This window comes from Hippopotamus amphibius, chromosome 4 (assembly GCF_030028045.1).
Source record: "Hippopotamus amphibius kiboko isolate mHipAmp2 chromosome 4, mHipAmp2.hap2, whole genome shotgun sequence".
Classification (NCBI taxonomy): domain Eukaryota; kingdom Metazoa; phylum Chordata; class Mammalia; order Artiodactyla; family Hippopotamidae; genus Hippopotamus; species Hippopotamus amphibius.
The window spans coordinates 145,403,394-145,518,429 of NC_080189.1; the positions used below are offsets into that span (position 1 = coordinate 145,403,394).

A 115,036-nucleotide genomic window follows, 5' to 3' on the forward strand; every position below is an offset into this window, starting at 1 on the left:
GCGGTGTGGACCTTCTCTTTTTGGTTACTTCAGAGTTCTCAGAGAAGAGGGGAAAACGGCGGAAGTCCTGCCTCCCACAATATCTAATTGCCCGCTCGAAATTTCACATCTCAGCTGTTTTCTGCTTCTGTTTCAAAGGGCCTCCTCTTTACCGGAATATTAACTTCCTAATATCTATCCAGATGGATGGATAGATTCCAAATACAGTCCCACGAACAATGGAAGAAAACCGGACTGTACCTTAGTTGTACAGATCTCACAACAGAATGAAACACTTACTGTATATTTTTCCAGAAGACATTCCTACTACTCCTGCCCCAGGACAAGCCCTATATCGAGAAGAAAAAAGTAAACAGGAAAGGACTTTTACGGAGAATCGCTTAAGTTTTAGAAAAGCTGCCAATATTGAGGCTCATAATTTTGTTCTGATAAAATAAAAAACTGCCCTCTATCAGCAATAATGCAGGTATGCACAGTAACAAAGAAAATCAATTTCAACTTAAAACCGTGGCCTTTTCAGTTTCTTCTGTGCTTTAAGGAGGAGGTAGGGAGGGGAGGGATCCGGGAAAAGAAGAGGAACTTGTGCTTTCAAGTGCGCAAGCGCAGTTTGAGAACTGTTTCGTTTGCAAACTGGTCTTTTTTCCAGAGATCTGGTTAATATTGGTAGTGTCTAAATTAATCCTGTTAAGAAAGAAAAATCTCTGCTTAATTATAATGCTATGGCGAGAGTTTAGAATGTTTAAGGGAAATAAAATGCTGAACAAAACCTTCATTGCGCCCAACGTGGGGCTCGAACCCACGACCCTGGGATTAAGAGTCCCATGCTCTACCGACTGAGCTAGCCGGGCACTTGACTACCACGTTTCTTTTTTCTTGTCTTGAAGTGTTCAGCTACAGTTGATTTTCTTTCCCTATATTTACATTAAAAAATTTGTCATACTATGTTAACCTCTTTTTTAACTGCAGTATATATTTATGTTAACTTCTAAATCAGTTTTTTAATTCTTTGAAACAGTTCTTTGTACTTAGACAATAATTTTACTGAAAAATTACGCGTCTTTCATTACAGAATCACTGAATCTCTTTTTTCTGAAATGTTTAAAAATATTTACTGCCCAACACATTATCTTCTTTACATAAACACGTAACAAGACTGTTCGCTTCCTATCAAATGGCACAATGGATTCCCACAATTTGGGGCGCAGCTTTAAAATACAAAGTTTTTAATGAAGTTAGTTACACAAACGGAAGAAAAGTGGAGCTTAGCTATTTTCCTTTAATATAATCTAGTCAAGGAAAGTTAAATTGAGGAAGGAGATACTGGTTCATCTAAAATAAGCCCTCCTTCCGGTAACCGCCTGACAATTGAGAGCTAGGACCCTGAGAGGTTGTTATTACCATGCATCTCAAAAGACAAGCTGAGAGGAAAGGATTGCAGAGTCTGTGAGTCTTATGGTAAAGAATGTTAATTCTAGGAGAAAAGGGGAAGAACTGATTCTGACCAAATTGTGACAAGCTGAGACAATGGAATAATCTCCTATGAAAATATATATATTCTGAGATATTAGTGAAATTTCCTAGATAAGGAACACTGAAGATTTCTGTGATGGGGTGGTGTCTACCCTACTGCTCAGAACAGCAAGCTAAAGCCTAATTGTAAACCTGGGAGTAACAAAGAATTCTTGAGATACTATCCCTGAAACACTAAAACACAGTATTTAGAAGTTAAACACATTGGGCATCACATTTCCCAGCTACTTAATTAAGACCTAATAATAAGGTATGGCATAAAATATGTTTAGATTCCTCAAAGCGCACCTAGGATTTAAGTATAATATTTAAAATTTTCAAGCTTGAAATATTAATGCAATTATTCACCAACAATTTTTCCTTGCAGTTGCGAATTCTGGTTTATTTTGACTATTTTATAACTTGGCAGAACGTAACTGGGAAGTAAATTTTGTATTTATTTGCATCTTCAACACATTTATTAAGCACCTACCATGTGCGAAGCACTGTGTTATGTATTCTAATAGATGGAAGTATAAACCAGACTCTGATAACTTCAAAAAACCTTATCACCCTATAAGAAAGATATGTACGGATTACACACTGATTTCATGTGCACTACTTCCAAAGTAATTTAAAGTAACTAAAACAAACACATCCATATGCACATCTTTTGTCTTGAAATGAATCACGCAAATAATCAAGAACCCTGGAGCACAATTCAATGCATTCTTCCAAGATACAAGATAAATCAACAATCTAGCCCCAAAATAGGCAGTTCATTTGACAGTGAGTTCAGAAAGAGGTCCAAATTAATAATTATTAATGAGTACACAGTAAGCACTAGGCACTCAAATCGTGTTTATCACACACGAGCAGGAAAGTTAATTGCGTTTAATTGGACCCCTAAATAAGTTTGGAGTAACTGAGGTTTACCTTCAAGGTGAACCCTCCTAGGACTATACTCTTCAGCTTTCTTCAGCACTTTCTCGGCCTACCCTGGTCCAACTCAGGACCCTTCATGAAAAAATTGCAACTAGAATATTTTAGTGAGGGTTAGGCAAATGAAATGGCTAGCCTTCCAAGTAAATCCAAATCCTTTCTTTATCCATTTCTTTGAGACTAAACACTAGCCTTTAATTATAATGCTTCGTTAGCAGGAAGAAGCAATTGAATTTCCTCTTTCTCCTTTACTTTCTACATCTAATTTTTCATCAAGCCCTACATATCTAAAATCCATCCACATATTTCCACCTCCACCGCCACCACTCTACTCATTCTCTGTTACTGCTTGCCCACAGGACTGCGATAGCTTTCCAACTAGTGTCTGTGCTTCTGTTCTTCCCTGTATTTATCATTCTTCACACAGAAGCAAGATTTAATAACTAAATTAGACCATATCCTTCTTTTTACAAAACTGCTGATGACCTTATGGTGGAAAGCCAAAAACAACTGTGGAAGGAATGACGCAATTAGAAAATCACCATTTGGCAATCATAATCATAGTAACTGATTCAAATATGAATCATGGGATACTATAATTAGTGGATGAAAGGTGAAGGAGTTGCAGGATATTTACATAGTCTGAAGGTGTTTCTTCACAAGATATTTATTAATTACAAAGGGCAAAATTAAAACTATAGTGGAGAAATCTTAAGCAAGTGCTCAAAGTCAGCATCATCAGCAGTGGAACAAACTGACACCATATACCCCCTAATAAGAGATTATAATATGAATACTAAGGTTACCTTTGTGGCATTCCTGACAAAAATGCCTCACCCAAATCTAATCATGAAAAAAGGCTCACAACCTAAACTGCAGAATATCCTACTAAGTAAATGTTTTGTATTCTTCAAAAGTGTTAATGCCACGAAACCGAAAGAAATACTAAGAAACTACTTTCCAGATTAAAGGAGACTAGAGACATGACAACTAAATGCAATGTGTGATCTTAGATTTTCTTTTGCTGTGAAAGGAATCATCAAGAGATTTGCCAAAATCTAAACGAAGCCTGTAGATTAGAAAAAAAGTATTGTTAATTTTCTTATTTTCATAGTTGTACTGTGGATATGTAAAATGATGTTGATTTGATTTGGGGGAAATACACACTGAAATATTTAGCAGTTTAAAAAAAAATGCTGATGGCTTTCCATTTAAAATCAGATTAAAATCCAAACCACTACAGGATCTGATCCCATGTCCACCTCTGATTTCACTTCCTGTCACTCTCCCCTACTTAATCTCTATGGCAGGCCACACTGATCTGAGGGTTCCTGTAACAAGCCAAACATATTCCGACATAACAATTCCAAATTTCATTTAAATATCCCCTGTTCAGAAAGTCATTCCTTAAGTATCAATACTACGTCTAAAGTTCAAACTTCCGTTGCCTCTTCTTTTTTACCACAAGATGCAACTATTTGCTTATTTACTCTTTGTTGCCTATTTCTTCCCAGTGAATGTAAACTCATTAAGGGATTAGGTCATGTCTCCTCCACCGTTTTATCAGGCAGCAGTGTTTAACTGAGTACCTGGGACATATAGAGCTCAACAAATAATATTTAATCAACCTTATCCTTAATTCTACTAAAGTTACACTCACAAAAAGAGTATTAATGCTTCTGTAAAATTCCGACCTGAGCTTAAAGGTGATACCCTTAGAGTGCCACTTTCCTCCTTCTTGTTAGAACAGGTGGATGAAGGGGATGCCGCCAATATATTGGGTTAGAACCAGGCCGCCAAGGGTGGAGGGAGACCTCTCCCCTACCGTTTTCTTTGGTCTTTGTAAGAGTATAAGAACATCTCTCCGTTTTGCTTTTAGAAAGAATTAGGCAGCGAAACAGAGGGATAAAAGATAAATAATAATTCCTAGGAAAAAAGGAATGGAACAGCTTCTCAAGCAACCCGAAGACTCGAAGTCTCTCAACGACGCCCTTGACCGAAACTGAAGAGGTAGGAACAAAAGTTCTGCCTAACCCCGCCTCTATTGCTTCTGCACATGCGCGTTTCCCGCCCCGCACATTCCCCCTTCCTTTCCCCACAATCCTTTGTTCCGTGGGCTAAGGCCCCAGGAACGAGCCACAGAGAAAGCTATTGGTTGAAAGAGCAGCCAATGAGAGAGCCTGTTATTAGTCTGCGTGCTGCGGGGTAGGGGCATCCTTTTAGACCCTGAAGCCCTAGGTGTCCCAGTGGTTTTAGCGCGATGAGCTCGATCGGCACTGGGGTGAGTTCGCTGTCTCTCTGCGTTATCATCTAGCATAAGGATTAGCGTGGGGCGGTGAACGCGGACAGGCCGCGAGGGGGGGCGCCGACTCGGGGTGCGCTGTACTTCCTGGGGGCAGGTGGGCCGCTTCCAGTTGTGCGGTGGCCGGCAGGCTTCCCGACGCGGATTGGTAGGCCTGCGTCTGCGGTGATCATGGCTTGACGCTTCTCAGCGCAGGTGTAGAGGGTTTGGCCGGGGAGCAGTTAGATGCGGAGCCGCTTTGGGTTGCTGAGTCACTTTCTTTAGCCGCTTAGGGAAACTGAAAGTGGAAACTCGTGGGGCCTGAAATTGTGTGTGTGAGTGTGTGTGTGTGTGCGTGCATGTGCATGTGCGCGCGCGTGTGCGTGAACGTGAAAGGTTTGGGCGACAGTTAGCTTGTTGAGAACCACCGAGGCAAGGCGGCTTGAGAATACAAGGTGTGAGACGCCGCTTTCCGAGGACCCCTTTGCAGTTCGTGGGATGCTGCTGACTCACGGGATTCCGTCTCCCCTTCGAGTGTACTGATGGGCCGCTCTGTATGAATCCCTGGAACCTTCTCAGAACTGATAAGAAAAATAGTCTAAAAAGCGGAGTCTGACGAATCCTTTCCATTTTTCCTTTGTTCCAGCTTTTCCTGTAAAAATTACTTAACAGCGTTGTGAGGTATCGCTTCTGACTTTGAATAGACAGTTCAGGATTTTAGAGTTGGGTTTGTTGACTTGTTCGGCCTACTACTTTCGTTTGTTAAACGTACTGCATATATGCAATCTTCTGCTTACTCCTTTTATATATTTCTCCATATAGCAAATACAATTTTTGTTTAGAAATATTTATTGGCGGTTTCCACTAGAGGCACTGAATAGTGGGTTTTTCAGTTCGTTTACTCCCACTGTGCACAAGATTTTGATACCATTAGGCTCCAATGGTGGTTTTCCTAGTTTGATAATAGGCAACTTATACTTGGAATGGTTTAATGCATTCGGTTATGAGATGCTAAGGTTGTCATACCGTTTTTGGATTAGTTGATGCTCAGTAATGCATGTTGTAGCAAATTGACTTTGCAACTACATTAATATTACCCTAGATTAATAGTGTTCTGAAGGGTTCTACAGACCCTTTAAAAATGTTTGATAATATAACCAGGTGAGATATTTTGGTATTACAGTGGTAGAATTAAGGATCTTTGTTTAACAGATCAACAAACTGAGACTCAGGAAGCACCACTGCTGAAGACTTATCTCCTGTCTTTGTCCCGAGACAGTGCTTTGTCCCAAGAACTCCAGATATGAACACCTGTCTTCTTGACATTTCTCTCCACTTGATTAATAGGCATTTCAAATGACAATGTGCAAAGTAGATCTCTGGGTTTTCTTCATCCCTTGTCATTTTGCATCTCCAACAATTTTCATTTCAGTGAATGGTTCAATTCTAGTTGCTCAAATGAAAAAAAATGTGTGATGCTCTTGTAATTTTTTTACTCTACTCCTAGAGCCAATTCACAGGGGTTTTTTTTTTTTTGACTGTACCTTCCAATGATACACCTATCTTTTTTTCTCTAGTCTAAGACACTACCTTTGGAATGCCTGATCGCTGTTTCCACTCTTGTTCCCTCTGTAATTCATTTTCCAGATGAACGACATTTTAAAAAAAAATTAGACATCCTCCCCACCCCCAGCTCCAATCAATTCCTATTGCATTTAGAATAAATGTAAACTTGGTACTCCAGCCTAAAAGACTTAACATAGTTTGGCGCTTACATGCCTCTGATATAGTTTACTCTTCTGTTTATCATTTATGGTGCTCAAGATACAGTGGCCTTATTTCTTTTTCTTAATTGTGCTCAGCTTATTTCTGCCCTAAGGCCTTTTATGCCACATGCCAGGACACTCCTCCTCCATATCCTAAATGACTAGTTACTTTTTACTTCTGGCTAAGCCTAAATAACTAAATATAATTGCTGCAGCAGTGCCTTCCCTGATCAGGTAGTCTGTGGTAGTCCTGCAGCTATCACTTCACCCTGTCTTATTTTCATGATAGTACTTTTTCTGATTTACTGCTGTGTCTCCGGCTCCTAGATTTGTTCATGGTCTGATTTGAAGATGAAGGACTTCAAGAATGAGTAGTCTTTGTATTTCCTTATAGTGACTAACATATAATAGATGCTTATTAAATGTCTGAATGCTAAATGATGTGTCCAAGTTCCTTCAGTTTGTTAGTGCCAGGGCTATGAATTAGAATGCTGCAGTGCTGAAGAGACTCCAGTGCTGTTTTTACCATAGTAATTTTTTCAGAAATGAGCCATATTCTGTGTGGGAAAAGTTCTGACTTGGTGCAGGACATGTATCCATTGCTTTTCAATAGCAGAAATCTAAAGTGTATAATTTTGTCTTAGCTGCTATTGCTGCTCTGACATGCTTTCCCTTTCCTCTTCAAAGCAAAATCTTTCTGATGTGTAAGCCATCTAGGAAAAAAAAATTGTAAAGTTATTGCTGCCAAAGATACATCACTATAAGTTGATTATTGCCTTTTCCTCCTAGTATGACCTGTCAGCCTCTACATTCTCTCCTGATGGAAGAGTTTTTCAAGTTGAGTATGCTATGAAAGCTGTGGAAAATAGTAGGTAAGAAACATTGTTTTACCTGAAATAAGCATGTCTTAACCAGGTATTAAATGTCTCCTTTTCTATATTTTTGGTAGTTAGGGTTTGTTATGTTACTTTGGCACAGAACAATACATGCCCTAAAATAATCTCAATTTATTAGTCATTTCCAGATCTCTCTTTAGGCCAGATCTTTCCATGTGCCTGTGTTTCCAGTAGACTCCAGAATATCCACTTAGACATTCTACCATGTCTCAAATGAACTGTGTAAAACCAAATTCGTCAGCATCTTTGCTAGCCCTTTTTTCCTTTTCAAATGCTTGATTTATATCATTGTTTTCCTTGGCCATTAGGATTGTGATTTTATTGTCTGATCTTTTATTTCCTTGTATTTTAAATGTCCTGTGCAGTTGATCACATGATTATCTCAGCAGGAGTATTTTTTATAGTTTTCTTCTGCTGCCATACTCCAAAAGGTATTAAGATCACTAAGATATTTTCCTGTTGGACTTACTTCCTTCACTCTTTTTTTGTTTAGAGTAATTCACTAAAATGATTCCTTCCCATCACTATAACATCTTAGTTACATTAGCGGCTTGTTGACAAATTCTCTGAGTCTCATACTGAAGAATTTTTGTAGTCAGTTATACTTACATGATCATTTTTTTAAAACATCATTTCTAACTGAATATAGTATGCACAAACTGGTTTCATTTTTAATTTTTTATATTGAGGTATAGCTAATGTACAATGTTGTGTTAGTTTCAAGTGTACAGCACAGTGATGATCATTGTATTTTTGCATCTCAAGCAGCTCTGGGATGAAATAAGGACTTTTAAAAAATTTTCTTTCATAACATCTCATTCAGATCTCTCAAAAAAAGTTTTTAGGCCTACTAAACAAATGGTGGTGGTGTTTAAGCTCGGTGTTTTCATTATAATGAAAACTTGTGTAGTAGGAAAATATTTCCAGAATTTTAGAAAAGTCCAGGTGTAGATGTAGTTTTTCACTTTCTACTAGTACCTTCAATATTTGATTATGGAAATTTCACAAGGGTGGACACTATAACTTGGTCTTTCCATGTGCTAGCACGTAGCCATCAGCAGTTACTGAATAAATAAATGCTCATTTTTTTTTCCCATTTTCTGGGTGGTAGAAAGAAGGTATATGGATTTCTAATGGTTTATGAAATAGTATTTTAAAATTTTTGAGCAAAAATACATTTAAAGTCTTCTTACAGGATTTGTTAATGAAGCTAATTGATTTTATATTTAAGTGTATTATTATAGATATTAGTACTTACAAACTGTCAGTATCTGATAATATAATAGAAGTAAGGCTGTTAAGAATTTTAGGCTGAACTGTATTTGTCATTATGTACACGGCCTGAAAGAGTTCAGGAGAGAGTCAAATTCAGAAAAAAGTTGACACATTTTTTTCCCGTTGACAGAAGATAGGCTCTTAGGCTAAGGAGCTGGAGAAAGACTTGAGGAAATTACTGTTTTTCTCCTCCTCCTTTGCATTCTTACAGTTTCATTGGTGTAAAAAAATGGTGGGAGATGTCTTGACTAAGAGAAAAACTGGAGATACATTTTGAAACCATCTGTAACCCAGAAAATTGAGACTAGGCTCTGAGGATCTGTGTATCTTAGCAATTTGTTTTCTCTAAAGTATTTCTAAATATGGTTTAAAACAGTTACATATAAGCGAACTTGAAGAAATATAAATTTTTTAAATGAAAACATTCAAAATGAATGTATTTTTTTCTGCATAAAGAAAAATTACTAGAAAAGCTCCTCTTTTAAAGGGATCTATGTAACTTGGTATGATGGAATATTGGATAAGGATCAGAAGATGTGAATTTTCCTCCTGGCTGCTGTCTAATGGTAATATTATATAGGGTTCCACTATTCAGTCCTCTGAATGTTACTTTTTTGTCTACAAAATTGGGATGTGGACCTCTAACCTAACAACTTCACATACCTTACCATAAATATGAAATTTGAAAAATTTTCATTGTTTTGTGGGCACAGAAAGTGGAAAATAGAGAAATTACATATGAATTTTATTGAGTCTGGCATATAAACTGATAGAAAACATTTAACCAAATAATTTGATATAAAATTATATTCCTGCACTGAAAGGAGATAAATTATTTTATTTTTAAATTTATTTATGTATTTTACTATTCTTCTTTTGGCTGCGCCTGTACGACATGCCAGATCTTAGTTTCCCAACCAGGGATCAAACCCGTACCACCTACAGTGTAAGTATGGAGTCTTAACCACTGGACCGCCAGGGATGTCTTGGAGATAAATTCTTTTAAAGAAAGAAATTCAGTCTCAGGAATTTAAAAGTCAAATATTTTTGAGTATCTGTTATGTTAAGCATAGAAACTACCAAAACAAATAATTAAGGGTATATAACCCAAAGAAAACCATAATCCCAAAAGAAACATGTACCATAATGTTTATTGCAGCACTATTTACAATAGTCAGGACATGGAAGCAACCTAAATGCCCATCAACAAATGAATGGATAAAGAAGATGTGGCATATATATACAATGGAATATTACTCAGCTATAAAAAGGGATGAGATGGAGCTATATGTAATGAGGTGGATAGAACTAGAGTCTGTCATACAGAGTGAAGTAAGTCAGAAAGAGAAAGACAAATATTGTATGCTAACTCACATATACGGAATCTAAAAATGGTACTGATGAACTCAGTGACAAAACAAGAACAAGGACACAGATACAGAGAATGGACTGGAGAACTTGAGGTTTGGGGAGGGGCAGGGGGTGAAGGGGAAGCTGAGACAAAGGGAGAGAGTAGCATAGACATATATATACTACCAACTGTAAAATAGCCAGTGGGAAGTTGCTGTATAACAAAGGGAGTTCAAGTCAAGGATGGATGATGCCTTAGAGGACTGGGACAGGGAGGGTGGGGGGGAGTCAAGGGAGGGAGGGAATACAGGGATATGTGTATAAAAACAGATGATTGAACTTGGTGTACCCCCAAAAAAATAAATAAATAAAATTAAATTTAAAAAAAAGAAAATGAGATTTTGATATATCTGCAAATTACATTAGTTGTGTTCCTTGTCAAGGACAGCTAAGAATTCCTGAAAAGATTATTACTTGGGTCACTTGTGTCTTCTAAACACACAAAAAAATTTTAATGTTCACATTGAAGATAGATTATTTTCTCCAAAGTACCTTTTTTACAGTTGCAATGCCTTTTGGTCCTGAAACCAGGAAATTAAAGCTACCAGCTGAACAAAATTAAAGCATTTTCTTTATAATCATTATGCCTTAAAGTATTTCAAATAAAAACCTAAACTATTGTTAAATACTACTACTTCAATATACAACTAAATAAAACATAATTCTGTGAAAAAAAGGTATATAAGTGAATACTTAAAAACATTTTATTAAAAAAATATACATATCATGATCATCACTATTTTATAAAAGTATGCCCCTAGAAGGTAATATGCAAAAGGAAAAAAGGGGTTAAATAATAATCTTTCCCTTTAGTCTCTCTGAGGAGACAAGATATGAAAGGAAGGTTGTACAATGTAACTTGTAAGACTAGAATGTTTAGAGCAAAAAAGTACACGAAATTTTGGCCTCAGGACCCCTTTATAGTCGAAAAAAAATCACTGAGGACCTCAGAGAACATTTAATTATGTCGGCCGAGGTTCTATCAATATTTACCATCACCCCAAAGAGCAATTATTTTTGCAGGTTATTGGTTCATCAATGCATATTAGAAATTAAAACTGAAAAATAAAAAATACTTATAAATTCATTTAAATAATAAACACAATTGCATGTTAACAGAATTTAAATTAACATTTATTAAAATATTTAAGTAACAGTAATAACATTTTTAATGAAAATTACTTTTCCAGAACATAGAAAAAAATGTAGTAAGAGTGGCATTGTTTTACATTTTTGTAAATCTCAATAATTAATTGAATCTTAATAAGAGAGTCTCATACCTGCTTCTGCTTCAATATGTTGTTACTTTTGTTGAAGCTTGTGAAACAAATCAGGCTTCATATAGATATGTAGTTGGAAAAGTGAGGAATATTTTAATAGCTGTAGGCATGTTGTTTTTTGATACTGTACCAAAACTGGACAAATGTTAGTTTCTTAAAGGTTAGTTGCAGTGTGGAGTCTGAAAACACAGCAGTGAACTTTTTGTACTTTTCCATTAAAATCTATTGGGCTGTCTTGCACTTGTATGATTTGTAACATTGTGAGTTGGTCATTCGGAAACATTGGTTCACTGAGTTATAACAGAGTTTGACATATTTCATTATAAACTATCAGAAACATCACACTTGGTAATGTCACCACCAATCTGATTATAAAAGTTTTGGAAAGCAGACAAGCTCACAGTGGTGAATATTTTTTCTAAAATTCCAGTTTATGCTTGAAAACTCAAATTTTATCACTGGCAAGAAAATATTGTCATTTGTTTTCCTCGAAGTGACAGGCTCACTTTGTTCATTTGAGAAAAAAAGTCTGCCAAATACCTAAGTGGAAATAACCATAGTTATTATTCTTTGATGGTAAAAACAGATGTTCCGTTAAAAAATTCACAACACAGTTTTATCAGTGCTTTTTCCTTTAGGCAACCATCCTATTTTGATGTACAGCAGAAGTACTTTGACTACCTTGCATTTCATTAGGATAAAAAAAGACAGGTACTCAAGGATTGATGTCTAATAAAATTAATTACTGCTTTATCAAGGACATTCTTAAATAAAAATGGCTTTTTTTTAAATTGTGAGAGCATAGCAGTGAAGACTACAGTGATTAGTAGTTTACTGCTATCATTTGTTACTGCCTTAGTTGTGTTAAAGTGCCAACAGTTTTACCCACCAGTGCTTCTATATCACTGGTGGAAATATCCACACAGTGGAAAAAGGCAAATGATGTCTTTGTGTTGTTTTTTTTTTAATTTTTTTAATTTTTATTTATTTTTTAAATTTTTTGGCTGCACCATGGGGCATGTGGGATCTTTGTTCCCCGACCAGGGATCGAACCCTCACCCCCTGCACTGGAAGCTCAGAGTCTTAACCACTGGACCACCAGGGAAGTCCCATTTTTGTTTTTTTGTTTTTTTTGGGCACACGGGCTTAGTTGCTCCACGGCATGTGGGATCTTCCTGGAGCTGGGATCGAACCCGTGACCTCTGCATTGGCAGGCGGATTCTTAACCACTGCGCCACCTAGGAAGCCCCCCATTTTTGTATTTTTATGAAAATAGTTTTGACCTCACAGACCATGCTTTGAGAACTTTTAGTTTAGAAAAAAGAATGTTTTAGATTCTGAAAACTGAGGAAGATGATGAGTTGGAATAATTGGGAATGGTTACCTGAAGCATTTCAAGTGAATTTGAAAAAGTTAGTGGAAATTTATTTAAATGTGCAGTGGTAAGGAGGAAGTGTATTCTAATACAGAGGATAACCTCAATAAAGACAGAAAAGCAAAAATGAATATAAAGGTGTTTGATGGATCACAGTGAGGTTGAATTTGGTAGAGCACAAGATTTATAATAGGAAACTGAATTAGCTAGATGGGCTTTGCAGATTCTTGGGGAGTTTTGAAAGCTGGACCAAGGAATTTAAACTTGAAAAGATACCTGAAGTGTGGGGGAAGGAGTGTCTGAAATTCTTTACAAAATTTGTGCATGTGGTGCAGTTCGTTTTTCTGGTTCTCTTTGTTAAAAGAAGTAGAAGATTAAAGTAATGTGTTTTCATCTTGAAATGGCAATATATAATTTCTCCACATTTTACTTGAATTATTTTTTGATCTACTTTGTTTTAAACAGTTGTACAAAACATTTTTTCTTTTACACTTATTGTAAGCAACACATGGTTATTGCAGAAAAAGAAAAAGAAAGAGAAAGAATTATAATCTTTCCACCCAGATTATTCACTGTTAACTTTGTAGTTTGTATGTAGCCTGTCTTTTGTATGCATATTACAGACCATTTTTAATGGACATGGCTCTAGTCAGCATTTGTTATAAGATGGCTGATGTATGCTAGACACTGTGCCATTCGGTACATGTTTTGTTGGCATCTTTTTTCACTTATGTATTAATCTCCATGTCATGATATGAGATTTTTTTTGGTCACATGATTATTTATATGGATCTAATTCATCACATTTTAGGCTATTTGCCCTTTCTAGTTTTTAGATGTATCTATTTTAAAGACAGATTTGCCTGTTTTTGTGTTTATTTTTAAACTTGGGTTTACAAAGTTTATTTTCAGTTAAAAAAATTAATTTTCTTCTACTTGTTTCAGTACAGCTATTGGAATCAGATGTAAAGATGGCGTTGTCTTTGGGGTAGAAAAATTAGTCCTGTCTAAACTTTATGAAGAGGGTTCCAACAAACGACTTTTTAATGTTGATCGGCATGTTGGAATGGTAAGGTCACATTTAAAAGTGTTCCTTTTTGCCTTGTCCAATTTCTTGTGAAGTAACTAATTGGAATATATTAAAATGTGATTGTAAGAACCCACTTATTACTTTAGCACTGAGACAGAAACAGCAGAGAGCCACCACAGAAGTCATCAGAAAGTTACTGGTTTGTGAACAGCTCACTGTCTGAAAGAAAAGTAGCATTCTTATTGTATAACCTGATTGGAGATATATATGAAAACCAAGTTGCCTTAAGAAGAGGAGGAGGGGGGAGGGGGGAGAAGTATGGGTGAAACAGAAATCTTGACAGCATAGGTCACCAATGAAGGCACATGCTTGAGAGGCACGGAATCTTTAGCTTTTTGTATCCTTTTCTGGGGATCACTGTCACACTGAAGATATTATCAGAAAAAGAATACCTTTATAATAAGGTGGAGCATCAGGAAAGGATGTCTGATGAAAGGAAAAGTGAACACATCCTTTTTAGTAGCTTCATAAGCATCACTATATATATTTCATGCAGCTAGTATCTAGAGTGACTGCTTCGCATAAATGCAGGCCAAGACAGAAACACATTACTGGTATACCGTGAAGTCATCCTATATAGACGTCAGACTTTCTTCAGTAAGAACAATCCCAAAAAAAAGAAAAGAAATGATTTTTAACCCTGCTTACTGAAAAGTCAAGGAAAAGAGAACCACCTGTGTGGTCGGTACTGTGCTGGAAGTTCTTTACATAAATTATCTCATTTAATTCTGACAACCCAGTGAAAGTATTAATCCCATTTTTAGAGATGAGAAAACAGACTCACAGCTGGTAAAGAAATATGCTGGGATTTATACTTGAGTCTGCAGTCTGTTTGTTACTCTAGAGCCCATTTTTCAGGGCGAGATCCTGTAGGATCCACTCATTCTGCTGAAATACCAGTAGCTTTGTTATTTCTAAATGAGACGTGTTACACACAAACACAAAAAGGACTAGCAAAATATATCCAGTAAACTATAAAGCTACAGATTTTTTTTTTTTGCTTCAGTTAGTATTTTTTCTGAACCTGTTTTCTCTGCTGAAGAGATTTATGATTGCCAGTGAAACTGGTATGTTTTCTTGAAATTTGTCAGATTGTAACCTAGCTGGTAGGAAGGAGGGAATTAGTGAATCCTACTTTCACTTACTAAAAAAAAACTTTAGGTAGGTGTATTTTGAAAAAAAATTCTTATATGCTTATAGGCACTTCAGTGATGGAAAGAATTTTATTGTCCTAGAATTTTCATATTTGTCCATTTGTTATTTAAAGCCAGGAAATTGATGGCATTCCCTATAGCTGGAAATTGGCAAAACATTAGACACTGAAGAGGGTTGGAGAAAATGAAGGATTAATGTTCTGTCTCCACAATTGTCATCTTTAAGTGATTTGAAAAATTATTAGACTTCACACTGAGTTTTATCCAAAGTAATGAAAGATTGTTTAAATGGTGAAAATTACTACCTGGGTATTCTTGCGGAAGTTATTCTAAACACCAGTTTCCTAACCTGCAAAACTATGCCGGTAATAGTACCTACCCTCATGCATAATTATGCAGAATGCTTAGCATGTAATGAGTGATCAATGTGTTAAGGATTTTCACCATTATTATTACTAGGTAGCAGTAGAAAAAAAGGCTATTAAAAATTTTGATAGCACTTATTTTTAAATTCTGAAAATCTCCTATGCCACTGGTTCCCAGTACTCATAAGTGTTTCAGTATTTTTTTGTTTTCATGGCTTCCCTAGACCAAAAGAAATACCTAGTGGTTCTGTTTATTATGTATGTAGGTCTAAACAACTAAGTGATTATGTCCTAAAACAAAACAAAAACAACCTCACCACATACAGCGAAAGAAAAACTTTTATTTTTAAATAACCACAATTACTAATGTGTACTGCACAATTTCTTAAACTTTGGAATTGGATTACATGCTGTGCCCTACCCCCACCCCATTTCCTGTTCCACATTGAATTTTTTTTTATTTAAATTAATTTTTATTTTATATTGGCATATAGTTGATTTACAGTGTTGTGTTAGTTTCAGGTGTATCCACATTGAATTTTGCACAGTACTTATTTTTTATCACGGCAACCCAGCTTCTCAGTGACTCAGTGGCACTGAAAGGCATGTAGAATGATCTAATGCTGAAACTGTGAACTACTTCAATATATGTTTTCCCCAAAACTTAAAACGCCCCACAACTCTGAGTTCACTATAGTGCCCTGGGATATATCAGCACATGGTTTGGTTAATGGCAGCTCTGTGCCACCAGGTTTGTGGTTTGGCATGTTTTGGTTTGGCATTACAATTTATTAGTAAGCTGAAAAAGAAAGGAGATTTGAGGTTCTGCCTTTCAGATCAAAACTTTTAATAACTTTTTGAACATGGAATGGCTTTAAAGAAAAGATCAGTTCTAACCAAAACCAATGGTTTTCTTCTTCTTTGTTGTTGTTTTATTCTTTATAATGAAGTGGTAAATGGGGAGACATGGAGTTTTTTCTGAACGTGATCACTGCACAAAACAATGAGGTCACACTTGGGAAATTTCAAAATTGTAATCCCATACTCAAGCATCAAAATGCCAGAATGCCTTGAAAAGACCTTTAAGCCAAACAAATTTATTCTAATGGTGATGCTTGTTAAAAATATCAAGTAAGCGTATAGTAATTACATACTTTCCGTAATTTGTGACAGGAATGTTATCTATTGAATTGGTACCTTTTTTTTTCCAGGCAGTAGCAGGTTTGCTGGCAGATGCTCGTTCTTTAGCAGACATTGCAAGAGAAGAGGCTTCCAACTTTAGATCTAACTTTGGATATAACATTCCACTAAAAGTAAGTTGATAACGTGTTGAGGAGCCTTTGGAACAGTAAGAGAAGAGTAGTAATAAGCTCTTCTGTTTTTTTTCCCCCCACAGCATCTTGCAGACAGAGTTGCCATGTATGTACATGCCTATACACTCTACAGTGCTGTTAGACCTTTTGGCTGCAGGTATGAAATTTAGTGAGGTATTCAGTGATATCTGTACTATAGGTATTTGTTTTCTTAGCATCTTATTAGCCTTTTTTGCTCTTGAAAAATGAACTGTCATCAAGAAGTATTAGGGCAGTGATTAAATAAAATGATGTACATAAAAATAAAAACTCTGAAAAATGAAAATGACTATGCAGATTTCAACTGAGGAGAAAACACAGAACTCAATATTTTAATCTAATTATAATAAATTCTCTGGAGGAAGGTGATCAAAAGGTATATAAACTTTTAAAGTTTAAGATAAGCAAGTACTAGGGATGTAATGTACAGCAAGATGACTGCAATTAACACTGCTGTGTGATAAAAGAAAACTTTTAATACAGTAGATCTTTAGAGTTCTCAAAAAAAGGAAGTTTTTTTTCTTTTTCTTTTTTCTATATGAGATGATGGATGTTATATAAACCTATTGTAATCATTTCACAATGTATGTAAATCAAACCATCATGCTCTGCACCTTAAATTTATATAGTCACGTATGTCACTTATTTCTCAATAAAACTAGGGGGAAATTTCTCTGGAATTAGACCCAAACATTTTCAGGAAATTGCAAACTGATTTTAAATATATTCCATGTTGTTATTATTAAGTAGCCAGCTATACTGACACTTCAGTTCTCTCGTTAGTTCCCATCTGATATACTTTAAGCAGTAGGTCAAATGCTCTTAAATGGGAGTTGGCTGTTAGGTTTTCCGCACATGAAATGATAACATAAGATGAGGCTGGTTTCTTTTCTGCTTATAATTTCAAAAAAATCAGTAATTCATATGATTGTTTAATACCCTAATTTTAATTTGTTGAGCATAAAAAAATGCATTGAACCAATTTGAATTATTGCAGGAAAATAAATGGAGGAATACTGGGGAATAGCCAAAAAAGAATGAAGGGTGGAACAAGAATTTGAGGTAGATTCAGTGTATTCACATCAGGAATTTTGTCCCCTTGGCTTTTTCATGTTTATGCCTGTAGCTCTTGGGCCCTCTTAATGCTTGTCCATCTATCAGTACTCCTTTCTCCCCACTGCTATCCTCTCAGGGAAGTTTCATCAGAAAGTTTACTCCTAACCAAAGGCACATGAATTTTGAACATTTTCAAGTATATACTAGTTTTTATCCAAACTACATTATCAAAGTGCTTACTATGAGTTAGATGGGTATTAGTAAATGTTTGTCTTAGAAAGTACAATTGCATTTTTACCACTGTACTTTTTAATACTTTTCTGGTATTAAGAACCATGGTTTAAAATTATTAATTTACTTCCATGCAGTTTCATGTTAGGGTCTTACAGTGTGAATGATGGTGCACAACTCTACATGATTGACCCGTCGGGTGTTTCATATGTGAGTAGTTTTGAATCATCTCAAATTCCATTTCCAGTTTCATGGTCTCTCATTAGCACATAAATCATATATTTGGATTATGTTTTTTTAAAATTCATTCAAGGAAGCTTACATTTTCTTGTTTAACATTAACAACAATAACCTATGGATATGAGGCAGAGGAAATATCTGTGTTTTTGGTTTTTTTTGACCACAGTGTACAGCATGCGGGATCTTAGTTCACTGACTGGGGATCGAACTCATGCCCCCTGCATTGGGAGTGCTGAGTCTTAACCACTGGACCGCCTAGGAAGTCCCAGATTTGTGGCTTTTAATATGCTATTATAGAAACTGCATTGTGAATATAAAATTTTGAATATGTGCTATTTCCTTTATTACAACAGATATTAGCAGTGTCTTAAAAATGGATGTAATACTGTCTCTTTTAAAGTTTTATTTTGTTTTTGTTGGTTTTTTGGGGTGGTTTTTTTTTTGGCCATGCCACACGGCTTGTGGGATCTTATTTTCCTGCCCAGGGTTTGACCAGGGATCTAACCCAGGTCCATGGCAGTGAAAGCCTGTGTCCTAACCACTGGACTGCCAGGGAATTTCTCAATACTGTCCCTTTTGAAAAAGGATTTTAAGTGGGATTTCTTGGACCTTTCTCTAATTACCTTTTCTTAAATGTCTTATGAGATTTTTATGGTTTTTATACTCATTAAAAAAAAATGAAGGCTCTTTATGTTTTGTCATTATATACAAGTATAGTTACACAAGTATAAATGGGCATCCTTAATTTAAAAAAAAAAAAACCCTTTACAATATAAATTACAGAATCCCCAGGTGGTCCAGTGGTTAGGACTCCGTGTTCTCACTGCCGAGGGCCCAGGTTCAGTCACTGGTCGGGAAAGTAAAATCCCACAAGTCGCACTGGTGTGGCTAAAATATAACACATACACATATATATATAACTTATATGTATATACAAATTTAAAAAAGAAGGCAGAGTATTTAACACTTAGGAATTATTTCTCTCAGAAATAACTTCATTTCCATTGTTATAATGCTAAAATTTTTTCTATTCCTACCAAAATGCCTCTAGTTCATGAATTGTGTGTGTGTGTATAAAATGATATAATTTGTTTTTCTTTGGATATACTTCTTGAAAATAATCCAGATTATTCTAGACTTAAGCTTGATATTTTAATTTTTTTGAGTCCCTTGGTGTGTTCATTAAAATGTCTTTTGACTGTATTTCTCCATACATGCTTTTGGGTGTCATTTAACAACCTTTCATTAACCTTTAAATAGAAACAGTAGTCATTAATGACTTGATAGTATATTAATTTAATAATACATATATATTTTTGGCATATGTTCTTTTTAAATAGGGTTATTGGGGCTGTGCCATTGGCAAAGCCAGGCAAGCTGCGAAGACAGAAATTGAAAAGCTTCAGGTAATACATACATGTTTATTGCTTGAAACTTTGCTATAACATTATCCTCATGCTCATGTGGTGAAGTTTTATCACCACAAACTAAAGCTTTTACTCCAAGTGCGGTTTGCCGTTTTGAGTAGAGCTTTCTGAAGCTGCTAGGTGGCTGAATGGGAAAGCTGGCAGATTACCTGTGGAGTTGTCACGCATCCCTTTCTGACTCTGACGGCTGCTTAATCTGAAAAATTACAGATTTTCACATAATTTCACACAATCCTTGAAGCCCATTCATAGAGCCCTGTGACCCTTAGGTTGAGAATTTTGGTCTTTTACTCTATCATTTCGTCTGGAAAACAGTTTTTGTCTATGGAAGTCTTACACACTAAGAGTCTGTGCTCCTTTGCTTCTCTTTCCTTTTGTTCCTGTCTAAATAAGACATGGGACCTCATCACCTATTAGTGTGAAAAAGGTTTCTTAAAAATTTGCTGGCTTTCCTTTTTGCCATAAATTAATCAACTTAATATTGAAACAGTACCCACCAACTCTTCATTGCTTATCAGAAACTTCCCTAAAAGGCAGATGATTTGTCAGCATTTTGGTAAATTACAGTGAGAAAAAATTTCATAATACATCTAATATTAATGCTGTACTGGAGCCTTGCTCAACTAATTAACTTATTCAGCTTATTTAAGGCTAGGTTCTAGAAAACATTTTTTTAGTGCTTGGAATTTAATGCCAAGTTCCAGACTTATAAGAGCCTAGTTTACGTTTGGTAGTTTAGTGTTGATTAAATTGACAAAAGGACCTTAGAGATCACTTAGCCCAAGTCCAATCCTGGGTTAAACACGCTGGCTAGAGTCATAGAATGTTGCTGATGAGCAATTCACAGACCTCATAACTCTTAGAGCAGTGTTCTTTCCCATCATATACTTCGTGGTTTGTGCTAAGTTCCTATCTTCTGCTCTTCTCTGTTGCTTTCCTCTCTCCTTAGTATTATGCGGAAATTTGAAAATAGAGTATTTAGTACAATTATCCTTTTGTCCTCTGTTAAATTCCTAGTGAGGAATGGGAATACTAACAAATCGTACCTAAGAATTGAGAACGATTATTTCAGTTGAGGAACATGTACACCTAATGACGAAAACATGCTTTAAATCAGAGGTTAGCAAACTGCGGCCCACTGCCTGCTTTTTTTTTTCTAAATGAAGTATAGTTGATTTACAATGTTGTGCTAATTTCCATTGTACAGCACAGTGATTCAGTTATACATTCTTTTTTAATGTTATTTTCTATTACAGTTTCTCATAGGATATTGATTTTAGTTCCTTGTGCTGTACAGTAGGACCTTGTTGTTTATCCATCCTGTATCTAATGGCTTACATCTGCTAACCCCAGCCTCCCACTCCATCCCTCCCCAAGGCCCCTCCCCCTTGGCAACCACAACTCTGTTCTCTGTGAGTCTGTTTTTGTTTCGTAGATACGTTCATTTGTGTCATATTTTATATTGTACATATAAGTGATATCATATGGTATTTGTCTTTCTCTTTCTGACTTACTTCACTTTGTATGATAATCTGTAGTTGCAGTGCTTTTTAAAGTTTTATTGGAACACAGCCATATTCAATCTCTGGCTTTTGCCCTAGTACAACAGTGGAGTTTAGCTGGAACAGAGACCAAACACCATATCCCAATGACAAAAGTCTAAAATATTTACTACCTGGCCCTTTACAAAGAGTTTGCCAACCACTGCTCTAAATCATTACTCTGGTCTGCTTTTCTGCTTGTGTTCTGTTTACCAAGAATATAATTTTATGAAATTAACTTTATCAACATATGTAAAAATATATTTGATGTTTAAATATCTTTTCAAATTTAAGTTTCCCTTTGTATGTTACAATTAATTTACTAAATATAGAACTTACTTAACAGGTAAGGGCAAAAGTATGAATAGTGGTATTTTCCTTTTCTTCACTCCCAATTTAACATGAAAAAATTTAATCATCAGAAAAGATACCGTACAACAAATATCTTTATCTAGATTGAACAGTTGTTGTTTTTTCCAGTGTTTCACCTATTTGTGTGAGCTAGGGCATCAAGATTTCTAAATATAAAAAAATATTAAAAATAAAATACTAGTAAGTCTAGTTTAGAGATACAGTAATTGAATTACCTCAACTCTGGATTGCTATATGACTATTCATTATTTTTCACCATTTTCCATGCTCCTCCACATCCAGAATATGAACACCAGTTTGCCTTTTTTTTTTCCTTCTGATTTTGTCAAGTGTGTTAAGAAACACATATACCAAAAAAAAAAATCTGCATTAGTTACTTACTGTATACATATACAGTATACTAGACTTTTCTGCTGGGCATCTAAGGGCTGTTTTTCTACTCTGATTTCCAAATGTTCACTTTTGCTTTGTGAAGTTCATTTATATTCCCCAGAATCAAATCAAATCCAACTATGTTCTAAGACTCCACTCAGGTCTCAGTTCTTCAGAGCTTTCCCTGACATTTTGCATTTTTGTCTTGAACAGTTTCATGAGGGACAATTTATCTCCTTCCTTCATCCCTCTATAGTATATAGAAGGTATTCGTGGTTTGTTTGCATTTTATTATCCTGAATTGGCTTTAAAGAAAAAAAACCGTGTTTTTGCTAATCTTTTAAATGTCAGGGTCTGCCTGTGAATAAATTCATAAAGCAGCCTAGATTTTTATAAACTTACATAAAATTAGTGGTGCCCAAGTGTTGTCCAGAATATCTGTTTTGGCATAATCATTAAAAACACATTAACTGTGAATAAAAAACTTAGGTTCTGGTCTTTCTGGATTTGAGGTTATTTTCCTTGGCTTTATTTTTATTTTTTTAAATTTATTTATTGGCTGCATTGGGTCTTTGTTGCTGCATGCAGGCTTTCTCTAGTTGCAGTGGGCAGGGACTCTGTTCAGTGTGCAGGCTTCTCACTGCGGTGTCTTCTCTTTTGGAGCACGGGCTCTGGGTGCGTGGGTTTTAATAGTTGTGGCTCGTGGGCTCTACAGCGCAGGCTCAGTAGTTGTAGCACACGGGCTTAGCTGCTCCGCAGCATGTGGGATCTTCCGGGACCAGGGATCAAACTGGTGTCCCCTGCATTGGCAGGCAGATTCTTAACCACTGCACCACCAGGGAAGTCCCTTTCCTTGGTTTTATATCTGAGAATCTCTCTCAAGAGCATGGGTTACTGATAAAAGTTGTATAAAGAATCTGAAAAGTTACACACTTGGAAAGTGTTCTTCCTTTGACTCATAACATAATGAATATATATTTTATTTTCTGTAGATGAAAGAAATGACCTGCCGTGATGTTGTTAAAGAAGTTGCAAAAATGTAAGTTGAAATTTTCCTTAGCATTGACAAAAATATTTCACTTGATCTTCCCTTATACATTAATCCTAAGGGGCTGTTTTGTTTGGAAATAACTTATTGCGTAATTTTTAGAAGGTGAATCCAACATTCTAAGATGCCTCATTAAGAAGAATATCATTATTTTAAGTGACAATGAATAGGATGGGAAAAAATAGCTTTTGACAAAATATACTCCTGTTCAGCTGACAAAATTCAAGAATTGAGGATATAGTGAACTGCTAGGGACTTCGTTTGATAGCTCCCAACTTCTTAAATCTCAGAAGTCCCAATAATACTAACCTTAGCTTACAATTTTAAGGTCTACAGCTAAAATTCTTGTAATAAGATGAGAAGAGCAGTATTTCAGAACATCTAGAAATAGCTTAAGAAAGCCTGAAGTAATTCATATTAGAGTCATAGAGTAGAATGCTGTAACAGTAAGAGTAAGCAACAACAAAGCCAGTAAAACCTCAGTGACCATGCTTCAAAGGCCATGATTCTTTTAGATCGAAGAATGCAGGCACTTGGTATTTCAAAAAACCTAAGAAAACACTGGTGATGCAGCCAGCTTTTCAGAGTTAAAAGTAATATATGTAAATATTCCAGAGAATGTATAGCACCTCTCTTCCACATTAGAACTACGTGAACATGGTCTAGTCAGCATTTTGTGCAAGTGTCTATGGTTTTATATCTAATAATACATGCAAAGAAAAAAGTCTTGGAGGGCTCTATGATATAATAATAAGTATGCTCTTTGGATGGTACCACTTAATCTCTATACTGATAGTTGAAACAAAATATTAAAATTAGGGGCTTCCCTGATGGCTCAGTGGTTGGGAATCTGTCTGCCAATGCAGGGGACACGGGTTCGACCCCTGGGCTGGGAAGATCCCACATGCCACAGACCAGCTAAGCCCGTGCACAATGAGAAGCCACGGCAATGAGAAGCCTGCGCACCACGACTAAGAGTATCTCCCGCTCGCTGAAGCTAGAGAAAGCCCGCGCGCAGCAACAAAGACCCGATGCAGCCAATAAATAAATAAATAAATAAATAAATAAATAAATTCATATTAAAAAAAAAAAAAAAAACCCAAAAAACAAAAAAACATATCCCTGGGTTCCCCATCAGCAAGTTCAACCAACCACAAATCAAAAAAAAAAAAAAAAAAAAAAATTAAAATTACAAGTGTTTTATAATTTTGTACTAATTGTCCATCACTCCTGCCACTGCCCCCCCCACCCCCCTTACCGTGAGACCCTTCCTCTTTGTGGAAGTTGTGAAGAAGCAGAATCCATTCCATTCTATATGATTATCAGTTAATAACAACCTAGGGGACACTGGCAACTATCAGTGGAACTAGTTAAGAAAATAAATAATCCTCATTGAATTGCACAAGTTTAATACAATAAACTCAATTTCCTTCACTAAGAAGTCTTCTGGAAATCAATTCTTACCACACCTTTTATTATTAGATATAACACTGGACTCTATTTGTTCCTTGTGGGAAAGCCATCCCTTCATCATTTAATAAAATGGAGCACTGTGCATCTTTTAGTTAGTTCTAGAAAATTTAAGATGCTTTCTCATATTATAGCAAGGCTTTTGCTCTCCAAATTACTTTTGCTACTTTGTTGTGTAAGATGATGGAAAGTATAAAATAAGAAAGCTTTGCACTGATACTTTGTTTTTACTTCTACTTTAATGTTGTGTGACAGTGCCTTCTTGTTTGCTGCAATCTGTCATGTACTGTTTGAAGGCCAGGTTAAGGGACATACAGAATGGTCAAGGGGTATAAAAATATTCCTGCCAAAAAAGGTGCAGAATGAAGAGATCACTGACTGTAAACTAATGAATTAGTTTGTTTTTCCAGTTAATGAATGGAAAAAAACAAATATCCTGAAAAGGCACAGGTAATGATGGCCTTTTCCCATTTGAATGTATGTTCCTTATGAGGTGTCTAAAAGACGTCTCTAAAGGAATGTATCAAAATAAACAACCTGGGTTGTAAAGGTATAAAGATATATTGACTCCTTTGTAGTTAAGTGTTTAATTTTTTTATCAGTCCTAGTGTAATTTTCATAATGTAGACTATAATGTATGTATAATTTTATACTTATATTAAGGAAGGCTTTTCTAATTTGCTGAGTGGGTGCATGAACTACGTTTGTAGACGACCAAATGAACGTTACTTGTCCTCCTTCTGTTCTAGAATTTACATAGTACACGATGAAGTTAAGGATAAAGCTTTTGAACTAGAGCTCAGCTGGGTTGGTGAAAGTAAGTTATTTTTCTGCATTTATTCGCTCTCAGGAGTCATCTGTACGAAAACTAATTTACTAGTGGAACACTAATTTACTAGTGGGTTCCCCCCCTTAAAAAAATTAGTCATGGCATATACACATATAAAAGTACACAATAAATGAATTGATGAACTATCACAACATGGATACACTCATGTAAACCCTGCTTTAGTCAAGTAGACCAGCCCCCCAGATCACCCCTTAGGCCTCCATGAAGTCACAACCCTTACCTTCTCCCCAAAGGTAACCACTGTCCTGAATTCTAACACCATAGTTCTTTGCCTGTAGTTGAATTTTATATAAATGGAATTAGACACTTTATTCATCTCCTCTTCTATTGCTAGACAGTTGGGCTCTTTGCAGTGTTTGTTTACTAAAATAATGCAGCTGTGGACATCTTGTACAGCTATCATGGTACACATATGTAGTAGCATTTTAGAAATATACATAAGAGTGGAATTGCTGGGTCATGAAATATGCACACATTCAACTGCAGTACTGGTCACAGTGTGTTCTGACCACTGGGTGCCTTTCTAATACAAACAGCCAGAACAAATTTAGGAGGTACTCTCTTTCTGAAGGAAAAGCTCTGCTTTATAATTGAGTAAACTTGTGAGTAGTTTATTTACTTTTTTGAAACATCCATTGTATATTTTAAAAAAGTATTACTGGGAAATCACTCTTTTTCTTTCTAGCATGGCAACCAAAGGGATTCAAGGACAGCTTTTAAAATCTAATCATGCTGTGAATGAATGCTCATAACTTATTATAGCACCAGGATAAATCAGAGTATAATGTATTCTTTATTATAAGAGCTAAATTTGGGCAGATTTAATATGTAGGGAAAACACACAAAGTTCAGAGAATCTGGTATTACCTGTGGTTTGGCTAGATTGAATGGTATTTGCAAATCACAATTACAGTCCTTGTTTTTAATTCATTTAAATATATGGCTTAATTTACAGTAACTAACGGAAGACATGAAATTGTTCCAAAAGATGTAAGGGAAGAGGCAGAGAAATATGCCAAGGTAAGGTACAGCATGAAAACAATTCTAGCTGAAGATATCATGGAAATATGTTGAATTCCATTAAATAACACTTGAGAGTTGAACTGAACTAAAGGATAGAACTTTCTAGGTTTTCCTCTTGGGGATAAAGTTGCCCAGGTTTCAAAAAAAATTTGTTTCTGTGCATGTGAAAATGGCAAGGTTTTTTTCAGGACATTTAATGCTTTCTTATTGTGTATGTCCTATCAAGAATATAGTCACTGATTGTTAAAGCAAGATGCACCTAGTTACTCTTTTCTTTACTTGAATGTCTTATTCTAAACCAGTGTTCATTTTCACTTATAAAGAATTTTAATGACAAGTGCTTAATTAGATTCAGGTTGTTATAGCAATGCTAAAAATTGATTTTAACCACTTTCTCTTTAACAGGAATCTTTGAAGGAAGAAGATGAATCAGATGATGATAACATGTAATGTTTACTTCATTTACTTCTGTTTTAAATTTCTAATACAGTCCCATGTAACTATTTAGCCCTTTGGATTATTAAATACCCACTGATCAATTTTCATTAAATTTTTTTCTTGTAAAGATTTCTGTTTGGTTAATATCTGCTGGACAAAATTGGTAGGGGTAACTGAGCACATATTTATTCAGCATTAGGACGTAGCTCTATGCCTGTTGTAAAATTCCTTAGTTAAAACACTGCACACACAGGCTTTGGAATCAGATTAATTCAAAACTCCATTTCATCGCTCATTTATAATCTAAAGGTTATATCCTGCTGGGCTGTTGTGTAAAAAGTACCTACCAACTTCATAGGCAGTTAATGCCACTATCCAGTTTTGTATTCAGTGAGATGATTGTTGGTCATCAGCCACTGTTAACCATCAGAATTTTATTTTTCTTTTGAGCAGTGGATTTAAGGATTCACAAAGTCCCTATTTTACTGTCAAATTTCTTGATCTGTAAAGTTCAAATAAAAATACCCATACTTTATGCTTAAAAAATAAATCAGAATACATGTAGAAGTGCTCTGTAAACAGAACTGATACTGAGAGGAAAAATCAGTATTGTGGCCTTCAAGGAACAGTAGCACTCACAGCAGGAAGAAACAATTTGAACTCAGGCCAAGTATGCCAGGTATACACACGCCCTTCATTGGCCTCATGCCAGTATTACTCCATTCAACTGTCATGCTTTCCTGAGACAGTCACTGAGTTTAGCAGCAGAGTGTTGTTGGACTTTGAGCATCTGTATAGTTTAAACAGTGAATCATACGAGAATAGTTAACTACTATACAAACAACTCAAAACCAGAATCTCATTACCATGGCTGCTTTTATATAAAATTACCTGCTACATTTTACAACTCATATATTTAACTCAGAATGACACCAGTGGCCTTCGACAAACACCGAAACAACATTAAATTGGACAAATAAGCCAGTCTCTGACCATTCTATATACTTTTCCAACTTTCAAAGTATGAATGGCACATGAATCTTCTATTTTCATTGTACTGTGAGTTCTTAAAGTCACATTGGAATAGCTAATAACCCTCTTTAAAAGGAACATGGTTCTAAAGAAACTTAAATTTGAGCAGCTAAGCCACCTCAAAAACATACATGAGATAAATCTAAAACTAAGCAGATACACCTAGCTTTTCAGCTATTATAGAAGAAAAGGAATTGATTTTCACACATATTATACCGAGGATTAATAATAATCTAGGTTCAACTGTAGGGACACTGTAGCTGCCCTACTGAGGTATGATTAGTCTCTCTGGGGGAAAAAAAGGCTGGTGCATTTTACTTTGACAAGATTACAAATTTATTTTCAGAAAAGACTGAATACCTTATTACTGTAAACCTCGATACCGGTACCTAGAAAAGAAATGTTTTAAAGAATAAGGTTTTGGTTTAGAGATTACAAATATTGGACTGGTCAAAAAGTTCATTCAGGTTTTTTCCTTAACATCTCTTCCATTACACATTATTGTATAGTATCCAATTTTAATCTTCTGTCACAATTTGTTTTAAAAAAATGGAACGTTTTCATTACGTTTCAGCAGAGAATCACATGCGTAAATATGGTCAAGAAGGTTTTTTTCGCTTAACTTACATGGAACCCAAACATCAAAGTGATTAATATAACCAAGCTGGTTCAAATGATTTTCAGTGCTTGATGTGGATATTTTGAGTATGTCAGCTATCTCCTGCGTGGTATAGCACTGATTTCAATTTGTCTCAATTTGATTGCTATCGACTTCAACTGGTCTACCTGACCGTGGAACATCGTCCAGCCAGAAGTCTCCATCACGGAACTCTGCAGACACTTTTGACACGTTCAATCAGTTACAGCACCTTCTCCATAAACCATGCAAATCTTTCTTTGCATTTCAGTTGATTTTAACTTGCTTTTTTCCCTTCCATCTGCAATATTAAAATGGCTACACAAAAAGTCACCAATTTTGATAATTTTTAAAAAAGTGCACACTGATATGATAGCTGTCAACACAATTAAACAAAATTGTTTAGAATGAAGTTAAAGATAACTAAGCATTACCAGAGCCATCTTATGGAAAAAATATGAGGGTGAGTCAAAAATTATCTGCACTCTGGCTGTAGAATTTAACTTTTAGAAAAGACAAATACATCATTTTTCGACATAATTTCATTGCTTTTCAATACATTTTGTCCATCAGCAAGCTTTCGTATTCCCTCATTAAAAAATGTTTTAAGCTGAGCTGCGAGCCACAAATGCACTGCTGTCTTCACTTTTTCATCAGAAGAGAATCTTTGTCCTCACAGGGCTTCTTCCAGGGGACCAAACAGTTGAAAGTCCAATGGAGCAAGATCAGGACTACATACAGGGAGGATGTTTTAACACCTCAAAGTTTTTGCAGTGTGTTGACCGTGTGCGCAGAAATGTGCGGACGTGTGTTGTCATGCAAGATCATGATGCCCTTGGATAGCAATCCTCTGCGTTTAATCCATGGACGTAGATGGGCGTCCGGCTCCTTCTTGATGGCTAACACCTGTGCGACCTTCCTTGAACTTCTCTATCCATTCATACACAGTTTTTCGCGACAAAACACTTTCTCCATACTGCGCACGAAGTCTTCGATAAATAACGGCACCAGGTACACCCTCAGACCACAAAAAATGAATCACTGCACGCTGTTCTTCTTTTGTGCAAATCACAAGCGGGGCATCCATTTTTGCTCGAACCTCAGTTACAAATGAACTGATGTAACGGTGACTGGGGAGACAGTAGCCTTGAACGGAAAGCACTGTTAAGACAGTGTGGCCAACAGAAGTTTTAATATAACCAGAGTGAGGATAATTTTTGACTCACCCTCAGCACATTCAGACTAAAAAAGCACTTATCTGATAAGACTATCCATCTGCTTTCATTTGTCATTCACAAAAGAACCTGAAAAATAAATGAGAAAAATCACGTTGTAGGTCCTCAATATGTTCAGCCGATTGAAACATTAAAATACTCTTCAAATGAAAATCTGAAGAGCAAATTAAGATTACAAATTAATATTTCTCATTTAAAAAAATTTATCAAAAGGCTATTAAGAAATCAGAAGAAATCCACGAATGAAAAAAATGAAGTCTTAATGTAAAACACTCAATTCTAATATTGTTCCTCACCTTTGGAAATAGAACCCAGACTGAACCTCTTTGACATTCCTGTGCTCTACCACATCTATATTGTATTTTCCATGCCGAGGCTATTTCTTAACTGGTCTTTCCTAAGGACTCCCACCACCTGCAAAAACAAGCCTTCTGAAATGACTGACAGATTTCTCCCTCTCAAAGCCCTTTGCATACTTGCTACTTAGTTTTCAAACGATTTTTTAAAAGGAATTCCAAAACATGAAATAAGAGTGCACTACTCTTAACCCCAACCAAGTAGAATCTGCTTTTGTTCCATCACTGACCATGTGTATGTATCTATTATGGTGTTTACCATAATAAAAGTTACTATAATAAAATAAATGTATTCCTCCTCCCCCACCCACCAAAGGGAGTTGTTCAAGAAATCATCTTTGTATCTCTATCGGTGAGCACACAGTAGGTATTCAAATGCTAAAGGTATATATTTTTAAAACTGAAATCATGCTAGTTAACTACACAGTGTAATAAGATATTCAATATATTTAGAAACACTGGGGACTTCCCAGGTGGTGCAATGGTTAAGAATCTGCCTGCCAATGCAGGGGAGGCAGGTTCCATCCCTGGTCTGGGAAGATTCCCACATGCTGCGGAGCAGCTAAGCCTGTGTGCCACAACTACTGAGCCTGTGCTCCACGACTAGAGAAGCCACTGCAATGAGAAGCCCACACACTGCAACAAAGAGTAGCCCCTGCTCACCACAACTAGAGAAAGCCCGAGTGAAGCAAGGAAGACCCAAAGCAGCCAAAGTAAACAAACACACACACACACAACAGTATTGATCAGAGGCTTCTAAATTAAGACAAGCATGGTTTTTGATTTGAATAGATCTGGAAAATCTAAGCTCAGGAAATATATAAACTTTGGGGGAATCAATTCTTTTATACCAGCATGGTAATGAGATTTTTCTTGTTAAAAAAAGTTAGGGCTTCCTCTCTGCCACCACTGTAACCACAATTTCAGAATAAGAAAACGAGCATCATAATTAAAACCAGGATAGTGGTTTATAAGGTAACATAGGTTTCATACTGGCTTTGTCACTTAATAATTGTGTCACCTTGGGCAAGTTACTTATTCCCTCATCTGCAAAATGCAGATTATATACCACTTAAAAATACACGAAAAACAGGAATACTCAGGTATAAATTTAAATTTGTACAACATTTTGTGTTGAAAATTATAAAATGTTGGTAGGAAAATGAACTGATTAGAAGACTCAGTGTTGTTGTCAGTTCTCCCTAAACTCATTTACAGATTCAATGTAAAACCCAATCAAATTTGCAAGTTTTGGGGGGGGGGGGGGGAGGTGTGTAAAGAAATCAACAAGCTATTTCCAAAATTTATTTGGGAAAAGAAATAATAGCTAAAACAAGTTTAAAAAAAAGTTGCAAGGCCTATGCCTGATTTTAAGACTTACTATGAAGTTAATGTAACATCATTAATGGAAAACAATAGTCTAAAAATAGACTCACAAATATGTGGTTAATTGACAAAGGTGAAAAGGCAGATCAATGGAGAAATAGTGCTTTTTCACAAATGGTGCTGGAACAACTGGACATCTGTATTGCAAAAAGAGAAACCAACACCAAAAACCAAGCCATACCTTGTACCATATACAAAAATTAACTCAAAGTGATCATAAGTCAAATATCCAACAAAGGGTGTTTGTCCAGAAGGTATAAAGAACTCTCAAAATTCAACAACAACCCAATCGTTAAAAATGGGCAAAAGACTCAGATAATTCACATTAAAAATAAAACTACTTTCCTTCTTTAACCATCCTAACCTTGCAAGAGATAATCACTGTATTATGTATATCCCCCTCAGTCAATAAATAATAATTCTTTAAAAAAGTAAATGCTGGTGTAATCATAAAGATGTTGAAGAGAAAAAGGGTTCTCTCCTCACAAACCTTGAGTTTATGTCTGAAGTGTGATTTGGAATTTGATTTGATTTTTTTATATGTGGAACCATGAAGTGGAATTTTAGGAAAAAGTCATTTAAATAAGAAGTTGAACTATATGATCCATATGGGATTTATTAAAAACTTTTTTTTTTAGGAAAAGCCAAGAGGCCTCAAGACTAATGCGGTATGGGAGAATTTGACATATAAAGATGATAACCTACCTTTAGCAGACAGACTGGTTTAAGAGTCAGCAGCAACCAAGTGATAGTACAGTAAAGATTAAATGCAAACATTTAGATGTCTACAATGTACCATATTGCCAGGGAAGTTTAAAAATAAGGTTAAATAATACGCAATTCTTTCCCCAGTGGGAAAAACAGACACATTTAAAAATCACAAGCAAGGTATATTAGAAATACATGTGCATGTATTATTATGCATACACAGCTGCTAAGTATTTACTGACCTACAAATGTGTGCTTTGGGAAGGGGGGAGCGGGGGAGGAGATAAATCCTGACAAACAAAGGAATGTTGGACAGTTTCCTGGATATCTGGTGGATATGCTCTCCAATCAGTGAATTTAGGGGAAAAACTAAGGATGTCAATAGTTAGCAGGAAAAAAATCTGAGATGTCAATAACTGAAACAAAGTTAAAAGACTAATCTATATAAGAATACGAAGAGAATTTAGATGACAGTGGGCATGAATGTGGTAGGTAACTGTTTCTCCATCTTGTTCAGAGACCACCTGCATAAGAATTCTCCATAGATTTGAATTCTCTAGACCTGAAGCAAGGCCCAGGAATCTGTATTTTGAACAAGTACCTGATGGAATGCTAATGAATACACTAAAATTTGAGAATCACTGATTTGGCCAGAGCTTATTTAAAGGAGAATATGGCAACAGAAATGGTTACTTTATTAAAGGATTTCAAGAGATGAGATTTCTGATACATAGCAAAATGGAGGATGAAGCTGTAGGGCATGATGGGTACTTGGGAACACTTTTTTTCCACTGGATTTTTAAAGAAATACATGTCTCAGAAATACGAGCACACAACTTAGATGATAAAAAGAAGTATCTGGTAGAAACTTTATATATAACAGATGGTTTCTAGTATGTTATGATTCAGCATCAGTTCTCTCAACATTGCCAACATAAGGGTGGACAAAGCCAGGGAGCTGATAATGAAGAAAATGCGTAAGAGTTCAGAGATTAAAAACCATCTTTTATATTTTACTGACAGGTCAAGAGAGAAAAATAGCTCTGACTTAAGACAGGCCAGGTCAATATGGTCAAAGAAAATTTTATAAAAGGGCTCAGTTTTACCACTGCAAAAGAACCTTAACACAAGATTCACTTACCAGCAATATGGATTCAGGTTTACACTTCTACTGACATGTTCTATTAACACCTAATTTGAAGTTCATTTCATAGGATAAAAATAAGTGACAGATAATTCATTGTTTAGGTAAATGCTGTATATTTACTCACTTTTACTAACAAAAGATTAACATCATTTTACTGCAAACTTCCCCCAAAGATATTCAGTATTCACGATGTAGCCTATTTCTATTCTAACCACCATTTGACCTTTCACCTGTCCCTACTGAAAATGTATTAAATGTGGCTGAATGCAGTTCTTACATATTTCTAGAGGAAAGGTCTACTAGAAATGAACACAGGTAACACTTCCTTCACAGGCACTATCATGATTCATTCACAAACTGAAACACATTTGACGTGGAAAGTCTAAAAGGCAAGCCACCAATGTTGGCAAGTCATACATTAATAATTATTTCTGACAACAAAGTTTTTCTTCCTTGTTGGCAACCCTCTCTTTCCTGATATGAAGCCAAATGAAGCTTTCTGACAAATGACTTCATGTATAGATATGCCATGCCATCCCTGTCCCCCAATCTACATATCTGGACAACTTTCAAAATGAATTTCAGGAGAGATGCTTTAAACATGAAACTCAAGCTTGTCTACTCTAAACCCATTCTTTTCCCTAAATGGAAATCTGACAAAACAGGAAGTACTTGGCAGCAGAGAGAAGCAGGTCTTGCGGCTTAAGTATTTACTGGTAACAGACTAAGTTCTTCGTGACTGTGTAATAAAATGCAGAACTACAAATATGAGAAGAAAACAGCAAAAAACTTGCCTTGGTTACCAAGCTTCCCTTGACAATTAAAAGCCTTGAAAAGACAGTATCACATGATACACAGAGGAATAAGAAACAGGAAGATGGCTTTTCTTTTCATGTTACTTCATATAAGAATCCCCCTTCCTACCCTGTGTGACCAAGATCTAAGCCACCAAAATTATACAAACACTGAAAGGAGTTTTGTGACTGAATATAGAGACTAAGAAACACAGATTCAAAACAAAACAAAACAAAAGATTTCTGGTTTGGTTTGAGGAAACCTACTTGGGGAAAATCTTTGGTCTACGCTTGCCAAAGGATTTGAATATAAATACAATACCCTAACTACGAATAAATACAAACACAAATAGACACCCTTAAATGGGCTGTTAGGATTAGCAGAGTCAATAACACACTACCAAACATACTGTAAGGAAAAAAAATCCCTTCCCCAAGACTTCTTCCAGCTGCCATGCCCCACCCCCAATTCCACTACTGCTAAAATAACTAGAAGCACTTTCAGGTAACAGTTAGTTTGTATCTTTACTTTCAAGCTATCACACTTCAGGGTATGGCAATATATCCAAGTGCCTAGTAAATGTTAAAAACCACCGAACAAATGTAAAGCACTGTTATCTAGTCCATTTTCCTATCCCTCAAAAGCAGGTTCAGAAGTCATAAAATCAATTTGTGGGTCACAACAGATTTTTTAAAAGTGACCTACAGGAGAAAATACTGGAGTGCACTGTACTTTCACCTGCTGTGTGTATGAGCAGTACACACACATACACAGAATAGAAACTTCACTATAATGAAATTAATCAGTGACCTTGTTTAGCTATTATTTCAAATATCTGTTTTACCAGAATACTTGTTATATAAAACAGTGAGGTAGGTAAGGACATTAAAGCTTCTGTCAATTTGATCCCACGCAATAGGAACTTTGCAGCAAGTTCTGTAAGTGCTAAAATTATCAAGTCAATATCTGAAATTTCTGATTTTCAGTGGTTGTTAAGAATTATTTAACCTTTCAGGGATACATAAATATTAGAAGTATGCTTAGGATTTCTTATTTGAAATGGTGCTGGATTAGAAACATTAAGTATTAACAGCTATAAATACCTAGCCCCATGTCCCTTATACTTTAAAGCAAACACTCACGTAGAGTAATGTATCCTGACCAATGAGAACAGGCTTATGATCAGAACACAGAACACCTGGTCTTCAAATCCAGTGTTTCTAGAGCAGGACACTTATTCAAGCCAACATCCCATCGAACTATTGTAAAAATTCAGAGAATTTTTGAGCTGAGTACATAATTGCCACTTTAGCTCTAAGAATGCCTACTCTATGAGTCTGATTTTTTAAAACTTACCTCCCCATTTCCCACCATTCCCATTTCTTCTAAATCTAGAGGCATAGACCCCATCAATATTACAGTAACTAAAGATCAAGTAAGCGTCCTCATGAAATATCTCATCCAGTTCCTATTTTCAGCCTACTCCTACTTTCACGCCTAGAGGCATTAGGGTACTGTGATAAGAAATATGTACCTAGAGAGTGAGATAATGGCTTCAATAACTGATTGAGCCAGTGGTCTGTATATTCTGTTACTGGCAGATGTACCCTTAGTACTGGCCAGACTTTTCACAAATTTGGACCACTGAGGATGAGGAAGATCTGTGAAAAATTAGCTGTCAGAAAAACAATCCCTCTGGTGGTTAATTAGACACACTAGCCTTTATAAAACGATAGGAAATCATTCTAATGAAAATTCTTGACCTGTGGATAGTACCCAGAGTGATCTACCCCACTACACACTCTGAAATCTAACCCAATGCCTAAACCTCAAGTGATCTCATTTTAAGTAACTCATCAGGCAAGATGTTGCTCATGTACAAATACTGACAAAGCACATTTTTACTGGCATGCATCTGTCCAATTAAATGTCACCTTTTAGCTTGCTGTACCTTTTATAAACTGTCACTCCACAAATGAGTACCTACTAAGTGCCAAGGCCTGTGACAGGTTCTAAATCTATAAAAGTGAACAAGGTACAGTGCTGTCTGAAAGATGTCATAACTTAGTGAAAGACATATAAGTGGACAAACAGCTAAAATGCAATACAGAAAGTGGTAGAAATCATGTAAAAGGAAATATATGAAATTCACATGGACAGATTACCTAGTTGCAGAGGTATCAAAGAAAGTATCACTTAAAAAGCAGCTTTTGAATATGTGGCAACAGGGCAACATTCCAGATGGTGGAAAAATATATGAATAAAAACAAAGAACTGGGAAAATACACAGCTTGTGCAGGGGAGCCATGATAGTTTCAGTATGACAGCAGCAAATAATAACCGAAGAGAAGAAGTGTGAAGTAAGTTTGAAGAGAGGTTGACATGACCTTCAGGAAGGTTCTGAATGGAAGGCAAAGAGTCCAGATACTTTATTTCTGTATATAAGAATATATTTCTTTAAAACTCTCTTGGGGACTTCCCTGGTGGCGCAGTGGTTAAGAATCCGCCTGCCAGTGCGCGGGACACAGGTTCAATCCCTGCTCCAGGAAGATCCCACATGCCGCCGAGCAACTAAGCCCAGGTGCCACAACTATTGAGCCTGTGCTTTAGAGCCCGCTCGCCACAACTACTGAAGCCCCGCGCCTAGAGCCCTTGCTCCACAAAAAGAGAAGCCACCGCAATGAGAAGCCCACGCACCACAACAAAGCCCCCGCTCGCCACAACTAGACAAAGCCCGTGTGCAGCAACAAAAGACCCAACACAGCCAATAAACAAATAAATAAAATTTATTAAATAAATAAATAAAAATAAAACTCTCTTGGAATGACAGACATCATGTAACAGTTCTATACACATTAACAACACCATCTAATATCTGGCATCATTCTAAGCACTTTACATATATTAATTCACTTAATACTAATCCTAACCACTTCAGTTCTATTACTATCCCTATTTTACAGATGAGGCAGAGGTTAAGAAATCTGCCCCAAACTACCCATCCCCACAAAAAGCCTGGCCACACTTACACACTCTAAAGCTGAAGTATCTTCTTTGCTATCCCTGAATATTTATTTATTTATTGGCTGTGTTGGGTCTTCGTTGCTTGCACGTGCAGGCTTTCCCTAGTTGTGGTGAATGGGGGCTACTCTTTGTTGCACTGTGTGGGCTTATTGCGGTGGCTTCTCTTGTTGCAGAGCATAGGCCCTAGAGCGCTGCAGGCTTTAGTAGTTGTGGTACACAGGCTCAGTAGTTGTGGCTTGTGGGCTCTAGAGTACAGGCTCAGTAGCTGTGGCGCATGGGCTTAGCTGCTCCAAGGCATGTGGGATCTTCCCACACCAGGGATCAAACCCATCTCCCCTGCACTGGCAGGTGGATTCCTAACCACTGTGCCACCAGGCAAGTCCCTCCCTGAATAATTTTTAAAGTTATAATTCTACTGGGGGTAATGAGAAGACCTAAAATCCTATAAGTAACTCAAATGATTTAATCTTTGAAAAATAAAACATATTTTAAATTTTTTTCAAAAATGAAAAACTACAATAACTAAACAATTTTCGAGATACTCATTTTGAAGTGTATAGGAATATCAAATCACTATGTTGTGTACCAGAAACTAACAGAGTTGTTGCTCAGTTCTACTTCAAAAACAAGGAAACAGAAAAAGAGATCAGATTTGTGGTTACCAGAGGTGGGGAGTTTGAGGTGGGGGAATTAGATGAGTGTAGTCAAAAGGGAAAAAACTTCCAGTTATAAGTATTAGAGATGTAAGGTACATGTTAAATGTAGCTAACGCTGCTCTACCTCACATATAAAAGCTGATAAAGTAAATCTTAAGAATTCTCATTACAAGGACGAATTTTTTTCCCTATTTCTTTAATTTTCTACCTGCATGAGTTGATGAATATTCACTCAACTATGGTCATCATTTCATGATGTATCAAATCACTATGCTGTACCCAAATTTATACAGTGCTAAATGTTAATATCTCAATAAAACTGAAAGAAAAAAAAGAATGAAAAACTAATCTTCCTTTAACTTAGTTTGAGAATGATTTATTTCACTTAGTAATCCACTTTAACTTTTCAAGTTGTACTCTAAAAATCAGAAATAAGACAGCCCAATAAAAGCACCAAAAAGTCTGATGGAAGAGTGGAATTAAAAGTCAGAATACAGGGAGTTTCCTGGTGGTCCAGTGGTCAGTACTCCATGCTTTCACTGCCAAGGGTCCAAGTTCCATCCCACCATACACAAAAATAAACTCCAAATGGATTAAAGACCTACATGTAAGGCCAGACACTATAAAACTCCTCAAGGAAAACATAGGCAGAACACTCTATGACATCCATCAAAGCAAGATCCTTTTGGACCCACCTCCTAGAATCATGGAAATAAAATCAAGAATAAACAAATGGGACCTCATGAAACTTAAAAGCTTTTGCACAGTGAAAGAAACCATAAACAAGACTAAAAGCCAACCCTCAGAATGGGAAAAAATAATTGCCTATGAAACAACGGACAAAGGATTAACCTCCAAAATATACAAGCAGCTCATGAAGCTTAATACCAAAAAAGCAAATAACCCAATCCACAAATGGGCGGAAGACCTAAATAGACATTTCTCCAAAGAAGACATACAGATGGCCAACAAACACATGAAAAGATGCTCAACATCACTCATCATCAGAGAAATGCAAGTCAAAGCCACAATGAGGTATCACCTCACACCAATCAGAATGGCCATCATCACAAAATTTGGAAACAACAAATGTTGGAGAGGGTGTGGAGAAAAGGGAACTCTTCTGCACTGTTGGTGGGACTGTAAGTTGGTACAGCCACTATGGAAAACAATTTGGAGGTTCCTTCAAAAACTACAAATAGAACTACCCTATGATCCAGTAATCCCACTCCTGGGCATATACCCAAAGAAAACCATAATCCCAAAAGAAAGTTGTACCATAATGTTTATTGCAGCACTCTTTACAATAGCCAGGACATGGAAGCAACCTAAATGCCCATCAACAAATGAATGGATACAGAAGATGTGGCATATATACACAAAGGAATATTACTCAGCTATAAAAAGGGATGAGATGGAGCTATATGTAATGAGGTGGATAGAACTACAATCTGTCATACAGAGTGAAGTAAGTCAGAAAGAGAAGGACAAATATTGTATGCTAACTCACATATACGGAATCTAAAAATGGTACTGATGAACTCAGTGACAAGAACAAGGATGCAGATAAAGAGAATGGACTGGAGAACTCGAGGTATGGGAGGGGGCGGGGGGTGAAGGGGAAACTGAGACGAAGTGAGAGAGTAGCACAGACATGTATATACTACCAACTGTAAAATAGATAGTCAGTGGGAAGTTGTATAACAAAGGGAGTCCAACTCGAGGATGGAAGATGCCTTAGAGGACTGGGGCGGGGAGGGTGGGGGGCACTCGAGGGGGGGGGAGTCAAGGAAGGGAGGGAATACGGGGATATGTGCATAAAAACAGATGATTGAACCTGGTGTACCCCCCCAAAAAATAATAATTAAAAAAAACAAAAAAAAACAAAAAACAGATGATTGAACGTGGTGTACCCCCCCCCCCCCAAAAAAAAGTCAGAATACAGGGAGCTTCCTGGTGGTCCAGTGGTCAGTACTCCATGCTTTCACTGCCAAGGGTCCAGGTTCCATCCCCGGTTGGGGAACTAAGATCCCACAAGCCACGCCAAGCCCCCCAAAAAGTCAGAATACAGAAAACAATATAAGGGCCAGCATATGTCTTACCCCAATTAGAGACCTAACAGGCATTTTCACAAAAGGAAGAACGTATGCTTGCCAGACATTTCAAGCTCTAACTAGCATGTTTAAAACTGATCTCACCTTCCTTACCAACCAGTAGCCTCTCCTGACTTTCCAAATTCATTAATGGCACAACCTTATTTCCCGTTTTTTAAAATCTTGAGTTTTCTTTCTTCTTTACGTCTATAATCAATTAGAAATCAAATGCTATCAACCCTTTCCTTTCTCACAATCTCTTGCTCACCTATTCCTTCCTCTCTCTCCAAGCCCTAATCATTCCAGTTTCACCTCATGCTGACACGACTGCAAGAATATCTTGTCCCTCTAACTCCAATTCCTGCATCACTTCTTCAGTCACACTGGACGCTTTTTCCAAGTAATTTCCCACTAATACATTTTTTGTCTATCCAAAAACCCTCAACAAAAATAATGAAAATCAAAAGGGAAGTCTTTATGGAAAAAAATCTGCACATATTACTACTAAATATAATAAACTCAAAAATTAGGGAATAAAATATCTAAACTCTAATATATAAACGGACAAAAGTCTTGAATAGACAACTTGTCTATTACTAAGAATCAGTAAGTGAAATTATGGAATAAGGTCGCACTTCACTAGTTAACAAAAAAATTATCAAGTCTCCTTTCTGCCTGTGGACACCGCCGAGTAAGTATCGCTGACGTCTCCCCCCTCCACTGCCGTCCTGTCTACATCAGTCTCCCAAAGAGCCCGAACAGCTGCGGAGGCTCTTCATCGGAGGTTTGAGCTTTGAAACAACCGATGAGAGTCTGAGGAGCCATTCTGAGCAATGGGGAATGCTCACAGACTGTGTGGTAATGAGGGATCCACACACCAAGCGCTCCAGAGGCTTCGGGTGTGTCACCTATGCCACCGTGGAGGAGGCGGATGCGGCCATGAATGCAAGGCCACACAAGGTGGATGCAAGAGTTGTGGAACCAAAGAGGGCCGTCTCAAGAGAAGATTCTCAAATATCTGGTGCCCACTTAACTGTGAAAAAGATTTTTGTTGGTGGCATTAAAGAAGACACTGAGGAACATCACCTAGGAGACTATTTTGAACAATACGGGAAAACTGAAGTGACTGAAATCATGACTGACCGAGGCAGTGGCAAAAAGAGAGGCTTTGCTTTCGTAACCTTTGATGACCGTAGACAAGCCTGTCATTCAGAAACACTGTGACTGGCCACAGCTGTGAAGGAAGGAAAGCCGTCTAAGCAAGAGATGGCTAGTGCTTCACTGAGTCAAAGAGCTCAAAGTGGTTCTGGAAACTTTGGTGGTGGTCGTGGAGGTGGTTTTGGTGGGAATAACAACTTTGGTCATGGAGGAAACTTCAGTGGTCGAGGTGGCTTTGGTGGCAGCTGCAGTGGTGGTGGATATGGTGGCAGTGGGGATGGCTATCATGGATTTGGTAATGATGGAAGCAATTCTGGAGGTGGTGGAAGCGACAATGATTTTGGCAATTACAACAATCAATCTTCAAATTTTGGACCCATGAAAGGAAAAAACTTTGGAGGCAGAAGTTCTGGCCCCTACGACGGTGGAGGCCAATACTTTGCTAAACCACGAAACCAAGGTGACTATGGTGGTTCCAGCAGCAGCAGCAGCTGTGGCAGTGGCAGAAGGTTTTAATTACTGCCAGGAAACAAAGCTTAGCAGGAGAGGAGAGCCAGAGAAGTGACAGGGAAGCTACAGGTTACAACAGATTTGTGAACTCAGCCAAGCACAGTGCTGGCAGGGCCTAGCTGCTACAAAGAAGACATGTTTTAGACAATACTCATGTGTATGGGCAAAAAAACTCCAGGACTGTATTTGTGACTAATTGTATAATAGGTTATTTTAGTTTCTGTTCTGTGGAAAGTGTAAAGCATTCCAACAAAGGGTTTTAATGTAGATTTTTTTTGCACCCATGCCGTTGATTGCTAAATGTAATAGTCTGATCATGACGCTGAACAAATGTGTCCTTTAAAAAATATATATATATTATAAAGAAAAAGAGGGCTCAACATATTTTGTACTTATGAACTTAGCAAAAATAATTATAGGCTACCCAATGCTGGTAACTAAACTCACAGGGAAGGTAACAGTGTATATTATAACACTTTTGGAAAACAACATGGTAATGTTTCAGAGTCACAAAAATGTTCATACAATGACCTTTTAAATCAATCCTAAAAGAACTGTGCAAAACCCAGAAAATATTGTATGTGCATAGATGATAATTACAGCACAATATTTAAGAACTAGAAACCTAAATGGTCAAGCATTAGGAAAATAAAGTTAGAGATAAAACAGTTTGATGGAATATTTTCAGACACTGAAATTACTGTGGAGACCACGCAGTCACTTTGAATGCCTATTACAATATTAAGTAACGAAAAATAAAAACTTCTCTAAGTCTAAAGGAAGAATATGCATACAGACAAGAAAAAAGGAAATTTTAAAAATCCAAGGTTAGGATGGGATTAGAAGTAATTGGTTTGTTTAATTCCATTTTGATTTGTAAAATTTGAAAATAAAACAATAATCTTCATTTTCTGCTCATACCCCAGCTTTCAAGGCCCTCTAGAAGTTCCCAAACCTATAAAAGACTAGCACTCTATATAATTCTGAGGTGCAGCTAATTCTAGAAACATTTACAAGCTGGCCTCATACAATTTTCCCAACATAATCTTTAATCAGTCATCCTCTTTAAAGTGGTTTACTCACTGACCCAAACATAGCTTTTCTTACATATGGGGTTGGCCAAAAAGTTCGTTTGGTTTTAAGTAACAATAAAAGACATATTTTTCATTTTCATGAAGAATTTTATTGAACAATATATTCATTTACTAACCGAACGAACTTTTTGGCCAAGCCAATACAGTAAAACCTTGGTTTGTGAGCATAATTCGTTCTGGAAATATGCTTGTAATCCAAAGCACTTGTATATCAAAGCGAATTTCCCCATAAGAAATAATGGCAACTCAGATGATTTGTCCCACAACCCAAAAATATTCATAAAAGAATGATTACAACACTGTAATACAAAATAAAAAAATATAAAACAGAAAGAAAAATAAACAAATTAACATGCACTTACCTTTTAAAACCTTCCTGGCTGGTGTGAGGGAGACAAAAGAGAGGAGGGTTATTGTGTAGGATGACTTTCACTATCACTAAAGGAATCACTGCTATTTATTGGCTCAATGGAATTTTTTTCTTTTCGTGCAACTTTAACAAGGAACCTATCCAACGATACTTGCTTTTGCCTCCTTTTGAGGATTTCGCGGAAATGTGACATTGCATTGTCGTTAAACAGATTCAGTGCTCGCACTGCTACAGCCTTATTTGGGTGGTGCTTTTCCACAAAACTTTGCACTGTTTCCCACACTTTACACATCTCCCTAATCTCATCTCAAGTCAGGGACTCCTCTGTCTTTCTCTCCTCCTCTGCAGATGAGATCTCCTCCATAACTTCTTGCTGTTGCTCGCAATGCAGATCCATCAGTTCGTCGGTGGTCAGCTCCTGGCCGTGCTCCTCCACCAGCTCTTGAATGTCGTCCTCATTCAGCTTCAGGGCCATGGTCTTCCCCAAGCACACAGTCTCATCGACAACTGGCAGCTCCTGTTCATGAGCAAGCCCCTCTAAGTCATGTCCAAGAACGCAATCAGGCCACAGTTTTCTGAGCTTCTGGAACTCGGCAGCAAACGCCTCAGCTGCCTTAGCATCCGAACTTGCAGTCTCTCTGTGCCTCACAACACTATGGATGCCACTTCTCCTCTTAAAGTTATCAAATCATCCCCTGCTTGCCTTGAAGCCTTCTTCCTTTTATGTCGACATACCTGGCAGTTTACTTACGAGGTTGGTGCACAAGGCCTTTGTCTTCTCACAGATAAAGTTCTCGGTCACAGTAACACCTGCTAACTGCTTCTTGTTTATCCAAACCAGAAGCAACTTTTCTACACATTCCAGAGCACGTGGCTGTTGCTTTGATAGTCTCGTGACTCCTTTTGCTGCATCTAGCCCCCTTATTTCTTCCTTCTTTAACATTGTGCAAAAGGTCAACACAGACTCATAAAATCTTGCAATTTCAGCCACTCGCATACTTCATTCGTGCTTCTCCATGATTTCCTTAACTTCCACTGTAATCATCTCCTCCTTCTTACTACCTTTCTTTTCAACCTTTTTCTGCATGGGGGCCACTGTATACGCTCACATGGATATTGACTACAATACAGTATTAATAAACTCTTGTCATACAATGTATTTAATGTAACTGGCAACAAGGCAGCAGAGGAAAGGGTCTATACCTGCAGAGAGACTGACCTAGAATGAAGTAAAGCATTCCTAAGCTTACTCTTGTATGGAAAAGCAAAGGACTGTCCATAGGTGCTTTGAAGTGATAAAAAATACACTAGTGCCAGTTGTGGGCACCTTTCAACGTTCTGAAATATCACTGATTTCTGCCAAACACCATGGCCTGAGACCGAGCATCTGAGCATGGGAGACGATCACCCACAATCCCGCAGCGAGAGAGAACCACCACTGGCTCAGTTGTGATCATCTGACGTTCGGCATCACATACTACTCCACTCGTTTATCAAGTTAAAATTTACTAGAAATGTTTGCTCATCTTGCAGAACACTCGCAGAACAAGTTACTTGCAATCCAAGGTTTTACTGTAACTGCATCCTTGCTCACAGCCTTCATCCACTTAGAATGACTTCCCTTCTTCTAATTTTACATATTATGTATCATTAATCTTGAAAAGCCTTCGATGATGGCTAAATTTCTTTATGTTCTGTATTATAAAACAATTGTGTTTTTTAAAACAATTACATCCAACTGTATAATGAACTTTGACAAATCTATTTTTTTCATGTGCCATGATTTAAATCTTTAAAAAGTTAAACCAATATAAGTTGATTGAATCTTTTGAAATAACTATTTATATTAACTTGCACATGTTTAATTACAGTCTTCCTTTTATTGATAGTAAGCTGCTGAGGACAGATCCTTGCCATGTAGGAATGCCACTAGGTAATCTAGATCGGCTTGAATCCAAATCCTAAAATTATGCTCTTGTTTGCATTATATATGAAAGAAAATCAGTATCTATGACTCTATGTGGCCATAAAATAAACAATGACATCTACTTAGGGCAAAAGACCATACAGAGATTACAAAGGTTCCTTTGGTTGCAAATAAGCAAATTTAGTATCTTTCCAAAAAACAACAAAACCATTAGGAAAGCAGCTACATTCAATACAACAATCTATTCTACTTTACAACATACACAGACATTTACAGAAATAACTGTACAGTGGGACAAATTCTATCTTTTTTTTTTTTTTTTGTGGCACACGGGCTTAGTTGCTCCGCGGCATGTGGGATCTTCCTGGAGCTGGGATCGAACCTGTGACCTCTGCATTGGCAGGCGGATTCTTAACCACTGCGCCACCTAGGAAGCCCAATTCTATCATTTTTTAAAAGAGATACACACGTAACAGCAACATGGCCAATCTTGACTACTAAAGAATAGTTAAGCAGAATTACATACCAGAAATACAATTTCAACAGATAGCAGATCCAGGTCTTTTAAAAACTGGAACACTTTCCTTCATTTTTCCACAAAGCGAGGCTTCCTCTAGAAGACAAAGACTTTTTAAAGTTTTGAGTATGTTCCATAGCCCGCACACTCAGAACAGACTGTTTTGCTTCACTTCTAAACACTTTTCCTGATGAGATCTTTATATGTCAAGTATTTTACCATGGTGTTCTTCAACTAAAAATCCAGAAATGGGAACCACAGCAATGGGTAAAAAAAATTCACAGGGATGCTCCAATTTTGAGATTTCAGTCTAAGATATCAAGTCAGGAAGCTAATTTCATGCTCTCATTTGAATCCTTGGCCAAATAAAATATTCTGCTTTCAAAATAGCTTTTCTTCATAAAAGCATTATTAAAAATTTGACAATTCTGATTTTGTAGGAACATTATTATACCAGTTTGGGTTCACTGAAATAGGTTACAAAACCAATTCTATTAAAATTAATTTTCTTTTATTTATTCCTAAGAGATGATTTAGTGAGTGTTCAATTAATATTCACCTACAGTTACCTTCCACTAAGGTATTATAAAATCTTAAAAAAAAAAAAAAAAAGAAGGCTCTTGATCCGAGAGGTCTTGAGCCCCCCGGTCCCACTTTTCTCTTCAGTCTGTGTCTGTGTCTTCTTCAAGCTTGCGGCACCCGTCACTCGCCTCGAGTCGCCGAGCTGGTCTCGGCATAGGACGATTTCAGCTTCCAAAGAGGGAGGAGGAACATTGCTTCCAATCTACTATGGTATATCAAAATGAAGTTATAAGAGGAGAAAAAGATGGCGGCGAAGTAGAGAGACGTGGAGTGCATCCCTCTCCACAGATGCATTGGGAATGCACGGAAGGACACAGTCATTCCCACAGAGAACCAGCTGAACACCAGCAGACGGCCTCGGACACCGGAAAGGGCTGCGGAGAACCTGACATAGCCGACTGAATATTCGTCTAATCCAATACTTGGACATTACTCTGAGGCTTGGACAGTCTTCTGTAAACACCTCTATCACCAGGACAAGCAACCCCAAAAGCTTGGACAACCATGAGGAAACAAAGAAACACCATGCAGGCAAAGGAGCAGGAAAAAAACCCACAAGACCAAATAAATGAGGAGGAAATAGGAAAAATGCCTGAAAAAGAATTTAGAGTAATGATAGTAAAAATGATACAAAATCTCGATAACAAATTAGAGAAAGTACAAGAAACAGTTCATAAGAACTCAGAAAAACAAACAGCAATGGATAACAAAATAACTGAAATTAAAAATACTCTAGATGCTCTAACCAGCAGAATGACTGAGGCAGAAGAACGAATAAGTGAGTTGGAAGATAGAATGGAAGAAATAAACGCCACAGAGCAGGAAAAAGATAAAAAAATAAAAAGACTAGAAGACAGCCTCAGAGACCTCAGTGATAACCTTAAACGTACCAACATTCGAATTATAGGCATCCCAGAAGAAGAAGAAAACAAGAAAGGGTCTGTGAAAATATTTGAAGAGGTTCTAGTGGAAAACTTCCCCAACATGGGAAAGGAAATAATTCACCAAGTCCAAGAAGCACAGAGAGTCCCATACAGAATAAACCCAAGGAGAAATACACCAAGACACATATTAATCAAACTAACGACAATTCAACACAAAGAAAAAATATTAAAAGCAGCAAGAGAAAAGCAACAAACAACATATAAGGGAAAACCCATCAGGATAACAGCTGACCTTTCTACAGAAACTCTGCAGGCCAGAAGGGAATGGCAGGATATACTGAAAGTCCTGAAAGAGAGAAACCTACAGCCAAGAATACTTTACCCAGCAAGAATCTCATTCCGATTTGAGGGAGAAATCAAAAGCTTTCCAGACAAGCAAAAGTTAAGAGAATTCAGCACCACCAAACCAGCCTTACAACAAGTGCTAAAGGAACTTCTCTAAGTAGGAAACACAAGAAAAGGAAAACACCTACAAATACAAACCCAAAACAATTAAGAAAATGGTAATTGGAACACACATGTCAATAATCACTTTAAATGTCAATGGATTAAATGCTCCAACCAAAAGACACAGACTGGCTGAATGGATACAAAAACAAGACCCTTCTATATGCTGCCTACAAGAAACCCACTTCAGACCAAGGGATACATATAGACTGAAAGTGAAGGGATGGAAAAAGATATTCCATGCAAATGGAAGTCAAAAGAAAGCTGGAGTAGCAATACTCATATCAGACAAATTAGACTTGAAAGTAAAGACTATTAAAAGAGACAAGGAAGGGCACTACATAATGATCAAGGGATCCATCCAAGAAGAACATATCACAATGGTAAATATCTATGCCCCCAATATAGGAGCACCTCAATACATAAGGCAAATGCTAACAGCTATAAAAGGGGACATCGACAGTAACACAATTATAGTGGGAGACTTGAACACCCCACTTACATCAATGGACAGATCATCCAAACAGAAAATAAATAAAGACACACAAGCTTTAAATGACACATTAGACCATCTCGACTTCATTGATATTTATAGGACATTCCATCCAAAAACGACAGACTACACTTTCTTCTCAAGTGCACACGGAACATTTTCCAGGATAGATCACATCTTGGGTCACAAATCAAACCTCAGCAAATTCAAGAAAATTGAAATCATATCAAGCATCTTCTCAGACCACAACGCCATGAGACTAGATATCAATTACAGGAAAAAAACTGCAAAAAATACAAACACATGGAGGCTAAACAATTCACTATTAAACAACCAAGGAATCACTACAGAAATCAAAGAGGAAATCAAAAAGTATCTAGAAACAAATGACAACGAAAACACAACAACCCAAAACCTATGGGACGCAGCAAAAGCAGTTCTAAGAGGGAAGTTTATAGCAATACAGTCCTACCTTAAGAAACAAGAAAATGATCGAATAAACAACCTAACCTTACACCTCAAACAACTAGAGAAAGAAGAACAAAGAAACCCTAAAGTGAGCAGAAGGCAAGAAATCGTAAAGATCAGAGCAGAAATAAATGAAAAAGAAAGGAAAGAAACCATAAGAAAAATAAATAAAACTAAAAGCTGGTTCTTTGAGAAGATTAACAAAATTGATAAACCATTAGCCAGACTCATCAAGAAAAAAAGGGAGAAGATGCAAATCAACAGAATTAGAAATGAAAAAGGAGAAGTCACAACGGACACCTCAGAAATACAAAACATCATGAGAGACTACTACAAGCAACTATATGCCAATCAATTGGATAACCTGGAAGAAATGGATACATTCTTAGAAAAATACAATCTTCCAAGACTGAACCAGGAAGAAATAGAAACCATGAACAGAGCAATCACAAGTACAGAAATTGAGGCAGTGATTAAAAATCTCCCAACAAACAAAAGCCCAGGACCAGATGGATTCACAGGCGAATTCTATCAAACATTTCGAGAAGAGTTAACACCTATCCTTCTCAAACTCTTCCAAAATATTGCAGAAGGCGGAGCACTCCCAAACTCATTCTATGAGGCTACCATCACCCTGATACCAAAACCAGGCAAAGATGTCACAAAAAAAGAAAACTACAGACCAATATCACTGATGAATATAGATGCAAAAATCCTCAACAAAATACTAGCTAACAGACTGCAACAGCACATTAAAAAAATCATACACCACGATCAAGTGGGGTTTATCCCTGGGATGCAAGGATTCTTCAATATACGCAAATCAATCAACGTGATACATCATATCAACAAATTGAAGGATAAAAACCATATGATCATCTCAATAGATGCAGAAAAAGCTTTTGACAAAGTTCAACATCCATTTATGATAAAAGCTCTCCAGAAAATGGGCATAGAAGGAAATTACCTCAACATCATAAAAGCCATATATGACAAACCAAAAGCCAACATTGTTCTCAATGGAGAAAAACTGGAAGAATTCCCTCTAAGAACAGGAACAAGACAAGGGTGTCCACTCTCACCACTGTTATTCAACATAGTTTTGGAAGTGTTAGCCACAGCAATCAGAGAAGAAAAAGAAATTAAAGGAATCCAAATTGGAAAAGAAGAAGTAAAATTATCACTCTTTGCAGATGACATGATACTATATATAGAAAACCCTAAAGACTCTACCAGAAAACTGCTAGCACTCATTGATGAGTTTAGTAAAGTAGCAGGATACAAAATTAATGCACAGAAATCTCTTGCATTCCTATACACTAACAACGGAAGAGCAGAAAGAGAAATTAAGGAAACTCTCCCATTCACCATTGCAACCAAAAGAATCAAATACCTAGGAATAAACCTGCCTAAGGAGGCAAAAGATCTGTATGCAGAAAACTTTAAGACATTGATGAAAGAAATCAAAGATGACATAAACAGATGGAGGGATATACCATGTTCCTGGATTGGAAGAATCAACATCGTGAAAATGACTGTACTACCCAAAGCAATTTACAGATTTAATGCAATCCCGATCAGATTGCCAATGGCATTTTTCACAGAACTAGAGCAAGAAATCTTACGATTTGTATGGAAACGCAAAAGACCCCGAATAGCCAAAGCAATCTTGAGAAGGAAAAATGGAGTTGGTGGAATCAGGCTTCCTGACTTCAAACTATACTACAAGGCCATAGTGATCAAGACAGTATGGTACTGGCACAAAAATAGAAAGGAAGATCAATGGAACAGAATAGAGAACTCAGAAGTAAGCCCAAACACATATGGGCACCTTATCTTTGACAAAGGAGGCACGAGTATACAATGGAAAAAAGACAGCCTCTTCAATAAGTGGTGCTGGGAAAACTGGACAGCAACATGTAAAAGAATGAAATTAGAACACTTCCTAACACCATACACAAAAATAAACTCCAAATGGATTAAAGACCTACATATAAGGCCAGACACTATAAAACTCCTAGAGGAAAACATAGGCAGAACACTCTTTGACATACATCAAAGCAACATCCTTTTTGACCCACCTCCTAGAATCAGGGAAATAAAATCAAGAATAAATGAATGGGACCTCATGAAACTTAAAAGCTTTTGCACAGCGAAAGAAACCATAAACAAGACTAAAAGGCAACCCTCAGAATGGGAAAAAATAATTGCCTATGAAACAACGGACAAAGGATTAACCTCCAAAATATACAAGCAGCTCATGAAGCTTCATACCAAAAAAGCAAATAACCCAATCTACAAATGGGCAGAAGACCTAAATAGACATTTCTCCAAAGAAGACATACAGATGGCCAACAAACACATGAAAAGATGCTCAACATCACTCAGCATCAGAGAAATGCAGGTCAAAGCCACAATGAGGTATCACCTCACACCAATCAGAATGGCCATCATCACAAAGTCTGGAAACAACAAATGTTGGAGAGGGTGTGGAGAAAAGGGAACTCTCCTGCACTGTTGGTGGGAATGTAAGTTGGTACAGCCACTATGGAAAACAATTTGGAGGTTCCTTAAAAAACTACAAATAGAACTACCATATGATCCAGTAATCCCACTCCTGGGCATATACCCAAAGAAAACCATAATCCCAAAAGAAACTTGTACCATCATGTTTATTGCAGCACTCTTTACAATAGCCAGGACATGGAAGCAACCGAAATGCCCATCAACAAATGAATGGATACAGAAGATGTGGCATATATATACAATGGAATATTACTCAGCTATAAAAAGGGATGAGATGGAGCTATATGTAATGAGGTGGATAGAACTACAATCTGTCATGCAGAGTGAAGTAAGTCAGAAAGAGAAAGACAAATATTGCATGCTAACTCACATATACGGAATCTAAAAATGGTACTGATGAACTCAGTGACAAGAACAGGGAAGCAGATACAGGGAATGGACTGGAGAACTCGAGGTATGGGAGGGGGCGGGGGGTGAAGGGGAAACTGAGAAGAGGCGGGAGAGTAGTACAGACATATGTATACTACCAACTGTAAAATAGTCAGTGGGAAGTTGTTGTATAACAAAGGGAGTCCAACTCGAGGATGGAAGATGCCTTGGAGGACTGGGGCAGGGAGGGTGGGGGGGAATCGAGGTGGGGGCGTCAAGGAAGGGAGGGAATATGGGGATATGTGTATAAAAACAGTTGATTGAACCTGGTGTACCCCCCAAAAAAATAAAATAAAATAATAAAAAAAAAAAAAAAAAAAATGAAGTTATAAGACTTAAAAAAAAAAAAAAAAAAAAAAAAAAAAAAAAAAAAAAAAGAAGAAAAAAGTCATGAATAACTATTCTTAATGAGTTCTCTAAATCTATATTATATTAGCAATTACAAACCAACTCAGTATTAAATTATTTGGAACATTAAAAAAAATTTGAAAGTTAAGACATTTGTGGAATATGAATTTTTGAGAAGAGAATTATTGTTTAAGAAAACAAGTTAGCTTATTTCACATATTTTGTATATAAAAGTACATAAAGATTCCTAAGAAATAGTGACAGAGCACATAGCAGGTACCAAGTAGGAAAACATAACAGTGATTAAAATAGCAATTGCCACCCTCTGGGAGTAGAGTATCAACCTGGCGAAGAGCGAAACAAACGCAAAGTAAATAAACGCAAAGTAAATGAACCCAAAGTAAACGTGATGAGAGGCACCTTGAGAATGCACATAAATATGGGAAACTTTAAGGCAGGCTACAAGGAAACAGTTAAACTCAACCAACTCTATAAAAACAATTTGTTTTTAGTATCCTCTAAGTGTCACTTCTGCGTAGCAAAATGTTTCACTGTACAAACACCTAACTATTCCAGAGCAAAAAATAATTTAATTTTAAGAAATTACTTCTAAGATCCAAAAAAAATTCTCAAGTTTATTCTATTATATGTGTGACTTAAAAGACTGTGATAATTTTACCTGAATAAACAGGAGAAAAAGCTCAACAATAAAGCTAAATTAAATTTTAAAAATGGAGGTGGGGGGGTGAGGAGAGTAATAAAAGGAAAAAGGATAACAAAAAAAGCAAGCAAAAGCTTTCTGATGGACAATGGTATAATCTCTTTGGTGTTGTATTTCCACTTAAAAAAATTTATTCTAAGGAAATAGTCAAGTATGTGAGGGAATATTTAGATGGCAAGAAATTTTAGACATAGATGTCAGTTCTCAGGGAAAATCTTTTGTAAAACATGCACAGGGATATTCAGACATTTACTATTATTATAAAAATTAAGAGATCTGGTTACATAAAATAGGGTACATCTATCCTACAGAACACTATGCAGCCATGAAAAACACATAGCATGTTCCCAATATTTTCCACAAAGAAAAAACACCTGAGGGACAAAATGAGCACAACTACACTGATATCTATTTTGTAAAACAAAACCAGCGAAAAAGAGAAACCCTTCTGAATAATAGATAAGAACAGTATAAACTGCAATCACCTTTTGGTGGCAGTGATACAAGAGATTTTGTTTTCTTCTTTTGGCTTTTTGGTAGTTTCCAAATGCCCACTGACACGAGTTATTTGGATCAGATAATAACAGTTTAAGTCCGGTAGTGGAATCACAGGTGATTACCCCCTGGGGAAGTTGAGCAGTATTACATCTTCTATAATTTCCTTAAGAAAAAACAATTTCTAAACTCTTATTGCAGTATCTTTTCCATACGCCAAATCCTTATATATGGAGGGAAAAAAAAAAATCACAAAAATCTCCACATTATTTCTTGATAAAAATGTTAAATAATTAAAAAGCTAGAAATGGGAACAGCATGAATGGGTAAACAAATTCATAAGCATGTCCTAATTTTGAGACTTCATTCTAAAGTATCAGTAGGAAGTTAATTACAGGCTCATTTGAAACCTTGATCACACAAAGACTTTTCAACTACCATTCTTCCATTTTGCTATTTATGGCTCTACTTAGTGGTCCATAAAAAAACACTTTCCAGGCAGTCTCCCCAATTCTGAAGATTTTTACAGACATTGGAACTCACCTCAGTAATACTTCCGGATGTCTGTCACGGAGCTGTCCTGTTTCCTTTAGATCAACTGCCAAAAAAACCCCAACAAATTGTTAAATCACTGGATCATTTTCTAGTCTGGAGCCCCAGCCACAAAGCAACAGGGTTCAAAACAGAAGTATTATGAGGATGATTTTAAGCTGCTATTGAGATCAGTGTGCCTAGGTCACTCAAGAGAAATACTAACATGCATTTCATTTTCTTAAGTAATTCTGAAAAAAGTCACTGTTACGAATGAAAAATTGATTCAGCTTTAGTTAAGATGTCCTGTTAACGAGTAAATTTAGTCAACGTGGATTACCGTTGACATTTTACATTTTCTTATTTCATTCTTTAAAACAACTTGCGAGTTAATACTCTATTTCCACCATTTCAAATGTGGTTTTGTTTTCTTTCACAGAACACAAGATCCTGCTAATGAAACGAGATCAATGGCTGCCCTGAACAAAGTCCTATCGGGGAGGTGCTTTTATTTAAGGTGTTTTCAGTTCCTGTAAAACCACTGATCTTTGCTTTCAAAAAGCAGCGTGAGCCTCGCGCAGTATGGTCGGAGCAGCAGCGTGTGTGCCGGCAAGGGAATTCCTCAGCACCCAAACCCAGCGCTTCCTTCAGCCTCCTCCCTGCTTAAGCGCGTGAGCAGCACGCGGGAACACCTCCCCACGCAGGACAGGCCTACCGAAGGACACTGCCCTCCCCGCCTTCACTAAGGAGGAGCCCAGAGCCGGTGGCCCAGGGCGCAGAAGGCGACAAGCGGCCGAAATCCACCTCCAAAGAGAGGAAGCCCTGCTTTGAGAGAAACGGGACCCCGAACATCTCTCACACTCGCGAGAGGAGCCCAAAGGATCAGCCGGGAGGAAGAGACGTGCACGTCCCCTCCGCCTCCTTCTCTGGGGCAGTGAGAGAGGAAGCCTCGCCCCCTCTCCGCCCGCCCCCCGCTCCCCACCCCGCCGCAGGGAGAACCGGCTCCGCGATGGCTGCCGCGCGGCCCCCTCACTTCCGGTGCCGGGGCCGCTAGAGCTGCGCCATCCCCCAGTTCACCGGACAACCACTGCTCCCAACTGACCTTTCTGATAGACCGAGACTCTTCTGACCTTCACTAGGTGCTGTCCTGGAGGGAACGGTGGATGGCTGCCGCAGTTACACGAATCCACGGGATAAAGATTCCCCTCCTGTCTCGCCAGAAACCTAATATGCGATAGAGCTGCGGCCACCGCTGCCCAGACAAAATGGCGCCGAGAAGCTGGTTCAGCGCAGGCGCCTTGGAAAGACCCTGCCCCGCCCCCGTGCCAGTCCTGGCCACTGCTCCGGGTTCGGTTTCCATGGGACACTCCACCGCCAATCCTCGTGCCGAACTGCTCTTCCTGACCCCTCAATTGACCAATCAGCGCTCAGTCAAGCACATCCGGAGTCCGCTTTACCAATCATTTTTCAGGACTCGCTTACTCAATACCTGATCCTCCAGTAACGTTGGTCTTCGGAGACAGCCAATCATAAGTGGAAGATGTCCTACCTGCTGTTTTTCGCACCAATCCGTGAAGTTTCAGAGCTACATCCAATGAGGACGGCAGGTAGCGAGCTCCAATCCGAAACTCTTCGGCGTCATGAGCAGCCAATAGGAGTTCGTGTAGAAGCGAGTCTGCTCAACAGCTTGTTATTTGGTGGATTGTGGCAGTAAATCGGGCGAGTGGGGAACCGGGTGCAGGAACTGCCGCGGCGGCCGGGAGTGGTGCTACCCGGACGGGGGCTCACGGGGATCAGTGGGGCGGAGGACCCGGGAGCTGACAGCTCGCACTTCACCCGCAGTTGGTAGGTGGGGAGAAGGAAAGCGGGGGATACTGAATGGACCGAGCGGCACTAGCAGCTGGTGCTGCTGCCAGGGGTCCCGGTGCAGTGGGCAGCTTTGGAGGTGGGGCGGGGGATGCTTGGCAAGCGGGGCGGCGAGCGCAGGGGAAGGGGCAAGTCGTGGGGCAGCGGCAGCAAGTGCGGGAGCAGCCGCCGCAGCTGCCTCCCCGGCCGCTTCCCCGGGTTCCCCGGGAAAATGGCTGTGGGCTGGCCGCGCCGCTAACTTTGCTTCCGCGAGGCGAGGAGCGGGCTGCTTGGGGGAAGCCGGCCCCCAAGTCCGCGGCGCGTCCCCCCGCCGTGGAGTGCGCGGCGGGACCCGAGGGACTGGGGGCTCGTACCGCTCTGGGCCGTACAAAAAGTTGAGGCGGGCGCGGGGAGGAGGCGGCGGCTGCCGCTGTGCGGCTCCCCTCCCCTCCCACACCCTGTCCGGGCCGCCTCCCCTCCTCCTCTCCGCCCCCCCCCCCCCCAGCCCTCTCCCCCCCCCCCTGCGGGTCTTCCCTCCCTCGCGCGCCTCGGGGCTGAAGGCCACGGCCCCTGCCCCTCCAGGTGAAGAAGCGCTCCTCCTTCGCGACGTGGTGCAGAGCGGAGGAAGGAGAGCAATGGCGCCGTGACACTCCGCTGCCGCCACCGCGGGCCCGGGGCGGGCCGAGGGGGCCGAGCGGCGGAGGCGGGGCGCGGGCCGAAGTCGGGGTATCCGGGGGGCGGCCGGGCGAAGGCCGGGCGACCGCGCCTCGGGGGGGGCCCGGGGAAGCCCGCACGGCGCCCGGCGCCTTTCCGGAGCGGCCGGTCCTGGGGCTCTGAGTTGAGCATTCCGGGTGCAAGCGGCGAGCGCGGCGGGGGCGCGGTGGGCCGCTGGCGAACTCCGCGGCGGAGCCCGCTGCCCTTTGGCGCCCGTGGGGTTCTCGCCGCCCGCGCGGCCCCTGCGTCCCGGCTGCCCTCGCAGGGGGTCTTACCCCTTCCCCGGTGAGGGTTCTGCCCCTCCCCGCTGGCGTTTGTTTACTTTCCGTCCGCGGGTCGCTCCCCTGCGTGGACTGATCCTGTGCCTGTCTCTCCCCTCCCCTTGGTCCCAGCGACGGAGGAGAGAGCTCGCTGAGCTGGAACCCCACAGATCACCAGTGAAAATGAAGGTAAGTAGAGGCGACGCTGCTCCGCACCTCGTGCCCTGGACACTGCCTGTCGTCAGGCTGGTGCTAGGGAATGTCATTTTTTTTTGCTACTCAAAATTGATTCCTCTGCTAAGCAGCACTTTCTGAAAATGAGGACGTGTTGAATGGGCGAGAGATGATTATTGTGTCTAAATGCGGTCAGTTTGGGCCCCTCTCCGTAGCTGTTAGCACTTTGGAAAGGCTGCTGCAGCCTTTCCATTGTTGTCCATTGGGCTAGTATTTTTAAACACTTCCTGTGTTGGCAGCAGCCTTTGCAGAAGTAAAGCTTTTGTCCTGCTTTGGTTCTTTGGGGGATTTTTTGATTTTTTTTTTTTCTTCCCCAGGGCCAGTGCGATTTTGTAAGCAAGGAATGTGCGGATTGTGTAAGGGAGATATCATTTTTTCTGGGGATAAAGTGAAATTTTGTGGGTGAAATATTTGAAGGTGAACTGAAACTAAGTATTATTATATGTTATTATTGTGACTACTAATACTTAATTTCAGCTCAGTCCTTATAGTAAATATTTTAAATGTATATCTAACAAAAAAATTCTGGAGACAACTAATGTTGCAGATATCCTGTGTGATGTGTAAGGGGAAAGGAAGATATAACATCCTGCAGTTCTGTGGCACTGAGTGTGTCAGGTCAGATATTTATTTGCAGAAAGTATTTCTCTTCAATTTGTGTTATTCGTAAATGCACTAACTTTAAACTCAATTACCTATTCATTTTCTGTTTCAGTGTATTAAGCTCTGAAATTCAGTATTTTCCCAAACTTCCTCTTGCTTTCCTATCTCCTTGAAGTGACAGTGTACCCTCTTTAATGTTAGTTGGGAAAATTTAATGAAAAATCATTTTCTACTTGAAAGTATTTCTCTAAAGTGTACACTGTCACCTTTGCACTTAGCAGTGTTGAATTGAGCTTGTATGAATACACTTAACTTTTGAAAAGAATTGGTAAAATGACAGATTAAGATAGCAATCATTCTGTTACTGTCAAGATTAAAATGAATGGTGGAGTGAAATTTCTCACACCTTTCAATGTATCATTCTGATCATGGCCATTTGCTTAAAGTAGATGATTCTTTGTGAAACCTTTTTTTTTTCTTTTTTAAATATACCAAGATTAGCGTGATAAACTGGTACAGCTACCATCAGTTCATATCTCTGCATTCATCAGCTAATTTAGACTTAAAGCTTTAAAATGCAGCATTTAGCGGATGATTTTTCTAAATAATGCTCGTTATGAAAAGGGTTGGCGTCATTTATTATCTGTACAGTTATTGTGTATCCAAAAAGATGTTGCCTTTATGTAGCTATATTAATAAACATTTAATTATGTATTTGTTAGTGTTACTTTTCAGAGCAATATTTCTTTTAATTGGAAAAGAAAATTTTCAGGAGGCCATAAGTGAATAACTTAGAGTTTTATGAGACTCAATATAAATATACCTTTTCTGGATTTTTAAATTTTTTCATTTCTAAAATACATTATAACATTGTTGAATCATTTTGTACCTGGATGAAAAAACATTATATTTCCCTACTGATGCTTTCTAGTTACAATTTAAATTGTTTTATGTCATCAGGGTATAGTTTATAAAGTAAAGGATTGCTAATAAAGTGTTTGCTTTAGGGATATTTTTAAAATTATCAATGATATTAACGAGCAAATAATGTTCTTATTACTTGAAATACAGAACCTTTCGATGAGACCTGGGGTTGGAGTAGGGAAAAATAGTAGTGACATTCATATTTTATGTTTCTTTCATCAGGCGGCGGATGAGCCTGCCTACCTGACAGTGGGAACTGATGTCAGTGCCAAGTACCGAGGTGCCTTCTGTGAGGCAAAAATTAAGACTGTGAAAAGGCTGGTAAAAGTTAAGGTAATTTTTCTTTTGAATGTAACAGCTTTATTAACTTGATTGAAGAGAATTAGGGATGGAGAGACTGCAAATCAACATTTTATTTATTGAATCATTACTTCACTTAGTGAATCATTACTGTGTGAAAGCACTGTTATATACAAAACTATAGGAAAAGCACATTAAGAATTGGGAAATGAAGAACTCAAGATGAGAAATTATTCCAGCTGCTTCCATGAAATACCGTACTCATGACACTTCCCATCATTTGGATCTTTCCTGTTTGTGGTAGCATGCTTACTTAGGCTATAATCTATTTTCTCTCCTTCTGTACTATTCAGGTAGAGATGATTTCAAGTGATTAAAAAAAACAATAGATTACTAAAAACAAAACAGTTGGAATTATAATTTCAACACCGATAAAAATGACTTGAGAATTTTATTTTTAAGATGCTTTTATGGGCAGAAAAATAAAATTATTTATTCCTGGACAATATTTGGAAATATAGTACTGAAGGATTAAAACCCATAGTTGATCTCAGGAAATATGACTATTACCATTTTCATGTTTCCTCCTAGTAATATTTCTATATAAATGCTTTTAATAATCTTAATTACTTAGGCTACAAAGGTAATCCATGCTTATTATAAACTTTTTAACATTGTAGAGCTGTATAATAAAGTTCATGGAGGTCGTCTGTGATATTACTCCAAAGAAACTTGATGAGTTCTAACAAATTTTGTGCTGTGCTTTTCAGTAACAGTGTTGATGTTATTATTATTATTGGATCATGCTGTACTTTCAGTTTTGCAGTTTGCTTTTCACATACATATGTGATCTTTTCGTGCAAAAATTAAACACCATGAAAGGAGGAAGTGTTTGACTTGTGTTTGTAATACCTAGAGTAGTGCCTTATACATAGGGGGCGCTCAAAATGTGTTGAATGAATAAGTGAACAGTGGACCCAGGACCAGCAGCATCAACCTTACCCGAAAACTTGTTTAAAATGCAAATTCTCAGGCCCCCACCCCCCACAAACTGAATCAGAAACTCTGAGGATGGGGTCCAATGATTGTGTTATAACAAGCCCTTCAAGTATTTCTGATGCATGTTGAAGTTTGAGAACCATTGAACTAGAGGAATGCGACTTGTGTGGTAGGCAGACAGATTTATCTATGATTATTATAAACATTCTGTTTAAATTTTCATCTTCTGGTGAAACTTTTCTTCAAGTATTATTAGGATGTCTTTTGACATTCATTTCTTCCTTGTTTCATCTAGCCCTTTTACTATGTCAGCTATACAGGATTTGCTTACTAAATATTTACTTGGAATTCTTTGAGAATTTTAACTTTGTTAGTATTGTGGCTCTTTATAGATTAACTTATTTAATTTAAAACCAATACAATGATTGTTTGGTGAGGTCTTATCATACATAAATTACCTAGAATTTGAAGTTTCCCCTTGTGGTACTTGCTCCCTTTCCATCTCTCTCTCCCATTCCCCCTCTTGCTTAGCAGAGCAGGTTACCCTATATATGTGGGAGGATCTGTAGTAGAAGGGAGCATTTATTTGTTTTTGTTTTTGTTTTTCTTTAAGAACTTTTATTAAGATAACAATTGACATACAATAAATTGCATGTATTTAAAGCGTACAATTTGATATTTTAAAGGGAGCATTTATTTGTGACTGAATTGCATATCAGATTATTATTTAGGTTTACTTCATAAAGGACTAGAAGACTTCTGGTTTTAATGTGTTTAACTTGCATGTAGGCAATAAAGTTTGATACTGTTCTTTTTTTTTTTTTTTTTTAATATACTTGGTGACAGAATCTTTCTGACTAGTTGATGAAAAGCAATGAAGGCAGTTTTAAGGTTTTACAATAATCACTACAGATTATGAACCTTCTGTAGTTAATTCAGCAAACACTTACTGAGTGCCTGTAATATGCATTGACGCTTCTAACTGCTGGGGATATAGTGAGGCCGATGACTCTAGCCCTTAAGGAGCTCACAGTGAATGAGAGGGTCAATAAACATAAATACAATGTAATAAGTATTATACCAGAGGTAACCACAGGATGCTAAGAAAGCATAGATTAAAGACATTTTTGTTACAATGTTACCATAGATGTATTGTTTTTAAAGTAACATTTGAACTGCTGTGCAAAAATGTTTTTTAGGTACTCCTGAAGCAGGATAATACTACACAGTTGGTGCAAGATGACCAAGTAAAGGGTCCTTTAAGAGTACGTATTGTATACAGTTTAAAATCTGAAATGATGAATCATAAATACAGTGATTTACTGAATTATACATTTGTAGATACACTTTTGAAATGTTAAAAAATGTTAATCAGAAAACAAAATACAAATGAAGTGTTGTATACTTAGTGTAAGTTATGATATTACAGTGGCTGAATTCTTAGTTTAAGAATATTAAACATCTTACAGATGTAATTTAATATATATGAATATGCATTTCATCTACCTTTTGTTTTGAATTCTTGGACTGAATACTTCATTTTGTTTTTCATATTGTTGCCACAGATGTTTAGCTTGTTAAGTGCAATATACTAGTATCAGAAGTCTGAATCTTCTTTTGTTCTGACTTACCAAGTAAACTATATTGACTTAATAATTCAGTTTAATGAATACCTATGTTATGTTTTTCCATCCATTTCTGGCCATTTGTTTATGTTATAAATGTTTGTTATGTCAGAGTACCATGTTGGTTAATATCTTATATACAAAGGTCTGGAAGCTGAAAGAAGGTCAACTGGTCCATTCCTTTCTCTCCAGGTGAACCTTTATCTAAAAGGTCCCTTAAATACAAATGCTGAATCCAATGTTCAATATTTACATGAAAGAAAACTGAAGCTGTTTTTGCTGTCCTGTGGGGTTTTTTTGATTCTTATATTCCACATTTTTCTTGAAGGCAATATGATGTAGTAAAAAAAAGCTCTGAAATAAGACAAGACTGGGTTCTCATCCTGGACTGTTTGCAAATTTTTCTCTCTTCCTGAGCCACAATTTTTGATGTATAAAATAGGGGTAATAATAACTATCTTACTTAAGCCTAAGCATTTTGGGACTTGAATGGCATGATAGATGTATGAGCACTATAAATGATAGAGATCTAAGCCAATATAAGGTTAGATTACCATAGTTTTTTAACCCAGGTCATATAGTTGATAGGAGTAATTTGGTTGGTTTATTTAAATTAGGTAATGAAATTTTGATTTTGTGTTTTAGGTTGGAGCCATTGTTGAAACAAGGACCTCTGATGGATCCTTTCAGGAAGCTGTTATCAGCAAGTTGACAGATGCTAGTTGGTATACTGTGGGTAAGTAGTTAAGTAATTTAATATATAGGATTTAATTTGGGGGTTTCATATATATCGCTCTGTTTTGTAAATACATTGAATCGTTACCTTGGCAGAGAAATATGTATTCTTTCCTATCAATTTACTTGATATAGATGGCTAAAATTTTAATGACACCCTGATAGTAAGAATACAATTATCTCCTTATAGTGACTTGGCCACTTATGGCTATTTCATCCAAGGATGTACTTTTTTTAGGTTATCTTGATATTTCCCTTCACGAAAGTTAAATTATGTGGTTATTTTTCTTCCATTAGAAAAGTCAATACAACTTAGAATTGTAAGTCATCAAAGACTTTTAAACTTTTTCTGGAATTACTATTAAAATGGCATAGTAGCAGGCTTTTACTGTATTGTTGCCTATTTTATATAAGGGTAGTGTAGATGTTTCCACAGAATTTACAGACTAAAAAATTTTTGGCCAGAGTAGATTCAAGCCTAGGTGATCATAGCTTAATTTTTGATTTTCAATGCAGTCAGGACTCTCTTAGTAACACCTTTCAAGAAAGATATAAATGCTGCTAATGTGAATGCATTCTTAACATCCCATGCGTAAGCTTATACTGGCTTTAAAAAACTTTACTGTAGTGAGTAGCAACAAGTGTCACAGTGCATGTAAATAAAAATCTAAATGTAGTACCTATATAGTTGCTGTCATTATGTCAATGAGAATAGCACTGATTAAGATTTCCAAATCTCCTCTCAGTATTTTCAGACTACACAATCCTGTGGATAACATCCAATCGTTGGCTTTACACTGAACATCTATAGCATTTGGTTTTTACATCTATGTCTTGGTTTAAAAGATGTAATTATAGTGTTGTGGTTTCCTTGCAGAAGGAAAAGAAATGACCCTTTAGTTTTATTTTTAGTTTACTTGATTTGTTGCTTTGGGTAAATATCATTCATCTCTAGTTGATGCTCAAAACTGTGAAGAACATGCTTTGGTTGAAAATTGTACTTCCTGTATCTTATTCTGTGGCTTCTATTAGTAGTAGCAATTTGCTGTATTTACCTAATATTTTCTAACCGTTTTTATTCTTAGACCTCCTAGAAGTTGGTGTTAGTTCACAATGGTGCTATTATTCTTTTTTTTTTTTAAGAATTTTGTTGAGATATAATTGACATACAATAAACTGCATATATTTAAAGTGTACAATTTGATGTTTTTTTCTTTTTTTTTTTAATCTATTTATTTATTTTATTGGCTGTGTTGGGTCTTTTTTTTTTTTTTTTTTTTTTTGCTGTGTGCGGGCTTTCTTTAGTTGCAGTGAGTGGGGGCTACTCTTCGTTGTGATGTGCGGGCTCCTCATTGCCGTGGCTTCTCTTGTTGCAGAGCACGGGCTCTAGGCACATGGGCTTCAGTAGTTGCAGCACATGGGCTCAATAGTTGTGGCTCACAGGCTTAGTTGCTCCACGGCATGTGGGATCTTCCTGGGGCAGGGATCGAACCTGTGTCCCCTGCATTGGCAGGTGGATTCTCAACCACTGCACCACCTGGGAAGCCCTAATGTTTTTTTTCTTATTGGTAATGTATATATGGCAATCCCAATCTCCCAATTCATCCATATTTCCCCCCTTGGTGTCCATGTTTGTTCTCTACATTTGTGTCTCTATGTCTGCCATGCAAACTGGTTGATCTGTACCATTTTTCTAGATTCCGCATATATGCATTAATATATTATGTTTGTTTTTCTGGCTCACTTCACTCTGTATGACAGTCTCTAGGTCCATCCATGTCTCTATAAATGACCCAATTTTTGTTCCTTTTTATGACTGAGTAATGTTCCATTGTATATATGTACCACATCTTCTTTATACATTCGTCTTTCGATGGACAATTAGGCTGCTTCCATGATCTGCCTACTGTAAATAGTGCCTACTGTAAATAGTGAACATTGCAGTGCATGTGTCTTTTTGAATTATGGTGTTCTTTGGGTATATGCCCAGTAGTGGGATTGCTGGGTCATATGGTAATTCAATTTTTAGTTTTTTGAGGAACCTCCATACTGTTCTCCATACTGGCTGTATCAATTTATATTCCCACCAACAGTGCAAGAGGGTTCCCTTTTCTCCACACCCTCTCCAGCATTTATTATTTGTAAGTTTTCTGGCACTGCCCATTCTAACTGGTGCAAGGTGATACCTCATTGTAGTTTTGATTTGCATTTCTCTAAGAGTGATGTTGAGCAGCTTTTCATGTCTCTTGGCCATTTGTTTGTCTTCTTTGGAAAAATACCTATTTAGGTCTTCTGCTCATTTTTTGATTTGCTTGTTTTTTTTTTGATATTGAGGTGCATGAACTGTATATATTTTGGAGATTAATCCTTTGTCAGTTGATTCATTTGCAAATATTTTCTCCTATTCTGTTGTCTGTGTTGTCTTTTCATCTTGTTTATAGTTTCCTTTACTGTGCAAAACCTTTTAAGTTTCATTAGGTCCCAGTTGTTTATTTTTGTTTTTTTGTTTTTTTTGCATTAGTCTAGGAGGTGGGTCAAAAAAGATCTTGCTGTGATTTATGTCAAAGAGTGTTCTTCCTTTGTTTTCCTCTAAGAGTTTTATAGTGTCTGGTCTTACATTTAGGTCTTTAATCCATTTTGAGTTTATTTTTGTGTATGGTGTTAGGGAGTGTTCTAATTTCATTCTTTTACATGTAGCTGTCCAGTTTTCCCAGCAGCACTTATGGAAAAGGCTGTGTTTTCTCCATTCTATATCCTTGCCTCCTTTGTCATGGATTAGTTGACCATAGGTGCGTAGGTTTATCTCTGGGCTTTCTATCCTGTTCTATTGATCTGTATTTCTGTTTTTGTGCCAGTACCATATTGTCTTAATTACTGTAGCTTTGTAGTATAGTCTGAAGGCAGGGAGTCTGATTCTTCCAGCTCCATCTTTTTTTCTCAAGATTGCTTTGTCTATTTGGGGTCTTTTGTGTCTCCATACAAATTTTAGAATTTTTTGTTCTAGTTCTGTAAAAAATGCCATTGGTAATTTGATAGGGATTGCATTGAATCTGTAGATTGCTTTGGGTAGTAGAGTCATTTTCACGATGTTGATTCTTCCAATCCAAGAACATGGTCTGTCTCTCTGTTTGTGTCATCTTTGATTTCTTTCATCAGTGTTTTATAGTTTTCTGAGTACAGGTCTTTTACCTCCTTAGTTAGATTTATTCCTAGGTATTTTATTCTTTTTGTTGCAATGGTGAATGAGATTGTTTCCTTAATTTCTCTTTCTGATCTTTCGTTGTTAATGTGTAGGAATGCAAGAGATTTCTGTGTGTTAATTTTGTATCCTGCAACTTTACCAAATTCGTTAATTAGCTCTAGTAGTTTTCTGGTGGCCTCTTTAGGGTTTTCTATGTACAGTATCATGTCATCTGCAAACAGTGACAGTTTTACTTCTTCTTTTCCAATTTGGATTCCCTTTATTTCTTTTTCTTCTCCAATTGCTGTGGCAAGGACTTCCAAAACTATGTTGAATAGTAGTGGCGAGAGTGGACATCCTTGTCTCACAACGGTGCTACTGTTCTGAACTATATATCTTTAGAAGGCTTAGTTGTGGCTGTTTATAGTTGTTAGAGATTTAAAAACTAAGCTTAACATTAAATCTTAGAGACTAAGTAGATACAATTTTGCTGTATTAAACAAAGCAGTGGTAAAAATAACAGGAGTTGCTGTGTGCAGAATCTTGGGAAATTATATGATGTAGGTTCACATGCTAATATGCATCCTACTTGGTGCCCAACATCAAGGTTACACTGACAATACTTGTGACATTTTACTGATATAATGCTCATGCTTCTGCAGAAGCAATACTTTTCAGGTTTTCACATTTTGGATTTTTGCACCTCAGAATAATCCTTCAACTATGAATAGCAATCCCTATGCGTTACATAATGGCATTTTAGTATTGATGAAAACTAGTTGCTACAGAGCATTCTCTATGGTGATTTTCTATGATAGGTAATTACAGAAGAAATTGTATAATTATTGTTCTCAAAGAGCTTAGAATCTTAATTGCATGGGATTCACATATTAAGCATTAGTGTACATAAGAATCACTTACTTGGTGCTTGTTTAAAAAAATGAGGATTCAAATCTCTCCAATTTATTAGGTCTGGAATGGCAACCCAAGAATCTTTCTTTTTTATAAGCACATTGGCTGAATCTAATTCAGGTAGTACACACTTAGAAAAACAGACCACATTTATAGAAACAGAGACTAATTTGGGGAGAAAAACCCAAAATATTTAAGACTTTTGCATCTGTGTAAATGAGAGACAGTGACCAAAGAATTTTAAGATGTTAAGAGGCACTATTAAGTATACTCACTCTGCTATAAAGAATGTTTAGGTATTGAAGGATGTAGGCCACATAAGGAATGATCCTTATTAAAAGATGGCAAAATAAAATGTGTGATCTGTCACAGGTCATAGACTTTATATATTTTTCTTTAAATGAGAGCCTACTTAATTGCTTTTTTCTGGAATTTGTCTTAATTTCTAATTCCTAGCAAAGTGTTATATCGGTAGAATCAGAAAGTATTTAAGGTATTATTAATGGTCTCAATGACGTTTTTTGATTTTAAAAGTGACGTTTTTTGATTTTAAAAGAACTTGAAATTGTGTCAGACTATTGAAAATAAAGCAAAAGGGGATACCACACAGCTGGTTTGAATTAAATATGAGTTATAATCATCAGTGATCAAAAGTTATCTGAGAAAGTGTTAATAACTCCTTATATAATACAGGTATTAATTTTTCCTATTACAGCTGAATAACCAACTTCGAAAAAGATTATGAATCTAATATAACTCAATTAAAAAAAAATCTAAGAATACCTTGTCTCTAATGTTCAATGATAAATAGCACCAGTTTATGAATTTCTGGGTTTTTTTGAGACTTCGAAATATTTCCTCTTTCTGTGATAAAACAGTGCTTCCTAGCAGTTTATTCATTTGGCAGTTCTTTTCCTTGCATTAAAGATAAGGAATCTGTAATGTATGGAAGTGTGTTGTTATCTGTCCAGCCATTCAGAAGATACCAAAATTGGACACTAATATGTATAAAATAGATAACTAATAAGAACCTGCTGTACAGCACAGGGAACTCTGCTTCGCTGTACAGTAGAAGCTAACACAACATTTAAAACAACTATACCTCAAAAAAAAAAAAAAAAAGTTACCAAAATTGGGATTAGAATTCATATCTCCACTTGAATGTTGCCTTTAATTCCTGGCAAATACAACTGTCAGTAAGACATTCTAAAACTGTTCTTTTGCTTTTTTAGAATATAAAAATAACACGTATTTGAAAAATAAGGAAAATATAAAGGAAAAAGTTGCTTTTAATTTAAATAATTTATATATAAATGTACATAAACACATATATCATATATCAAGTTTAACACTAAAATCTTTTCAGTCATTGATAGACTTTTGTGACAAATGCTTTTTAAGATTCAGGATTTTTTTCATGCCTTGTTATTGTTTTGCTCGTCAGTTTTATCAGATCTCATGGAAATTCTAAGTTAAAGGTGTGGTGGATGGTTACATTAAACTGGTGAATGAACTGACTTTTGTAAAATGTGCTGTAGGCTTATAAGGCTTTTAATTTGATTGGAACCTCTTATGACAAATGTTGTTATAACCAAAATCAACCACAAAATGTTTTCAAAGTCAAGTTGTTATTCGGCTGACTAGAAAATCATTCATTAAGAAAAAAAGTACTAAATAACAAATCTATTCAATCCTGTGATAGGCTTTAACCCATTGTTTAAATAGCCTTCTATAAGACTTAGCATTCCCATGATATTTTGTTAATATAATTATACATTTGAATGTTAATTTCTTAAGTTCCCAGATTTCTAAAGTTTTTGATCTTAGCTGCTGAGGGACTTCCATAATTATTACAGATGATTTTATGAGTAACAGAATTATTGGTTTTACCTAGAATATGCATATATTTTTAATTTTAAAGTTTTTACTCTATTGTGAAATGTTTTGTTAATCATTAGTGGTATAAACAAATATAACAATAATATTTATCTTTACAAAATTAGAATTCTTTTTTTTGTCTGTATTTTTTGTTTATTAACAAGATAAGGTTTGAAGGTTTTTAAAAAAATTATTATTTTTTATTATTGAAATATAAGTTGATTTGCAGTGTTGTGTTAATTTCTGCTGTACAGCAAAGCAATTCAGTTATACATATATATATATATATATACTTTCTTTTTCATATTCTTTCCTATTACGGTTTATCATAGGATATCGAATATAGTTCCCTGTCTATACAGTAGGACCTTGTTGTTTATCAAACTCAGAATTCTTAACTTCCTTCCCAGTGTTCATTGTATGCTTGTTTCATACCTATTTATTATGATTCCCCCTTAACTAAGTTGTAGCTCATAGATGAACGTTCTAATTCTCAATTTCTTTATCTATAGAAGGAAGATAGTGATTCCTCCCCTGTAGAGGCTGCTGTGGTGATTAGGACATAGTAGAAGCTTAATAAGTAATAGCCAATTGTATCTTTGCATAGATAAAATTAATTTACTGTTGTTACTATCTTATTATTCTCCAGCATTTAACAGTGCTATGATAACAGGTAGTTCTTTCGTATTTAGTAGTTAGATTAAATCCCTGTTGCTTTTGTTTCTTTGAATTCTAACAATTTAGGGTTAGGCTTTGTATGTTTGTTTGCATTAGCATTATTTTGTCTAGTACAATTAATGTTATAGAGAGAGTCTTTGCTTTGTCATTGCCCTCAAATTAGGTTTTAGTATTTACATATAATATACTAACAGAAATACAACTTTTGTAGTATCTCTTCTCTTGTACTCAGTGAATAATCTATTCAAATGCCATTTTTGGCAAGTATAAGACATTTCATGTCTTATGATTACTAAATCCTTATGCTCTGACCTTTTTTTTCTCTTGGCATGCTGTAATATACATCTTGAAGCAAAAATAAGCTTAATATACTATATATATACACCAGTCAATTATTTCACTCTTATCAAAATGCCATAGTCACAGTTCAATGCCTTCAAAGTATGTGTTCATTTAGATTGATACCTCTAACATGGAAATTACAGAGGAAACCTTTTTTTTTTGGCCATACCTCGTGGCTTCTTGTAATAGTTCTCTGACCAGGGATTGAACCCAGGCCCTCGGCAATGAGAGTGCAGAGTCCTAACCACTGGACAGCCAGGGAATTCCCTAGAGGAAACTTCTTATAGATGGAACTTCTTAATGATTTTGATAATCAGGGATGTCATGGTTAAATAGGTCCACTATGTTGTTGGCTTCTCTATTTATCTTTCAGAAAATCTTGAGAAGTTATATGGTTCAACAAACTTGTATAAAGTACTCAAATACATACCTTTGTATAGTTTTATGAATTTAAAAAAATTCTTAAAAAATTTTTTAAAAGAGAAACAGAGAAAATTCTGTTTCTCTTTCTTCACTTGAAGTTGGAAGGGTTCCATGTAAAATTGTAAAATGGCTGTTTGTACCACAGTTGCCTTTGGTCCTTACCCTATTTCTAACCATGATAAAATTGTGTTGCAGTGAAATTAATTTTTTCCTTCAAAAATCTGATATATTTCAAGGTGAATATGTAAAAAAACAAGAACTCAGGATGTTAACTTGTTAAAATTTCTCATCAGAGCACTTTGATTTGGGGCTGCCATTGATTAATAATAAAACGTGGAAAAGATTTCGTTGCATAAATTGGATATTAGTAATTGGTCTTACATTTTCATTTTCCTTCCTCACACCTCTACCACTTAAATGTGGTTGTACGAGTGTATATGTATGTGTCCAGTGTCACTGTCTTTGGTATTGTAGACATTAAGTAAAATTGGAGCTTTAAGTTTTATTCTGTAGCATACTTATGGACAATAACAATAACATGAAGAATTATTTTAAGTTTGGTATGATAGTTTCATGATATTGCATTTTTCACAGAGCAGTGGTTTATTTATCAGACTTGATGACACCATGTAAATCATAATTGTGATACACATGTTTAGAACACTGTAAATCAAGTGTAGATTAGTGATGTGATTGTTGGAGGATATTGTGTTTTATCCTGTTGTGTCTGCAGATGGTCATTAATTTCTGCATCATTGACAATGTATAACAGATGATTTTGTGAAATTATTATGGTTCTTTAGATATGTGCATCAGGAGCTTTTAATTTTCTCTGCATGTAAGAGAATCTAAACTAGGTGTCTTTAGTCTAAGAGAAAGAACTGACTGAGGTAGATAAATATTGAAGAAGTTGAGTACTCTTACATAGATAAGTTTCTGGCATGAAAAAAGTTTATGATTTGAAGGAAAGTTTTTACTAATAAAACAACCATTTAAAAAAATTCAGGATTGTAATTATATAGATAACAAGGTAAAGATTCTTTTTAAAAATTTTATTTATTTATTTATTTATTTATTTATTTATTTATTGTCTGCATTGGGTTTTCATTGCTGCACATGGGCTTTCTCTAGTTGCAGTGAGCAGGAAGCTGCTCTTCATTGTGGTGCGCAGTCTCCTCATTGAGGTGGCTTCTCTTGTTGCGGAGCACGGGCTCTAGGCACGTGAGCTTCAGTAGTTGCGGCACAGGGCCTCAATAGTTGTGGTTCATAGGCTTAGTTGCTCTGCAGCATGTGGGATCTCCCTAGAGCAGGGATCAAACCCATGTCCCCTGCATTGGCAGGCGGATCTTAACCACTGCACCACCTAGGAAGTCCCTGTAAGATATTACTAGGTCAAGATAATGTAGAATTTTCCTCTCCTAACATTAATCTATTCTGTTACAATGGAAAAACATTGAAAAAAAATGCAAAAACATCTAGAATTATAAAAATTAGGATTAAATCTTAAAAAAATTATTTTGTTTATATATGCTTTCTTGTGTATATGCGTTTTCCATAATATATATAAATATTTGTTGATTCTTATATTCTGTCTTATATTTTATTTTTTCATAATGCTGGGTGGCAGGTGTCTTCTGAGAACATTTTCTTTGTGAAGATTAGATGTTAAAATCAGTACATTTCTGAAAAATTAAACCTATAAAATTATCAAAATAATATATATAGGTAGATACATGAAGAGCATTGGTAATAAATTGTTACATTCCTTGCTCCCATTTCCTTGAAATATTTACATATACTTTCCAAGTAGTATGATTTCTTTTAAATGTAGTGGAAATAAAAACTTGAGAAAGCTTCTGTGCAATTATGACTTATTTTTTAGATTTAAAAAAATTTTCATCTTTCTGGTGTTTCCTTGTTTCAGCTTTTATTTCTAAACTTCTTGCATCCCCCTCTAGCAAAAGAAAAAAGTTGAATCTTATGACTTCAGAATTTGGCAGCCAGTACTTCTATTATAGTCGGTTATCATGAAAATAAGTAGAAGCAGTAGAGTAAACCAACAGCATTACCAGAAGTCAAACAGTTTCTGGACGTTAGAGATACTCCATTGATAACTGTTGCAAAAAAAAAAAAACCCATAATATTTCTTTTTTTTAAACCAGGTTTTTGCTCGTTCTTCTAGGATTAAAGGTAATTTAATATCTGTGCTTTGACTAGGTAGCTAATGGTTTAAGAAGGTGGCTCTGTAGTGGTAGAAATTGAAAAAATGAATGGAGACACTTTAAGCAGTTGGGGGCAGCCATTAACCTGTATTTGTTTGGTATCTATAGAATGAAAGATGTGGTGTGTGTATTTTAAAAGGTTTTGAAGCATAACTAACAAATAATGATTCTTAAGCCCCAGGTAAATAGCAACAATAGCATTCTGTGCAGTTACATTTTATTTAGTGTGCATAAACTCTCTGATACCTTTTGCTTATTGCAGTGTTTGATGATGGTGATGAGAGAACACTGAGACGAACCTCACTTTGCCTAAAAGGAGAGAGACATTTTGCCGAGAGTGAGGTAAAGTGACATAGACTTTTTGAACTGAACAACAGCTACTAATGTAGAGGCGGAAGGTAATTTAATTTGTCTGTTTCTTATCCAGACACTTGACCAGCTTCCATTAACAAATCCGGAGCATTTTGGAACTCCAGTAATTGCAAAGAAGATGAACAGAGGAAGGAGGTCCTCCCTGCCTGTGTGAGTGCTTTCATGTGCAGTAACATTTCAGTTATCACAACATTAAATAAGTGGTTTTTCTGCAGTGGCTAAATTTGTTGGGGTGACCTTTCCACAGCATCTTGTATACTTGTTTTAGACATTTTACCCTGAGCAGACTTTGTTCTTAATTCTTGGACAAAGCAATAGGAATGATGATCACAACCTCTTTTTAAAAAAGGCTATTTTTGTTTTGAGTTACATTGCCAAATTTCTTAATTGATAAGATTATTTTGCTATTTCAAGTGAGTATATGTTTTCTTAAACCTTTTTATTTCAAAAACATTTCACATTTAAAAATTGTAAGAATAATACAATAAACTTTCATGTACTCATCATCTAGATTCACTAAATTATTAAAACTTTTTGGCACATTTGCTTTATCATTTCCTCTCTTTATATACATATATTGTAATTATTTTTTATTTAATAATAATTTTAATTGGCTGAACCATTTGAGAGGAACTTGCAAGCACCATGACTTTTTACCCCTAAATAGTTTATGTAAGAACAAAGACATTCTCTTATATAATCAAAGTATGGTTATCAAATTCAGAACAGATAACATTGATAGAATGCTATTATCTAATAATATGTAGTTCATATTTCAGATTTTGCCTCTTGCCCCAATAATAGCCTTTATACTATCCCCTGATTCCAGGATTCAGTCCAGGATCATGCATTGCATTTAGTTTATGTGGTTCTTAAGTCCCCTTTAATCTAGAAAAGTTCCTCAGTCTTTTTTTGTCTTTTCATGACAGTGACATTTTTGAAGAGTACAGGCCAATTGTCTTGTAGATGTTTCCTCATTGTGGGTTTGTTTAGTTATCCAGATAGATTATCTAAATAAACCTTCTGATGTGTTTGATGAGATCTTTCCATAACCTGTTAGAAAATTAGACTTATATTATCTGGAATCTGGCATACATAAAAAGTGGAAGGGCAGTCTTTTAAAATGTATTTAGCACAGTAAGTACTTCATGGTGATATAGCTTTTCTGACCCAGCCAGTGGTTGGCATGAGAGTCTAAGTCCAGATTGTCATTGAAGTGGACTCAGAGTTACCATGGGCAGCTCAGGACTGCTTCTGTGGGGCTAGGGAAGTAGCCATTTCTTCAATTTCAATGTGAATGAAGTAGCTACTACCCCAGGGTAGTGACTGTATCAAAAATGGTTTGTGTTAAGGTCATGACAAAGTTATTCTAACGTTTAGTAACGAAGATGAAAAAGAAGAAGAAAGTAGTGAAGAGGAAGATGAAGATAAGCGACGTCTCAATGATGAACTGTTAGGAAAAGTCGTAAGTGTGGTATCTACATCTGAGAAGAGTGAATGGTATCCTGCTTTGGTAAGTATGGTTTCTTTGCAGAGTTAATTAACCATTTAAAATATTTGTTTAACATGGATTTTTAGAAAGCATTTAAAGTATTTTGAGAGTGCTACACAAATTTAGTTTGAAACTTTATTGCAAAATTGAGCAATCCTACCCAGGTCCCACATACTTCACTGTCTTCTTTTGTTATTTCCTTTCTTTAATTCTCTGTAACCAAATATTTATTGGGCTCTTTCAGTTTTTCCTTCAAAATGTGTCTAGTGGTCTCTTTTTACCCTGTTCCTACCACCTTTTTTCACCTGGTATATAGTACCTACCTCCAGCTTTCCTGAACTTGATGCCTGAATGCTTTCTTTATTAAATTCAGACTTATTTTCTAGAAGTAATTGTTATAGAGAAATTTTAAAATATTAATTTATTCCTGATGGTCCCATTCTCAAAAAACCCTGTGCTGACTCTGTGTAATGGGTCAATTCTGCATTCTTTAGATGGATATCGGAGGTCATTCCTAGCTCTTAGTTTGTTTCCTATCTTCAGTGTAAGCTATCTACTTAGGCTCTGCTCCCTGTATAAGACACTTCACTTCTCCAATCCATTACCCCTTAAATCAATCAGTATTTAGTGAGGATTTGCGGTGAGTTCAGCTTTGCTCTTAGCTCCTCAGAAAAGAAAGAGGTATGAGACTTGTAAAACATTGCCCTCAAGGAGTTTACTACACACATCTCAGAGATTATGTAGTAGTTAAATATTACGTAGTAATTTTAAAAACTTTTGGTGCAGACATTGGAATATGACAAAGAGTATTAGGGAAAAAATGGGTATACCTAGGCTTTAGAAATGGCAAATCTTGGGTAGGTTGGTAGAGAAAACTAATCTTTGCTTACTTGAGGAAGGAATGAGAAGGTATGGGCAAGAGAATTACTTCACGAGAAGAATCAATAATACTTGGTAATACCTATCTCCCTTTTCTCTTCTTACTCCTCCCCTCTTAAATATGTCCTAAGGTTCAGCTCAGATCCTACCTTTTCTGCACATTCTCCCCTAACCATTTTAACATAAGCATGCCCCTTCTTCTCTGAGTTTTGATATCACTAATATCTCTAATAATAATTTTGGCACAAAATATGTCCAAAATTAGATTAGACTCCTTTAAAGAACTGAGACCATTTTTAAAATTAAGTTTCTATGTGCATGTATATATATTACTCAGTTCCTATGTAATAGATTTACTTTACATGGGAAAAGTCTGAAAATCCTTTGAACCTTTCAGTTGTACAGGTTGACAAGCAAATGGGTTTGGATTCAGAATACTCAGGTCATAATTCGCCAGGAGATTTTAAAAAAAGATGCCTTTATTTATTCAATAGGTTTATCGTTTCCCAGGTGATAAAAGATGAGTAAGAATCAATCTTACATTTGATGATTATAGTGTAATGCATAGAATAATCCAAGTAACTGTAATATAAAATAGTATACATTCAATATTAGGACCTCTTGTCCTGAGACCTTGCATTTATTTGAAGGAAATCCAAGAAAGAAAAAAAAACCTTCATGAAGCTTTTGAGATGAGCCTTGAAGGATTTAAAGTTAGTTAGCAGAGCCTCACTAGAGAATTTTCTTAGAAGAAACAGAATAAGTAATAGCAGGAAAGCAGGGAGTTTGTTCATGAAACTGTGTGCTCTGGGAATCCATTTTGGCTAAATATTAGATGTGAATAGGGACATAATAGGAAATAAGACTGGGAAGATAATTTGGATCGAGGGCAGAAGGGTCTTTAAAGTTCCATCTAAAGAATTTGGACATAATTCTGCATAGAATTTTGCAGCAGAGTGACATTATTTGAGCTGCACGTTTAGGAGTGTTAATGAGGCAGTGGTGTGGTGGATGATTGCTACTGAAAGGAGCAGAGGTGACAGGAATCAATTTGGAGGCCATTATAGTGGTTCACAGGTGAGGTAACTAAGCCTTGGCTACTCATTCTTTAGGACTTACCTTAAGCTTTTGCTGCCATACATTTTCCCTGCCCAGGTTGGGTTAAATCTGCCTCCTAGGTGTTTTTATTGATATTTTATCTTATGCCTAGTTGGTATCACTGTACTTAGCCTCTGTTATGTTCTTTTTGTATACTTTTTGTATTTACCCCTCCATTTCCGTGTTATCTCCTTGAGGGCAGACACATCTACATTATTAGTCTAATAACTACCAGCACCTAACAGACAAACATTTAATACCATCTGATGTTAAGATAGCTGATATGACTGCCAAGAATTTTTAATTGTCTGGACATATGCTGTTTAATATGATAGCCATGAGCCGTATGTGGCTATTTAAGTTTAAATTGTAACTTAATTAATATTAAATAGAATTAAAAATTCAGTCTCTCACTTGCACTGGCCACATTTCAGGTGCTCACACCCATGTGGTTCATTGCTGCTGTATTGGTCAGTGCAGACAGAGAACATTTCCATCATTGCATAAACTCCTGTGGTTGGTGCTAGATTACCACAGAGGAGCTTATGTTGATCAGGTACAGTTCAACAATTTATTAGTAGACTTTAATTTTTTTTAAGTATTAAATTCTGTAAAGAATATACAGAGATTGGTTAGTTACTAATGTTAAGACATTTGTTATTTTTAAAAGTTAAGACATTTAAAAGTTCTTCACTCAGAGTTTCTCTGATTTGTTTAGTTACTAAGAATTGTACATGCCTTGGTAAGAATGGGAACTTAGCTGCTTATTTAAAACAAATAGCCAGATTTCAAAATAGATCCTGATTTAAGTGTATTTTATTTAAAAAAAATTATAATATGCCATATTTTCATCATAGATCATATGTTTTGTTTTTTGGACACTAAAAGAGTTATTATTATTTGGCTTAGAATCCTGATTTTTTTAAGTGGTCACATTATGATTTATATTTCATTAATTATTCATTTTATAATCTAATGACTGGATAAATTAAATATCTAGAAAACCAGTATGCTAAAGAAAAATTATAAGGTGATCTTTTGTTAGTAATTTATTATTGGAAGCTATTGACAGTGAACCTATTTCTTGTCAAAAATAATCTTTTCAAGAAGGTAGGGCATCCAGAATTGGTTTTTTTTTTTTAATATATTCTTTCTTTGAGCAGGGAAAATAGTAATCAATCTGTTTTTATTTTATATTTCAGGTAGTATCTCCCAGTTGTAATGATGATATTACAGTGAAAAAAGACCAATGTTTAATTCGGTCATTTATCGATTCTAAATTGTAAGTAATGAATCACTTAATAGTGTTATATCGGGAGGAAAAAAATGGAAATCAAGACCTTATTTTTTAAAGTTTCTTTCTTGAACTGAGAAGTTGTTACCCAACATGTTTTGACTGTTTGTAATGTAGGTTATTTTTTACTTAAAATTTTTATGTAAAAACTGGACAACCATATGTGAGAATAATATTTAAAAATTTTAAAATAAAGCATAGTATTGATTTTCTTTTTAATTGTAAGAATTCTGTATTTTTATTATGTGTACTATTTCATATTATGAAACATGAAATTAACTTTTAATAGAATTTATGTTACTAGAATAATTATTTTGACTTTTTTCTGACTAAAAGTCAGATTTTGAACTCCAAAAAAAATTAAGTTAAAAAAGTCAGATTTTTAGAAACCTTCTTTAACCTTAGCTTTGCTTTGTTTCCAAAAAAAAGGTAAAATTATATATTTATTGAGTTGTGATTCTCTGTGAAAAATTTGATACCATCATATATCTTATAATGATAAAAATTTTAATATTACCTTCTATTAAATTTTTCTTACTAAATTGAACAGTAAATTTGAGAAATATGAAAGATCAAAATAAACGCTATAAGGAAAACACCATGCTGATATAAACTACCCCATACTGTGTGTAAGAGGGTTGCATAAATACCACAAATACTACAAATGTGAGGCTCTCAAATTAGTGTACTTTGAGTGTGTGAATCTTTAGAATTAAGGTGTTAGCTTTGCCTATATTACCTCTTGCCCTTTATTAAGGATTAGGATATATATGGTCTTTTTAAACTTTTTTATTTTGGCACACGGGCTTAGTTGCTCCACGGCATGTGGGATCTTCCTGGAGCAGGGATCGAACCCATGTCCTCTGCATTGGCAGGCGGATTCTTAACCACTGCCCCACCTAGGAAGCCCTATATGGTCTTTTTAAAACAATTTATAGGGAAAATAATTTTGATTTTGAGATTTATATTTTCTATGTGTTAACATGACTGTTTAAGTGATAATTCTTATTTAATAATGGTTTCCCTCCCATTTATTCTTCTCTATAATTAGTTATTCTATAGCAAGAAAGGATATCAAGGAAGTAGACATTCTCAATCTACCTGAATCTGAGCTCTCTGCTAAACCAGGTAAAATAAGGATGAATCAGTCCATTTATTTCATGATGTGACTCTAAATGGCAAATTAAGTGACCAAAGCAGGACAATATTTTCTGGTGCCATTTTAACTGTTTAGAGTTGATATCTACTCTTCTTTAATGCCTTTTTTTTAATGTCTAGATAAAGTATTTGACTTGTAACAGTTTTTATGTTTTATCATTAACATTTCTGACAGTATTCCCTAGAGAAAAATAAACATTAATATGATATTATAACTTATGAAATATGTTTAAATTTACTGTATAGCTGAATTTGAATCCAGATCTTCTGCCTCTGAATGTCATGGCTTTCTCTTATTCTGTGGTGCTAATTGCATAACAACTGCTGAAGTACATTTTTACTTTCAGGGCTGCAGAAAGCAAGCGTCTTCTTAAAAACTAGAGTTGTTCCTGATAATTGGAAAATGGATATAAGTGAAATCCTTGAGTCATCCAGCAGTGATGATGAAGATGGCCCAGCTGAAGAAAATGATGAAGAGAAGGAAAAGGAAGCCAAAAAGGAAGAAGAAGAGATGGTAGGTGGAATTTCATGTTTGTAATATATAAAAACATTTTAATACTAAAAAAAATAATACCTTTGTATATTTTCCCTGTGTTTAGATTCTTTACATTACTTGTTGCTGTCTTTTTCTAGCTTATTTGGGGAAGAGGGAGCTTTTTGGCTTTTAGCTTAGTGGGCAAATCAGAATTTTTAGTGGGTAAGAGATTACAAGGAAGAACTTTTCAGGTTAAATGAGCAACAAGTGCAAACTTGGTTTTTGTTTGTTTGTTTTGTTTTGTTTTTTGACATCTTTTCCAAATAACCAAGGAGGAAGGAAATGTAACTTTTAGGTATATTACATGTGTTAACTCATTTAAATTATTGTCAGGTGGAGTAACTGTTATTATTCTACTTTAAAGAAAAAAATGAGAGTCAGAAAGGTTAAATAACTTTCCCAAGATGGCACAGCTGAAATGTGGAGAACAGAGATTTGAACCCAGGTCTGGTCTGTCTTAACTTTGAAATCTCTCCTCTTTTTGACATTTCACAGTAACTCAAGGTTAATGGGGGTTTAAAAAATCCTATCTAAACTGAAAGAATATTTTATTTGGCAGTTGGATAAATCATAGAAAAGATTTAGATTGTATTTATAAGTGCTAATGGTTTTCTTTGTAATATCACTGTGTTGTTGAGAATGTGTATGTAATTATGGGAAATCATTCATGAAGTACCACATCATTGCTTACACGAATATTGCTGTCCATTTATTCAACAGTGTTTTGTCATGTGGGATAAACTGTCCAGTATATTTTTGGTTGTTATGAGGTAAAGGGGCTTAGGGGCAGACAAAGAGAATGAGTTTACTGAAATAGAAGACCTATTTGAGCATGAAACATATTTACTTGGAAAATGTGGAATGCTTGTTTCTGTTTTACATACACAAATAATAATTTATGAAATGAAATGAGTATACTTGTATGTGATATAGGGCAGACGGTATTTCTTTCCTTTCACTTCCCCTGCAGTATTTGGTTTTTTTGCACTCTGAAATCAGAATGGCGGTTCATACTTACAGGCTGCCTACAGAGTTGCCATAGTAACGTGCTGTTGGTTTTAAGTGAGCATGCTCGGAAGGACAGGAAGGTTTTGCAGAGGCTTGGCAGGTTGCCAGTGGAGGTTTGCCAGATGCTTTGAAATGGGCTGTCTTTCTTTTCCTTTCATGTAATGTCTGATTTTTATGTGGAAGAGAATGTAAGTAGTGCTGTATAACCCTGCGGATGCTATGCCCTAAGAGGGAAAGCAAATATTTGCAAGTCAGACTGAAAAATGTTCAGACACTGTACTGATTAAGTAGAAGGGGAATCTAACCATTTTGCATGTGAAAGAAAATGCAGCACATAGGTAAGATTTTTTTTTTTTATATTACCATTTTGATTGTCAAAAGTAAGGTTAAATAAGAATTTTAGGTATTGATGATTCGGCTGATATGGTAGGACTCGTAACCAAGCGTAATTGTTTCATGTAAAAGAGACAGTAGGAGTCTATTTTTAGAATATCAGAGGATGAAGGCTATTTTTCTGAAACATAAGGTAGATTTTGAAATGAAAATGATAATGACAGTTTGGCAAAATTCGGGATTTAAAGTCTAAATATTAAATGTGATTTATGTATTTTATCTGTATATATTTATAGATTATATGTTTTCAGAGTAAATAGGCCACATTTTCAGGGTGTGAACTGTTGCAGTCTGGTTTTGTTTTGTTTTTTTAATTAACATTGAAGTTAGGATCTTATATTGCCAAATACTGAAATACATAGTCTATTTTTGCTAATACTTTTAATTGGTATCCCTTTCAGAATGCATTTTCCCTATTCCCCACCCCCCAAAAACCTGAAATTTTAAACAAAGAGGGTTAAAAGGCTTTGTAGTAAGGTTAGAGAGGATGGCTATAAAATAGTAAGTAGGAAATAGTGCTCTTGTTATAGCTATTAATTTTGTAAAAGTCATAATGTTTTATTTAAGCTGTGAGTAAATGTTAGTAAAAAAAGAATGAAGAGCAGAGGCAAGCTCTGTTACCTATTGTTTGCAGGTAGTAAGTAAAGAAATCTGAAAAGGTAAGGATCTTTGTAAGGATAGTGTCTTCTTAAAACGTATTACTTAAATTATGAACTGTTAACATTAAGTGAACCAAGATGCTTTTCACCTACTAAAAAAAAAAGCACAGTCACAAAATGTAGTCACTGATTATATCATTATTTAAAACTATTGTTCAGCTATTCATTTTCATAGCATATACTTTATTGAATTACCTAATATAAACGAATTTCCTCTTTTTCTCTGGCTATACAAGTAGATTTTCTTGAGTGAGATTTGGTTGCTTTAGAAAAAAAAAATCAGCTGCATTTCTTGCTCTTGGATTTAAGATTTAGATGCTGAATCATTCTAACCTGCCTTGAACAGTAATTTAAAAAGAATTTGATATATTGTAACACTGAAAAGCAGTTTAATCTAAATTTAGCTAAGAAAAAAAGTGGATATGGTATAAAATGAATTAAAATCTGATAAGCCAGGGCCTACCTGGCTTAGTCATTACAGGCCTTTACTATGTAAGTGAGGCTAAGCTGTTGTATTATGTTACAGATCATATTCTTCCCAAAATGTAATTATGCTATGCTTTTCATGAAGATTTAGTGTTGCTTGACAGTGATCAAAAAGATCTTGTCTAACATTCTGTAAACCACCATAACAATACTTTAGCCTGCCATTTGGTGTTTGTAAATTTTATGCAGTAGAATCATACAAGTGTTAGGTACTTCTGCAGTGCTAATGGGCTATGGACATTGTTTTTATATTTGATACTTTGAGTACCCTAACATAGCCTTCATAAGGAGATTTGAGATTTACTGTGGAGGAGCATCTTTTTTTAACTTTAATATTATTTTGAATTCCTAAGCATTGGTAGTTCAGGAGTTGAATATAAGAAATGTATTTCATACTGTTTACTGGGTAGAAGGAGACTTGAGAATCTGACAGGAAGTAGGTCCTATCTATATTGATGACTTTACATTTCAACTCATTGACAATTATATTGAAAAAGGTTCTGGAGAGTATTTTTGTAGGTTTTACTTAAATGTCTTTTGTTAGGACATTTTTATGTTGGAAAAGATATTACTGAATTTCCTTGTGAGCTTTGAAATTGATTGAAAAGTCCATGTAAACATAAACAGCAGTGTCAGGTATTCATTTACTCTTGACTTACATTCACTTTGGATGAATGTAGGAGAGTTGCCTAAGGGTAAAATAAATAGGTGTTTGGAAGACTGAATATCAGGTGGGAATTTGACTAATCTTAGCTCTTTTATCCTTTGGTTTGCTATAGGTAGGCTTATATGTTGGGCCCTTTCAAAACTCTCCTCTAATTTCATATTTAGTAATGAAAATTAGAATTTAGTGAATTTTTATAAGAAATGCTCTTTTTTGTTTAGAAATATTGACACCCATTTCTCCAGTTGTTGAATTTTTAGGGATCACTGTTACATTTAATTCCTAGGATTACATTCCACTATTATAAAAATCATAAGTGCTTGAACTTTTTAATTCATCGAAACGTGAATTTATTTTAATGTTTAAATCAAGTGTTATTTGTGTGTATTTATGCCTTTTTGTAGATCAACCATAAAGGCATTTGTTAGTGATAATTCAAGATCACTTTGGGTATAAACCTATAGTCAATGCTTGATAACTCAGGAAAATCATGTTAAGTCAATAAAATTTACAGAAAAATTTAAAGGTAATGTTAGTATTTTAGGAATATCTAGTAACTCCAGCTGCCAATCAGATGTTTCTAAGCAGGCCCTATAAAGCCAACCTTCAATGAATAACTGAGTCTTTAGCTTGCATTCAAATATAATAACTTATTTGCTAAAGTCTTTAAGTGTAGGCTGTTAAATAAGCAGGCAAAAATGTCCTAATGTGTTTAGCAAAACCTTCCTTCATAGTGCTAGCATAAGACTCTAACCAAATTAGGATCACCTAATCAGATTCATGAGGATTGCACATCTGTACACATAAATACAGCTATATTTTTATGTATTTATAGAAAAAAGTATTTCATAGTTGTGGTAGTGTGACTGATTTTAAAATCTTAGATTTGATAGCATCTGAACCACAGCTTGATGACTGAAAGTAAGATGTGTGTACCTTTTAAAATGGGGGGAAATTACTAATTTGTTATAGGCAGCTTGTTGTTAAACGGTTTTCTGAAATTATAAAAGTGTCTTACCACATAATCAATATATCATGCATGACATGTGGTTTCTGAAATTTTCTGTTTAAGTGTATGCAACAGAGAAGAATGGTACCACTCTAAATTTTATGATGAACAGATTTCACTGGGCCTTCAGTCCTGTTGGTTGGTTCTCAGTTTCTATAATCTAATCATTATCGCCTCCATTAAGCCAACAACCCTACCCCCACTCCACTCACTTTGGAAAGAAACTAAGAGCTTCAAATTGGGAGCCAGCTGTAAACCCCACCTGCCTGCTCTCCTTCCCTTGATGTACAATTGATAATATGTTGTCCTTTTCGGTAAGATAAGTCCTTCTTTTTATGCTCTGGATCTCATTCTCTTCTTTCTTATCTTAGACTATGAAGCATCTCTTTTCTTTCCAGCATCTTTAATGTATTCCTTTCTGTTGTATTCTTCTTATCCGCTTTTAAAAACATGCTTACATCTCTCCCAACCTCTGGCAATCTGTCCAGGTTCCTTCCATCAACCCCTCCACCTTATGGCCAGTTTGCTCAGAGTTATATGCACTGTTCTGTTTCCTGACCCAACCAGCCTGCCCCCCATTCACTCTTGATTCACTGTAGTGCACCTTGCACTTCCACCACCCCTAAAACAACTTTTCTGAGGTCACCAGTGACCTCCAACAAATGTTTGTTATGATTTCACTTGACTCCTTAGTAGGTATTCAGCATCTTTGACGTGCCTGCCTTCTTAAATCACCTGACATACATGACATTACATTTTTTTCTGGTTTAAACTTCCAATGAGGATGTCTTCATATTTTGTTAAGTCTTCAAACTCAGTATGTGCAAGACTGCACTCATCTTTTCCCTCAAAGCTGTCCTCTCTGTTTGGTCCTTATTCATTTGACTAGAAGCACCATCCACCCAGTTACTCAAGCTAGAATAAATGGAAGTCACCTTAATCCTCTCACTCTTGCCTCCCTATCCAATGAAACATCAGTTCCTGTCTCTTCTGCTTACTTTATAGCTGTCAAATTTGCCCACTTCCCTCAGTTTCTACTTCCTGCCACACTAGTCCAAGCCACTCCTCTCTTTCACCTAGCTAGACTGGTGCAGTAGCAACTCGTTCTTCCCACATCTGTGCTTTCCCTACTACAGTCTGTTCTCTGTACTGCATCGAAGTAGGGTTTTTGGGGTTTTTTTGGTTTGTTTTATGTTTTTTTTTTATGACATAACATCACACTAGCTTTTATTTTATTTTATATTTAAAGTGCACAATTTGATATTTTTTTCTTATTAGTGATGTATATATGGCAGTCCCAGTCTCCCAATTCATCCCCTCCCAACCCCCTCCACTTTCCCCACTTGGTGTCCATATGTTTGTTTTCTACATCTGTGTCTCTATTTCTGCCTTGAAGTAGGTTTTTTAAAACTAGACATATAAAAATGAGATTCCTCTTGGAATAAATTAATTTTAGGGCACAAAATAAAAATAAAGATAAATTCCAGTCATTGATGACAAAATTGTGACTAAAATTAGCATGTCTTTAACTTCATGGAACCTGTTGAGCACTCAGAACATGTTGAAACTTTGCGGACTACAAACATGAATAACTTAAACTAAAAAAACCCTTCAGCATTAACATCCCGCTCTCACTCTCTGGTGCTCTCTCTCCTTCAGGGGAGGGGTCATCTTTCCATCCTCAGGTGGCAAGACTAATTCAGGCTTTGATCCTCCTCTTTGTGGACTGTGACAGTAGTTCCCCTTTCCCTTCCAATCCATCAAATTCATTCTTGGCAGAGAATTTTAAAAATACAAATCTGACCTACTTCCACTTTAGCTCTCCCAAACCTCATGTCTACCCACGGTGTCCAGTTCTGATTCTCTAACATATCATTACAAAGTCTTTTCCTAATCGCCGCCTGCCTTCGCCAGCCTCATGTTTATGCTGTTTGCTCCCATTCCCGGGCTGTATACTCTTCACATTCTGAGGCTTTCCCTACTATTACCACCATCACAGCATCCGCAGCAGAACCGTTCATTCCGTCACCTTGCTCCTGTATTCTTTTATGTATTTTACAACACTTACCACATTTGTGAAATTGGTACACCTCCTGCCCAGACTTGAGGGCCAGAAGTAGAAGGCCAAAAGTGTCCTCTCATTTGAATTGCAATACTTTTGCAAAAGTCTGTGATTCATGGTAACTATCAAAAATGTATTTGAAGACATGGTGTCCAAAGTCGGAAAATTCATAAGCTAGTAGTAGACAGATACACAGCTACATATAATACTAGGTAGTTATACTGCTGGCAACTAAAATTGTAGGTTTCTTGAAATTATGATCATGTTCATGCCTCTTCTATATCCTTAGCCCCCTTCTTTGCCCTGGCATTTTACTGGGTGCATATTTACTCTTCACTTGCTTGACTAAATGAAGGGAAGAAGGCTCATCAGCAGTCCAGGGGACTCTACCCCCCATTATTACAACCCTCTCTCACTCCAAAACCCTTGAGGGATGCAACACCCTCGGCTCCCAACCAGGAAAGAGACCCTGTGGTTACGAAAATACCATGAACAGAGAAAGCAGACTGTGGTAGCAAACACAAGCCCCTACAGAAAAGTCGTAAAGGCATGCAGGCATTTTCTACCATGTGCACTTTTACTCTAAGGTGACTAACAAGACAGCTATTTAAAAAAAAAAGATTGTGAAGAATTACTTATTGTAAGAGATTAAGCAATTTTGATTTTTGCAAAGACCATCAGGTAAATTTAAAACTTTGTTTATAGCCTCATCTCTCTCTCTTTTTTTTTTTTTGATTGAAATAAATTTCTGCTCAAGCAGGCAGTCAATTTTAAGTAGAATTCTTTATTCATTTATATCTTGTTTTTACACCTGATAACTGCATTCTGAACTTACAGTTTTATGGCCATGGTTTCTCATGGTACTTAAAACACTCTTGACATCCACTGACTTTTAATTCCAGTGAATTTAAACTACCAATTTTTATCTATAAAACTATATTCTTTATCATTAAGAAGTTACCACATGTTTGGTAAAACCTTAATAAATGCCTAATTTACAATTGATGGGTTCATTTTGTTTACTTGCTTTTAGAAGAAATTTTGATTTCAAATCAGTAATTTTTTAAAAAAAAATTGCTTTACATATCCTGGATACAACAGTCTTCTTTGAATTCTGTAAGATCATAAAAGCTAAAAATGAGGTATTAGTCTGAGGAGAGACTATTATGATTACTAGGGACAGGCAAAGCATAGAGTCAGTCTGGTATAAGTTGTTTTTGTTTTTTTCCCCATACTGGAAGTCCTTAAAATTAGTATCTGAAATGATTCTTAGGCTACCAGATTACTCTTTTTAAGAAAATACATCTATAAATAAATTTATTTATTGGTTGCTGCACAGGCTTTCTCTAGTTGAGGTGGGGTGGCCACTCTTCGTTGTGGTGTGCAGCTTCTTATTGTAGTGTCTTCTCTTGCTGTGGAGCACAGGCTCTCGGTGCTCGGGCTTCAGTAGCTGTGGCACATGAGCTCAGTAGTTGTGGCTCGCGGGCTCTAGAGTGCAAGCTCAGTAATTGTGGTGCACGGGCTAAGCAGCTCTGTGACATGTGGGATCTTCCTGGACCATGGCTCTACCCGGTGTCCCCTGCATTGGCAGGTGGATTCTTAACCACTGCGCCACCAGGGAAGCCCCAGATTACTCTTTTCTTGAGTTAACTCATTGGCAGTTGTTTTAATAACCTTGCAAAAGCAAAATTTTTTAATTTACTTGGGGAAAAAATTGCCATTTCTTGATTTAAGCATTTGGTAAAGACCTCTATTAACTCTGTAGTGATTATGAAGTCTGTATATTGCTAGTTTTTGAGGCTTACTAGAACTTCGACTTGTTTCTTTATATTTTGTTAAACTGAAAGTACTCCAGTGTTATAAATCATTCTTAATGAATGTACTGAAAGAAAAAAAAGACTGTACTGAGGGAAAGACCTTTTCCTTGATTGCCTCATGCTTTTTTTTATTATATATTTTAATTGACCTTGATTGCCTTGTTTTTTTTTTAATGTATTTTAATCAACTACATGTTTATTGATCTTGGCTATATTATTAGCTATTAAAAACTTTTAAAAATACATAATTTTACTGGGCTTATTGCTCTCTGGACTTATGAGCACTCAATATTTATTGCTTGACAGTTGCCTTTCCTTTGAATATGGCTGTGAACGACAAAAGTCTGAATTCATCTTTTGGAACATAGAAAAATAGTCGTACTCTGAAATTAAATGATGGTAATTTATATGGAAGAAATATATCAGTGTTTTCTTTGTTTCTCCATGGTATTGTTAAACTTTAAGAATTTCCCCAAATATTAGTTTATAAGTAGTCTATGAGAAAAGGAAATATTTTATTAAAACCCCAAATCCATTTGTTTGCATTAGAAGAAATCATTAGGTTTATATGATTAGTACAATGTGACACACAAATAGATATTTGTAGGAATAGTTGTTTCTGTATGACTGTTTCCATTAGTTGTTTTTTTTTTTTTTTCCATAGAACTAAATTGTAGTTATGTATCTAGTTTCCTCCCCTAAGAAATAATTTTCATTTCCTAGGTGTTGCAAAGTCAACTACAGAGGCAGTGCAAAAAAGGCAGATGAGAAAAGCAGAATACTGCGATACAAGAGGGGCTGGTGGAGTCTGGGACAAAATAAAATTTATATGGCTCACTTAAATGCATTTAAATTTCTGTAAAACATTGTGCTATCCAAACAAAAAACCTTTGCCATGTGACTTTGCAGCCTCTGGTTTATATTCATTCAACAGTAACAAAATTTTAATGTTGGTATGTGGATTATTTTTAAATAATAAATTCATTTGTAATTATTATGCTCATCTATCAATATATTCATATGGGCTAGGTGGTATTTTGAGGAGTTTTAAGAAAACACCAAATGGGGTGAAAACAGTCTTGCCCCATTGCTGACCTTTCCCTCGTGGCAAATCTTTGTCCCCACGTGATGATCAAGGGGAAGGTTTGAGGAGTAAATGCGGTGAAGAGTAGAGACTATATCTGTACAGTTGCAGCAAACCAGCTCTACCAGAACATGAATTAAAATCTGGCATTGCAGGATTTTGAGAAAAATTCATATTTTCTGGCTTAAAATTTTATCCCCTTACCTTGGGTTCACAAAACAAAATCAAAGGTAGTGTATCTCCTACTGTTCATTGTTCTGTATATTTATATGTTTTTCCTTTACAGCCTGAGGAGGAACCTGATCCTGAAGAGAGGGACAACTTCCTCCAACAGCTTTATAAGTTTATGGAAGACAGAGGTATTTTCATGCTTATTATTTAAAAGTAGGCATTTCTGGGAATTTCTTGGTGGTCCAGTGGTTAGGACTCGGTGCTTTCATTGCCAAGGGCCCGGGTTCAATTGCTGGTCTGGGAACTCATGCAGCATGGCCAAAAAACAAGGTAGACATTTCTTTTACTGTTTCATATTGTAGGTTTATGTATTATTTTTGTTCAAATGGGTATAAGGATTTGGATTTCAAGCCTACGAATCAATTATAGCTGATAATAATAATTAAGTATTGAGAATAAAGACAACTACTAGTGTCTATTTTGAGTACAAATGTAGAGGAAAAGTAGTTTTGGTATAGTTATATTTTATCTCCTTGAGACTTATGAAACCAGAAAATATTATAATAATGTTTGAGTAATAACAGATGAACAATTATAATGTAAATCTACATACCCATTATTTATTTATGCTGTTTTTGTGGCAAATAAACTAGTCTGATCCTTGGTCTCAACAAATTAAACATAATGAAGTAGCCCCTATCTAAATAGAGTAGGATTTCTAATAAAGTTGGAAGAAATAGAACATTTATAAGTCATCATACTTCTTGACATTATATCAGTCTCCTGGAAATCCTCAGATAAATTGATCCTAGACATTTTGTCGCCTTTAGAAATGATCCTTCAGATTGCTGCCAACAGTCTTAACATTTGTGTGAAAGCATTAAAAATAGAACCATGGCCTAAAATGTCCCCGTTCCATTGTATGTTTCTTGCCCAAGCTTCTTGAACCAGCAACATTATTGGCTACATCTTGCAGGCCCAAGGTTTGATTTAGTTTTATCCAATTCAGTGGCAGTTGGAGAGGTGACTGTATTAGTTGTGGAAGTAAATCTAAAGACCAACACAATGCTGTGTAAAGAATATAGAGAATATTTTGTGTTGTCTTATATAATTTGAGGTTCTTTAAATATATGCCTCTGATTAATGATATTTGGGAAATCAGAAATTGGTAAGCTTTGTTTTCAACTTAGTGTTTTCCATTGGAATTAACATTATATTTCTGCTCTCTGATACTAAAAAGGTACTCCAATCAACAAACCACCTGTTTTGGGATATAAAGATCTCAATCTCTTCAAACTCTTCAGACTGGTTTATCATCAAGGTGGATGTGACAATGTAAGTAAGACTGTAGGGAAAAGTTAAATTGTCTAATGTTGCACTATTATATGTACTTTAGGTAATAAACACATTTTCTTAATGAACATAGAGTATTAGTGTAAAGATTAATTCCCTTTGCAAACATTAACAAATAAAAACTTAATTTTCCAGATTGATAGTGGTGCTGTATGGAAGCAAATTTATATGGACCTTGGCATTCCTATTTTGAATTCAGCTGCTTCCTACAATGTAAAAACTGCTTATAGAAAGTAAGTAGTATAGTTTATTCATCAAAGAATACATATTTACAAGGAATATTTTCCATTTAATTTGTTAACAATTAAATAAGAACACATCAATCAAAGAACATTAAAGTCAGAGAAAGTGTATAAAAAGGTTTAGGTTAATAGATACTGTGGTTGAAAATTTTTTCAGTGCACCAAGTCTGCTTACTCCATTTTTCATGTTATTCTCATTTCCTTTTCAAAATCAGAGATACAGGCAATATTTATAGTCTGAAGTTACGATACATGTTATAGAGTTGTATCTTTTATGGTGAACAGCCTGCATATCAAAACTGTGATAGCTGTGCTCAGTTATCACAAGCTCAGATTTTCCAGGAAAGAAGTTTTATTTTCTGATCAATATTTCTGTCTGTTTTCCTATATAAAACACCAAGAAATCAGTAACAGAAAAAGTACTTTGTAAAAAAAAAAGGCTTGAGTTTTACTTTTCAAAAACTATGTGTGCTTAATATAATATTCAAGTTAAATGTAAAGACTAAGATTTCTTAAAATGAAGTATTGTTTGTTTAGGTATCTCTATGGTTTTGAAGAGTACTGCCGTTCTGCAAATATTCAGTTCAGAACTATTCACCATCATGAACCAAAAGTAAAAGAGGAAAAAAAAGACTTAGAAGACTCCATGGAAGAAGCTCCAAAAGTAGATCAAGAAATGCCTTTAGTAGAAGTGAAGAGTGAACCTGAGGAAAATATTGATTCAAACAGTGAAAGTGAAAGAGAAGAAATAGAATTAAAATCTCCAAGGGTAAGTAGTTAATAATGGTTTTATCTAGTTTATTTTAAGCATTATTTTAATCTTTTTTTTATGGGCATTTTCAGATATAGACAAAAATACTCCTATGAACCTAGTTTATTTTCTAGTATATAGTTATGCTTCAGCCAGGCTAGCCTAGCTCCATTTCTTTAAATATACCACATATTATTTCTTCTACCTGAAAAACCATTCCTCTTCTTGTTCTCTTTTTATGTTTGTTCAAGTCATTCTCATCTGGGGTCAAGCCTCAAATATTCACTTCCTTCAAGTCTTCTGCTAAAAGTGTCACCTCACTGAAGCCTATCCTGGTCACCTTATCTAAAATTGTAACCTACCTCCTCTCTCAGGCACTTGCAATCCCTCTAATGTTGCTCTTTCTGTCTGTAATTTACTTACTTACTCTGTTTACTACTTATTGTTTCTTTACCCCACTCTGGACTAGAATCACACAAGGGCAAGGATGAATTGAGAGATCCCAGGCATCTAGAATAGTACTTGGCACATAGTAAGGACTTATTAAATAGTTGTTGAGTGAATGAATCTCTTCTTTATAATACCTGTGCCCTCAGCCAGGTGGGATCTTTTCTTCACTCCACAACACACCGTACAGCTCTTGTGGCAGTTTTTCATGCTCAGCCTTGGTTCCTAGTCACATGCACACTGGTTTTATCTTCTAACTCTACTCTTCCTCTCCATTAGTATATAACTCAAATCAGGAATTGTCACCCCCTATTTTGATCATTGTCTGATGATGTCTACACAGTAGGATTTATCAATTTTAGAAGTAGAAAGAAAATTTATCATACTGTCAAAGAAGTTCAGTTATTGTAATGCATCTTATTTTTCAGTGAAATTATATTTAAAATGAAAGGTGAAATCATCTTTTTTATTTGCTCAGAAACCATTTTTTAAAACTATTTCATCTAGTAAATGGAACCTTCTAGTAAATTTCATGAAACATCCAGTGGTTTGTTTCTTTTTTTAATTTTTAAAACTGTGGTAAATACACATAAAATTTATCATCTTAACCGTTTTTACACGTGCAGTTCAATTAACTACATTCACATTGTTGTACAACCATCACCACCATCCATCTCCGGAAATTTCTTCATCTTGCAAAACTGAAACTGTACCTATTAAACAGTAACTTCTCATTCCTCTCTTCCCCAACGTCTGGCACCCACCATTCTACTTTCTATGAATTTGACTACTCTATGCACTTCTTATAAGTGGAATTATATACTGTTTGTCCTTTTGTGACTGGTTTGTTTCACTTAGCATATGGTCTTCAAGGTTTATCCATGTATGCATTAGAATAAAGACCTTCCTCATCTTTATGTAAAACATCTGCAGAGTACTGTATATGGATGTACCATAAATTACCTTCCTCAAGATTTTCTCCAATTTTTTATGATTATAAAAGGTACTGCAATAAATATGCTCGTAAAAATGTCCTCCCCATTTGTCTAAACATAGAGGCTTGTAAAAATATCCTCCTCATTTGTCTGAATACAGAGGCCAGACTTCTAAAAATGGGGTTTCTGGAACAAAGGTATAAGTTATACAAACCTAAATTTTGATGGATAACAGATGCTTTCATTCATTTAGCTACAAATATTTAAACAGAACCTGCCACGTGCCAGGCACTGTCTAGACCTTAGGTGAATAAGACAAAGATCCTGCCCTCATGGAACTTACTCTTAAGTTTGTTTTTTTTTTCTAACTTTGATATTTAAATAGCACATAGCCAGGAACTAGGCAAAACATTTGTTATACTGAGAGATTAATTGTAAAGTATTCTAGTGCTCCCGGAATTATTGGCTCTTCTTTTATCCTCACTTTATTCCAGGTAGAGGGAAATTCTGCCAGTGTGTAGAGGTTGACTGGAAGGAAAATTTAGGAGAGAATGAAATGGCTCAACAGTTTCATGGTCAGTTGAGCATGCAACAAGACTGGATAAAAGCTGCTGGGGGTATAACAAGTTACTGCTGGCCGAGTGAGCTCTCCAGATACTCATTAAAAGAAATGAGCTCACTTTTCCATCATTGATATAATTCATTCCTTTTAAAATGTAATCACACTGAAATACAGTGATATGTTAATTTTATCTTAGTAAACAGAATTAGAGATGACAGAATTTCTAAAAACTTAAGGGACTGAGTTATTATTCTTATTAACATACATCATTGACACTTAGATAATTCTTTAAAGACTTTTATTGTAGTCAAGAAATATTTAAAGTGGCATAAAATAATATAGTGAACACAGGAGAAAATTTTTGTTTTTTATGTAGTATGTAGCCAGGGATCATAGTAGACTTGGACATGATTAAGTAATTTACATGGGTTATTCTTTTACTTTTGAGAGGAAGAGAAAAGTAGGCAGGAGTTGATGGGTTTTCAGTGTCATATCTCAAGCTAGAGAGACTAGTCATTGCTGTGAAGCTTTAAGGAAAAGATATATTTTTCTACGTTTTTTTTCTCCTTTGTAGTGATAGTTACTTTAAAGCTTTTATCTACCTACTAGGGACGAAGGAGAATTGCTCGAGATGCAAATTTTATTAAAAAGGAAATTGAAGAAGAGAAAACAGAAGACAAATTAAAAGATAATGATACAGAAAATAAGGATGTAGATGATGACTATGAAACTGCAGAGAAAAAAGAAAATGAGCTACTACTGGGGAGAAAAAATACACCAAAGCAAAAGGAGAAGAAAATTAAAAAGCAGGAGGATTCTGACAAAGACTCAGAGGAAGAGGAAGAGAAAAGCCAAGAGAGGTACATTATCTTATATTTGTTCTCCAGAAGCACCTGTCTAGGGTACAGCAGTGCTCTGTTCCTGCTTAGAGATTCAGGTTTGAGGGAATGTTTTCTTATTGGGACTTCCATTCCTCTTGTCTAATGAAGGTGAGACACATTGTGAAGATGATGTGTATTGCCTTTTGGAATTGGAGAATATACTGGTCGCACCATTTTAATAGCACTTGTGCCCTAAACAGTGGCCTCAAAGAAGGCTGCGCCACCCAGTCAAAAGAAAGGTCCTGCAGTTGACAGCAGGGAAGGGAGCTGGAGAAAAATGGAGGAAGTGGACAAGAGGAAACAGCGACAGCAAAAATTCCATTTTAAAAAAGGTACAATGTGGGAAAGCTAACAAACACATGGGTGCACAGTACTAGCAGATGTTTCTGTGTGTTAGCTTTATCTACGACATTTTTCTTTTCCAAGTTACCGTATTAGAATAAGTGGCATGCACCCCTGATTCTAGTTTGGAAAATACATTCTTGCCCCACATCACAACAATTAAATTTCGGCTTTTTAATGTTCATCCTGTTTGCTGTTGAGTGAAAACTGTTTTCGTTTTTTGGTTTTTTTTTCATGTATTATACACGTATGGACTGAATTGACTTAAAAATAACCAAAGATTAGGCAGTCCAGCTAGATCACAGTAATGTCCAGCTGTGTTCAGTTGGCCATTTCTTTGTTGTCAAATGGATTTACTAATTTTTAGACACTACTAAAAAATGAATTTTAATTCAGCAACAACAGCATAACACACTTACTTGTATACAAGCTCTCCTCCATATTTATTTTTCGATTATTATCTGATGCTAAATTTTCTAGAAATTTGAGTTATTAAACAAAATTGGGAAAAGTGACCTGCTCCAACTAGTGGCTGACACCCATCTGAAAATTAACCATTGAGAAAATAACTGGAAAAATAGTAATGATTGGTGAGTGGGAGAGGTAATTTTATGATTCAGTACAAATAGGTACAGGAGCTTTCACAGTTAGATTAGTAAATAAAGAAAGTTCGGTAGTAAAATATGATTAGGATTAGGGGAAGTGGGAGGAAATAATTGGAGTTGAGTATAATGATATGAATGTAGTATTTCAAATATTTGGACAATAAATTTAAGCAAAGGTAAACCACTTAAAAAGTAAGGCCTAATTATAGTTTGAAGATTTGTTAAAAATAAGCATCAAAGTGTGTATGTTTTATAGTATCTAATAATGCATAAAACATGTAATACATATATATATATACACACACACATGCACACTATGTGGTTTAAAACGCCTTTATAATTAATTGATATGTAAATGGAATAAATATTGATTTTAGAGACAGAAAATTACAGGCTCAAATACAAAGAACAATATTTACTTTTATTCAATAAAAATTGAATATACAAACATAGTCTGCGTTCTCATTCAGTAGCAGAAATTTTGGAAATAGGAAACTTTGTTATCTATAGAGGCTTCTGTTTTAAGCAGTTTCCCATGGTGTTTTGAAATTACCTTATCAGGATATAACTGGAAGGTGCCCTTGGAAAGAAAACATTCCTGCTGTTGACGGGTTGTCAGCGCGTCTTCGTGTCGGACTCCCCAGTGGTCCCTACAGTAATGCCCTATGTTTAAGACAGAACACAGCACCTCCTCTTAAGCTTTTTAAAACTCTTGTGACACTAGTATGATCTTTGATGCAAATAACTTCTGAGTCCTTGCCGGGCTAATAGAGAATGTTTTATTTATAAAAATATTAAAAATATTGTTGGGCCTCCCTATGTGAATCTCCTTTATATCTGATTATCAGAACAAAGAAAAACTGATGGGAGATGTGTAAAAACAAATAGGAACCAACGCAAGATACACAAAGCTTTGTTTTTCTGGTGCTATCCCACAGTTATAACAAGTCATCTAATACTCAAATTTTATGTATTGTTTCTTTGTTGGGTGGGGAAACCTTTAAAGTAGAAACTGTCAATAGTTTAAAAGATAGTGTTACTAAGGTAGTTAGCCCTTGTTTTTGCCCACCAAAAAACCAGTCTTGGTTAAGAACCATACTGAACTGAGCAGAAAGTAGTAGTAAAGTTGACTTCATTTTAGTTGCAGGAAGTTAAAAACTATCTTTAGATCATTTTCACATGTAAGGTGGCATTTGAGTATGAATCCTAAAGACTTTTTCAGAGCATGTTGTTCTTATTTTCCTTTATCAAAAGTGACTTATCTGACTCTATGTCATCATTAACTGTGATTATTGATTGGCCTTTAAGAAGTATGGATTTACTTTTGGTACAGTGCACCTTTACATAATAAATAAGTTTCTTAGTAAGTAGTCTAAAAATCTTCTCCTTCTCCTCCTTCTTCTCCTCCTCCACTGACATGTTATTAAGGTAATAATGAGGTTATGACTCTTCTGCATGTTGGATTCTCCCTTTTCCATTAAGTTATTAGTAGTATTATCAATGTTATAACTTACTGCAGGGAAGAAACTGAAAGCAAATGTGATTCTGAAGGGGAGGAAGATGAAGAAGACACAGAACCCTGCCTAACAGGAACCAAAGTGAAAGTAAAATATGGACGAGGGAAAACACAGAAAATCTATGAAGCCAGTATTAAAAGCACTGAAATTGATGATGGAGAAGTTTTATACTTGGTACATTACTATGGATGGAATGTGAGGTAAGCAAGAAATGTATTCTCTTATTTCAAAATTTCTCTCATTGGTTCAGAAAGATCAATTTAGTGTTTTGAAGAACTAGAGCAAATACTATATATGTATTTACAAAGCACACCTTGTATCTGAATTTTCCAAGACTCCTAACAGTCTCACTGTTTAACTAGCTGTGTCAATACTGCCAGCCAAAGGTCATCAGGATCACATCTGTTGTTCAGCAGGTTGGGTTTATTACTCATTTGCAGTGAGGGAGAACGCACAGCTTGGGGAACCACATGGCACCTCAGAGGGCGAATCAGTGAAATCTCAGGGTACCACCTTAGAGAACACCAATAGTCCAGGATTCTGTGGAAACCCTGAAGGGAGCCAGGCCCATGGCTCCCAACAGTGCACGTGGGTTTGTCTGTTTGTTTATTAAGTTTATCAGAAATAAGGCCCGTATCAAGCCTTGTAATAATTCTGAACTGGTTAATTAATTTAAAAAAAGATTAGATAGGACTTAATCTGAGCTTCTGTTAGGTGATTTTGGGGAGGGTTTACAGACATGGGGCTTTGCTCTAGACTGGATGCTGTCAGGAAGCGGGGGTAATTCTGTGACTAGTTATCTTAATTTTATCTATAAGGAGAGAAGACTAGACCAAGGTTAATGCTATAACTGGTAAAGCAGCAGTAGTCACTAAGGGAAAAAAAGGATGTTGTCATTTTTGTGGCTTGGACAATGTTCCTGTTTTTCCTGTGTTGAGATACAGCTAGGGACTGGTCTTGTTTTTGTCTCGATCCATCATGGTCATGGAACACACCTTTCTGATGTTGATGTTCTGTGAAACTGTTCACGTTCAACAGGAGAACACCACGCACTAGCTGTGAGGGCCAGCACAGCTCTGTAGCAACAGCAAGGCCCAGCTAATAGTACCAGGCCAGTTCCTGAATGGCAGGGACTGCTTTTCTCTTTCTCCTTTAGAAAGTCTTGTGTGTTCATTATCTCTGCTTGCCCTGTAGTTGCTTTGAGCCAGCGTGCTCCAAAATTTCCCTGTATACTCAGTGTGCCCTGTTATGCCTCAGTGCTCTCATCTCAGAATTGGGGACGGCAGAGTACCTACTTTACAAGAATTTTGTGAAAAGTAGTGCTAATATCTATATTAACATGCAAAGTTAATACAGTTAGTGCCTGGCACGTCGTAAGAGCTCAATAAATGTTAACTGTTTTCTTTAGTGAGGGAGAATTTGGTTTCTGTCCTCTTACGTCATTTTAAAAGAGTATGGGCTTAATGAATAGCCTATAAAACTTTAAAATTTCTCTTTTCTCAGACCAGCCCCTGTGGCCTTCACATTTCTGCCTACACTAAACACAAACTTTTTTGTCCATCTCCCAGTTGTTTTGTATGCATGTATTGAATTTGAGAAGAAAAACCGTACTTACCGACCTCGAGTCCCTGCTTTGCAGTTGCAGCCCATTGTAGCCTTCTTTTTTCCTCAGGTTCTGTTCGGTTCACAACCATCTACTTTTATTTACCATCAGTGTGTCTGTCCTGCTTTCCAGAATTTGCCCCTCCTTATCATCCTTCTCCCTCATTTTTTTTAATGTTTTACTGTACGACTCTTTTTTTTTTTTTTTAAGAACTTTTATTGAGATACAGTTGACATACAATAAACTGCAAATATTTAGAATGTACAATTTGGTATCCCAATCTCCCAATTCATTCCCCGCCCCCATGTACGACTCTTCTAAACAGTCATTTTATTATATGTTCATGTTCTTCCTAACTGGTTATCTTCCTAGCTGGTTACCTAACTGGAATTCACATGGTTTATGGTTTGTCATTGGCCTTCCGTACTGCTAGATATTGGGTTAATGCAGGAGATGATCGTCATTAAACCGCAGTGTAGGTAGTCATGGTACTGTGTCAGCTGAACTTGTGCATATTGGAACAGTGTTCTTCTTTTGCGTGGCTTCACAGTAACTGGGTTACAAAGTGAGGGTATGGTTCCCATCATCATGGTGCAGTTCAAAGCAAAGACTGCCTGTAGTTTTTTTGCTTAAATGTTCAGATTTTAGATTTTGGTTGAGTTCTATAAATTCCTATGTATTTATATAATGCAAAAGCTGTTATTTAGTTCTACGAAGTTTAATTCCTTATTTGCCACCGGTTAGTAATTTGGACTGACTATATTAAAATCTGGAAGTGATGTCAATATTTTGGAAAGGGGAAATTAGGAGTTTTCAACTTGAGTTAAACAGAATAAACTTAGGTAAAGGAAATATCTCTAAAAAAATTTCAGTCTTAGAGGTGATACAGTTCAGAATAAAATTTTATTAGAAATACTGGAGGCTAGAGAGAGTTCTGGTAGAAAGAGTTGAAAAGGACTTCATGAAATAATCTGGAACTGATCATATTACAAATGTGAATTTACCTGACCTGTTTTGCATTATTCAGTCAATAGAATGAATTCTAGTGCAGAATCAGCTTATTTCATTAAGCTTAGATGTTTGGGAGTTGTGGAAAAGAAGGCAGTTCAAGCAGTCTTGAATCTATTTAGAGTTTGCCTACTCCACTATCCCTGGAAGCCTGTTTACCCTGGGAAATTCTCTTGTCTTGCCCTAATGGTGGCAGGTACACAAAACACCTCGTACAGTACCTGGCACACATGTTACCAGCAAACTAGCATGTGTGCCCTTCACACTTCTGCCAACACTAGCACCACATTCTTTAGCCTGTCTCACTGCTGTTTTTATTTGGTGAGTACATTTCAAATAAGGTATTCTTGTGAATTTTTAATATATTCTTTATTTTAAGGTATGATGAATGGGTGAAGGCTGACAGGATAATCTGGCCGTTGGACAAAGGTGGACCAAAGAAAAAACAGAAGAAAAAAGCTAAAGTATGTATATAGGTGCCATATCCTTTATGATAGGTACAGGAATTATTCATATTGTATTGTATTTTTTTATAAAACTTGTTTTCTCATTGTTATACTCATCTTGAGTCTTTCAAAGTAATTGTGATTTTCTCTCTTACAATCCAGAAGCTTAAAAAGTAAAAAATGTTAACACATCACCACACTGTTTCAGGAAAGGTGAAAACCAGCGACCCCTAGGGGACAGGCTTCAAACGCAAAGGCCTGTGAGATTCTCTAGAAAAGGGGTAGAGTAGGACTGAGAGTGACCACGAAGAGGTCAGGTTCCTCATCTAGAGAGGATGGAGCTAACCGTTCTGCTGTGGGATGCAAACTCAAGGTTGCCAGATTTTAGGGTTTTTCAAGACAACTGTGTTTTGTAGAATGTGAAATCTGATTTTTGAACGCTGGAAGCTAACACTAAATTTTAAAACATACATTGGCCAGTTGTACCCTCATGTACACCCTCAATTTTCAGCCTTTGCTGTAGAGCTGATGACATATCTTTCTCTTCCTCAGGGAATAGTAAGAAACAAGGGCGAGAGCTGAGAAGTGTAAAGCTTTCTAATGTGCTGACTCTGACCTTTACAATATAATTGCAGTATTACAAGTTGAAGTTGTAGAACATCATATTCATATAAGTACAAAATATGTTAGAAAACTATTTAATTTTTCCATAACTACAGATTAGGAGTTGACATAACTAACCTTTTTTTGTTTATTTGGTTTTTTTTTAATTCTCCTTTTTTTAAAGCTCTTTGAGTGTAATTGCTTTACACTGTTGTGCCAGTTTCTGCTGTACAACAAAGTGAATCAGCTGTATTTACACATATATCCCCATATCCCCTCCCTCCCACTACTCCTTCCCACCCCTGTAAGTCATTACCAATCATCGAGTTGATCTCCCTGTGTTACACAGCAGTTTCCCGCTGTCTGTTTTCCATTTGGTGGTGTATATATGTCAGTGTTACTCTCTCACTTCATCCCAGCTACCCCCCCTCTCCCCCCGCACCATCCTGAAGTCCATTCTCTACATCTGCTTCTTTATTTTTGCCCTGCCACTGGCTTCATCAGTACCATTTTTTTAGATTCTATATATATGTGTTAGCATATGGTATTTGTTTATCTCTTTCTGGCTTACTTCACTCTATATGACAGATTCTAGGTCCATCCACCTCACTGCAGATAACTCAATTTCATTCCTTTTTATGGCTGAGTAATATTCCATTGTATATATGTGCCACATCTTTTTTATCCATTCATCTGTTGATGGGCATTTAGGTTGCTTCCATGTCCTGGCTATTGTAAAGAGTGCTGCAGTGAACATTGTGGTACATGTATCTTTTTGGATTATGGTTTTCTCAGGGTATATGCCCAGTAGTGGGATTGCTGGGTCATATGGTAGTTTTATTTTCAGCTTTTTTAAGGAACCTCCATACTGTTTTCCATAGTGGCTGTACCAGTTTACATTCCCACCAACAGTGCAGGAGGGCCTCCTTTTCTCCGCACCCTCTCCAGCATTTATTGTTTCTAGATGTTTTGATGATGGCCATTCTGACCGGTGTGAGGTGATACCTCATTGTGGCTTTGACTTGCATTTCTCTAATGATTAGTGATGTTGAGCATCTTTTCATGTGTTTGTTGGCCATCTGCCTGTCTTCTTTGGAGAAATGTCTATTTAGGTCTTCCGTCCATTTTTGGATTGGGTTGACATCACTAACGTTTTTGAGTTATAGTTTTACTTGGAGAAACAGAATGTTCATTTTTCATAAGGTGGTGTTTCTCATACATTTTCTTGTTGTTACCCAGAACAAAGAAGACAGTGAAAAGGATGAAAAGAGGGATGAGGAGAGGCAGAAGTCAAAACGGGGACGACCTCCTTTAAAATCTACTCTTTCATCAAACATGCCGTATGGTTTGTCTAAGACTCCAAACAGTGATGGAAAATCAGGTACCAGAAGTGCTTGCAGCAATATGCCAGACAGCTCACCTCTGTCAAATGGAATGGAAGGTGCTCAATTTTGAGGATCACTGATTTTTAAAAAATCAATAACATAAATAATAAAACTTCAGTTGTGTGACATTCATAGAAAGTCATCTGGGTTTTTAATATATGATTTAAACTACAAAATTTGATTTGAAGAAAATGTTTATTTTGCTGTATCATGTTTATTTAAAATTTAGTAATGTTATATTTTAATTAGGAATACTTTTTCTTGTCAATGTCATAGGAGTATTCTATTTTAATAGAGGTTGGGTGGACAAGCCACGTGCGCTTCACTGTCCTATAAAGCATGTGCTAGTGTCACCTAGGATCCTTCACTAAAGCTGAGACTAAGAGAGCACAAACTAATGTGGTAGAGGCATGTTTTGTGATGAATATACCTTTTTTCTCACTTTTCTACCTTTGTATATTTTTCCATGTGATTTAAGAAATGTTAAATATAGAAAACGTTCATATAAGAATTTCCCTCCCTTGAAGAAAAAAGCTTTTCTGAACCACAGGATTGCCATGAGTCCACCCTGTGGAGCTGGTGTGCAAGTTAGAAAAGGGCATCTTTCCTCCTCTTTACTGCCATCTGCTGGAGGGTTATTGTAATACACAAATGCAAGATGTCCACAAAGTGGAAGATGCCCTCTTAGATGCATGCCCGTGTGCAGTAAACAACCTACAAAACTATACACAGTCTTGCTAAACTACTTCCTAAAAGTAAAAAAAATACTTTTTTTAACATGAGAAAAAATTCTAAATTCTGTATATGATAAAAGCACAAAATAAAACTATACACCTTTTCACTTAAAAAGAACATTTAAGCTTGCCTTTTTGTACTTCTTTAGAATATGAGCACCATGTGGGCAGAATTTTTGTATTTTACAACTTCTGTACTGTCTTAGAACACGATTTGTTATTTTAAAAAGTCTTTTACTTAAAGAGAGTGATTTCTTTTGCAGGAAGGTAGCTGGCCTATACTTTCCTGTCTTTAATCAGAGGAATATTTAAAGTTTTGAGAATTCAAGCTTCTCATTTTATACATCTTTTCAGGATTAAGTAGAGTGTCATATTCCTTTCTAAGGACACAAAATGGGCATCGCATTTATTAATCAGTACCTTCTAGACCTCCAATCAAACCACTTAGTATAATAATTTCATATCTCAGTACTAGTCCTTTGATTTTTCTAAGGGTTACTGTAGCCTAAATATGATACTAGTAAAAACTGCAAAATAGCTCTTTTATAGAACTGAGACAGTAATATTTTCTATGTAATATATTTTCACATGGAGTTTAATTTGAGATCTCCCCTCCCCCATTTTCGGCACAAATGTATGATTTATTTTACATAAGAAATTTCTACAAGGAGGTATTCAGAGGTACATGATTAAGAGTTTTGTCTTTGGCAGTATCTTTATTATAAAATTACATTGGTAATTAAGATGGAAACCTTTGTAATATAATATTTCCTCTTGCAGACTCCTGTTCATCTGATAGTGAAACAGAAGACCTTTTAGAAAAGAATTTGATGAATGAAGAACTTTCTCCTGATATTAAAGAAGAGTTAGAAAAAAATGAAAATTTAAATGATGATAAACTAGATGAAGAAAATCCAAAGATTGCTGCACATATGTTAAGAGAAAATGATAGGACTCAAATGCAGCCTTTAGAAACCTTGAAGTTAGAAGTTGGAGAGAATGAACAAATAGTACAGATTTTTGGAAATAAAATGGAACAAGTAGAAGAAGTTAAGAAAGAGGGAGAAAAATCTCCTAAAGGAAAGGGAAGACGAAGCAAGACAAAAGATCTTTCTTTAGAAATTATAAAGATTTCATCATTTAGCCAGGATGAAACAGGAACTGAACCTCATACAGAAGCTCAGAGTATAGAGTATTCTTCATTAGACAGTAAAAACTTTTCTTCTGCTACTGAAGATGAAATTGACCAATGTGCAAAAGAAAAAAAGTTGAAACGGAAAATACTGGGACAGTCATCACCAGAGAAAAAAATAAGAATTGAGAATGGAATGGAAATGGCAAATAGCATATCTCAAGAAAGGACCAGTGATTGTGTTGCATCTGAGGGAATGAAAAACTTAAATTTTGAACAACACTTTGAAATAGAAAATGAAGGAATGCCATCATTAATAGCAGAGCCAAACCAATGCATTCAAGAATTGAATAAAGAAAAATTTGATAGTCCAGCTGAAGAAACAGTAAATACTCCGCTAAAAGAAGAAGAGGATGCAATGCCACTGATTGGGCCAGAAACCTTGGTTTGCCATGAAGTAGATTTGGATGATTTGGATGAAAAGGATAAGACCAGCACTGAGGATGTAGTAGTTGAAAGCTCTGAGTCTAACTCTCTTGTTTCTATTCCACCTGCCCTACCTCCTGTAATACAGCATAACTTTTCAGTAGCTTCACCACTTACTCTCAGCCAAGATGAGTCTCGAAGTATAAAAAGTGAGAGTGACATAACCATTGAAGTTGATAGTATTGCTGAAGAAACTCAAGAAGGTCTCTGTGAGAGGGAATCAGCAAATGGATTTGAAACTAGCGTTGCCTCTGGTACCTGTATAATTGTTCAAGAAAGAGAGAGCAGAGAGAAGGGTAAGGACTTCCTAGGGAGAAAATTAGCCTTTATATCAAAACCAAAAATTAGTAAGTTTTAGGAACTGTTGATCTCTTAAGTATCCTCTCTTCCTCCCTTCTTCCCTCCCTCCCTCCTTCCTTCTTTCCTCTCTCCCCTCCTTTTTTTTTTTTTTAAAGAACATATACATGGAAATTCGTTTAGAGTAGACAGATAAATGAATATACTTGCTCTTGATTTTTTTTTCTAATTCTCTTTCCACTTATTTCAGGTCAGAAAAGGCCAAGTGATGGAACTAGCGGGTTATTGGCAAAAAAGCAGAAGCGAACCCCAAAGCGAACAAGTGCTGTAGCCAAAAATGAAAAGAATGGAGCAGGTTGGTGCTTTTCAGTGCTGGCTTTAGTATGGTGTTAGTACTTTCAGCGGTTTTTTGGCTTGATCATTTGTGTCAGCTTAAATTTGGTTTATTATGTTCTGAATAGTAGCAATTTTTCCATTAGTTTTTAATCTGAAGGTGCTTGTCAGTTTTATTTAGAGGTGAGATAGCTGTGGTTATTTTTTATGCGTATTTCATTTGTATTTCTTATGTAAAGCAGTTTAATACTAGAGGAATGTATTTGGGAATCTTAAACAAAAGAATAATAACATTGCTGTGGTAGTAAAAGCAGATTAATTTTACCTTTCTGAATGGAATGTTTTTCTTTTTCTTTTTTTTTTTTTTTGGAATGTTTTTCTTTAATCTAGAAAAACTGACTTCTAAATAGTATCATAGTAACTTTGAAATATGGAGAAATAAAATTCTCATTGAAACAAACAAGAAAATTAGTAAATTAATAAGAATAGATTACATGAAAAACAGATTTCTGTGCAATAAAGAATAAAAGTAAGTTGTAGAATAAAGTAGATAGAAATAAACATGGTTGATTTTGACAAATTAAAATTTTACCTCCAAAACATGCCTTCACACAAAGTCTGAAAGGGAAATTCTAGACTACAGTAGATACATATATTTTATTTAAGATAAAAGGCATTTCCAAGAAAAACCTTTGAGCCATATTTCAAAGTTCTCAGTAACCAGATACGGCTAGTGGCTGCATAAGACAGGTCTAGAGTGTAGAGAAAGAGTGATGGGAGATGAGACTAGAAAGACAGCAGGAATTACAAAGGGAAAATGAGTACCTTTACAGTGGATGAGCTGGGCAGACAGCACCCTAATCAAATGAAGTGAACACTACCAGTAATGGGACACAGTGAAGTCATGACCACCTGACGGGATGCAATAAGACTGTAGCTGCACATCTGTAATATTCCTGTCAAAGGGGCACAACCTGACTATAACCATGGGGACCCATCAACAAATTCAAACTGAAGGAGAGTCTATAAAATAACTGGCCTATCATTTTAAAAATTGTCAAGGTCAGGAAAGTCAAAGAAAGTGGAACCCTTCCAGATTGAAGGAGGTTTATGAGGTGTGGCAACTAAGTGCAGTACATAATTCTCACCTGGATCCTATTGCTATAAAGCACATCATTGGGTCAAGTAGAGGTACTTGTGTGGGATTTGAGGATTAGATGATAGTAATAGATCTATGTTAATTTCCTGCTTTTGATGGTTGTATTATGGTTCTTTAGGAGTGTGGTGGTTTCATTTATTTACTTTTTAAAATTTGTTTTTTATTTTTGGCTGCGCTGGGTCTTCGCTGCGGCACGTGGGCTTCTCTCTAGTTGTGGTGTGTGGGTTTTCTCTTCTTTAGTTGTAGCTCCCAGGCTCCAGAGCGCATGGGCTCTGTAGTTCGCAGCACGCGAGCTCTCTAGTTGAGGCGCACAGGCTTAGTTGCCCTGCGGCACATGGAATCCTAGTTCCCGGACCAGGGATCGAACTGACATCCCCTGCGTTACAGGACAGATTCTATACAACTGGACCACCAGGGAAGTCCCAGGAGTGTGGTGGTTTTAAAAACACATCCACAAATGTTTTGATACTCTTCCCTTCAAGAGGCAAAGCCTAATTCCTTACTCTTGAGTAGGGGTTGAATTTAGTGACTCACTTCTAACTAATAAAGTAGATATGATGGAGAATGACTTCAGAGAATAGGTCACAAAAGGCACTGCAAATTCCTCCCTGCTCTCCCTTGGATCACTTGCTCTGGGGGGAGTTAGCTACCATGTAGTGAGGACACTCAAGCAGTGAATGGAGAGGCCCACGTGGTGAGGAACTGAGCATATCCTGCCAACAGCCAGCAGAGAACTGAGGCCTCCCAGCTCTCACTAACAGCCATGTGAATGAGCCATCTTGGAGCATGTCCTCCAGCTCCAGTCAAGTCTTCAGAGACCAGAATCTTGGCTAAAAGCTTGACTGCAACCTCACAAGATCCCCTGAGCCAGGCCACACAGCCAAGCTGCTCCTAGATTCCAACCCTCAGAAACCATGTGAGATGTTAAACATCTGTAGTTTTAAACTGCTAAGTTTTGGGCTAATTTGTAGATAACTAATACAAGGAGAATGTTCTTATTTGTAAGAAGTAAACACTAAAGTATTCAAATACAGGAGGGCAACTTATCCTCAAATGGCAGAAAAACATTCTTTGGTAACCGTTCTTTTTTTTGTAAGTAAGTTTGAAGATTGTCTCAAAATAAAAAGTTAAAAAGATTAAAAAGGGAAAAAAAAGAGACAATCAGTTTTTCTTTTTGGAAAGAATCTTTGGCTTAACTAAGGCAGTGAAAGAAGGAATGAATTAAGAGAATTGGGACATGAAATCACTAGGACTCAATTATTATTAGTTAGATATGAGGAACTGATTGACATAATGGCATACAGGAGTAGCAGCAGGTGTTGCAAGAGTAATTTAGGGAATGTTGAGGTACGGAGTATTAGGAAAATAAGGCACTGGAGCTTCGAAGAAAGTCTGTTTTTAGAAGATACTTGAAGGATTACAAGACCATAAAGCTGCTATGGGAGAGTTGTAAAATGAGAAGGAAAAGGACCAGAAGTGGAATAATGTGGCATATCTCTTTAAATGGGCCAGGAAGAGCAGAGTAGAAGCAGATTAGAGATAAAAGAAAAGCAGTAAACACTAGTTGGTCTGAATAAGAAAATGCAATAGAATATTCAAGTAGGATTAAAATATATTCATTGAATTTGGTGAACAGTAAGAGTTTGGGGCCCTAACAAGAGCATGGGAAGGAGAAGTGATAAGAAGGTGTGGAAATAAGGATAACAAAGAATTTCTCTTTCATGAAATTTGACTCTAAAGAGTAGGAGAGAGGTGCCAGCCACAGGCGGGGGTGGGGGGGGGGTGAGGGCGGTGTTCCTCTCCTTCCCTCCCTCTCTCTCTAAGGGTGGGAAAGCTTTAAGCATGGTGTAGACTCTGGAAAAAGAAGAAAAGATAAAATGACATTGGGATAGCTCAGCATGGCTGGGAATAAATGGTTTCAAGAGTATAGCTGAAGAGATTAGTTTGCCCAGAATTAACAGTCTCTTCTTTCTGAGGCCAAAAAAGGGAGATAAGGACAGATACAGTAGGGGAGGGGCTGGGAAAGTGAGTGTGTAACCCTCAATTTTGCCTCTTCAGTAGAAGGCAAAGTTGGCTGTTGAGAGTGAACAGGGTAGAAGCAGGGTGTAGACTTTGAAAAAAAAAAGCAGAAGTTGAGAGAAAGTTCTAATTTATTATTAAGTGAAAACCAAAAGCATCTGTAAGTACACATTTAGTGAGGAGAGATGTAGGTTTGCAAATAATCTGCTTATATTTTATGTATTATACATATGTTAAAAGTTGGATGTGTATTTTGTGCTTTTTCATATGTATAGTTTGGGTTGGTCCCCTTTTGGGTTGTTGTTTTGTTTTAAACATAAATGGGGCAATACTATGCTTATTGTTTTTTAACTTTATCATTTCACAATATATTTTGGATATTTTGCCATTTTCATTCTTAGGAACTCTAGCTCATTCTTTTTAACAACTTTAGCACAGTATTCAATACTACCGATATGTAATTCTTAGCCATTTCCCTTTTGGTGGGTATTTAAGTTATTCCCTTTTTTTTTAAAGATTTATTTATTATTTATTTTATTTTTGGCTGCATTGGCTCTTCATTGCTGTGCACGGGCTTTCTCTAATTGTGGTGAGCAAGGGCTACTCTATGTTGCAGTGCACTTTGTTGCAGCATGTGGGCTTCTCATTGCAGTGGCTTCTCTTGTTGCGGAGCATGGGCACTAGGCACACAGGCTTCAGTAGTTGCAGCACATGAGCTCAGCAGCTGTGGCGTGCGGGCTCTAGAGCACAGGCTTAGTAGTTGTGGAGCACGGGCTTAGTTGCTCCACGGGACATGGGATCTTCCTGGCCCAGAGATCGAACCCGTGTCCCCTGCATTGGCAGGCGGATTCTTAACCACCGCACCACCAGGGAAGCCCTCCATCTTTTTATTGTTATAAAACTTAGCACATTTGTGCATTTATTTCTTTAGGATACCGAAAAGTATAATTGCTGGGTCTGTTGCATTTTAATATTTGAGATTTCTATCATTTATAATCCGAGTCAATTGTTTCTTATTATAGGACAAAGCAGTGATAGTGAAGATCTTCCTGTCCTAGACAATTCAAGTAAATGTACCCCAGTAAAGCCTCTTAGTGTATCTAAGCCACAGAAGCTTTCACGATCTCCTGCAAGAATATCCCCTCACATCAAAGATGGAGAAAAAGATAAACACAAAGAAAAACATCCGAATTCATCTCCTCGGACATATAAGTGGAGTTTTCAACTCAGTAAGCTTATAGAAAACTTGAATGTATATTACAAAGTGGTATATATTTCTAAATGTCAAAATAAGGAATGATAATTAGCAAATTCATTTATTTAGGTATGTTAAATGTGGTCTTACTAATAATCACTACTTATTATCTTAAATACAAATCTGTGTCTTTTCATAATACTAACTTGATAAATACTGATTGGAGAAACTTCTCCAGTTATGGAATGAGACATGTATGATTTATATAAATTGATGAAACAAATACCTTTCCTTGTATTGACAACTGGAAATAACTAATAAGTGAGGAAAACATCAATACAGAGACACTATTTGGATAAATAACTACAATTATAGATCAGAGTTGCTGTATGTTGATGTTTTCTTGTGCTTTTCTTATTATTTCAGCAATATATCATTAAGTAATACATGTTTAGTATAGAAAATTTGGGATAGATATAGAAATCTTATTCATGAATTTAATTAAGGTCTTCCCTTTTTATAGATCCTTATTTCGTGTACTGTTAGGTTTTAATAAACTAAAGCTTTTGTTGATTTATGAGTTGGACTTTTGATAGAACTGCCATCTTTTTTTTTTCATAGAATTATTTTTAAATCCAAATTAACTTTTTTTCCCTTTTAGATGAATTAGATAATATGAACAGTACGGAAAGAATCTCTTTTCTCCAAGAAAAACTACAGGAAATCAGAAAATACTACATGTCTTTGAAGTCTGAAGTTGCAACCATAGATAGGAGGAGAAAAAGATTAAAAAAGAAAGACAGAGAAGGTAATTTGATTATAATTTTTCTTACCCCATTTTTAAAATATATATCCTATCATTTTAAAAGATTTAGGTTTGCTGCTTTTTAATATATATTTATTAACTATTATTTTTAGATTCCTAGTTTTTCTTTGTTGCTAGTGAGTCAACAACTGAATTAATCAGAATGAGACTCCTGAAAGGGACTATGAACTGTTTTACGAAATGTGTGATTTTACTAAATGTGGTGAGTTCTTAGGAAGAACTTACTCACCCTGAATTTCTGTCACTGCTCAACAAATATTTATTGGTTACCTGTTACAGGCACTATTTTTGTCATTATGGGGTTCATCAAAATGAAGAGGCATGTGGCTTATCCTCCAGGAGAGTATCTTGCTGGGATCATAAGTCATTTCCTAGGCAACTACTATATACAATAGTTCAGCTCTGGCACATCAATGCACACATACCATATACCGGGCCCTCTTTCAGGTGGTGGATGTACAGAGATGAATGAGATATAGACTTCAATCTCAAAGTCTAGTGGAACTGTATGTTGAGGGCCCTGAGAGTGATATTAACAAGCATAGGAGTTGGTGGAAGGAGAGAGGCCTTTGAATAATCATGAAGAGAGAGTAGTATCTGAACTAAACCTTAAAAATGAATAGGATTGACTTCTAGTTAAACATTGACATCTCATATCTACCCCAAGCCCAAGCTTCACTAAAATAATAGTAAAGAAAATTAGAAGCTCTGTACCCACAAGGGCAAGAGAATGGGACAGCAGACTGACTATGGCAGACAAGAAATGTCAGCAGCATATCTTTTGGAAGTTGAGAATCAGATGGACTGTAACTGTCCTAGCAGATGAGAGAATGCTAAAAACCTAAGCTTGTTGATCCTTGTAGTGGGACAAAACAGTGAGAAGCAAGCTGATTCATACTGCATCATCCCAGAAAAGCTCTGAAGGCTGTGTGAGGTGTGAGGCTGAAAAATGGAGATTGTCTGAAAATGGAAGGAAAAATTGGATGCTTTCATCCCAGCCTGTGAAGCAAAACTACCCTTTCCTCTAACTCTAGCAGAAAACAGGAGATTAAATTATTGGAGGCTGAGAGGGATCAATAGGCTTGTAGAAAGACTCAGGGACACCAGCTGTAGCTGAAGGTGAGGGTTAAGTGCTAAACCAAAAATAATGAGCTTGAGTTAAAGCTTCCAGTACTGAATGATGAGACTCCTATCTCTTTTCCAACCAAAGATCCTATCCTTTTGGCTCTCTGAAAGCTGGTAACCAAGCTTATGCTCATTCCTAGAAGGAGACTGAAAGATTCCTCTGGAGAAACTGGTCAGCCCAAGAGAAATGATCTAACATAGACACCAGCATTTGGAGGTTCCTGAACCAAAAAGCAGAATCCTTACAAATCACTACATGTGCACTGGCCAACATTTAAAAGCCTGGTGTCCTCATGTACAGCTTCCAGTTAGCTTTTTAATGTTTCCCCCTTAAATATGGAAGCCACAAGACCAGATGTTTGAGGAAAGCCTTTACATAAAGATAGAAACCAAAATATTCAATAGAAAACCAGAATAAAAAGGAACTTGGACAATGTGTGTATAAAAACAACAAACTATAATTAATATTCAGAGTTACAGGAAAGATATTGCAGTCTTAAAACAAGAATATGATACTATTAATGAAATTCAGAGAACATGAAGGATCTCTTAAGAATTAAAAATAATGACAGCAGGAATAAAAATAAATAAGTAGAAGGATTAGATAGCAAGGCTATAGAAATCCCAGTAAAAGGTCAAAAAGATAATAGGAGAGAATAACTAAGAGAAGTATAGGATCTGGCTGGGAGATCCAACTTCTGAATCATAGGATTTCTAGAAAGAGAACACTGAATAAACATAGGAGGAAGTTGTCATCAAAGAAATAAGAAAAATTTCCAGAACTGAAGGAGATAGGTTAGAAAATTGAAAGGACTCACTGTGACCTCTATAAAGAATGGGGTGGGGAGGGGGAGAGGGGGAGAATCACACCAAAGCACATTATGAAATTTCAAAACCTTGGTTAGATTCTGAAAGCTTACTGTATAAAGGTACATACAAAAAAGTGGGTCTCAGAACAGCATCCGATTTCTCAGTGGTGACACTAAAAACTAGAAGCCAAGCTATGTAGGTAACATGAGATCCAGCAAACAAGGAACCCCACATAGGAAGACAGTAAGGAAAATCTCAAAAGGATGGCAAATGGAAGTCCTAGGATGATCACTGCATAGCAGACCTACAAAGCAACTATTTCAGGAATAGGATGAACAGGAGGGGAGGGCTCTAGGAGTGATGTCCCTTTAAGAAGTAAACAGTAAATTATCTGATAGGCTTGCCTATCTTGAGAAAAGTTTCCTATCTATGGCAGAGAGTTAGGGGATGGATTATTGATAAAATGGCCTGTGTCATATGTGATCTTGAGTCATTCTACTCCAAGTCCAGCAGTTTTCAGTTCCTGGAAATGATGGAGCAGAAGGAAAGAGATTGACTTCCCATGTTTGTCCTTTTCTTTAAAAACTGTAAATGGCAAGAAGTCTTTACAGAATTTTTAAACAAAAAAGAAGAACAAATAAACAAATTGAACTTTCTTCAGAGAACCTTCAACTGCTTTGAGTTTCTTTTTTTTTAAATTTTTTTTATTTTTTTTTGGGGGGGTACACCAGGTTCAATCACCTGTTTTTATACACATATCCCCGTATTCCCTCCCTTCCTTGACTCCCCCCACCTCGAGTCCCCCCCACCCTCCCTGCCCCAGTCCTCTAAGGCATCTTCCATCCTCGAGTTGGACTCCCTTTGTTATACAACAACTTCCCACTGACTATTATACAGATGGTAGTATATATATGTCTGTGCTACTCTCTCGCTTCGTCTCAGTTTGCTTTGAGTTTCTTAAAGGTCATATAAGTTTCAGACAACTAAAAAGATTATTTTCTTACAGTCTTCCCTTTTTTGTTTTCTTAATTTTGTGTATGTGACGTGTTATTAAAGTGAGACACTGAGTGACTTCTAGCATACATATTAGAATTTGTAGTAATGAGTTACCTGTCATATTGGCAGTACACACACTGAGGCAGGTATACTTAAATACAAATTAAAACTTTAAGTAAAATAGGAATAATTGGGCAAAGATTGGCAGGAGATAGGAGAGCCCTGCAAAGAAAAAGTAAAAACTAAAAATGGCAAAGCACCTGATGCATAGCGTAGTGATCTTTAATCCATGTTCCATGCTCCTGAAGTTATGTTAAAGTCATTTCAGGACTTTTTCTAATCACTCATCCACATTTCCATCCTGATCACATGATTGTGATACGTGACCTAGATTACTGCTTTTTGCTTATGAGAGTTTTGTGTCCATTGGGATGGGATAAAGATAGGAAGCCAATGGTTAGCTGGTTAAAGGAAATTCTCTAGGATAAGTGAATTCTTTTATGGTCCTCTAACCTAGAGATAAAGCAGGAATTTGCAAGATAGTGAAAATTTATCTCAGGTTGATCTTGTTTCTGATTTGGGACAAGGTGAGTTTCTTTCAGGGATCTTTCAAGTAGGGATTTAAGAGTCTATATCTCGAGGGAGGGAGGGAATACGGGGATATGTGTATAAATACAGATGATTGAACTTGGTATACCTCAAAAACTGGTACAAGAGTGTAATGCAATCATATTCCAATTAAAAAAATTACTCAAAAAAAAAAGAGTCTATATCTCTTTAGTCTTTACATTTTATGGTGCCTTTTTTCAGCTGAATTACTTACGTGATCAGAGACTGATTCCGCTCAATTGAGCCAAACAAAACTTTTGCTGACAAAATGTTTTTATTCCTTCATGCACCATTTAAGAGGACTATAACTGAAGTGAATAATGTTAAGAAATCTATTTCTGATTTGCTGGCGGCTGGGTATCTGTGTGTGATAGCTTTTGGGTCTGATGTAGCTTTTTTGATCCCACAGTGTCTCATGCAGGAGCCTCCATGTCATCTGCTTCATCAGACACTGGAATGAGTCCCTCCTCCTCATCTCCCCCACAGAACGTACTTGCTGTAGAATGCAGGTGATAAATGTTTTCTCTGCCTTCCCAGCAGTTTGCTGCCATGGACATAAATCCCAAAACCCCGAAATCCAACCACAGAAAGCACTCAACTGGTTTGACATTGCTAAGTATATCCTGTACACTTTTCCAGGCTGGATTGTATCTATTCCCTCCTCTTTTCTTTTCTTTTTTTTTCTGTTGCAAAAATATAAGCTGATTAATAACTGAAGTTTAGGCAGCCTGCCATATTGGTCATAATTTTTCCTTTTTAATTTTTTTTCATTTTTTTGTGAAGATAGAAAAAGGGCACTTAGCAAATTTGAATTTGTATAATAAAGCTTTCAGGTGTTATAGAAATCATAGACAAGCAAGTGCACATGATAAACATCAAAATATTATCCAGCTGAATAGTTACTGCTGCACTTTCACTGAGATGTATTTGAACACTTGGTGAGTAGGGGGTTTATGTTGTGTTTTTTTATTATTGTTGTTGTTGGGTTGTTGTTTTGGGTTTGTTTTTTTTTTGTGGAAGCACTTGCTATTTAGAACTGCCAAAGTATATGTTCAGCAGTGTGCCCAGGTTTAAGGTGTAAATGGGACAAAATAAATTGTGAAAGGAAGTGTAGTTGACTGAAAACTACAGTTGTAATAAGTCTTCCACTTTTTATAGGATTTTTGAGCACACAATTATGCAAATATTTTAATGTTTATTAATGTTTACAGTGGAATTGTGAATAAGTTTTCAGTGGACTATCTTATCCCTTGACAAAAATATTTTGTCTTTTTTCTATGTAATTTCAGAGTTTTTATTTTGTTACAAAAAGACAAAAATGAAATATATAACAACAATGAAGTTATTTAACAAGATTTCTAAAGCTGAAAATTTTGTGTAAAATAAGGTATTATCTTGCAACTTGTTAAATATATTTATTCAGACATTGGATGTTGTATTTTTATGTATTTTTTAAAATATTAATAAAATTGAAAAAAAGAAAATTCTAGGTTAATTCACTCTTCGAATGACAATAGCTCTCAGCTGTCCCTTTCACAGGAGGTTGCATCCAGCAGCTTTACCTGTATTGAAGGGAGTCTGTCTCAGTCCTTCAAACAGTGTAGAACTACAAATGGGCATCTGGATTATTAAAGTATGTCCTCGTTTAGGAACTTTGGCAGTCCTAGTATTTAAACTGTTTTCAGGATCAAATTTTTGGTTGCCCTTAAGCTATTTTGTCACAGTATTTATGTTTGCTATACTGCCGAATAAATTTATATCTCCCAAAGTTGAGATGCAACAACTAAGTAAAGCAATTATGTATGCTTTGTTTGTGAATTGTTTCACAGACTGATACATTTTGTAAATAATTCTTCCAAAATCATGTATTTAAAACAGTTTTGCCATATACATTATGTAAAAAAGGTGATTTTTTAAAATCAGTTTTTAAATTCATGTTTGTACATTGAAAGGGGTTTTTTTTAAACCTCCTTTTCTGTGTTTAATATGCTGTAGAGGAATAACCTAGATGCTCTAGACTGTATATCAGGATCTGATTTACCAGAACAAAGTCAGAGCCAAACACTAGTGATGGCAGAGCATTACTGAAATCATTGTTTCTTAATTTCATTTTACCACATTGTGAACGTGTGATTCAGATTCCTTCCATTTTCGCAGAGAATTAAAAACAAAAAAGTACTCTTGTAAAATGCACTTTTCTGTCTTTTCTTTGCAAAGCAGAAGTATTTCAATGTAAAATAAAAATGGAGCTCAGTGGGCAGTATTAATAAAGGCCATGTTTTAAACATAGGCTTTATATTTTTAGTTTTCATTTAAGTGATTTTTTTTCCCTAAGTGCCAGTAACTCACGGTTGGAAAACCAGGCTTCACAAAACAAAGCATATTCAGTATATTCTGCAATTAAATATTCCTAGTACTTAATTATAAAAATTTTAAGTGTGTCACTGAATACAGTTGGAACTGGGAGGCAACCTTAGATTCATACATTAGATATTTTAATGATTTATCAGCTTGAATGTTGCCCTTTCCAATCAATATAAATCCGGTAATTAAGTATTGGGATCTTGCTACAGAGGGTATTATATATTCATTGAATGGGTATATGGATACTGTTAAAATCCTTTTATTTGGGGGGGGGGGCTGGAAAGGATTACAAAAGCAATTGAATTTTGAAAGAGTAATGACTAGGTATTCAAATATTGACCATATTTTGAGATTATCTAAATTTTGAGTAGATAGCTCTTGCATATGACTGAAAAAATATAAAGATACTCTTTAATCTAAAATGGAAGGTGCTATCTAGAAAATCAAGTTATTTGAAGATTATGGAGATTTCTGTTTCGATATTCCATGTGTGCTTTTGTTGTTATGTTAAATTTCTAGTTTTCCTGCCCTTCACTAAGAAAGATGTTTGAACTTAGCATGTATATGCTGTCTTCTATGAAATTGCTTTAAATTGGTAATCTTTATGCATCACGCTATTAATTTGCTTATATACCTTTCTTATATGCCCTATAGTATAACATAGCTATCGACATTGTGAAAGCATTTGAAGCTGTATTCAACCATACATAAAAATGAATACTAGAATTCAGTCATTAACAATTTATCGGTATCTTCGACGTGCCAGGCATTGTGCTAAGGCTCAGGAGACGTAACAGTGAACTTGACAGAAAAAGGTCCCTTT

The 115,036-nt window shown here is 36.3% G+C and overlaps 2 protein-coding genes, 1 long non-coding RNA gene and 1 other non-coding gene across 8 annotated transcripts; 2 read left to right on the forward strand and 2 right to left on the reverse strand.

The window, feature by feature from the left end:
* Positions 1-775: 775 nt before the first annotated feature.
* TRNAK-CUU (transfer RNA lysine (anticodon CUU)) lies at positions 776-848 on the reverse strand. Its single transcript has one exon. It is a non-coding gene; the product is annotated as a tRNA-Lys (tRNA).
* Positions 849-4,576: 3,728 nt separating this feature from the next.
* Positions 4,577-26,889, forward strand: PSMA3 (proteasome 20S subunit alpha 3). 3 transcript variants are annotated; one of them, XM_057733945.1, is made up of 12 exons: positions 4,696-4,732; positions 7,288-7,370; positions 11,998-12,070; positions 13,680-13,803; positions 16,555-16,656; positions 16,740-16,813; positions 18,120-18,192; positions 19,563-19,628; positions 22,927-22,973; positions 25,202-25,269; positions 26,258-26,322; positions 26,731-26,889. In XM_057733945.1, exons 3-12 carry the CDS (start codon positions 12,015-12,017, stop codon positions 26,773-26,775), a joined length of 720 nt encoding a protein of 239 aa, XP_057589928.1. In that variant the 5' UTR covers positions 4,696-4,732; positions 7,288-7,370; positions 11,998-12,014; the 3' UTR covers positions 26,776-26,889. The 3 variants fall into 3 exon arrangements, with proteins under 3 accessions (XP_057589927.1, XP_057589928.1, XP_057589926.1); XM_057733944.1 differs by lacking the exon at positions 11,998-12,070 and having other exon boundaries at positions 4,577-4,732; XM_057733943.1 differs by lacking the exons at positions 4,696-4,732; positions 7,288-7,370 and adding an exon at positions 9,155-9,235.
* Positions 26,890-26,959: 70 nt separating this feature from the next.
* Positions 26,960-54,680, reverse strand: LOC130852682 (uncharacterized). Its single transcript, XR_009053429.1, has 4 exons — positions 54,495-54,680; positions 53,405-53,459; positions 45,418-45,504; positions 26,960-29,736 (listed from the first exon to the last, which is right to left on the reverse strand). It is a non-coding gene; the product is annotated as an uncharacterized LOC130852682 (long non-coding RNA).
* Positions 54,681-55,060: 380 nt separating this feature from the next.
* Positions 55,061-114,118, forward strand: ARID4A (AT-rich interaction domain 4A). 3 transcript variants are annotated; one of them, XM_057731667.1, is made up of 24 exons: positions 55,061-55,237; positions 56,344-56,400; positions 58,195-58,305; positions 60,471-60,536; positions 61,542-61,632; positions 71,530-71,609; positions 71,695-71,789; positions 73,020-73,152; positions 76,311-76,390; positions 77,454-77,530; positions 77,908-78,074; positions 87,564-87,636; positions 88,689-88,783; positions 88,937-89,034; positions 89,581-89,812; positions 92,348-92,598; positions 95,086-95,283; positions 98,074-98,158; positions 99,983-100,184; positions 101,643-102,776; positions 103,028-103,132; positions 107,311-107,517; positions 108,145-108,291; positions 112,259-114,118. In XM_057731667.1, exons 2-24 carry the CDS (start codon positions 56,395-56,397, stop codon positions 112,360-112,362), a joined length of 3,837 nt encoding a protein of 1,278 aa, XP_057587650.1. In that variant the 5' UTR covers positions 55,061-55,237; positions 56,344-56,394; the 3' UTR covers positions 112,363-114,118. The 3 variants fall into 3 exon arrangements, with proteins under 3 accessions (XP_057587650.1, XP_057587652.1, XP_057587651.1); XM_057731669.1 differs by having other exon boundaries at positions 55,082-55,237; positions 99,983-100,124; XM_057731668.1 differs by lacking the exon at positions 55,061-55,237 and adding an exon at positions 55,791-55,819.
* The last annotated feature ends 918 nt before the right edge of the window (positions 114,119-115,036 follow it).

Coding starts and splice junctions, on each gene's coding strand:
- PSMA3 (XM_057733943.1), top strand. CDS start 9,175: ATGATGGAATATTGGATAAGGATCAGAAGATGTGAATTTTCCTCCTGG. Junction 9,236..11,997: donor CTCCTGGCTGCTGTCTAATG/GTAATATTATAT, acceptor TTTTTCCTTTAG/GCAACCATCCTATTTTGATG. Junction 18,193..19,562: donor ACCCGTCGGGTGTTTCATAT/GTGAGTAGTTTT, acceptor CTTTTTAAATAG/GGTTATTGGGGCTGTGCCAT.
- ARID4A (XM_057731667.1), top strand. Junction 61,633..71,529: donor TGCTAGTTGGTATACTGTGG/GTAAGTAGTTAA, acceptor TGCTTATTGCAG/TGTTTGATGATGGTGATGAG. Junction 98,159..99,982: donor AACAGAAGAAAAAAGCTAAA/GTATGTATATAG, acceptor GTTGTTACCCAG/AACAAAGAAGACAGTGAAAA.